The sequence below is a fragment of the Lontra canadensis genome, unplaced genomic scaffold (genome assembly GCF_010015895.1).
Source record: "Lontra canadensis isolate GAN:19392208 unplaced genomic scaffold, GSC_riverotter_1.0 scaffold15, whole genome shotgun sequence".
Lineage (NCBI taxonomy): Eukaryota > Metazoa > Chordata > Mammalia > Carnivora > Mustelidae > Lontra > Lontra canadensis.
The window spans coordinates 12,063,324-12,207,502 of record NW_022631009.1 but is presented as its reverse complement, the minus strand read 5'-3'; the positions used below and the strand labels follow the sequence as shown (position 1 = coordinate 12,207,502).

The following is a 144,179-nucleotide window of genomic DNA, read 5'->3' as shown; positions in this document are numbered from 1 at the left end:
GTACACGCCAAAGGAGGGGTGGCTGGTGAGAGGAGACAGAGGCCCCAGAAACTCTGAGCTGTGAGCTTAGAGCCCTTTTTCTTTCGGGGTGTCTTAGGGTCCCCACATTTGAGTGACAGGACTGGATTATATAATAAGTAGCCAAGGACATAGGTCCTCTCCCAAGATGTATTCAAAAGACCTGCAGCGGTAGGGAACCGCAGCCTGATTTCTATTCTGGAGACAGAGGTCAGATAAGGACAGGAGGCTGCTTTTGGCACAAGTGCAACAAGCACAATGAACTGAGCCCTTCCTCTGCCAGGAGGCCGTAACCACAGACCAGCCGAGAGATTGGCGGGGGACGGGCTGGTCCCTGGGCGGTCAGGGCCATCCATCAGGATGTCTGAGGTCCATCCTTCCTGCCTCACAAAAGCAGCTGCCACCCGGTCAGAATCAGGAGACACGTCTCCCTCCTGTCCGGGAATGGGACGGTTGAAGGAGATCTCCAGGGGCCTTCTGGACCAAGCACCAGGCTTTATGCAGGAAAATGTGAAACACTTGAGGCAGACCATTGTTCAATCTAGTTTTATAGATTTCAGGCATGGAAATTTTACCTTCCTTGCTGGTGCTCATCACAGATACACTCAACAGTACTTTCCAACTCCTTCCTAGCATTTCTGCCATTTCTTCTCATTATAGCCCTTGTGAAAGATGATAATTAGCCATGTTCTTTCCTGTAACTTTTCTTTCACATGAAAATAGTCATCAAAGCATCACTTCCTCTTCTTTTTATGTAAGATAAATAATTTCAACTCATTTAACCTTTCCTCATTGGTCCTATTGAAGATCATACTGTTTTTGATTCTCAGCACCAAATTTTTTTTTTAATGTGAAGATCAAAATAGAACATGATGCCTTCTTTGGTGAACAGGAAAATTACTTCTCAGTTTTTATGACATAAACAGTGCTATTTGTTGAAACAATAGTCAAACGTTGCAAATTTGTAGAAATTTATTTTTTAGAATTAGTAGGAAATTGTAGGATTTTCTAATCTATAAACTTTATTTGTAGAAAAGTATTTTTAAAGACATAACTATGCATTGGATTTTGCCCTGATTGTCACATCTTTAACAAGAGAGGAAATTAAGAGGCAGGAAGGTCAAGGTCTTACTCATGTTCAAATTGCTAGTCAGGATTAACTAGTGTCAGAACAAGAATTCTAACTCCCTCTGCTCTCTTACCTGCCCCCCAAGTCTAGGCTCACCATCATCTCTCACCTGGATCCCTGGGTTTGCTCCCCAACTGTTCTAGCACACATGCGTTCTTGTTCCCTTTAATCTACACTGTATGTTTTAACTAGAGATCTTTTCAAAAAATGATGTCAATGCACTGGTTAAAATAGTTCAGTGACTTTCTAGTATATGTTTGTGGGGTGGGGGGACTGTTTCTGTTTTTGTTTATTTTTGGCACTTTCTTAGTTCATGCACGACAAGGTGCTTGATGCTTATCATGTATATTTCCTGCCCAGTCCTGGAATCAGCCATTTCTCCAAGGAGCCCTACTTCCTTTTATTGGAAAATGGTACTAGAAAACAAGATCTGGGTGCTAGGTGTGCTCATTGCCATTTGGATATTGTCACTTCTGGGCCCTCTTAACTGACAGATTAAGAAAATCTGTGTGTGTGGTAGCCTATATGCATGCCCACATATACAGATAATATACATAGTCATCTGTGTCTATATTCAAGTAAACAGGAGTTCACACTGTCTATTACCATGTGGATATCTCTGGCTTCCTCCCCTTCCTCATCTATAACCACCCGCTCCAAAATTGAGAAAACATGATCCCACCATCTGCCATCCATTTACTTAATCATTTAATTCTAACATGTACATAGAGTGGTATCATAATTATTAAATCATACCCCAGTGAGATGCAAGTTTATCAGCTACAGTACTGTGCTTTTCTACAGCTCTTTTTTTTGCCTTTACTCTTGCAAATTTCATTCCTTTCCAGTGCTACTTAGGTCAGCATTTTCCTCCCAGTCCCTTCTGTGAGGTTGTTTTACACATTTGTCATATACTTACAGTGTGCAGTTATCCTATGATCCACTGACCTCCGAGATGATTTCCTGAAGATTTAGAAGTATTAAGGTTATCGAAATCACCATCTAAATGTTGCTGCCAGTTTAACTTCTGCATCTGATAAGTAGGTTTCAGTGGCAACTCTCCAGATCCACCCATCTCTCCAGATTTCTGCATGACACCGAGCCCTGTGATCTCTGCTCTCTGATGAGTCCAAGAAAAGTCATCGATGTTCAGGTCCTTTCACTTTTTCTTGTTGTAAAGATGGGAGGGAAGTCTTCCAAGCTCATTGGAGCTAAAAACATAATTACTTTTGGGACACCTGGGTGGCTCAGTGAGTTAAGGCTCTGCCTTCGGCTCAGGTCACGATCTCAGGGTCCTGGGATTGAGCCCCACATAGAGCCCCACATCGGACTCTCTGCTCAGCAGGGAGCCTGCTTCCCCCCGCCCCCCTGCCTGCCTCTGCCTACTTACGATCTCTCTCTGTCAAATAAATAAAACCTTTAAAAAAATAATTTCTTTTTAATACCCATTTTATCCCTAATTCTAAGCCCTGTAAGGACAAGATCATGGCAGTTTTGCTCACCATTATATTCAAGTACCTAGTTGAAGTTCTAGCACATAGTAAATACTGAATAAATATTTGTTAAATGGATGGAAAAATGAATAACTCAAGTCCAAATGTAAATTTAGTGTTTAATTTTTTCCCTATGACACATGTTTCTCTGATATTACTCTATCTTTAGACAGTCTTTTTACCAATCCATATTTTGTGTTTCATAATCTTCCCTTTGGTCATACTTATAGCTGTGGAAAAAAATAACTCTGTATTAATGACAGTTCTTCATTCAATACCTTTTAAAGGAAAGAAATGTCACAACCTCTCTCAGTATGCCATTTCTTTCATCATCAATGCTAAACATTTTTTTTTAAGATTTAAAAATCTTAAAATTTTTTAAGGCACCCAGGCATCCCAATGCTAGATATTTTTTAAAGCAATAACTACTTATTGGATTTATTGGGAACAGTGGTGCTTTCATGCTGTAATGACTTCAAATAAAGAATGGAAAACAGTTTTTTCCTCCACAGTGTGTAAGTGGTCAGCGCCTCTAATTCTGACTCCACTCCTTCCTGAAATTCAAGTTGCCAAACTTTCTTCAAATGAGAGTAAGCCAAATTTCGGGACCCTGCACGGTAGGTAGCTAATCAAAGCTTCAAACTATCTAGATGCTAAGAGCAAGACATGCTTTTCTATGTGACAGAATGATTATCTTGACTGGTTTGCCTCAAATCTGTAGATATTTAAAGATCTATTTATAAAGCCTATAAATACAGGCACCATGAAGAGATTACTAAGCAAGGCAAGAAATCTAAAGGTTTCTATAACTTTTCATCTAGAAAAAAATTATTTGCGTGTACATCAGTTAGTATGCAATTTACACACTCTCTTACCTCTAACACACACTCCTTACCAAAGCTAGGTTGTTAACTTTCCTCAAGCAAAGTGCATCATCTCCTAAGGAGATTGTCATAGATTGCTTGCGGGAGTGTACATTGATATGACCTTTCTGGAGATTATGTATCAAAAATTTAAATACCGACACAGCATTCTCTCTTCCAGGAATAATTTCCAAGGAAATAACTAAGGAGGTACAAGAAGATTTAGCTACCAAGATGTTACTCACATAGTGTTTAGAGTTGTAAAAAAATTAAAAGCAACTTAAACATTCAGCTATACTGGATTGATTGATTAAATTGTGACTCGATCATACAGTGGAACATTCTGCAGCCATTAGCGATTATATTATAACGGTGTATTTATTAAAAAATATCTACTTGAGCTGGAGAGTTAATGCTTTAACTTCAAAATGTTTTGCATTGTGTAATTTCAGAAATACATTTATTGATATAGATAGATGATAGATGGATAGATAGGTAGATAGGGATAGAGCTGAAAATATGCTTTAAAACTTTCACAGCTGTTGTTTCTGGGTGGCAATATTTCTCTTCTTTCTTACTATGTTTTCTAATATGTGCATGTATTTTAGGACTCTTGAGAAAGGAGATGTACTCAGTCCATCGTTATTATCTTAGCACTCTGATTTGGTCATACTGCAATTTCCAGTTGCTACTAGAGTGTCCTTAAAGAGCCAGGGTTGACACAACTAGAAAGAATAGTCACGTATAGCTAGAGACCCTGGATATGAGATGGGCATTATCTGTTGAGGAAAGATATGACTAGAACTGGCTCTTTCGTTGTTTCCTGTTTTTCAAAGATAGAGTTAAAATATACAAAGCAGGAAATAGAACAGGGTTAGAATATCATATTTAGCCATGTCAAGATAACAAAATTTCTGTGGCAGAAACAAAGCTGATAAGATGTGGTCTTCATATTAGAACATAATTTTTTTCCCAGCTTTTTTTTTTTAAGATTTTATTTATTTATTTGACAGAGAGAGACACAGTGAGAAAGAGGGAACTCAGCAGAGGAGTAGGAGAGGGAGAAGCAGGCTTCGCACTGCAGGGAGCCCGATGCAGGGCTCGATCCCAGGACCCTGGAATGCTCAACGACTGAGTCACCCAAGTGCCCCTTTATTGGGGCATAATTTTAAGGGAATTCATTATCATATCCTCAGTGTTCACAGGCACTCTTTCATATCATCAGAGAGATTCCCTCCCCCACTTCCCCTTTTAAAGTTGGTCTTCTCCCATTTTATATAAGAAAGACATCTTCATGACTCATCCTAACTCTAACTATGTCATTGTTCTAGGGTATAAAAATGTCTAGGACACCAGCAAAAGACTAGCATGTGTATGTAGGAAAGTCTCCTTGGTTGATTAATCAAGATTCTATCTTCCTATCTTTCTGTATCTTTCATGGATTTCTGATAACAATGAAGTACATAGCATTAGAAATACGGTGCTATGTTGGCCATTGTAAGATTATTCCAAAATTACATGTATTATAGAGTGGGCAGTCACCACCTCTTGCCTTTCCCAGACTATTTTCAAAAAATAAACTGCTCCCTGTGAGAGAAACTAAGGAGAACAAAATGAAGACAGCATTGTTAAGAAACACTAAAAACTAATAATTGCTCTCATAAAATGTGCAAATTTTTGGATATTTGTAATATTCATAAAAGGAAAGCACCTTTTTGCTAAGTAGTAAAGCTTGGTGATGCTGAGCCTTTTAAGAATATTTTCTAAGACTATTCAATTTTTTTTAGTTATAATGGAAAGTACATTCACAAATAAAAATTTTATGATTTCTCTTAAATTCATGTGCATTACTCAGTGAAGTTATTAAAGTATAACTTATCAAATTAGACTATAAAATACTTATTCTAATGATATATTAGTTCATCTTATAAAGTAATTAATATTTTCTATTCCCTATTAAATAATATACAATTGTATGATAGTTGCTGGGTAATTATAGCAATAAGAATGTTGTTCTTTTGGAAAGTACATAGAAAAATGTTACCATTATATGAAACAAATTAAGGGTTCTGAATATTTAATGTGATTATTTAACACTTCCCAGAAACTGATAGTAGAAGTCAATACATATTTAAAAACCCATTTAAGAAAGGCACACTATGTTTGATTTATTATGCTTTTCCAAACACTTGTTTTTCCTATCCATCACATTGCATTAACACAAATTAAATAATAAAACATAACACACAGCTTTCAGTTTCTAGTTCTACATGTAAGGATTTTGCAGGTCACCACTCCTTCCTGACAAATAAAAAATCACAGGGCAAACTATTGTCTGCAAAACCAGAGAGAATGACAGAAGAACACAAAGAATCACAACTTACCAGAGCAGAAACACATGAGCTAACACCTCCACGGAACCAGTACCAGAGGAGGAAAACCTGAATTATAATTAATAAACTGATAGAATTTCAGAGTAGACATGTCTGAGAGTTAAAGTCTCCAGGGGAACCAAGTCATAGAGGGCATCTCCCAAACTTTTGTGAGTTCTACCTGAAAGAGCTTCACCAGGTTCTCATGACAAATATTGGAGAAAAATCTCCTTCAAACTGCTGGCATAGTGAGAGGAAATGAACTATTTTTGAAATATACCAGAGTACTCTGTTCTTCACAACAAGGTCTGCCCTCAGGACAAGCTATTTAACAGATCCTAATTTAGGGATGGCTCAGAGCTGATTGACTGGGGGAAGGGAAATATCCAATACCAGTTTGCTGTAGCCATCCTGTCTGTTCCATCTAAGGCGGGTGGGGGAGGAGAAGCACTTGTGAAGGTCATAGTCGGGAGGCATAAGCTCATTAAAAGACTAACGCATAATCATAGGACAATAGAACATTTCCTTTCCCCCACACCACCACATCACTAAAGGCCTATTTACAGCAGCTCCTTTCCCCCAGTTCATCATGTACAGCGATCATGAAAAATTGACAAGACATACTAAAAGGCAAAAAAACCAATTTGAAGACAAAGAGCAAGCATCAGAACCAGACATGGCAGGGATATTGGACTTATCAGACTAGGAATTTCAAATAACTATGATTGATATGCTAAGGTCGCTAACCGATGAAGTCAGCAGCATGCAAGAACAGATGAACGATGTTAGAAGAGAGAGGGAAATTCCAATAAGAAAAACAGAAAGAAATGCTGGAAGTCAAAAACTGTAACAGTAGTAACTGTAAAGCAGAAAGAATCTCTGAGCTTGAGGATATCACAATAGAAATCTCCAAAATTAAAAAAGCAATGAGAACAAAACCTGAAAAAATATATAAGAACAGAACATTATATCCAAGAACTGTGGGACAACTACAAAAAATGAAACAAGTACATAAAAATAACAAAAGGAGAAGAAAGAGAGGAAAAGAAGAAATATTTGGAAGAATGATTTTCCTCCAAATTAATGTCAGACACGAAACCACAGACTTAGGAAATTCCAGGAACACCAACCAGGAAAATACCTAAGGAAAAAAAAATGTACTGAGGTATCTCATATTCATACTACAGAATATCAAAGATAAAAAAAATCCTTAGAGACAGAGAAATAAAAAACACCTCATTTATAGAAGAGAAAAAAATTACATCCAACTTCTCCTCAGAAACCAAGGAAGAAGAGAGTGGAATGAAATATGGTGTTGAGAAAAGAAAACTACCAGCCTAGAATTCTGTGCACTGTGAAATTATCCTTCAAAAATGAAGGAGAAATAAAACTTTATCAAACAAAACTTGAAGGAATTTTTTTCCCATAGACATGACTTACAAAAAATGTTAAAAGAAGTTCTTTAGAGAGAATGAAAATAATATAGGTCAGAAACTCAGACCTATATATCATATATTTATATATATGGGAGGAAAGAACTAGGATTATTGTATTATAAGGTACTCGCACCACCTATAAAGTAATATGGTGTTATTTGAAACAGACTTGGATTAGTTGTAAGTGTATATTACAAACTCTAGGGCAACCACTAAGTAATAATAATAATAATAATAATAATATAACCGATGAACTAAAAAATGAAAGAAAAGGGAATCATGTAAAATGTTCGATTAAAACAAACAAAAAAAGGTAGAAAGAATGGAAGGCAAAAAAAGAACCAAAAAACAATGGCTACAAATAGCAAACAATAAAATATATGGCAGATATTAATCCAACCAAGTTAGCAATGAATTTGAACATCACTGGTCTAAGTGCAGCACTCAAAAGATGCAGGTTGTCAGAGAGGATCAAAAAACAAAACAAAAAAAGCCCTATATGCTGTCTACAAGAAACCTACTTTAAATGTAATGACCATATAGATTAAAAGTAAGTGAATGGAAAAAGATATACCACACTAATACTAATCAAAAGAAAGCAGAAGTACCTATATTAATTTCAGACACAACAGACTTCAACTTTCCTCCAAAACAAGGAAAGTTATCAAAAAGAGACATTACATTATAATAAAGGAGTCATTTCTCCAAGAAAACTTAATAATCCTTAATATGTATGTTTCTAACCATAGTGTCAAAATACATAAGGCAAAACTGATAGAATTGCCAAGAGAAATGGAAGAATCCTCTATTATATTCAGAGGCTTCAACACCCCTCTATCAGAAATGGACAGAGCCAATAGGGAGAAAATCAGTAAGAACATAGTTGAACTCAACAACATTAACCAACGGAGTGGATATAAAGGACATATATAGCCTACTTCAACCAACAGCAAAATAGACATTCTTCTCAAGCTCACATGGAACATGCACCAAGATAGACCATTTTAAGCCATAAAGCACATTTTAACGAATTTAAAAGAATAGGAATCACACAATGCTTGCTTTTAGACCACAATGGAATTAAAGTAAAAATCCATAATAGAAAAATAACTGGAAAATCCTGAAGTACATCGTGAGTAAGTAACAAACCTTTAAATAATTCATGTGTTAGGAAATCTCAAGACACATTGAAAATATTTTGAACTAGATTAAAATGAAAATATGATTTATGAAAATTTGTGAAATACAGCAAAAGCAGTGTTCAGAGGAAATTTATAGCTGTGGCTGCATATATTAAAGCAGAACAAAGATCTAAAATGAATCATCTAAACTTCCATCTTAGGAAACTAGAAAAAGAAGAACAAATTAAATCAAAAGTAAGCAGAAAGGAAATAATAAATACTAAAGCATAAATTAATGCAATTGGGGACATCTGGGTCATTCAGTTGAAAGTAGGACTCTTGATTTTGGCTCAGGTCATGATTTCAGGGTTGTGAGATTGAGCCCCGTGTTGGGCTCTGTGCTGAGCATGGAGCCTGCTTGGAATTCTTGGAATTCTCTCTCTCCCTCTACTCACTTCCCCCCAACCCCCCCCCCCCCCCCCCCCCCCTTAAAAAACCCCCCCCCTTTTAAAAAAAAAAAAAAAAAAGGAAAAGAAAAGAAATTAATGCATTTGAAAACAAGAAATCAATAAATAAAATCAACACAAACAAAAGCTGGACCATTGAAAAGATTGACAAAATTGATAAGCCTCTAGCCAGACTAACTTGGCGAAAGAGAGAAAAAACACAAATTACTAATACGAGAAATGACAGAGAGGACATTACTGCAGATTGCATGACTATTAAAAGGGTAATAAAGGAATACTGTGAACAGCCCTACTGGTGAATTCTATCAAATATTTAAGGAAAAAAATCATCCCAATTCTCTATAATCTCTTTTAAGAAAATAGGAACATAAAAAATAATTATTAACATATTCTGTGAGGCCAGTATTACTCTAATACCAAAACCAGATAAAGACATCACAAGAAAAAAGAACCAGAAACCAATATCTCTCATGAAAATAATGCAAAAATGCTCAATAAAATATTAGCAAACCCCAAAAATGTATTAAAAGGATTATACACCATAACCAAGTGGAATTTATTCCAGTTTTGCAAGGCTAAATCAGTTAGTGCAACACATCGTATCAACAAGCTTAAGAAGAAAAAAAATCATATGATTGTATTAAAAGATGCAGAGAAATCACTTGACAAAATCCAGCACCCATTCATGATAAAAACTCTCAGTTATCGAAGAACAGTGGGCTATTTCCTCAATGTGGGGGAGGATATCTACAAAAAAACCCCACAGTTACCGTCATACTTAATGGTGAAAAACTAGAAGATTTGGAGCAGTTGCGTGGCTCAGTCATTTAAGCATCTCCTTTCAGCTCAGGTCCTAATCTCAGGGTCCTGAGATCAAACCCTGCATCAGGCTCCCTGCTCAGTGGGAAGTCTACTTCTGTCTCTCCTGTTCATTCTCCCTCCTACCCTCACTCAAGCACTCTCTATTAAATAAATAAAATCTTTAAAAAAAGAGAGAGAGAGAGAGAAACTAGTTTTCTCACTAAGATCTGGAAAAAAATCAAGGATGCCCCTTCTTACCACTCCTTTCCAAAGTCACACTGTAAGTTTAACTTAATGTAATAAGACAAGTAAAGGAAATAAAAGGTATATGAATTGGGAGGGAAGAAATGAAACTATCTTTGTTTACAGATGACCTGATTACCTATGTAGAAAATCCAAAAGAACTGACAAAAACATTTCTTGGAATTAATAAGCAATAAAGCAAGGTTTCAGGACACAGGGTTAATATACAATAGAAAATTCAGCCACTTTCTCACATACTAGCAACGAACAAGCAGAATTTGAAATCACAAACACAATACCATTTACATTATCATCCTAAAAATATTAAATATTTGGGTATAAATCTAACAAAATATGTACAAGACATATATGAGGAAAGTATAAACCTCATAAAAGGAGGAACTAAATAAAAGGAAAGATACTCCACATTCATGGTAGGAAGACACAGTATTCCCATGACGTTAGTTATTCCCAAAATTATCTAGAGGTTCAATGAAATCCCAGTCAAAATCCCAGCAAGTTATTTTGTGGATTCTAAAGTTCATGTATAGAAGCAAAAGTTCAGAATAGAGAACACAACCTTGCAGAAGGCACAAAATTGGAAGACTTCAAAACTTACTATAAATCTATCAGTTTTATAAATATTATAAATAGACAAGTATATCAATAGAATAAAACAGAGAGCCAAGGAATAGACCCACATAACTAAAGTCCCCTGATTCTCGACAAAGGAACAAAGACAACGATGCAAAGATACTCTTTTAACAAATGGTGCTGGAACAGTTGGATGCCCATGTGCAAAAGAATGAATCAAGACATAGACCTTACACCCTTCACAAAAATTAAAATGTATCAAAGACCTAAATGTAAAGTGCAAAACTACAAAACTCCTAGAAGATAACATAGGAGAAAATCTAGATGACCTGGTATTTGACAATAAATTTTTAAATATAACACCCAAGACATGATCTGTGAAAGAAAGATTGGACTTCATTAAAATTAAAAATGTTGTTCTACAAAAGACACTGCCAAAAGAATAAAAGGTTTAACAACAAACTGGGAGAAAATATCTGCCAAAGAAATATCTGATAAAGGACTGTTACCCAAGCATATGAACTCAACACTAAGAAAACAAACAACTGTATTTAAAAATGGGCCAAAGACTTTAACAAAAATCTCCCTACAGAGGATATACAGTTATTGTATAAGCATATGAAAAGATGTTCCACATCCTATCTCATCAGAGAAATGCAAACTGAAAGAACAAGGAGATATCACTACACGTCCATTAGAATAGCCAAAATCCAGAACATCGACAACACAAATGTTAGTGAGGTTGTGGAGCAACAGGAATTCTCATTCACTGCTGGTGGGAATGCAAAATAGTACAGACATTTTGGAAGACAGTTGCAAACATATACCTAATGTACCATCCAGCTGTTGTAATTCTTTGTATTTACCCAAAGGGGTCAAAAACATTTCCACACAAAAAATCTGCACATGTATGTTTCTAGCAGCTTCATTCATAATTGCCAAAACTTGAAAACAAACAAAATATCCTTCAAAAGGTAAATAGATGAACTGTGGCACACTAAGATAATGGAATATTATCTTAGTGTGCCACTGAAAAGAAAAGCACTATCAAGCCGTGAAAAGATAAGGAGGGAACTGAAATGTCTATTATTAAGTGAAATGCCAATATGAAAAGGCTATACAGTGTGTGAGTCTGACTGTATAACATTTTGAAAAGGCAAAATTGTGTAGACAGTAAACTAATCAGTGGTTGACAGGGGTTAATAGGAAGAGATGAATAGGAACAGAGGAGTTTTTTAGAGCAGTGATGTATGATACTACAATAATGGATACATGTCATTATACATTTGTATAATATATATACCAAGAGTGAACGCAAATGTAAACTATGGACTTTGGGTGATGATATGTCAATATAGGTTCATCAGTTGTAACTAATGCCCTACTCTAATTGTTGTTGTTGTAACTAATGCCCTACTGGAGAATATTGATAATGAGGGACGCTGTGTGTACAAGGTAGAAGCGATTACATTGGAAATCTCTGCCCCTCCTTCTCAAAGAAGAAATCTCCACACCTTCCCAAGACTGCTCTAAAAATAAAATCTGTTTAAAAACAATAACATATGGATGTATTTTATTTTATGAAATTTATAAAAATTTATTATATTAGATCTCACACAATTTTAAGTAAGACTTTTTTGGTGATTTATCTTTTTTTAATATATATTTTATTTATTTATTTGACAGCAAAAGAGAGATTGCAAGAGCAGGAACACGAGCAAGGGGAGTGGGAGTGGGAAAGCCGGCTTCCTGCCAAGCAGGCAGCCCAATGTGGGCCTCCATCCCAGAACTCCAGGATCATGACCTGAGTGGAAGATAGATGCCCAATGACTGAGCCACCCAAGTGCCCCTGGTGATTTATCTTATAAGATGCCTTCCATAATTTGTTTTTCAGTGCTTTTTATAATAGCTGTTGAAGCAAATATATTAACTCAATTAGTTGAATTAAAAAATAAAGCCAGACTTTTTCTAACAATGAGTGAGCTTAATTTGATTGATTGGTTGTCACTGAGGACAGGATTTGCTAATTAGTTTGTGGAGTAGAAATTTTCAATTAATTGAATGAACTGAAGTCTCAAGATTTGACAAAATTATATTTAAATCATTTGGAATATGAAAGATATAAGCATTTTATCAAAGTATTATATTGACAACATATATTGAAATTATTATTTCATGGCTCAGTTCTTTCTGAGTATATTGGGTTAAACTATATGCCTCTATGGGCAAAAGTAACAGATGTAATAAATAGCTATTTGAAAAGTATTGGTAAAGCATTTTTGGTACAGTTCCCAGAAATTGAGAAAATGAATGACCCTAACAATTGGGTAACAAATCTTTGCAAGTGAATTGATTTTCCGTTATTTGCTCTCAACAAAATTAAAGGCAGACCTAATAGAATACTCAGCTAATTGATCATTAGCAATGATTTTTGATGCTAGACCACTGCCAGATGTTTGGCATGTTATTCAGAAAGTATTCAAAAAATTAAAGGACATCACTGTAACAAAATCCTTTCCCTTCTTGTCTACTTATCTATGTGAATTGATGCTGAACTCTCCCTATAACACCAAACAAAACAATTCATCTAGGGGTACATTAGGTGGTGAGAAAAAGTATAATTTATCATTTAAATGTTTAATTAAGTTATCTGTTAAATAAATAACAAAATTATGAACGTTTTTTATTTAGATCACATTGCATACTCATAATTCAGTGCTAACATGATCCAGATCCTATGTTTTGATATAAGAAAGCATTTTAATTTAACTGTATAAACATAGTTTTGTTAAAAATAAGTATGATAACAGGTGAATTTAAGATTTTTTCAAATTAAAGAATGTTAAGCATAAAAATATGTTTTCTTAACATAAATCTCTGGGGGAAGTGGAATCAAACCTAGAGCTATGGGTAAAATGATGTTTAATTTCCTGCAATTAAAAAACAGTTTCTTGTATTTTTAAACTGAGTGGTGGTGGCTATGAAATTTCCCAGGGTAGTTAGATTATAATGGGTACGTTTAAAAGAGCATTTTCAGTTTTGTTTAAAATATGAACATTGAAATATTTCAGAAATTACATCCTTTACATTTCTTTAATGATGAAAATTAAATTAAATAGTGATTAAAAATTAATTATTCCCAGTCTAATCCTGACAGCACATATCCCAATGGAGGGCCATCCTGCAAGATGCCTGATCAGTCTACTCAGAACTGTCAAGTTCATCAAAAACAAGGAAAGTCTAAGAAACTGTCACAGCCAAGGGGAGATATGATAACAAAGTGTGATGTGGTATCCAGAATGGGATCCCCCCAAACAGAAAAAGGACATTAGGTAAAAATTAAGGAAATCTTATTAAACTATGGACTTTAGTTTATAATAATACAACAATATCGGTTCGTTAATTGTAAAAAATATACCCTAATAATGGACAGATTTAATAATAAAAGAAACTAACTGTAAGAGTAGGGGAACTTCCTGTATGATCTTTGTAAGTTTCCTATATATATAAAACTGTTCTTAAAAATAATCTTTGTTTAAAAATTAATTACTGGGGCACCTAAGTGGCTCAGTGGGTTAAGCCTCTGCCTTTGGCTCAGGTCATGATCTCAGGGTCCTGGGTTCGAGTCTCACATTGGGCTCTCTGCTCAGCCGGGAGCCTGCTTCCCCCTCTCCCTCTGCCTGCCTCTCTGTCTACTTTGATCTCTCTCGCTGTCAAGTAAATAAATAAAATCTTTAAAAATAAATAAAAATTAATGACTAAATTAAAAACAGATGTGAACCTGACAATGTACAAGAAGGCACATAGTTTTTCAGCAACTACTTAGCAAGTATCAATGAGAAAATATTTTAAGCAGACATGTTCTTGTCTTTGTTACTTTCTAACTGTATTACCTGGGACAAATGACTTAACTTCTCTCTGCCTTGGTTTTCCCATCTAAAAATTTACTTCTTAGTAAGATTTCGAGAGGATTGACATAATGTATTTAAAATGTTGGGCTTGTAGTAAACACATAGAAATGGTTGTTATTGCTCTTATTTTTGTCATAAACAGACATGTGAAATCCAGGAGTCGCAAGTAAAAGTTTATGAGTACATTTGCGATTGAAGCTGAGAGAAAGTTACAAGTTGGTAAAACCAGCAACCGGAAGTGAAATGTTAATAATCCAGAAACATCCTGCATACAAATATCCTCAAGGTCTCAAGGTCTGAGCACCATCTTTGCAATATTCTGTCGTTCTTCTCACCCAAACCCTGACCCCAAGCACCGCCCAGGCACACAGCCAGAGGGAACTTGGGTCTCTTCTCAGTGACAAGACTTGGGTGGTGGGGGGAGGTCCCCGGATGGGAGACAGAAGTCCAGCCTCACAGTCACCGATGGTCGTGATGGCAACCTCTAACAACTGTTCCTTCCTAAAACCATCCACCAAGTACTAAAAATCAAATTGATAACACCGAAGAAATGGGTAATCAAAATATTGAGAAAAAGGCACAGTGAGGGCAGGGCAAGTTTGCCCAAACATTCACAGGCTGAAAGAACCTTGCAGAAACATCGGAAACACTGGAATTTCATCTGCAAGACTCCACGTCCGCCTCCCTTTCTAGAATGTAAACTCTTCTAGGGTAGAAACCGTGGCTTCTTCAGCTCTTTCTTTGCAACAAGCACAACGCCTGGTTGACACTTACTAAATATCTGTTTGGTAAACAACTTTTCCCCAAGATAATGTTTATCTCCAGATGGTTTATGAAGATAATGAAATAATATTTATATTCTCTTTATGACATAAACTGATGGTGATAACTGACAGCTCTTACATTGGACACTAAAGTTTTCAATTCACAGTTGCATCAGATATCTCATTTTTATCTTTGCAAATCCTCTGTAGAGCACGCATCATTTATTTTTATTTGTTTAAATAATTTTTTTCCATTTTATGCAGAAGAATGCAAACATTTAAACATCTGCCTGTTTACAAGATATCATATAATTGTTGCCTTTGTGAAAGGAATTGAAATTCCTTTCTTTACTTCACTGTCTTTCTAGTACTTTGGATGATAACTTAGAGCATAGGTTCATTCGATCCTTAATTCATTTATCAATTCGATAAATGTTTATCACTTATCTAGTTTGAACTAGAGTTCATCAGTAAACAAGATATAATTCTGTCTGTTAGTAACCACCAAAAGACTTTGTGCCAATAGATGAGCTGATGTGTGCAAAAAAGCTTTGAGTTTCTAGGGAATAAAATGGATGTGCTTGGAAACAGGGCTGCTACTATTCTATTCATGCCTGAGGCCGCAACGCTCCAGGCCCTTGATATGCACGGGGATATCGACTGTTCACTATAAACATACAAGGTCGATATTAGCCTCAGGCTGTCATGGTTTGCATTTTAAGGTGATAGTATACCTATTTTATGGAAGAGGAAACTGACGTAAGAGAAGTAACATTATCTCAGTTCCCATTAAGTGAAAGAGCTGAAATTTAAACCCACATCTGTTAAATATTCAAGCCCATTTTCTCCTTCCCATCTTATCTGTGACTTCTAATGCAGTGATGACACTTTGAAAATTCAGAATAGAAGGGAGCTTCAGGTGTGTATCTCAGCTTTGGCTGTCATGGCCAAGAGAACCTATGAAAGCTCTTTGTGAGCACAACCATGCTGCCTCTTGGCAACCATCTACCACTCCCCATTCATTGAGGTCCTTGAGCTTATGAACACTTGGCCTTGACTCCCAGACCGACCCTTCACTACTGTCTTCCCTTCTGTCCTCTCACTGGGTCCAAATGGTGCTTTTTAAAAGGGCAGAAAATATATACAAGCCAAAATTTGGGGGAAGTAGGCATCAAGGGTGTACTAATAATGTGGGGAATGGTGATGAAGGTCTTGGGGAGGGGGCAGCTGTAGCAAGGAAACCAGAGGGAAGGAGGAAACAGTGTCAATGGCAAAGTTCCCAGAGCATAAAAATGCACAATTTTGGGGTGCCTGGGTGGCTCAGTGGGTTAAGCCTCTGCCTTCGGCTCAGGTCATGATCTCAGGGTCCTGGGATCGAGCCCCGCATCGGGCTCTCTGCTCAGCAGTGAACCTGCTTCCCCCTCTCTCTGCCTGCCTCTCTGCCTACTTGTGATCTCTCTCTCTCTCTCTCTGTCAAATAAATAAATAAAATCTTTAAAATAAATAAATAAATTTTTAAAATTTTTAAAAAATGCACAATTTGGTTTTAGTGGGAGTGGAAAACCTTACAAATTCACAGAAAAGGTTTTCCTTGAGCAACTTCCCTTGACAATCATCCTCCAAAATAATAATAATAATAATAATAATGATCTATTGAATTAGTTTTTGCTGTATAACCACCCCAAAATTTAGTGGTTTAAAATAATAACCATTTATTAGTTCACCAATCTGTAGAATGGCTAATTTAGGTGAGATCCATCTGAGGGGCTCTTCTGGTCACAGAGAGGCTCATTCATGTGTCAGTTGCAGAATTGTCTGGACGCCAGTGTGAGGGGCTTCAACTACAGCTACCGCTCTCTGCTCCAGAGGCTAGCATCCCCATGGTAGTGGGGCAGGCTTCCAAGGGAACAGGTGGAAGTATGCAATGCCTCTGAAGAGCAGGCACAACATCATTTCAGCCACATCCTATTAGAATACATAAGGCATGGGGTGCCTGGGTGGCTCAGTGGGTTAAAGCCTCTGCCTTAGGCTCAGGTCATGATCCCAGGGTCCTGGGATCAAGACCCGCGTCGGGCTCACTGCTTAGCAGAGAGCCTGCTTCATCCCCCCTCTCTCTCTGCCTGCTTCTCTGCCTGCCTCTCTGCCTACTTGTGATCTCTGTCAAATAAATAAATAAAATCTTAAAAAAAAAAAAAAAAGAATACACAAGACATGAAACTGGCCCAGATCTAAGCTGGAAACAGACATTGTCTGCTTCTTGTTGCGAGGAGCTACGAAATCATGTTGCAGAAGAGTGTGGCTATGATGCAGATAACCTTTGCTTTGTTACACCAAGCAGAGAAGTGATTCCAAAGGAAGTGTATCTTATACAAAGAATTTTCCATTTTCAGGGATTCCATTAGAACTCAGAAATAATATCAAAGTTTTAAACTTAAACATTTTAACCTTAAACATTCCTCTTTGTTCATGGAAAAAAAAAAAACAGGAGTAACTGTTTATTGAACACTCGTAATGTGCCAGAACCTTTACATTTAATCCTCTATATAATACTGTAAGATAAAGTTTATGATCTCTGTTTTACAGATGGGAAAAGTCAGGGAGATTCGGTGGCTTGCCCTGGGTCACAAAGATAATGAGTATCGGGTCCGTCTTATTCCAAGGCTCACACTTTTCCCTCTCTATTACACTCTAAATTGCCATCTGAAAACCCCTTTGGAAATTTATTTTGCATCATGTGTGTAATAACATCTGCACCAAATGGAAAGACCAGAAATTGAAATACTGTCGTGGACATAATGAGTTGTTTTTACCTATCGTTCCAGCCTCCTACTCGCGTACCTTCCTTTATATGCTACAGAGACTGGAAAGCTAGAGTCTGCATTTCCCATAATCCCTTGAGTGTAGGATTCCGAAGGTAATTTAGTAGTTTAGGGGGCTTAATTTGTTTTAATAGCAATGTAAGATTTTATTTGGTTCACTTTTAAATATTTATTTTTAAATAAAAATGATATATATTAAAGGTGTACGACATGATCTAAGATATATATATGCATATAGATATATATATGCATATATATATATATACACACACACACACAGAGTGAAATGATTACTACTGTCAAACTAGCTTATCTCCTCATGTACTTACTGTGTGTGTGTGTGTGTGTGTGTGGTGAGAACACCTAAATCTACTCTCTTGGCAAATTTCCAGTATTTGATACAATATTACTAATTATAGTCATCATGCTGTACATTAAATCTCCAGAATTTTTCATCCCGTAACTGTTCTTCTTTTAAATCTTTTTCTACTAGACACTGAGAGTCCTGCAAAGGCTGGTAGCATATTTTTGGTTTTGTTTTCCCTTTGGTTATCAGCTAGCACGCTGTACTTAGCACATAGACTATGCTTAATAAATGATTTTTTTTTATTGTGGTAAAAAGATCTGATCAATTCTCTTGATAAAATTTTAGGTGTACAGTACAGTATTGTTAAGATAATATAATCAGAGTGTAAGAACAATGTTGTATAGCAGATCTCTAGAACTTTTTCACCCTGCATGGCTGAAACTTTATAACCATTGAATAACAACTCCTCACTTCCTCTCCCTCTAGTCTCTGGTAACCGCCAGTTACTTTCTGCTTCAACTGAACTAAGTAATTAGCTCCATTCCTTAGATCCTTCATGCAAGTGGGATCATGGGTTATTTGTCCTTGTGTTGTCACTTAGCGTGATGTCCTCAAGGCTCACCAATATTGTAACAGATGACAAGATTTCCTTCTTTTATATGGCTGAGTAATATTCCATTGTATATAGAATCACATTTTCTTTATTCACTCATCTTTAAAGGATATGTAGATGATTTCCACCTTGGGACTATTGTGAGTAATATGCCATGAACACAGGAATGCAAATATCTCTTTGAGCACCTGATTTCAATTCTCTGAGATAAATGCCAGAAGTGGGATTTTGAGGTCATATTTTTAATTTTTAATTATTTTTAATTTGGGGGGGAACCTCTATACTACTTTCTATAGCAGCTGCTCCATTTTAAGTTCTCACCAACAGTGTTACAAGTGTTCCAATGTCTACACATCCTTGCCAACCCTTACTATTTTCTGGGTTTTTTGTTTTTTGTTTTATAATGGCCATCTTAACAGATATGTGAGGTAATATTCAATGTTTGTTTGTTTTAAATATTTTATTTATTTATTTTATGGAGAGAATGATCACAAGTAGGCAGAGAGGCAGGCTGAGAGAGAGGGGGAAGCAGGCTCCCTTCTGAGCAGAGAGCCTGATGTGGGGCTCCATCCCAGGACTTCAAGACCATGACCTGAGCTGAAAGCAGAGGCTTGACCCACTGAGACACCCAGGCACCCCTGTCCAACTGTTTTAATTTGCATTTCTCTGATGTTTCATGATGTTGATTACTTTTTGACATACCTGTTAGCCATCTGTATGTCTTCTTTGGAGATATATCTGTTCAAGTTTTTCGCCCATTTTTTAATCAAATGGTTTGAAGGATTTCGTTTGGGTTTTTGTTTTGTTTTGCTTTGCTTTTTGCTATTGAATTATAACAGTTTCCTATATATTTTGAATATTAACCCCCTATCATATACATGGTTTGACATTTTTTCTCCCATCCTGTAGATTGCCTTTTTACTCTGTCGATTGTTTTCTTAGCTATGTAGCAGCTTTCTGGTTTGATGTAATTCTGCTTCTCTATTTTTGCTTTCATTATCTGTGCTTTTGGTGTCATATCAGAGAAATTACTGTCAAGACCTAAAAGTGATTGAGTTCTGGAAATAAGATTAACTTGCCTAAAATTAAGAGCCAAAAGTGAGGAATGTGCCACTCTTCTTTTCTTCCCTGTTTCTGCTATTGCTTTTGTTTGTGCTGTCAACCAAGATGGTGGAGACATTTGTTTTCCCATTAGCTGTATTAAAAAAGGTCCCATTTAAAAAAAAAAAAAAAAAGGTCCCATTTTCCAGTCATTACCCTCATGAGTGATGTATCCTGAACATCCATTGTATAGGTACAGATACAGATTGTAAGAGGTGGTGTGGCTCTAGCTCTGGCAGCAGTAGCAAGAGCTTCTGAACTGTAGACTATCCCACTGTGGCAATGCTGATTTGAGCTGAAACCAACAGTTTCCTGGTCACACATAAGCCAGCAACATCTTTAAACATCCACGTTTGCATGTAGGCTTTGGAATTCATTCCTGCAAGCACAACATAGAATTTGTTGCTTCATCCAACCCAACAATTTTTTAAGCCATTTGATAGGCTAGAATAAACTCTTTTCTACATAAATTCACTAGAGTGGATTCCAACCATATAGCTAAAGTCATTTTTTTTTTCCACAGCTGAATCCTGAGCCATGTAGCCATTAACATTGTTACCTGGATTGTAAATATCCCTTTGTTTTAATTTTCTACAGTGGAAAAAAAGAGGGAGAATGGGAAAATATATCCCTCCCTGACCCATAGGAGTTCAAGCTGTATATGATCTTCATACCTGCATGACTCTCTACTCCATTTACTGAATATACTTCTCCACAGGGTGCCCAGGGTAGACAGCTGGTAGCATGGTCTCATGGAGATAAACCTACACTTAATATCTTAGAAGCTATGGAATAGATATACCGACAGTATTTAGACCTCACAAAGCACAGCAGGAGCATTAAATTGAAGTTATGAAACCAAAATTGAAAGGCTATTAGTTCTAACTTAGTCATTTCATCTAGCTATACCACCTGTGTGCACCCAAAAGTTTCTTGTTCCATTAAGGAATTCATGTTTAAATTGTGTTTGTGGGATGGGTTTGAATGTAAACCAACATCTAGTATCTGGTTCTCTTCTCTTCTGCTTCATTCAGTCATTTTTACATCTAAAAAATGACTCAAAGTAAATAAAAAGAAAACATAAATAAGATAAAGTAGTATTTAAGTGGTGTCTACTACTTGCCATAATAACTAAATAAAATACTTATATTGTTATTATTATTATTATTATCTATTATTACTCAAAGTCAACTCAGGATCATGTAGCAACCATTTATTCCATTCCTACTCTATGCTCACCCTTACTGTGGGCTAAAAACTGAATAAAACAGGATAAATACAATTAATTCCCTGCCCTCAATCAGCTAGTAGAGAAACATATTCGTGCAATTATGAAAAAATATAATCAATTAATACTCCAGGTTGGACCAGAAATCTCAGTGTCATCTTGTATACTTCTCTGGAAGGAGCTGGTTCACACCTTCAACCTAGGGGACTAAACTTCTATCATAAGTTGATAATTTCACTACACTACCACATTTCAAACATTAGATATCACCTGTATTTTCCAGAGAAGGTAGTAAGAGAAAAAAGCAGGATCACAAAGTTATCAATTAATGTTAAGACATAGCTGCTTCAGTCCCCACTCCTGTAGGTGGTCGAGAGATTTAAAGTGCCTTCTTCCACAGCAGAGTTCGTGCTTCTTTTACCCTCTGCAAGTGCCTTGGCTGCAGAAGGATTTTTATGCAGAAGGGTGACCTGTAGGATCTAAGGATTTGGTGATCTTATCATTTTGGCGTTGTTGCTGTTTTCCATTGAGCAGAACTATTAGACAAGGAAGTGTAAAGAGAACCCCCTGAGTTCTAACACAGTCCTTCTGAAGATGAGAAGTTATGTGAAGATTATGGGGAAGGATATTCCTGAAATAGGAAGAATCCCTTCTAAGAGGTCCATAAACATATCTTATCTTCAATTTTCCATTTATGTCTCCAAGTGCCTGATCACCTGGCCAATCCAATAGCCCCTGCTCACAAACCAGTTTTTTTTTTTAAAGATTTTATTTATTTATTTGTTAGAGAGAGAGAGAGAGCATGAGCACAGGCAGACAGAGTGGTAGGCAGAGGCAGAGGGAGAAGCAGGCTCCCCGCTGAGCAAGGAGCCCGATGTGGGACTCGATCCCAGGACGCTGGGATCATGACCTGAGCCGAAGGCAGCCGCTTAACCAACTGAGCCACCCAGGCGTCCCCACAAACCAGTTTTGATCCATAACTAAGGCTCTCTTTTTCCATACAAAGTGAGGAGCCAGTCTCTCCTAAAGTTCTACGTATTGAAATTACATAGGGGTGCCAGGGTAGCAGAGTTGGTTAAACATCTGCCTTTGACTCAGGTCATGGTCCCAGGGTCCTGGGATCAAGCCCTGTATTGGGCTCCCTCCTCAGTGGGAAACCTGCTTCTCCCTCTCCTTATGCTCCTGCCTCCTGCTTGTGCATGTTCTTTCTCTCTCTCTCTCTCGTGCTGTCTCTCAAATAAATAAAATCTTTAAAAAGAAAAGAAATTATATATATATCCATTTTCACCACTGTCTTTTGAAGCCTCCATTAAGTAAGGCTTTAGTGCAAGAGCAGTTACTCCTCTCTGGGGCTAGTGTACCGTAGAGATACACCAGTAAGCCAGGCCCACCTTTTTTTCCCTCCTCCAGAAATTAGTCACAGGAATTCTCTGTGAGGCTAAAGGTATGAGTTGAGAGAGAGGTAGCAAAGCAATAGAAGCCAATAACATGAATCTGAACCACCTGCTTATGCAGTTTCCATATGCCTCTGGGCCTCCTCAGACCAAATATCTATTAGCCATTCCTATTTCAAAGATGTATTTTATTTTATTTGGGGGGGGAGGAACAGAGGGAGAGAACCCCCAAGCAGATTCCCCACTCAGGGTGAAGCTAGACATGGGGCTTGATCCGAGCCCCCATGAGATCATGACCTGAGCCAAAACCAAGAGTCAATCAACTGCGGTACCCCTAGCCATTCCCTTTTTATAATAGAACGTGGCTGATCCTGTCCCAATTTGTGATTCAGCAGCTCAGATAACACTTATCAATAACACGCAGCTTGAACAACACTGTACCACAGTCACATCACATTCCATGATCAGGCATTAGCCTCTACGAGAGCCCAATAACAAGCTCATGAAGTACGAAGGTTGTCATTACCATCTGCAGAGGTAAGGAAATTTGCACAGTCACATCAATAGTTTAAGTGGCAAGGCAAGAATGCAAATCCAGAGCGCACGCTCTTAATCAGCACAGTATATTATCTCATCATATTTGATTTGGACTTTGAAAGATGAGTGAGTTTGGGGCAATACTATCAACTTAACATTTATTACTTACATTATCCCAGAAAGTGTAGTAAATGCATTTCATTTATTACCTCATTTAACCCATACAAAAACCCTACAAAGTAGGTACCATTTTCATTACTTTATTACACTGGAGGAAATTACAATTTAGGTTAAGGAATTGTCCTCACCTCACAAAGTTAGTTAATTTAATCATAAGCGAAGATTTTATCCCATGCCTTTTGACTCCAGATCAGCACAGTAATCCCTGATGGACAACGTTGAGCAGAAAAGCATTTAGACAGAAACGATAGATGATGACAGGATAGAGAATTAGGTTAGATTAAGTTTCTGAAGAGCCTTGAACATCAAGACAAAGAGTTTGAACTTCATCTGGTTGACAATAGGGAGCTACTGAAAGGTGTTAGTTAGGAGTTACCACTTAAAGGGGAGCACGCTCTAGGTAAAAGTAGGAGAGTTAATCTGTTTAAGAGTAAAGTTCATGCCCAGTCCTATCACTGCTTCTGGTTAATGTTATCAACAAGTCCAGGGTAATCCTGCAGAAGCTGGGAGAAGTAAACAGAGCTGAGACCAAAATCTTCTGCTATGGGATCACAGCCCTGTGAATTAAGAGAGGACAGCGCCAAGATCTTCAGCAAATAGTTCCAGTCTTGAGAGAGCTAACCATCTATTTGGGATGCAATAGCTAATCTTCCTTGAGACTCCATATCCTCCTTGTCTAGAACTGTTAACTGTGCCTAACCACTTGATCCTTTCTGACTCAACAGAATCTTTTGAGCTTCTACTTCTTCCCTGAGCCTATAATAACCACTGATCTGTCCACCCAGTCTGTGTCTCTTTGAATTTGAACTCTCTTCTGGCTGTCCTATAGCATTGATCAGCTAGACACTTTCTGGCCCTGTTTTCTTGTGGTTGATCTCAAACTGTCTGTATTCCCTCTGATTATTTTAAAATATTTATTATCTGGGCACCTGGGTGGCTTAGTCATTTAAGCATCTGCCTGTGGCTTAGTTCATGATCCTGGGGTCCTGGGATTGAGCCCCACATTGGGCTCCCTGCTCAGCTCAGAGTCTGCTTTTCCCTCTCCCTCTGCCTTTCCTCTACACTCATGCTCTCTTTCTCTCAACTAAATAAATAAAAATCTTTAAGAAAATAAAAAAAAATCTATTAATTGTGGTGGAAGTAATAGAACAAGCTGGAAGAGGAAAACACATGCCACCAGGAGGCGGGATAGGAAAGTAACCGTTCACGTATATGAGGTAAGAGCTGCTACTAGAATGAAGGCAGCGTGAATAGGAAGCTGCTAAAGACTTTTCAAAGAAACAATAGGGTCAACTGACTGATGGATAGAAGTTAAAGGACAAAATAATTTCCAAAATGAATTTGCAGTTTCAAGTCAAGGTAAGCTGAAGAATGGTACCATTGAAATGCTAGGTTGGAAGAACGGGAATTCAGCTGCGGGCATGCCGTAAACATGCTGAGCTTTAATGTGATCTAAGTGCAAATGTCCATGGGGCAGTGGGGAATGAAGGACGTGAGCCTAGAGAGAGATCAAAACTAGCTTTGGATTAGGATTGTTTTCATAGCGCAGGTCTGAGAAGCAAGGGAAAGGAAAGAGCTTTTCAAGGGTAAAAAACATCCTACTGAGTAGATTCCTGTGGCATATCCAGTATATAAAATGTTAGAGCACTATAGGCCTGGTTTCCCTCTTTATCTCAATTGGTTTCTTTCACTTTTGAGGCTCAGAAGAATGTGAGAGGGGGAAAAGAAGACTAAGTTGACAGAGATAACGAGTATCACAAAGAGAATAATGCTTCCCCCAAAAAATTTTCTTCAAAAAAAATCTCAGTTATGAATTTTATCAAAGCATTTTTCTGGATTGTGTTAAAATAATAATGATCATATTTAAAAATCTCTTATTTTTACAATAAATATGATTATATATTATGGTATTGGAATACAGTGATCTTAGTTCTGCAGTCATTCATTCTAGAAAGATCTAATATGTATTATACACATGGATTAATAATTTTTGAAGTATTATAAGATCTCAAATTCTTAAGAAAGCGTGAGATACACCATTTACTTTTCCTTTTATAATTCAAAAGACACATCATGATTTTGCATTCCTCAGGGCCATTTATGAGGCCATAAATTTTCATTGGACTGGGAATGTGTCAAAGTATGGGATTCATTGGATTTTCTGATAAAAAAATTCTAGGCTATCACTTATTCTCTACCTGAGCAAAGACAAATGAGTCTGGCCACAAGAATTTCCTGAGTAGGCATAGTAATAAGTCCATTAGAAATGAAATGCATTTATAATGAAGTTAGCTTTTGCTATATCAAAGATCTTTTCAATAAGATCATTAGAATGCTATCACTTTAAGATTTCATCTTCTGGTACCCCATTAAACACAAAAGCTCTAAGTCAAAGGCTATTGTTAATTTGACTGATTGATTGATTGACTGACTGATTGCATTATCCTTTAAACCATGTCTTAACTTTGATTGATTACAATCTATGACATTTAAAAATTTATCTCAGGTATAAAAAATAGAGACTTTTCAATTAGTTCTACCATTTTAAATTTCCTCTGAGAGTAAGAAATATCAAATGGACAAGCCTAAGGAAGCCCAAATGGGGTCCTTTCCTACTATTTGGGCAACTTTCTGCCACCCTTCCCTAGGGGGGAAAAAAAAGGTCATTTCTTTGAAACTGGGAAATGGCGCTGTTTTTCTCCTGTAGTGGAATTCTCTTTCTAATGTTTCCCCTGCTGTGTAAAGCACACTAAATCAATATATGGAAACAAGAAATTTTAAATCTGTGCACAAAAACCTCAGATTATAAATAATAGATTATAACCCAAAGAACAAAATCATTGTCCACACCCACTCACCACAGAAAGACTAGAAGAAGATTGGTGTTGGCCTGTGAAATCAAAACCTTAAAGAAATCAAAACCTTAAAATTAAAACCTGTAGGTACTACAAGCAACCCTGGTTCAGTTACCAAAACAATGTAGAAAAAGAATACGCAGTTCTGATATGTGCGTGTTTGAGTTCATACTGTGCTGATCAAGACCTGCCTGTATTTCAAGAAGAAGCTAAGATTTGAGCTCCGGGCTAAGAAGGCTGACTCACTCTACATAATCAATTTGGGTAAATTTGTTTTCTTCTGATTTCTTTCTCTTTTTTTTTTTAAGATTTTATTTATTTCTTTTCACGAGAGAGTGAGAGCGCATAAACTGGGGGGAGAGACAGAGGGAGAGGGAAAAGCAGGCTTCCCAGAGAGCAGGAAGCCTGACATAGGACTTGACCCCAGGACCCTGAGATCATGACCTGGGCTGAAAGCAGCTGCTTAACTGACTGAGCCACCCAGGAACCTCCATTTTTTAAAATAACAATTTTATTGATTGATTGATTTCTTTCTCTTTGGCTCCTAAGAACACAGGGAGGGAAGAGGAATGAAACCAGCCAGATTGCAAGAGGCAGGATGTCCCCCCAGAGAATGCCAGGGCCTTTAAAAATTCCTCAGGGAAAAGAGGTTTGAAAATAAAAATACCTAATAATTAAATTTGAGTTGTCTGGCCTCTAAACTTGCATTGTCCAGTATCATAGCAGGTCAGTACTCGAAATGTGACTGGAAAGAATTGAGCTGTGCTCCAAGAGTAAAATATACACTAGATTTTGAAGACTATATTAATAAGAAGAAATTATTAACATCTCATTAATAACTATATTTTATTAATCAGAAGGGATTATACTGGTATTTTGGATATACTGAATTAAATAAAACATACTATTAAAGTTAATTTTATTTTTTTCAATGTGGCTACTACAGAATTTTTAGTTATGTGGTTGGTTCACATTATATTTTTACTAGAGAGTACTGCTCCGGTAAATTTTGCTACATACTCAAAGATTTCACATGAGCAGATTTTGGTGAGAAACAAGAAAAAGGTATTATATCAAGGACAGCACAAGCAAGATGACATCACAAACCGAGTAATAATATACATAAGGCAGTTTTAAGAGTTCTGCATATATTGATTTTTTAATCTTCATTACAATCCTGTATGTACAATGAAGGGTTCCATCTTTCAAACAAGCAAACTACGGCACAGGGAGGTTAAGTAATTTGCCCAAGAATATACAGCCAATTAGTGGTAAAAGAAGATTTGAACCAAGGAGGTCTTTCTCCAGAGTACATGTTCTTTCCTGACCTGCTTCATTGAATTACTCTTTTAGCAGCAGCAGCACTTAGAATCAGAGGACCATGAGAAAGTAGGTATCCTGAGAAACTGCAGAAATGTATAGTCAGCTGGGAAACTTTCCACACGGCCTGTGATGGGCATTTGAATTAATCTTCATAGAGCTTAATGGGAAGAACAGTATTCTCTGAAAGATGGATGACATAGAAGTTAGGTTTGCTATAGGCCTTCCATAACTCAATTAGCTTGAACACAAACTCATTCATAGTTTTTTTTTTTAATTAAGATTTTATTTATTTATTTGACAGAGAGAAAGAGAGCAAGAGTACAAGCAGAGGGAAAATTGGGCTTTCCGCTGAGCGGGGAGCCGGATTTAGGGCTCGATCCCAAGACCTTCGGATCATGACCTAAGCTGAAGGTTGATGCTTAACCGACTAGCCACCCAGGTGCCCTTGTTCATAGAGTTTCTGTTTCATTTCCTTTCATTTAGAAGGCTCTACCTGTGGGTCCCACTCCCAGTATAATTATACTTTCTTATTGGTTCTATTTTCAAGCCCAAACTAAACTCTTTCTCAGCAAGCTAAGTCTTCTGGCTCTTCCTTTTCTGAGCTCCAGACCTAGCACCGTAATTTAGATCAACTGTTCCCTCACAGTTAATTGACCCACTACTTAGCCCTATTTCCCGGACTCTGGGACCTGAAATTCCATGACTAGCCTTTTTTCAGGTCTACGGTCTTCAGGGGGGCCTTAATCTCCTTTGTTCTGCTTCGATTTTTCTGATATAAAGCTCTCCCTTCTAAATCCGTAGACGTTTTTGAAGTTCCTTATTTCTTAGAATATTGTTCCATAGCAGTACTGTCATGGGGCGTAACTCTCATTCCAGGTGGAGGCAGGACACCAGAGGACAATGTCAGCAGGAAACAAGAATTCAAAGACCAGGAAAGGACAAATGTTTTTCAAAGCAGTGAAATATTCATGCCCTCAAATCTTTCAGATATGCCCAGAGTTCATATTAACCAGACACAATAGGGAAGTTGTGGTGAATGGAGAAAAGACTCATGTTAATAAGCAGGATCTGTCATTATAGGCCCTTGTCCTTCAAAAGCTGGAAGAGACTTCTTGCATGGAACTAAGTAGGTAGATTTGAACTGCTTTTTGATGAATAAGGCTACATCTTTCTGATGGGGTGACTCATTTTCCTTAGAGTTACTTAAAGTACTAATACAGGGTGGCCTCATACCCTATATACTAAACAAATATTTCTTCCCCTTTGTGTTCCAATGTTAGGCATAGCCTTGTAGCATCCTATCATATCCTACCATATACCCTCTAAGCCTTATAAACACAACATAACTTAGGAGAAGTCCGTCTTCCCACGAAACTCACTCCTCCCTGAGTTATCCCCCCACTTCAATGGATAAAACCACAACATTCACTATCATTGAAGTCAAAGCCTTGATTCCTCTTTTTATTCAATACCTCACTCCTAATGCAACAGCAAGTCACATTAGTTCTCCCTTCAAATATTTCCTGAGTCTGACCATTTCTCACCACTTCCATTGCTCCCCTACTTGGTATAACCTACCATCCCTGCTAACTTAAATTATGAATACTTAAAATTTAAATTATAAACAATACTGTTGAGTGAGGGAAGGAATGGGTTTCTTTATCCATACAGACAACTGATGGCAAATTAGAGCTGATTTTGTCTTAGACCTTTCTGCTTTTACATTTATCCTAATTGACACATAGAATTTTTTATTGTTAAAAATTCTTCAAATTAATTAATAGTGGGTATAGAAAAGTTCCAATGAGATTGTTAGTGCCAAAAATCAAGTTTTCTACCTGAAAACTCTTCCTTTTTCATGAATTGGTGCTATAATGTGTCATAAGATTTCAAACCAGGACACACATAAACATAGAAGTTAAGGTGATATCTCTGAAGTCATATTTAAGATGAAATTTATTTTTCCTATCTCTTTTGACAAGGAATCTATTTTTGTATATAGCCATTATGGTAATTGAAGCTGGGAGGAGTTAAACGTTATAAGGGGAGGAAAGATTTTATAAGCGGAAAGCCTTGGGCATGTCAAAGCCCTCTGACCGGAGACCACCAGGAACATACCTGTAGCAGAACAAAGTTGAGTGCATTGATTTGTTCCAAGAGGGTGTTAATATACCATGGGGAATTGTGGGGCTTCCCACTAGGCAGGTCTTACAAAGGTCCTGTAGAATTCAGTGTTGTATTAGGTTTGTTCAATTTGTTCAAGTAGTGGGAGCATGTGTTGAGAATATCTAAACAATCAGGGTTTTGTTCTAGATTGGATGTTGTCTGACTGCAAAAATAATTCTATAACTGGGTATCTTAATAAGCCTTATCTATAAGTTGGAAGAAATGGAGCAAGGCTAAGTAAGTATTAATAAACTGCTGTTCACTCATATTAGGCTAGGGGAATGTTTAATCATTTAGCTTAGACAATTGGTTTGTCTATTTTCAGATGTGATTACAGAGTGATTGTGTTTTTTTTCCTGATCCAACCTGGTCACAAAATGGCCTTGTAATACTTGCTACCCTTTCTCAGTGATACATCTACCAGAATCCTGGTCACCCCTCCTCATCCTATGAAGGCCTCAGCTCACTAGTAGCAAACTGGAAGTCTGTGGGCCAAATCAGGTCTGAAAATATGTTTTGTCTGGGCTGCCCAGAATTTTTATTTTATTTTTTATTTTTATTTATTTTTTAGAGAGAGCTTGTGTGTGAACTTATGTGGGGGTGGGGAGGAGAGGCAGAGAGAGAAGGAGACAGAAAATCCCACATAGGCTCTACTCTCAGCATGCAGCCCACCCAGGACTTGATCTCAAGACCCTGAAATCCCACCCTGAGCTGAAAAGAGCTGGACTCTTAACCAACTGAGCCACTCAGGCATCCCTAGGTGGCCCAGAATTTTTAATTAAATGAATTGCCAAAAATTAAATTGGGAAAATTTACATGAATTAAATCTAAATGTCTGGCTTGGCTGGTAAAAGTCAAAAATTCTGGCAATATTAGGTCCATATTCCTGTCTAGCAACATTCAGCTGGAGCTGGGGAACAGGTTTCATGGGCCCTGCTTCCTCCTTTATGTAGGTGTGATAGATACTGAAGTCTGGGGTTCTGGTTCCCTTCCTCCTCTTCTACTTCTGCCCCTATCATCCTTGCCAGTGCTTTCAGTGTCTCTGGGTGACCCATCTAACACCTTGGGGCCAAGTTTCCTGACTTGCTCACAAAATGATCTCTGCTCCCCTTTATCTCAGTTTCATACTTATATATTGCCCCCTAGCACCTTATCACCAGTAAATGCACCACCTTCAAAATCTTCCAGTAGGGATGCCTGGGTGGCTCAGTGGGTTAAGCCTCTGCCTTGAGCTCAGGTCATGATCTCAGGGTCCTGGAATCGAGCTGAGCTGGGAGCCTGCTTCCCCCGTCTCTCTGCCTGCCTCTCTGCCTACCTGTGATCTCTCTCTCTCTCTCTCTCTCTCTCTCTGTCAATAAAGAACTAAAATCTTAAAAAAGAAAAAAAGTTTTCCAACTCTATGAAAAAACAAAATCTTCCAGTAGCCCTTTGTGACTACGATCTCCATACCTCCAACTGCCTCACTTGATAACCTCTCCCAAAACGCTTCACTGACCTCAGCTAGACTGAACTTTGCAATCTCGTCATTTCCCCTGTCTAATACCCTCTCTTATCTTCACTACTGCCTACTGAGCTTGGATTCCATGACTCGTCATGTCATTGACTTGCACATCATCTGCTCAAAATCCAACCAAACGCTGTTTGAACTCAGCCATCACCATCTCTGTGCCTGCAGCAGGCAGCTGAATGCTGCTAGAGAAATCATACAACGGGACTAAACTAGTTACACTTTAATTCATTTAACACTCATATACTCAACATAATGTCAGAAATTTATTACATTTTCTTAGAGTATTCTGGGTTGTTGTTTGTTGTTGTTGGTTTTGTTTGTTTTTTTTTTTTTTTTCATCTTTTACTCTCTAGTGTCAAGGCTTTCCCATCTCCCTCACCCATCTACCTCATCGATAGCATCACTTGAAACTCCATAGTAGAGACTTCAAGAAAGTAGAGATTTTACATGGTTTGGTGCTGTTTTTTAGGCCAGGAGTGGTAATTTAATTCCTGGCACACATTAAGAACTTAATAAATATGTGCTGAAAGATTATTTTAAGGTGAATATTTTCCCACCATCAAATCCACCTACCTCTCTGTATATGCACCCATTTTTCTCTGCCTTCCCTACTGCTTAATGGAAGAAGTACCCTACTCACATTTATGTGTTCTGCAATTTACTCTTTCCTCGTTATTTTGAAATGCTTGATAAGTTTGATTTAATTTAAAAATTCAGGGGCATCTGGTGGCTCAGACAGTTAAGGGGCTGCCTTCAGCTCAGGTCATGATTCCAGGGTCTTGGGATCGAGCCCCGAATCAGGCTCCTTGCTCAGCAGGGAGCCTGTTTCTCCATCTGCCTCCTGCTCCCTCTGCTCGTGCTTTCCCGCTCTCTCTCTCTCTCTCTGACAAATTAAAAAAAAAAAAAATCTTTAAAAAAAAATAAAAATTCTTCCATGTTATCACTAGATACTTCAACATTACAGTTGTTGAAGAGTGGTTACAGACAAGTCTTATAGAGAACATTTTACTATGCTAATTATAATCATCGCTAACAATTATGAAGCACCCAAAGATGGTAAGTACTGTTCCTACAGCACTTTATCTACCAACAAATTTAACCTTCACGATAACATGAGATAGAGATAGGCACTATTTTTTTCTTCATTCTCAATTAACTAAAGTACGGAGAGGCCAAGTAACACACGCACACTCTTGCCACCTAAAAACAGAACGACACTCTAATCTGCCATGCTCTACTGCTCCCTTTTTAAAAATAAAATTAAAAAGGTGAAAAATAGGTACAAACTGACACAGTGATGTAAAGAAAATTCCTGAGAAGGAGAATGGAAAATAGGAGGAGATGAAAGGAGGGTGACCTTGATGCTTCTACCTCTAAAGTCATCCCAAATCTACCCTTTTCTTTTCTTCTCCATAGCCACCACCCTATCCCAAGCCACCACCACTTTTCACCTGGGCAATTGGCAGTAGCCATCCAAGTGTTCTCTGAGATGCTTTCCTCTCCTCAGAGCTGCCACAGTCCCCTGTCTAAAACATGAACCAGATCATCAAAAGACTTCCAATGCATTTAGCATAAAACCCAGACTTGTCACCGTGGTCCATCAAACACTACATATTCTGGACCCTGCCCAACTTTCTAACTACATCTTATCTAAATATCCCAACTGCCACCGAGGAAGGAGCCTGCTTTCAGCTCCTCGAACACACCACATTCTTTTCTGAGTTAGGACCTTGGCCTGGAATGTTCTTCCTCTTGGCTGGTTCTTTTGGCTCTCAACCCAAAATGTCACCCATGCCAAGAGACATTTCCCAAGCATCCTATACACAGTAACCTCTTCCCTCAAGTTACTGCTTGTCATGTGACTCTTTATTACCTCTAGAATATTTAGTGTCATCTGTTTTTCTGTCTTATATCCTAGGCATCCAGAACAGTGTTTAGAGTGTGATTGGTACTCAGTAAATATATATTGAATAATAAATGAAATGACATATTGTATGTAAAACTCTTAGCACAGTTCCAAGGTTCTTACATGTATGACACCGGCCAGCAATTGACCTGTCATTGATGTCCTAGAAGAAGCCAAACTAATTTCTCCGTATATCTTTTATTTATAAATTGCTCTCATTAAGCCTTAATCTTCAAGTCTTACTGCTCTTAATTTTTTGGTGGTTTATGAAGGAAGTTGCCCAGTTCCCTTAATCATGAGCTACCTGTTGTTTTTAATATTTTTCTTTCTGTTTATAATTTACTAAAATCTATTTTCAGGAGATGGAATTTTCCTATGACCATCTCTGCAAATACCTATAAATGATGGTGAAAAATAGATCCCTTAATTGGTCATTTCAAAAATATTTGTTTTGGGCACCTGGGTAGCTCTGTGGGTTAAGCCTTTGCCTTCGGCTCGGGTCATGGTCTCAGGGTCCTGGGATCGAGCCCTGCATCGGGCTCTCTGCTCAGTGGGGAGCCTGCTCCCCGCCTCTGTCTGCCTGCCTCTCTGCCTACTTGTGATCTCTCTCTCTCTTTCTCTCTCTCTCTCTCTCTCTGTTAAATAAATAAATAAGTAAAATCTTTAAAAAATTTGTTTCAATTCAGGAGGAGTTCACATGGCCATACCCTTTCTTTCAAAATGCTTTTATTTTTGAGAAAACCAGAAATAGTCATTTCCATTCAGAATCATTTTGGTTATCCATAAATGGGTACTTGGGTGCTAAGAGAGTGTCTATAAAGAATGAGTAATGTTTTCCTTGAAGTCCCCTTGTCAACTCGTACATTTTAAAAAATGAAATGATAAGTTCTTTCAGTTTAGGGTAAAAGTAAACAACAGAGCTTCTCTAAGTTGTCCAAGATTATACACCCTGAGTCTTTATTCATTCCTGCAATTCTTACTTACCCAAACATTTTATGATTTGAGGGAAACACCATCAGTTTTTCAAGTGCTATGTCTATGAACTCAAAGTTTACTTAAAATCTATAATATAAAGTAAATAAGATGATTTAATGGTCTAGTTCATCCAGTTCATCCATTATATGCAGGATAACTAAATATGCAAGAATTTGTCCCACATGTTAAATTCATGAAAATTAAGGGATTACACAGACTTTCTTTGGGGGTCATCGCCATTCAGCTTGTAGCTAATAGGAACTTTGGGAAGAGCTCCCCATCTCCCACAAAGTCACTTTTTTATATTTCTGTTATACAGATTAAATAACCTAGATCCTTTTCTCATTCATTCAGTGTTTTAATTATCCAGTTATTACCCTGGCTCCTTTTTAGGCCATTGAGTAATGCAGAGCTACACAATACCAAAATGCTCCTGCCCATACTTCCTACTCAAGGATGGTATCTCTGACAGTGTCAGCAGAATCCAGAATCAGTTCCTTCCCTTCTTGGTTCCTTTATAGACACTTGTTGGCTTTGGGGTAATAATAAGTATTGGGACTACCCTGTCACCCACTACCATGCTAAGTCAAGAAGTAAATGAACTTTTATTGTTAAAAGAATGAGACAGAGAAGAAATAGAAAAAAAAAAAAAACAACTCTTTGGGGGCGCCTGCGTGGCTCAGTGGGTTAAAGCCTCTGCCTTTGGCTCAGGTCATGATCCCAGGGTCCTGGGATCGAGCCCCACATCGGGCTCTCTGCTCAGTGGGGAGCCTGCTTGCTCCTCTCTCTCTCTGCCTCTCTGCCTACTTGTGGTCTCTGTCTGTCAAATAAATAAATAAAATCTTTAAAAAAAAACTGTTTTTGGATTTCATAGGTAAGATATATTGCTCTGGGGAAAAAAAAAGTAAATGTCCAATGACACTTTTAGCTTCTCTAAAACTAGAAAAAGTATAGCAGGAAAGAATTCTCTGCATTGGAAAACAGTTTCTTGCAGAACTGGAGTTGTGTTGCTGCATTTCTATTTTTGATAATCAGAGTGTCCTTAACCAATGAGCTTCCTCCTGGAAGGGTTGAGAAAACTAATTGAACCCACACTAGGAACAACACTGAGAACAGCAGAAGCAAGAAACAGGAAGAACATGCACAATATGCAGTTGCTATTATTAATGGGTGATGGAGAAAGGAAGTCTCTGCCTGGTGGTAGGTCTGTTTAGTGTTCTAGACAGTGCGATGACCACCAGGGACATGGCGGGGGATGAGAGCAGCCGCCCACTTTTGATTAATGAGCTCAGACAGGGAAACAGTTTGTACCCAGGTCCTGCAGTGTGTAAGGGGGGAGATTCGAGGGGTTACCTTTAATTTTCAAAGCCTTAGCTACCTCTGACTTGATTTGCATGGTACCAGCATATCAAAATTAATGGAGAATTTTTGTTTTCAAGCAGCTGCTCTGGGGATTTGAGTTTTCAAAGATCTATTTGTGGCTTTATATGACTAGGACATTAGTTGCCTAGATATTTGCAGTCCATTCTCATTGTCCAAGATGAAACTCTAGTCATATGAGAGGAAACAAATAAAAATGGTTATTTGGAGGCATATTTTTGACAAAGTCTAGAAATCACATGCTTTTCCAATCACCTGCTTCTTCACCAGATGCTTCATTCATTTCTTCCCTTCTCATAAGCCAAGATTCAAGAAACTGTGGACCTCACTTACTAACTTCACTGCCTTGCTTTTTTGCTTCCTTCATTCTATAATCCAATATTTTTTTTTCAGCTTTCACCAAGATGCTAAACTGGCAAATGTTACCAGTCACCAATACACCTTTCAGTCATTATCTCCGAGGCTGCTATCCTGCCCCTTTTGCTCCCGTGCATTTCTCCCTTTCCTTAAACCCTCTGCTCCCTAGACTTCTGTCACCCACTCTGGATTTCCTTCTACTTCTTTAACTATTCCTTCCTGATCTCTGTTAGTTTCCCCATTTCTGCCACTTGTTCTTCCTAACTTCTTTAGTCAATCATTCCAAACCCTTTTTATTGCCTTAAACAGCACTTTTGCAAAAAACAATTACAGGTTGTATTCTGAGGTCTGTCCCTTTCTCTGAGCTCAGACCTGAATACCCAATCACTTTATGGTGTGAGGATACCCCTACAAGGTTGTGATTGTCCCATAGACATCTCATCCTCTGCATTTGAGAAAAGAAATCCATCACTTTCTGTCCTCTTTTACATCCAATTTCAATAAATGATACCAAAATTTACCCAGTTATCCAAGACAGAGACCTAGGAAATTTGTTGAAGCTACGTGTTACCTCTCCTGACCCTCTCCATCATTGCTTCATACATAACTCTGAGGAAGCGCAAACAAAACCATCGAGACTTGCTGATTTTACCGGCAAAAGAGTTCTATTCCCCTACCTCCAGTGGGGAAAAGACAATCAGTAGATTTGAATGCCAGGTAACACAGATGTTCGAATTATTTGAAAAAGATTTCAAAGCAGCTGTTATAAAAATACTTCAGTGAGCAATCATTACTAAATTTTTTGTGATGTATCAGTTGCTGAAAGATACATGTCGAAATCTGCTGTGAATGGAGATTTGTCAACACTTTGAAGAAATGCCAGTATAAAGAACTGCAAACCTATAAAATCCATGACAGTTCCTCAACCTTTTCTTGTTTATTATGACCTTGACACTTCTGAAGAGCCCTGGTCAGTTATTCTATACTTTATTCCTTAAATTTTTCTGATATTTTCTCATAATTCATTGGAAGTTGTACATTTTTGGCATGAATATCACCAAAATGGGCTCTGTTCCTTGGTGCTGCCTGCGGAGGTGGTGGCCATCTGTTACTGGGCATCATGGCTGCCCTCAGACCTTTGGTGAAGGCCAAGATCATTAAAAAGAGGACCAAGAAGTTCATCCAGCACCAGGCAGACTGATACGTGAAAATCAAGTGCAACTGGAGGAAACCCAGAGGCACTGATAATTGGGTGTGCAGAAGATTTAAGGGCCAGATCTTGATGCCCATCATTGGTTATGGGAGAAACAAGAAAACAAAGCGTATGTTGCCCAGTGGCTTCCGGAAGTTCCTAGTCCACAACGTCAAGGAGCTTGACGTGCTGCTGATGTGCAACAAATCTTACTGTGTAGAGATTGCTCACAATGTCTCCTCCAAGAACTGCAAAGCTACTGTGGAAAGAGCAGCCCAGCTGCCAGTCAGAGTCACCAATCCCAATGCCAGGCTGCGCAGCAAAGAAAATGAACAGACAGCTTGTTGTACACATCATATTTGTGTTAATAAAACTACAAAAAAAAGAATATCACCAAAATGGTATACGTTTATTTTTCACTTTGTACTTAATATCTTTTGGGGGGAAAGGGGTACTGTGCAAATATCCTGTTTCTCCTCCAACATTAGACCACAAATTTTAGCATTGATGGATTGTTCTTGGCTGTAATAATTATTACTGTGGTGTGGTCATGAAATTTTTTTTATTCTTCACATTTCTTCAACATTTATTCATTGGAATTCTGTAAGGAAGAGCTGCCCCTTCTCCCTTATTTATTTATTGAAAAATGTATTTATAACAGTATGAATTCATCATTTTAATTTTATTCTAGAGTTATAACCTAATACTGTTATTATTTTGTTGTTGTTCAAAGTGTTCCAGCTTTGGCCAGTGGGAGCTCTTTCAGATTGGCTCCATTGTTTTTCAACATGACTTTCCCTTCCATCCTCTTTTGAGTATATCTTTACTATCACTGTAAGATACCTCAGGATCACCTTGTATGTTTCATGTCTCTGTCCTGAAATCAAGTACTTCTTCCAGAATCCCCAGGAGAATGACATATAGAAACCAAGATCTGTGTGCTAGACGCAATCATTAGTATTAAGGTGTCATTGGTCATAGATGCTCTCAGCAGACAGGACTTAGTTATATGTGTGCGCGCACACACACACACACACACACACACACACAGCTGTGGATACACACAGGGCAAATTTATTTCTGTATCTAAGTATTTGAATATATATATTTAAAAAAATGTGTTTATACCAATGCCTCAGATTCCAAAGTATTTATTCCATCCTGCCTCCTTTCTTTAGTTGTAACTTTGTTGCCCAGCAGTGAGAAATCTGGCTCGCATTAGTTAAAATATATTTACTTATTTAATGAACCTCGCCATATAAAGTAGAATTGCTAATCCACACTCTGCGAGAAATATTTACTAACTACAGTATTGGAGTTTTGTACAATTCTTCTTGTCTTTACCCAGTGAAAATACAGTCTTCCAAAATAACTTAGTAATTCTTTATTCTTCCACCTCTCTCAGTATGGCTCTGCTCATTTGCAATTCAGTAAGTTTATTGGTTATAATTTCTATTTCCCTTTGTGTTCTTTTCACATTCTGGTGGGATTTTTTTGTGTTTGTGTTTGTTCGCTTTTAGGTTGTTCTTTTTTTTTTTTTTAATTTTAGCTTACACACAGGAAAATTCACTCTTTATACAGGTTCTGGGTTTGTTTGTTTGTTTTAGAGAAAGAAAGCAGAGGGAGTGGACAGAGAGAGAGGCAGGAGGAGTGGACAGAGACAGAGAGAGAGAGAGAATCTTAAGCAGGCTCCATGCTCCGCAATGCTGAACCACAAGCCTAAGATCATGACCTGAGCCAAAATCAAGAGCTGGGTGCTTAACCGACTGAGCCACCCAAGTGCCTCGTGTTCTGGGTTTTGACAAGACACAGACTTTTGAGTTCATCACTATAGTCATGATACAAAACAGTTTATCACCCCCAGAATTCCCTCATAAGAAAGCATTTTTAGAAGCATCAAATTTTAAAAAGTAAAAAGACTAATAACCGTAAATAAGACCATTGAAAATTTAACTTCATAACCTGGCAATTCAGAGACCTGTACCCCTGGGGCTAATAATACATTATATGTTAATAAAAAAACTTTAAAAATTTAGGGGCACCTGGGTGGCTCAGTGGGTTAAGCCTTCGGCTCAGGTCATGATCTCAGGGTCCTGGGATCGAGCCCCGCGTCGGGCTCTCTGCTCAGCAGGGAGCCTGCTTCCTCCTCTCTCTCTGCCTTCCTCTCTGCCTGATTGTGATCTCTGTCTGTCAAATACATAAATAAAATCTTTTAAAAAAATTAAAAATTAAAAAAAAGAAAAAGAAAGTTTAACTTCATAAATACTTTTCCAAGTACTTGAATTTTTTTATTGGTTTATTTTGTGTTCATACTGTGTTCCTCAAATATCATATTGAGTCTTAACAGTTTCATAAGGTTTTACTGAGAGGAATTTTAAATTAGCTTTTTTGAGGTATTTATTAAAAGTTATTAGATAAAAAATTTTAAAAACTACATCTATTTACTTCTGAATTTTTATTTTAGTACAGCTGACACACAATGTTACATTAGTTTTTGGTTTACCATATAGTGATTTGACAAATTTATTCTTTGTGCTGTGCCATTACAAGTATAGCTACCACCTGTCACCATACAACACTATTATAATATAATTGACTACCTTCCTTATAGTATGCCTTTACTCCCATGACTTATTCATTCCTCAAACTGGAAGCCTGTATCTCCCACACACCTTCCCTCATTTTGCCAATGTCCTCCTCCCCATCCCCTCTGGCAACCATCAGTTTGTTCTCCGTAGGTCTGATTTAATTTCTTGTTCATTTATTCATTCATTTTTAGATTCCACATATAAGTGAGATCATACAGTATTTGTCTTTCTCTGCCTGACTTATTTCATTTAGGCAATACCCTCTAGATCCATCCATGTTGTCACAAATGGCACAATCTTATCTTTTTTATGACTGTATAATATTCTATCACTCATTCTCATATGCGTATATGCACACATGTATCTTCCTTATCACATCTTCTTTATCTATTGATGGAATCTTAAGTTGCTTCCGTATCTTGGCAATTGTAAATAATACTGCAGTAAACATAAGGGTGCATATATCCTTTTGAATTAGTGTTTTCATTTTGGGGGTCAATGCCCAGTAGTAGAATTATTGAATCATATGATATTTCTATTTTTAATTCTTTGAGGAACCTCTATACTGTTATCCATAGTGGCTGCACCAATTTTCATTCCCACCAGCAGTGTATAAGAGTTCTTTTCTTTCCACAGCCTCACCAACACTTGTTATTCATTGTCTTTTTTATTTTAGTCATTCTGATGGGTGTCTAGTGATATCTCATTGTGGTTTTGATTTGCATTTCCCTGATGATTAGTGATGTTGAACATCTTTTCATGTGTTTGTTGGCCATCTGTACATCTTCTTTGGAAAAATGTCTATTCAAGTCCTCTGCCCATATTTTATTTTTTTTATTAACATGTAATGTATTATTTGCCCCAGGGGTCCAGGTCTGTGAATCATCAGTCTTACACATTTCACAGCACTCACCATAGCACATACCCTCCCCGATGTCCATAACCCAGCCGCCTTATCCCTACCGTCCAGCAACCCTCAGTTTGTTTCCTGAGATTAAGAGTCTCTTATGGTTTGTCTCCCTCCTGATCCCATCTTGTTTCATTCCCCTGCTACTCCCCCATGAACCCCCACTTTACCTCTCAAATTCTTCATATCAGAGAGAGCATATGATAATTGTCTTTCTCTGATTTACTTATTTCACTTAGCATAATACCTTCTAGTTCCATCCATGTCATTGTGACTGCTCTGCCCATACTTTCATCAGATTGGGTTTTTTGGTGTTGAGTTACAAATTTTTCATGTATTTTGGATATTAACCCCTTATCAGATGTATTATTTGCATATATCTTTTCCAATTCAGTGAAATGCTTTATTTTGTCAATGGTGTCCTTCACTATGCAAAAGGTAATTAGTTTGATGTGATCCCAATAGTTTATATTTACTTTGTTTTCCTCGCCTCAGGAAACATGTCTAGAAAAATGTTTCTATAGCCAGTGTCAAAAAATTACTGCCTATGTTCTCTTCCAGGATTTTTATGGTTTCAGGCCTCACATTTAGGTCTCTAATTTGTTTTGAGTTTATTTTTTTATATGGTGTAAGAAAGTGGTCCAGTTATATTCTCTTGCATGTAGCTGTCATCCAGTTTTCCCAGCATAATTTATTAAAGAGACTATTTTTTCCTCATTTTATATTCTTGCCTCCCTTTTCATAGATTAATTGGCCATATAATTGGGGGTTTATTTCTGGAGTCTCTTCTGTTCTGTTGATCTATGTGTCTATTTTTGGGCCAGTACCAGACTGTTTCGATGCCTATAGCTTTGTAGCAAATCTTGAAATCTGAAATTGTGATACCTCCAGCTTTATTTTCTTTCTCAAAATCACTTTGACTATTCAGGGTCTCTTGTGGTTCCATGCAAACTTTAGTATTATTTGTTCAAGTTTTGTGAAAAATGCTGTTGGTATTTTGATAGGGATTGCATTGAATCTGTAGATTGCTTTGGGTACTCCGGACATTTTACCGACATTCATTCTTCCAATCCATAAGCATGGAATGTCTTTCCATTTGTTGTGTTACCTTCAATTTCTTTTGTCAGCGTTTTATAGTTTTCAGAGTACAGGCCTTTCACCTCTTTGATTAAGTTTATTCCTGGGTATCTTATTCTTTTTGGAGCTGTTCCTATTTAAAGTATAAGATTCTATAAGGAATAAGCAGAAGAGATGAGGCAGAAGGGAGATCAGAGAGATCTGGAGTGTGAGAAGGGTTCAGCCAGGCATGGCAGCCTTGACGATGGAGAAATGGGCTATAGCTCAGGAATGCAAGTGTCCTCTAGGAACTGAGAATGATCCCTGGGCAACAACCAGCAAGGGACGAGCTGGGGAAATCCTTTCTCAAATATAAAGAGTTAAATAATACATCTCACAAAGGTAACGTATGTTTTCTTTCCCTTTTCTGTCCTTTTAAAATATCTATACACTGTTACTGGTTTACAACAGAAGCAAACAAGTAATTGCAAAAGAAACAGACAATATGACTTAAGTCACTGCCTACTTAAATTCTTTACATTTGACTGTTTCATATTCTCAGTAAGAAAGTTTCACTGAATTTGTTCTCTGTTTTTATTTTTTTCTATATTTACATTTTTTTAAATGAAAACTTCAAAAAAAAAAACAACTCTCAGGATAAGGAATTCTAGCCACATAATTTTTTTTTTTTAGTTATAACCAAGACACAGAAATAAAATACATGATAATTTCTAAAGCCAGTTCACATGTGTACATATTCCTCCAGTCAGCTGGATCAATTATACAACGAGTTGTCAGAGGGAAACAAAGCAGGATTTAGGAGAGCGTGTCTCTGGAAGATCTTTTTCAATGCTGTGAATCCCACCTTTACCCCTGAGAGATAGATGGGTTTCAGGGGTGGGGAGGCAGGTATTATGGGGTGTCTCCTCCTTCACCTTAAGTCTAGTGAGAAGTTAGTTTTTAGTGTGAACAGACACAAACTTCTCCAATTACCCTTTGTCCTAGCTTTTCCCTTCTGGGAATTGTATCTGGAAGTAGGGAAAAGAAATTGCTTTTTTTCACTTCATCAAGATGGCATTTGGAACAGAAAAAATGATACAGAACAGAAATGGTAGTGAAAGGGGATCAGAATGAAACCAGCCACCTCAGGAGTGACAGCCTCTGAGCCAAAGGCTGATAAAATCACTCCCGGGAATTAAAGAGCAGAAAAGTCCTGACATCCAGTCACAGAGGTGTTACCAGCTGCTGTCCCAGGGGGCCTATCTATTGCCTAGAGTCCCAGGGGAGGAGCATGTCATTGGTGATCCAGAGAACCTCACTGAAGAGAACATATGAGCCTGGACAGAGGACTTCCTGAACTAGCAGAGCAATGTGACAAGGACAGGGAGATGTTACTCTATTACTCTGGTCTGAGGGAATACATAGTCCCCATTATTGCAAAGCTTGATAATTAGATGTCAGTCATGCCATTCCAACTGAAAGATGCTTCTCCATATCCCTCTCAAATGAAAGCTTTAATCAATTAACACACATTTAATGAACACCAAGTGATGGGCTAGATTCCCTGAGAGATGATAAGAAAAAGATAATGCATGGTTCGGTTGCAAATGGAGGAGAGAAAAGGCCAGGAGAGGAATTCTATGATTTACCCAGTGTCGAAGGGCCAGGACTAAAGTCTTACAGCCTGCTCTTTGGTCCAGGTCCTTTCATGTCTGCTGATGATCTGCTAGAGACGACCTCAGGACCTCCACATTACCAGGCTCAACTCATTGGTGGAGGTATTTCATTATTTAGGTTGAAATATGAGGGGAAAAAAGGGGAAAAGGAAGCTCTTTTCTCCTGCAAAGACTGAAATTCATAGAGAGCTCACCAGTCTGAGTTTACATGGTGACCCCAAACAGTGCCCGTCAGCCCATGCTTCAGGATGAGCAAGGGTTTCCTTGGATTGGACTGAACCCTATAATTTTAACAGATCCCTTGCATGTACAAATAGCCCTAACAAGGGGCCCCTGGGTGGCTCAGTGGGTTAAAGCCTCTGCCTTCGGCTCAGGTCATGATCTCAGGGTCCTGGGATCAAGCCCCTCGAGCCCCGCATAGGGCTCTCTACTTGGCAGGGAGCCTGCTTCCCCCTCTCTCTCTGCCTGCCTCTCTGCCTACTTGTGATCTCTGTCAAATAAATAAATAAAATCTTAAAAAAAAAACAAAACCAAATATCCCTAACAAGACCAAGACAAAAAATTTTATATGTATTTCTATAAATTTAAATCACTCAAAAGGATTATGTTAAATTTCTTCAGGTATTCATTTGTTTTCCTGATAGTAACTACAAAAATTAGCATCTGAAATGAATATAAAAGATTCTTCGAATCTGTTTCCTATAAATCCTCTAATAAAGAAGATTTCTTCCCTTACTCACTTTACTTCTTTGGGCCTTGGTTTTTTTATTATAAAATGGTAGGGATTAGATTCATATTTCCAGTGATTTTTTTTAGCAATAAAAATGTAATGATTATAAACTGAAATATTTCTCCATCCCACTTGATCCCCATTGTTTTTGTTTTTCATACATTTTCTATCTTGGATTCCTTAGAAACTTCTGTTGTTTTTTTGTGTTTTTTTTTTTCTTATTTATGTCATGTGCACAATAGATACCCCTTCATTGTGATCCTTTCCCTAGTTGAACTCATTAAGATCAAAGAATCTCACATTTTTGAAAAAGCTGTCAGTATCATCCATTTGTCAGATTAAAGAAACAAACAAACAAACAAAAAAAAACCTGCAGCCAAAAAATGACGTTATCTTTTCAAGATGGTACAACACAAATTGGAGAGACAGATCTAGAATTTGAACGTAACACTTGGGTTTTAGGACACTTCCCAGTTATACCAGATTTTCCCTCTTTCTTGAAGAAAATCCCATTTCTCCTTTCTGGAAATACTTGTTTTGAGTATGCTTTTCTCCCAGGATGGCAACACCACCACCACCACAGCAAATGTTCTTTGTAATGTGATCTCAACATTCCTCCAAACCCATCTTGCGGTAGAATCACTCTCTGCTTGAGGCAGGCAAGCTTGTGACTGCTTCAACCAGTAGAATACGGAGAAGTGATGCTGTGTGCAACAGGGCTCAGTCGTAACAGGGATACAGCTCCTTCTGGGCTTACAGGAACACTTGGGCTTCAAGCCTTACACCACCATTTAAAAGAGTTGACCACCCTGAGAACACCATACTCAGAGGATGCCAGACCCCGTGGAGAGGCCATGTGTGGTGGTCTGGTCGGCTGCCCCAGTTTTCCATTAGCCCAGCTCATGGATATAAGTAAGGGACCTTCCTCGTGATGCCAGCCTCCAGCCATGAAGTCTTCCCATCTGAGGTCCCAGATATCATCTCATCCCACTGTGTCTGAACTAAAGTTCTGACCCTCAGAATCTAAAAGAATTATAAAATGTCATTGTTTTAAGCCACTATGTTTGGGAGAAGTTTATTAAACAGCAATAGGGACCAGAAAACCAGGAATAAGAGAGTCACAGAACTCTCTGGCTATGGAATCTACTATCTTAAGAGTACTAACCAAGATGTTAGCCTCATCATCTCCCCAGATCAGCAATAGCAATGGTTCTCCTTATACATCACCTGTAGCTTTACAGAGGATGTCTGCTTTTCACTTTGAGGCGCCCCCTCAAGGAGTCAAAGTGAATTGCATGTATGCCACTTAAACTATATTTCCGGTCAGATCAGATCAAACATAATCCTTTTTTAACCACTATGCCACGTAACCAAACACTGGGAAAATCTCAAACCAGTTATATTTGCTTTTTAAAATTAGTCACATTTCTTCTCTTTTCCCATACATTTTATTTGATTCACGGACATTCACACCCTCTCTGTATTCAGGAATGAGATTTTCCCAGGCAGAGGATTATGCCAATCATTTATTTGTTGTTTCTGAGAGCAAATCTACTCTTTAATGCTCCACTCTGATATTGTGGGTCTGCGACTCTGCAAAATTCACTTCCAAACTGCCTTTTGGTCTACCTTCAATCGGCTTATGCTAAAGCAAGTTTTCTCAACCTCAGCACTATTGACATTTTAGTTTGAATGACCTTTTTTCCAGTTTTATTGAGATGTAATGGGTATACAGTCTTATGTAAGTTTAAGGTGTACAGCATAATGAGGTGATTTACATATATTGTGAAATGATTACCAAAATGGAATTTAGTAACTATCCATCATCTCATATAGACATGAAAAAGAAAAAAAAAGAAATGTTTTTTTCCTGTGATGAGAACTCTTAAGACCTACTATCTTTATGATTTTGAAATATACCATACAATGGTGTGGAACTGTAGTCATCACATTGTAAATTATATTCTGAGTACTTATTTATTTTATTTACCTTATTTACATCCCTAGTATTGATTTATCTTACTTATTTGGAAGTTTGTAGCATCCTCCCATCCCACCCTCCACCTCTAGTTTCTTTTCCTGTGAGTTTGGGTATTTTTCTTTTTGCTTGATTATTTGTTTATTTAGATTCCATGTGTAAGTGAAATAGTACAGTATTTGTCTTTGACTATTTAGCATGATGCCCTCAAAGTCCATCTATGTTGTCACAAAAGATAGGATTTCCTTCCTTTTTATGGTGAATAATATTCTATTGTACATATATGTACCACAACCTCTTTATCCATTGATCCCTCAGTGGACATTTATGTTGTTGTCAGGTCTTGGCTATTAAGAGTAGTGCTGCTGTAAACATGGGGGTGCAGATATCTCTTCAACATAGCATTTCCATTTTCTTCAGGTATATTCCTAGAAGTAGAATTGCTAGGTCATATGGTATTTCTATTTTTAATTTTTTCGAGGAATGTTCATACTGTTTTCCATGGTGGCTGTAAAAATTTACACTTCCTCCAGCAGTGGACAAGGGTTCCCTTTTCTCCACAACCACACCAGACTTTGTTATCTCTTATCTTTTTTATTATGGACATTCTAAGATGTGTGAGGTGATATCGCATTGTGGTTTAATTTGCATTTCTCCAGAAATTAATGATGTTGAGCATCTTTTCATGTACCTGTTGGTAATTCATAAATCTTCTTTTGACAAATGTCTATTCAGGTCATTAGCCTATTTTAGTTGGATTATTATTATTATTTGCTATTGAGTAGTGTAAGTTCTTTATATATTTTGGATATCAGACCCTTATCAGATACACAGTTTGTAAATATTTTTTCCCATGCCATTTATTGTCATTTCACTTTGTTATTTTGCTGTGCAGAAGCTTTTTAGTTTAATGTAGTCCCACTTACTGATTTTCAATGTTGTTGCTTGTGCTTTAAGTGTCATTCCTAAAAAATCATTGCCATCACCCATGTCAAGGAAGGTTTTCCTGTGTTTTATGATTTCCAGTCTTATACTGAAGTCTTAATCCATTTTGAGTTCATTTTTGTGAGTGGTATAGAGGTTTAGTTTCCTTATTTTACACATCAATATCCAATTCTTCCCATACCATTTACTGAAGAGACTGCCTTTCTCCATTGAGTATTCTCGACTCCCTTGTCAAATATTAGCTAATATCTTCATGGGCTTATTTCTGGGCTCTCAATTCTGTTCCATTGGTCTATCTGTCAATTTTTACGCCAGTACCACAGTATTAGATTACCATAGCTTAATGATATCACTGGAAATCAGGAAGTGATGCCTCCCACTTTGTTCTTTCTCAGGATTGCTTTAGCTATTTGTGTCTCTTGTGATTCCACATAAATTTTAGGGGCTTTTTTCTTCTATAAAAAGTACCACTGGACCTTTGATAGGAACTTCATTGAATCTATAGATGGCTTTTGGTAGTATGGATATTTGAACAACTTTAATTCTTCCAGTCCATGAAAACAGGATGCCTTTCCATTTATTTTTGCCTTCTTTAATTTCTTTTACCAATGTCTTATAGTTTTCAATGTAGAGATCTTTCACCTCTTTGGTTAAGTTTATTCCTAAGGATTTTACAGTTTTTCATGCTATTATAAATGAGATCATTTTCTTTATTTATTTCTTTTTCAGATGATTTCATTGTTCGTGTAGAGAGACACTACTGATTTTTGTCTGTTAATTTTGTATCCTGCAACTTAACTGAATTTATTGATTAACAGGTTTTTTTGTAGAGTCCAGGATTTCCTATATATAATATCATGTCATCTGCAAATAGTGACAGTTTTACTTCTTCTTTTCCAATTCTGATGCCTTTTATTTCTTTTTCTTGCCTGGTCACTCTAGCTAGGACTTCAGGTACTATGTTAAATAGGAGTGGTGAGAGTGGACACACTTGTCTTTTTCCTGCTCTTAGAGGAAAATCTTTCAACCTTTCACTACCAAGTATAGTGTTAGCTGTGGGCTTGTCATATATCGCCTTTATTATGTTGTTGTACATTCCTTATATACCTAATTTGTTAAGTGTTTATCATGAACAGATGTTGAATTTTGTCAAGTGCTTTTTCTCTTGTTTAGTGAGCTGGTCATGATTTTTTCTTTCATTCTATTAATGTGATATGTCATATTTATTGATTTACATATGTTGAAGCATACTTGGATCCCAGGAATAAATCCACTTGATTATGGTGAATGATTCCTTTAGTGCACTGTTGAATTCAGTTTGCTAATATTTTATTGAGAATTTTCGCATCTATACTCATTACGGATATCGGCCTGTAGTTTTCTTTTTCTGTATTATCCTTTTCTGGCTTTTGTGTCAAAGTAATACTGGCCTGGTAATGTGAGCTTGGGAGTGTTCGTTCCTCTTTGATTTTTTTGGAGACTTTTGAGAAGAATTGTGTTAATTCTTTAAGTGTTTGGTAAAATTCACCACTGGGATCATCCAGTCTTGAGTTTTTCTTTTTTGAGACTTTTTTTTTTAAGGTTTTATTTATTTATTTGACAGAGAGAAAGATCACAAGTACGGAGAGAGGCAGGCAGAGAGAGAGGGGGAAGCAGGTTCCCTGCTGAACAGAGAGCCTGATGCGGGGCTCGATCCCAGAACCCTGAGATCAGGACCTGAGCTGAAGGCAGAGGCTTAACCTACTGAGCCACCCAGGTGCCCGAAGACATTTTTGATAACTGATTCAATCAGTAATCGGTCTGGTCATAATTTCTTTTTCTTCGCAATTCAGTCTTGGCATGTTGTAAGTTTTTGAGAATTTTTCCATGTCTTCTAGCATGTCCAATTTGATGGTACATAGTGGTTCATAGTAGCCTCTTATGATCCTTTGTTTTTAGATAATATCAATTGTAATGTCTTCTTTTTTATTTATAATTTTGCTGATATGGGTCCTTTCTTTTTTTTCTTGGTTAGTTTTGTTAAAAGTTTATCAATTTTTAAAAATCTTTTCAAAGAACCAACTCTTTAGTTTTGTTAATATTTTCTATTCTTTCAGTTATTTCTGCTCTAATCTTTATTATTTCCTTCCTTCTGCTAATTTTGGGCCCAGTTTGTTCTTTTGCTAGTTCTTTTAGTCAAAGAGTTAGATTTCTTATTTGAGATTTTTTAAAATTCTTAATGTAGACGTTTATTGCTATGAACTTCCCTCTTAGAACTGCTTTTGCTACATTCCATAAGTTTGGTATGTTGTGTTTTCATTTTTGTTTGTTTCAAAATACTTTTTTATTTCACCATCCAGGTGTCCAGACCAAACTTTCTGGTCTGGAGCTATAGTGGTGATTGGTGGGGAGGGGGTGCGTGGCTATTAACGAGCTCTCCTGCCTGAGCTGAATGGAAGGGCCAACCCCAGCAGCCTCTCAGGGATTCTCAATCAGGTTTTCTGGACAAAGGGGCCCAGGAGCTGCATTCCTCAGTGGGTGGGACTATGAATTAGCTCTCTTGACTGAGTGAAACATGAGAGTCCGCTTCAGACAGCCTCCCAGATGCTCCCAATCAGGCTTTCTGGTTTGAAGGGGCCAGGAACTGCACTCAGCAGTGGGTGGGGCTAAGGATTACCTTTCCGGCCTGGGAAGAACATAAGGGTCAACTCCAAGCAGCTTCCCAAATGCTTTTAATCAGGCTTTCTGATTGGGAATGGCCAGGAGCTACACTCAGTAGTGGGTAGGGCTATGGAATAGCCTTTCTCCTGGGGCAGAGTAGGGATACTGATTCAAAGTTCCAAAAAGGTTGTTTGTGGTCTTAATTTTTTAAGCCAACCTGCTCCTTAAGTTCCTTCAGTGTGACTGGCTCTGATCTGGGGACCATCAGCTCTACTTGTTGAACTCTTTACCCAAATGTTGCTGGGCCATGCAACTTCTACGTGTTCCTACCAGGCTTTCTCGTCAGATAGGCCTGGGAGTTATACTCAGCAGTGGGCCAGACTATGACTGTGCAGTTAGCTGTGCAGCTACCCTCAACTGTGGGCCTAGGATTATGACTCAGCTCCCCTTCTTGGGCAGCAGCAGACCAAGATCCAGGACTGTCACTCTTCATCTGAGGACCCAAATCAGGTAGACCTGTACCCACCAAGTTTTGTGGTTGGACTACACCACCATCTTGTCTCTGCAGAAAAACAAAACTACTTATTGGGACAACTACTTGAACACCGCAGGTAGGAACTTGGTCTGCCACGATCCAAGTGCTTGTTATTGCAAGCCCCTCTCCCAGTCTCCATCACAATGAGATTCCCAGTGGTCAAGCCCTACAGATTCCCCACATCCCCCCCTGTCTGGCAAGACCTGAGTTGGGGCTCCCGAGAAGTGACCCATAATTCTGGGGAAGTTGGATATTCACACTGGACTCTTTTTTTTTTTTTAAAGATTTTATTTATTTATTTGACAGAGAGAGCACAAGTAGGCAGAGAGGCGGGCAGAGAGAAAGAGGGAAGCAGTCTCCCCGCTGAGCAGAGAGCCCGATGCGGGGCTCGATCCCAGGACCCTGAGACCATGACCTGAGCTGAAGGCAGAGGCTTAACCCACTGAGTCACCCAGGCGCCCCACACACTGGACTCTTTTTCCCACTGGAGAAACATAGGCTCAGGGAAGACTTATTCCCCCAAGAGAATAAGTCTCTTATCCTTATAATTCAGTTTGTCTTTGCCTCTGTGGTGCTGCGAGTGAGTGGGGGGGGTGGCAGGGAGAGATGCTTCAGCCTCACCCCTGTGTTCTAGGATTTTCTATGGTGTCTTCTCCCCACCCCACCCCCTCTCCTTTATTTTTAATGATGTGGAGCAAAGTCAGAAATGACCTATATTACCATCTTGGTGACGTTACTCTCATTGGCTGGGTTATTCTTTGTTGCAGGAGACTTCCACTGTCTGACCAGAGCAGGGGAATTGTAGGATGCTTACCAGGATCTCTGACCTCTATCACTAGGTGCTAATACCATTTTCCACCCAAGAGTGACAACCAAAAATGTCTCCAGACTTTGCAGATGTCTCCTAGGTAACAAAATGACCCCTAATTGAGAAGCACTGTGCTCTACAGATACTTAAAAGGAGGGCAAATGGGGAACTCCTGTTAGCATTTCTTTAGTGGCAACAGTTGCCCTCATTTCCAGCTTCCTTTAGCACTACCTGAGTCAGAGACGTCAGTGGCTGCCAGGTGGGGCAGTACCCCTCTTCCGTCTCTTCTAGTCATCAGCTCCTGAGGGTCTTTGCTCTGAGCTACAAGACAACCCCAGCTGTGCCCACTATTTCCTCAGCTCTAGGGGGCAGTGGTGAAGTGGTCACTTCTGCAAGTGGTTTCTTCCTCGGGCTTACCTCCGCATCCCCTTGTTGTGTTTTCACCTTCCATCACTCAGGCAACTATTTCTCTGTATTAAATCCTCTCTGTTTGCAATGCCAAGTAGAGTTTCTGTTTTCTGAACTGGCCTCTAATAGAATGATAATGACTATAACTTTGACATAAACCAAAAATAGAGGTGGCAGGAGCCTAGAATGTTTTTCTTCATTCAACAGACATTTATTAAAAATCTGTGAATAGACAGGAACTGTACTAGTCTTTGAGAATAAAAGGTAAGCAATATGTAGTCTCTGCTATCTGGACAATGAAGGAAAGGCCTATTAAGAACCAACTATAGATGAACTAAGTACCTGAGAATTTGTTTTTTAATCCAGTACCTCATTTGGCAACCCACAGATCCGTGTCAAGAGGTGCACAGTATTTTTTTTCTTTACTCGTTTAGTGCATATCCTATTTCTTTAATGTGGCTTTTCAACTGAAAATAATCTCCTCCTGAAACATGCATGTTTATCTTTACTAAAGATGAAAGTAATTCAAAGATTTTTTTTAGTTGGCAAATTATCCACAAAAGTAGGAGGTTAAAAAATACATATTCTTTGTTCAAACATCTTTGCTGCGACTTGGCGAAATCAGCCAGATTTATTTAGAAAAATGAAGAGTAAAAGATAAAAGCTAGAAACCAGTAATGTTAAATGTTTAAAATTTTACAAAATCCTCCAAGATTGATTTGAGATTTCATATGTTGAATGGTGAAGAATTTGAAAAAAACAATTTTTTTTTCAAGACTCCTAACTTTATAAGGATGCGTATCTGGAGGAGAATTTCAGATTCTCTCCTTTGCATGAATATGCCTGGTGAGACAAGAAAAAGACCTTACTTAGTCACTGTCTTAAATTCCGATCTTAATGGTTGTTTTGAGACCAGTAACAAATGGTCTTTTATTTTTCCTTCTTTGATGGAGTAGCCCTGTCAGTACCTTAAACAGGACACTTGCTAGCAAGTGATAGAAGCTGAACTCAAGCTAACAAAAGCCTTAAGGAGAACAAACGTAAGGTTGTTGGGGGATCTCACCACCATGTTGGTTTTCTGGAATATTGGAACCAAGGTCTTGCATTTCATTAGGACTTGATATTTTCTCTCCTTCCTGTTCTTTTTTACCATGTTTCCCTCTCTTTGTAGATCAGTTTTCTAACAAAAATTTCCAAGTTGTGTAGGGTCCAGCCTCCCCCACCAGAGAGAAACTTGATATGATGTATTCCGTTCCCAAGTCCAAACCTATGGGGGAAGAATCTCTGGTTTCAACCCGGCTTGTGACCCATCAAATGTCACCAGAACCGAGGCTTATTTAAGAATAATTATTTTTAAAAAGCACAGTTATAGAGTTCAGTTAATAGAGACAGTTAATAATTGTACCTAAAGACATCAGGAAACGGTAACAGAGCATTTCACCCAGGCATTTAGGGATGATCAGGGGTTTTCCAAAAGAAAGACACATTATGCTTACCTGACTGGAAGAACCATCTCTGCAAAAGTTTTGAAGCCTAGAAGAATCTGGAGTATTGAAAGAGCAGTTTTCAGTGCTATTGGAGCATAAGATGCCTGGTCCGTGGGGGTCAGGAGATTAAGCTGTAGAGAAGTAGGAGCTAGTTTGCAACAGGTTTTATACACTGTCAAATTCTTCATATGCTATTGCAGACATTAAACTAGATCATACAAAAGGGAGATAACAGAAGTCTCTGATAAAAGGCGACCATAATAGTCTCCAGACTCTAGTCTAAGACAGTGACTCTTAAGTGGGGGCAATATTGTCCTCCCCCAACAGGACATTTTGTAACCTAACATGAGTTTGCACCTTGGTGAGTTACAGATAGAGACTATACCAGGTGGAATTTTCACACAAAGGAAACTTTATATGTAGCAAATAAGAAGATCATAGGGAATAACTTCCAAAGCTGCAGGTCCCCCATTGTGGGGAGTGGGTTCCTTTTATTTAGGGTTACAGTGAATATTCAGAAAGGGACGTTTTGTCATCGTATGTGGAGGTGGGGATAAGATCATGCACGTGTACTTAGGAAACAGGCCTATACACGCATCATATGTTATGTTAATGAGGTTTGTGCTCCTTCTTGGGCAGAAATTTTAGTGTAATGAGGTAGAGGTAATTGTTGGACACTCCGCGGTCCATCTGTGCAGGTGTGAGTTGGTGGTTGAGCTCAAACTGAGCTTTTCCTGTTATTTGCCACAGGTTAACATTCTGTGAAGAAGGGGGGTCAGGGGTGAGGGTGTGCTGGTGACAAAATGGCAATATCCAGATACATTGATTTATACTTTGTGGGGAGTGACACTGACATCCAGTGGGTCGAGGCCATAGGACAGCCTCCACAACAAAGAACCATCCAGGCCAGAATGTCAGTAGTGTTGAGGTTGAGAGCATGGCTGGCCTGAGAGCATGGCTGGCCTGAGATCACAGCTGGTCTGAGAGCATGGTTGTGGAGAATAAATGGTCTTTGTAGAGATGCTTTGAAAATGGGTTGAATGTGGGAGTAAGATAATGGGAAAGGTCCATAGGGACTGTGAGGTGATTCTCTGAGGAGCTTCAGTGGTCATTGATGACATTGATCGAGAACAAGTGAAGCGGGCTTTTGCAGGTTGATAATGAAGCATTCTGACAGATTTCTGTCCCATTGCTATGAGGCTGCTACCGGGAAGGTGGAGATGGATGATTAGCCAAAGGGGAAATGAGGTGTTATTTGATTATATATCTTCTCTGCTACAATAGTAGAGGGAATAGTTCTTCAGCTTTTACTTCTGCATACTAGTGGTGAATGAAGCCCATAGTATATGGGTCATTTTATGGCCAAATGAAATACTCTTAATGTTGTATTCAGGGACATGATATTTAATGCCATTAATGTATACGAAAAGAAATAGTGTTTATGCTGTTTTTGCTCATCTAGTTATTATTCCTCGGTTTCCAGATATTTTGAATAAAGGTATAAAGAGGAATTTGAAATTGTTTTGTTAACGTGCTACCATGTACTTTATAATATTTCTTCCTGTTGATTAGCAAAATATATTTAGATAATGACAAAGACTCTCTTCTTGACTAACTTTAGGCTCTCTAATCCTGTAGGCCTTGATCTTGATGTCTATCCTTGTCAGACCTGTATCACCTAGTTGTTGCAAGCATCTTGCCAAGGCATTTTAGAGAGTCTGTCTCCCATTCTTGATATCTGATCAAATTCCTCACCCCTGACTCTTGATGTCTGATTATCCTGGCCTGCCTTCAGCAAAAATCCAATTAGGACTCCCTCCCTACCCGCCCCTCCCACCCCTTAAGAACTTTCAATCCACTCACCCAACCCCACTCCTTGGCTATATATCCTCACTTGTCCAGACTGTATTTGGAACTGACCACTGTTTTTTTGCTGAGGTCTCTTTTCCTCTACTGCTGTAGTCCCTAAATGGAATCTGTTTTTACTGTTTCACCTACTGTCCAGTTCTGGGCTTCTTTAACAATCTCATCCTAAAGTATGAGTTTAAGAAATTTCAACAAAGCCAAACAAATACCCATTAGGTACCATTACTATGCTAGGGGGTCATATCGGTTAGGGACTAAGCAGGAAACCGAGCCACCTGAACTTGTAAAACATTTAATTTAACACAGGGTAGCAGTTATATGGGTGATGACAGAACTGAGAGGCTAAACAGGGCATGTTAAGGCAAGGCAGAGATTCCTAAAGCAGGAGCCTGGCATTAATACTCCTAGGCCCAGGGGAGAGAGAGGAGGTGGAATTACCAAATCCCAGGGGCCAGGGTTACATGGCAGAAGTTAATACCATGGTGCATCTGACCAACTGCAACTGGAGCCATGAAGAAGACAGACTGTGCCAGAAACATACCCAAGGCAGAGGAGACAGGGGAGGGGAAATTCTTTGTCTTCCTTCTCTCCTACGTGTCTAATGAGCAATTGGGATTCACCATTGGCCAACTCCCACTGGAAGATGGGAACCCCGGAAATGCAGTCTGCAGAGGTCCACTGACTTGCAGTGCAGAGCAAAGCAGGGGGAAAGGCAAGAAAAGGATCTGAGGCTGGAGACACTACAGCCTGGCAGAGTGGAGCATTTAGTATTTACTTAATTTGTGCAACTCTCAGTAAGCTACCATTACCCACTTTATAGCTGAGGAAACTAGTCACTGAATGACCCAAAGCCACAAGGCCCATAAGGGGTAGATCTGGAAATTCTACAAGGTCTCTCCTGATCCAAAGGCCCTACAGCTGGCTCAGCAGAGGCTCGAACATCATGACTGGGCTTTCCATGTGGTGAATCCTGAAGAACAGAACAACTGAGGACTGCTATCCATCTGGGAAACAAAATAGGGAGATCTTTTAAGTCACAGAGAGGAACTCCTGTAATGCAAGGCTACAGGACCTACGAAGCCAGCTGCTTTGTTTTACTGAACAAAACAAAGATCCTGGCTTACCTGCTTACATAAATCATTATTGTTCTGCTTAATGGGGCTGCCATAAACCTAATAACCTGAAGGATTTGAAAGTGTTTTAATGAAAAATACACTGGCATTTTAGAGGAAAGTAATTTGGCCCAGGGGAACAGTTTGGATACAAGGGAGATTTATCTTTGGGAGTCAACAAAAAGCTCTGTTACCTGGGCAATGTAACCCATTAGCACAGATGAGTTTATCTGATATGGTGCTGCCCGCAAAGAACAAAAGCTGAAGACAAGCAGGAGGGCTTAGATGAAGTGGTTTTTATGGAGTCCGACAAGAGCTAAGGCGGGGGAGGAAGAAAGATGAGCTATCTTACAGAGAGATAAAGGCTCCTTGGAGAATAATGGAATTGCTAGGGAAGTTTATTGGCTTTGTTATTTGCTTTTTGTTTATTTAGCACATTTCCTACATACTTACTGTGTTACATGATCCTGTGGTTGTCAAGCCATATTAGAAAGTGATCTTGCATGGATTTAAAGGCTAAGTAATGTGGAAAACTCCTTGGATGCTTATACAACAGGTGTCCACACATTCTGATCTCTATAGCCTGATGGGTTCATAGGCCTCAGATGGTCCATGGTTATGGCTACTTCCCCTGGAGCTACATGGTAGTGTTCAACATTCTTTTTTTTTTTTTTTTTTAATAACAATATAGTTTCATACAAGTTACATGAATGCAATCTCTCAACAGAGCCTGTTGCGCTGGGCTCAGCCTTCTTCCTGAGATGCTGTGAGATGGAAAAATGCCTACCTGATAAGATTAGGTGTTGTGAGGTCTGTTAGGCAGCTAGGGAGCTGACAGTACTTCAGGAGGAGGATCGCCTGCGTCTGGACGTGGTTGGCTGCTGGTAGCTGCAACCATGGAAACCATGAGGAACGGGGAACCACTGTATGTGCCCAGCACAGTTAATTAGCTCATTTAATCCTCGCAACCTGGTGGCTGTATTATTATTCACATTTTAGAGATGAGACTACTCAGCAGAGATGTAATTTGCCACCAAAAAGAATGGCAAAGGTGAAATTTAAGTTCCTGATGGTCTGACTGTAATCTTCTTGGGCATCAGCCAAATGCTAAACCATCTTGTTTATCAGTTCATGTAATTCCTATAGGTTGACTTGTCTTTCTCCCCAGCTAATTTTGTGGTGGCCAGCAAAGGAAACAAGTCAACAAAACAAAGAGGCAACCCACAGAATGGGTGAAGATACTCACAAATGACACTATAGACAAAGGGCTGATATCCAAGATCTATAAAGGACTCCTCAAACTCAACACACACAAAACAGATAATCATGTCAAAAAATGGGCAGAAGACATGAACAGACACTTCTCCAAAGAAGACATAAGAATGGCTAAAAGACACATGAAAAAATGTTCATCATCATTAGCCATCAGGAAGATTCGAATCAAAACCACATTGAGTGTTTAAAATTCTTGTCTTTGAGTGTTTTCTACTCTTTGTGTTTGGATGTTTTATTGCTTGCTTGTTGTGTTGTGGAAACAAGCTAGGCTCAGAATCCTCATGGGCTCTGTGTGGCCTCCTGAGATCTAGTATCAGGCCTAATCCCCCTTCCAGGTGATCCATTGGAGAAACTTGCTCTTTGGCCCCAGTAATGAAAAAGAGATGAACACACAAACCAAGTCAAACCCATCTGAGGCCATTCATTGCTGGTTTTTGTTTGTTTGTTTTTTTTTTAAATTAGATTTTATTTATTTATTTGACAGAGGGATCACAAGTAGACAGAGAGGCAGGCAGAGAGAGAGAAGGGAAGCAGGCTCCCCACTGAGCAGGGAGCCTGATGTGGGACTCGATCCCAGGACCCTGGGATCATGACCTGAGTCGAAGGCAGAGGCTTTAACCCACTGAGCCACCCAGGCGCCCCCTATTCATTGCTGTTTTTTTCCAACTGAAGCTAGTCATAAGGCTGTTAAAATATAATACTCCAAGATGTTGCCAGTCACCTTATAGCAAGCAGAGAAATCCAGTGAACATCAGGAGAGAATGAAGCTGATAAACTAACCAGAGAACCAAGAGGATGTGTGTCAGTGGTGTTTAAGTTCTGGTTCGACCTCCAGGTCCCAGAATGCACCTGGATCATGCAGCTCAAACCCTTCCACATGCTTCTGTCTCTTATAAGGTCCTTGCTTAAAATAGTTTTTAATGTAGATATAATGCTGGTGATTCAAATATAAGTGAAAATTCCTGAACCCCCACTTTTGAACCCATCACTTATGGAAATCAGAACTGTACACAACCTCTCCAAAGACATTAGCTAATTCCTAGGAAGTTTACATTATTCCCACTGCTGCTGCAATGGGAACCCAACATCCTTGCATTTTACCTCTACCATACCATGAACAAAGCACACGACAGGACACCCTCTTCTATGAACAGCCTCCATACACATTTGTGAGTCTAGAGGACTGCACTAAAGCTTTAATGGAGGCTAGGTCCTGAGCAAAACCATGTTGCACACCTCATGGCCTTTCACCATAATTTCATTCTCTCCCATCTCCTACATCTTTTGTTCTCTCTCTTCTTCTCAGTAGCATTACAAAAAAAAAAAAAAAAAAAATTAATGCATTTCCCCATACATGGAGATTTATTCATCATTATCTGTTGCCTTCACATCTCAATTATTCAGCTTCACTCCAAATGTTTTATTATGATAATTTCTAATAGAATTTTTTAATAGTCTGATGCCAGCTAGAATTTTACCATAATACATAACATTTTCTGTGAATTTCTTTTGTCTTTTTAAGTAGATAAAGTTTTAGATATTTGAAGTAGTAAACCGTATCTAGTTTTATATTCTGCCTTCTTCATCTCACTTGAGGCCATAAGCATTTTCCTATGTGAATAAAAGCTCTCCAAAATCATGATATTTAATGTTTTTGTAGTATTTTTATTATATAAATATAGGTTAATATTCTTATAATTCCCCTAATCTTGAGTATTCATTTTTAGTTTTCACTATTGTAAATAACAATGCAATGAACATCTTTATGGGTAAACATTTGAATTTTTTTTCCTCTTCTGGAATTGTTTCCTCAAAAAATGAAAGTATAGAAGGTATGATATATATTAAGGCTCTTAACCAAATCTCTAAATCAGTTTTTCAGGATGCTTATGTAAGTTTAAAATCCATCTGGTGGTCCTCATTCCATCTCACTCTTGTTACCTATGTAAACCTGGTTATCAAGTTTTTAAACTTCCTAATAACTTTCACTTTCACTGATAAGTGAAAAAAGGATTCATCTTGCTTTAATTACTAGGGAGGCTGAGGAAAATTTTATACAAGTTTAGCCTTTTCTTTTATAAGTAGTCTGTTCATGTCTTTTGCCACTTATATAGTAGAAGCAAAGTTGCCATCCCATCTAACCCTCCATCAGAAACAAACCCTTTTAATATTTCTGTTATGGTTTTCACCATAATTCCATAGCATGTTCAAACTGCCATTTCTCATTTTACCAAATTTAGACAATATGTATTAGCTCCTTGGTGTGTGTGTGGGGGGGGAAGGGGGATTTGACTCACATTTTATAGCTTAGTTTGGTTCCCACCAAAAACAGCCCCTGAGACATGGATTTATGTACAAATTGTTTATCTGGGAAGGCAATTCTGGGAAGCACAGTGAGGGAATGAGGAAGGATAACACAGAAGAGAGAAAAGCCAATGGATGGTAGGTTAATGGGTGAGTTATCTCTGTGGGCAACTGAGTTAAATATTTCTGGGGACCCTGTAAAAAAGACAACACAAAGTTGTCTCCCTGATTGCAAACACTCATCCTCATTGTTTGAAGGTTATTTCTGGGCCATCTTCTGAGCACTTCGGGCCTGTCCATCTTATAGGCCAAGCCCATTCTAGCAGAGAGAAAGAGACACAGGAGGCCCTCAGGCCAATCTGTGCAGGAGTTGGCTCTGGTGGCCTGGGGCGTAGCTGTAGGGATCTACCTAGTACACCAATAGCCTTTGTTACATTCTTCCTCCCTAAGTGTGATATCCATGTTTTTTTATTTTTTTTTTAATTGTCCTGTTGACTGCCTTGATCATTTAAATAGCATACTCTGGATACTTTTAACATTCTCTCTTTCTGAATCTCACTTTGTGAGACAAGAAGATTGACACTCATGCTCTTTCTCAGCTCTCCCATTTCCCTTCTCTATGTCACCCTCTGCAGCTCCGAGGTTAATATTTACATTATTTCTGGCAATCATTGCAGGACTTCTTGGTTGTATCTTTAGGTTGACTCTAAAAATTAAACTTCCAGTACAAAACATTTCGATATTTTTGATTATATAAGCAGTGCTTATTAAAAGTCCAAGTAATCTGTTTGGGTTGCATTTCCTCCTCTGTGTCTACAATAACTTGACCCAATGCTTCCTGAAGAGAAAATTAAGGTTAACACATTTAACTTCATGCCATGTATCACTTAGCATGACTTCTCCAACTTTTTTTTTTTTTTTTTTTTTTTTTTTTTTTTTTTGGTCAGTCATTCTATTTGCAATTTTTCTCTTGGTTCATTTGTATTTAGCATACTCTGAGTTTTTTCTAAGCTCAAACATTGGTTTTATACTGTAAAGCTCTCCCTCTTAGAGCCCTCTGTCTTTTCTTCCTAACCACTCAAGAGCTAATTAGTCCCTTCTTATCACTTTGTCTGATCCCATTGTTTTTAGTATTTCATATTCTTGGTTTATTCTCTCATTTTATTGGGCTATATCCTTAATAAGAACATATTCAACTTTCCTAGAACTCCTATGTAGGAAAAATATATTCTGCCCTCACCCTAAATTGATAATTTGTTAGATACAAATTTCTGGATTGAAAATAACTTTGTGACAGAAATTTCTATTTATTGTGCCATTATTTTCTATTCTCCAGGACAGGTGGGTGGGGGGAGAAGAATCTTATGTCAGCATGATTCTTTGTGTTGTTTGTTTTTTTTTTTTTTTTTTGTTTTTTGTCTTTGAAGATTTTTGGATCATCATTTAATGTTTGTATTGTGAAATTTCATGATACTCTCTAGGTGTGTCTTTTGACAATTACTTTCCTGGACAGTAGGCTGGTCCTTTTAGCTTGAAAACTCCTTTTCTCTTCAGTTGTGGGAAATCCTGTAAATGGTGAAACCCCACTGTAAGTTATCATTTGTTGTTTAAAACAAATGGGAAGATTGTCATTGTTGGTATTCTGTGAGACTGAGTATCATGGCCTCTTTTCTGACCAGGTCCCTCTCCAGTATAAAAAAAAAAAAAAAAAAATGAGAACTCTACTGAGGAAATTCAGGGTATGTCAATAAATATAATCTACTTCACTGTGGGCCAACAGAACTATTTGTGAGCCTACAAATCTGCCCAAACTCTAAAATGAGGAAAAACTTTTCTTAGAAGCTCCAAAATCTTCACCATAAGTCTTAGCTTTTTCCAAATAATCAGATTTTTTTTTTTCTTAAAAAAAAAAAAAAAAGGTGGGGGTGGGCAGTTGTGGGAAAGGCAACAAATGTTTTGCCTTGGAAAATGCCATCTGCTTCTCCATGAGCAGGGTATAATAGACTAAGGAAACCTACAGGTACAGTTGGCCCACACAGAGTCATTTAATTAATCCTTCTGATTCTAGCCTCTGTTCACTTTCCCACCCGATCAAATCTGAGCCCAGAACTTCTATGGGGTGGCTCCTATATTCTCACTATCCCCCTTCATAGGGTTATAGGTATCATTTTCTCTACCTGCTTCATCAGTCCACTAATTTCTTTCTTCCAGAAATTTTTCTGAAATATGCTTAATCTATCTTCCTATTTGAGCATGACCTTAGGTTTTTATTACTATTTGTATAAGCATTTCACATATGGTGTGTGTTTATACATTTTCTTATTTTGAATAGGACTTAAGATAGAGATTGTTTTCAGGATATATATACACACACACCAAACTAATAAACCCTTTTAGGCCTAATATATGTATGTTATATATATGCATGTGTATCTTGATAACAATAGTAAATAACATAAAAATTAAGGCTTCAACCTATATTGATATAAAAATCCATTGTTCTAGATAACAGGCTATTAGATGGCTGTAGCAGGTAGAAAAATGCCCCCCCACAAGATATTCTACCTCCTAATCCCCAGAACCTGAATATGTTACATTATAAGGCAAAGAAATATTATGGTTGTAGACAGAAATAAGGTTATTAATCAACTGACTTTAAGATAGAGAGATTATCCTGTATTATCTGGGTGGACCCAATATAATCAAAAGGGTCCCAAAAGTAGAAGGAGGCACAGGTATGATACTGTCAGAGTAATGCAGCTTAAAAAAATTACACCACCTTTTGGCTTTGAAGATGGAAAAGGACCATATGCCAAAGGAAGCAGGCAGCTTCTAGAAGCTGGAAGTCAAGGAAACAAGTCTTCCTGTACAGGTTGGTTTTAGCCCAGTGAGACCAGTTTGGGACTTGTGACTTCCAAAATTGCTAAGATAAGTCTGTGTTGTTTTAAGCCACCAAATTTGTGATAGATAGTAATTTGTTGTATTAGGATACTAATCTACCAAGTTAATCACTCTAGGATGCCTAAGACTCTGTACTCCGGATAGGCAAAACCAGCTTGGCAGCACTATCTAGAAAACACTATCTTCTAGCACATTATTTCCATCTGGGTGAAGGTGAAAGCAGAATAATGATATTAATATATAATAGTTTTTTAGTGTGGTTTTAAATAAAATTCTTGGAGAAAATTAAGGAGTACAATTGCCAAAATCATCTTTTTGAACCATTAAAATTGCTATGGCAATGTTGAATTTCCTTATTAAAAGCAACATTTCCAACTCAACCCATTATTTTTAGTTTTTGATGACCATGAACTGACTGCAGTTTCTAATTGCACATCAGTTTGAAAAGTTGGTACTACTTGCCTTCAGATCTAGGATCAATACTGGTTAACAACAAAGTGAGAAGATTTGCTAAGGGACAGATGGCTTTTTAACTCTCTACAATGAGTCAGTTCTTAGGAGTCATCATTCCAGAGTCCTACCAGGAATGCAGTATAAGACACTAGTTAATTCCCTACAAAGAAGTTCACTCCTTTCAAAAATCTGTCATTGCATCTACTCCACAGTGGGCAGACTTGGCAAAGAGGTCAACAGGCTTTCCTGCTTTGTCATAATGATTCATGGACGCTGAGTAAATCAGGGAGCTTAGCTGGCTCCTGTCTTTGTAAAACATGGTCTTTGGGTAAGTAAACAAGTACGTTTAGCCCAGAAGTCAGCACAGGTTGAAATGATCCCTTGAGAACTAACACACTTAGGGAAGGTTTTAAAAAAGGGGAGGGGGAGAGCCAAAATTTGGAAAAAAGAGTCAAAAAAGACTGTGCAAGAAGCATTGCTGAAGAAGAAAGGGAAACCCTCCTACACTGTTGGTGGGAATGTAAGCCTGTGAAGCCACTCTGGAAAACACCATGGAAGTTCCTCAAAAAGTTGAAAATCGAGCTACCCTATGACCCAGCAATTGCACTACTGGGTTTTTATCCCAAAGATACATAGTGATCCGAAGGGGCACATGCACCCCAATGTTTATAGCAGCAATGTCCACGATAGTCAAACTATGGAAAGAGCCTAGAACCAATCAACAGATGAATGGATAAGGAAGATGTGGTGTATCTATATACAAAAGAATATTATGCAGCCATCAAAAAAAAAAGAAATCTTGCCATTTGCAATGACGTGGATGGAAATAGAGGGTATTATGCTAAATAAAATAAGTCAATCAGAGAAAGGCAATTATCCTATGATCTCACTGATATGAGGAATTTGAGAAACAAGACAGAGGATCATAGGGGAAGGGAGGGAAAAATGAAACAAGATGAAACCAGAGAGGGAGACAAACTATAAGTGACTTAATCTCAGGAAACAAACTGAGGGTTGCTGGAGTAGAGAGGGGGTGGGAGGGATAGGGTGGCTGGGTAATAAACATTAGGGAGGGTATTGCTATAGTGAACGCTGTGAATTGTGTAAGACTGATGATTCACAGACCTGTACCCCTGAAACAAATAATACATTATGTGCTAATTAAAAAAAAAACCACATTGCTCAGGGGTGCCTTGGTGGCTCAGTGGGTTATAAGCCTCTGCCTTCAGCTCAGGTCATGATTTCAGGGTCCTGGGATTGAGCCCCGCATGGGGCTCTTTGCTCAGCAGGGAGCCTGCTTCCCCCTCTCTCTCTGCCTGCCTCTCGGCCTACTTGTGATCTCTGTCAAATAAATAAATAAAATCTTAAAAAAAAAAAAAAAAAGCATTGCTCAAGGAAGGTTATTCAGAAACAGTTGAATAGTAGTTTTTCTTCTCATCATACCAAACTGTAATAAATCCTTTTAGGCATAATTAGGACTTATCATACAGCTGGGGTCAACCATTTGATAGATCACTGGGGAAACCATTAAAAGTCATGCACTTTGGAAGAAATTCAAAAGCAGTACCATGGAAACCACAATTGAAATTATCTAGACCCATCCCAACAAGCATGGGGTGAAATCATGAGTTTCTAAAATCATAAACCAAATTTTTTCATTGACTTAAATATTTTTAATTACTTTCCCAAAGCCTCTCTCTCTGAAGATATTAAATACTGACAGCCACAGGAAAAGTTAGCCACGCAGTAAAAGAAAAGCAATGATTCAGAAATATAATTGTGCCCAAAACTCCATCAGGTTAAACTCTTAAAGACCTGGCACCTGTATGACAAGAAATCACCACCACCATCATCAGGGAGTATGTGGACAAGTCACTACCCATGCATGTAAAGCAGATTTTTAAAGTGGTTAAGAACTCCCTAGAGTCCATACTGTTTTGGTTCAAAGCCAGGCTCTACCATTTACTGTTGTACAACTAAGGCAGGTTACTTAAATTCTTTGTCTTAGTTTCCTCTTCAGTGGAAGAATAATACAATTGTTATGAGAAAAGAGTTAATACGTAAAGTACTAGAACAGGGACTGGTACATAGTAGGTGCTTTTTCCCTATTAGCTGTAATATTGTTGTTACCCTTAAGAAATAGAATTTTGAAATGCCTGTGGCTCTTATGTACTTTAAGGCAAAGATTCCAACCTATCATTTCGATAAGTATATGAATTTAAGACAGTGTTGTTAGACTGTCTTCTATTTCAAGATCCCAGGGAGTTTTGTTTGTTGTTTTTGAAAGAATTTCCTGTCCTTTAACTTGCACAAAGTCTTTAAAGAAATGTAAAAGGTTGGACCTTTAACACAGGATTTCTCAAATTGAAGACCCATGTATTCCTTCTACAAGCTGCCTCTAATCCTGAGTCTATGAATCTAACCAGTCTGGTTGCAGTAGTCAGATGCCGAACCACCATATTCCAGTCTACTGCTATTATTAACCTGCAGATGTTAGCCAACTTCCTTCTGCCTCCCCCCAACCCTAAGACTTTCAGAATTACACTTTCTGGTTTTTACAGTTAACCCTCTGAGACCCAGTTACATAGTCTACTTTACTCCCATATAGCTGCACCCACTTTGCAGCTATCCTCAGATACAGCGTGTCATTGTCACTTGGAGAATCTCTGGCTTCCAATCTCATTGATCCTCTTTACTCCTAACACTGGTACCTGCAGCCATGAAAAGAACCGTCTCTGTAGATCTCAGGCATCAGGAACTCAGTTCAGGGTCCTTGTGCATTTTCCTTACTGGTATCCCACTACCAGACCATCTGTCCACACCGTTCTTTACCCTACTCTAGTAGCAAAGTGCGGGTGGAAAAGCCCAAGAGCTAAGCAGAAATCTGACTAGGAAACAAATGTAGTTCCTTCTTTGACACCTACATGCTTTACAAGAAATTTTCAGCATCTCTTTGGGGAGGAAAACTCCCTCCCTCTTCCTTCTTCAAGTGGGAAATTTCTCTCATCTCAGTCCTCAAAAATTACCTGAAGGTAGTAGGACTGTGAATGCTGGCAGTAGAAGTCCTGTGGACACTGGCCTCTCCAAGCCCTGGCACCCTCAACAATAGTTGGTTCCCCAAGCCTAGAAGTAGCATGCTTAGCAACCTTCATTCTCTTTCTGTGAGCTTTAGAAGCCAATTATGGACAGTGGGCGGGGCGGACTCATGTGAAATCCATCATGCTGTAGCAATTATTTTTTATTTATTAGTTCTATATTCTTTAAGACACTATAAAGCCTTTTGAGGGAATTAGCATGTATGGATAATTAGGCACTCTATATAACCTATAAACCTCACAACTCTGTGGGGAATGTAGTATTGTCCCTATTTTAAAGAGTAAGAATTGAGGAAAATCTAACTTCCTAAATCATGTTCACTTAACAAATTAAAACTTGGAGATCTTGGCATTTAGCGAAATTACACCGAAACCTGGCATGTTTTCGAAGTTCATACATGCTGTAGTATTATGTATTAGTACTTTACTCCTTTTTATTGCCAAATAATATCCCATTGTAAGGATATAGTCCATATTCATCCACCTATCCATTTCTTTATATTTTTGGCTGCCATGATGCTACTATGAAAATTCATGTACTGGCATTTATTTCTCTTGGGTATATACCCAAGCTTGGGATGAGTGGGTCCTATGGTAATTCTATGCTTAACATTTTGAGGAACTGCCAGGCTGTTTTCCAACGCAGCTTTCCATTTTGTTTGATGTTCTTGATTTCTCAGTTGTTTTTTCTCCTACCTGATTCCAGCTGGGTTCCTGAAGCACCAGTAACAAACCCCCAACAGAATCGATTATACCAATGTTAGAGAACACATTTCCTACTTTCATTACCCTGTACTTCCATTAAGATATCCTCATCCTTCTCTTTTTTCCTCTAGTGAGGTAAACACTGAATACATATGTGCTATTGAGTAAAGGACTACAGAAGAACAGTATTTCTTTGAGAGTTCTTCGTTCCATAATTTCGATGACTGAGTAAATGTTGCACGCCAAACCTTCTTTTTCCTGGGGTAAATACACATGGCTGGCAAGGGAGCAGTATTTGTTTTAAAGTCAAGAATATACTCAATCTTCTTCAATATTCTCCTGGTACCATTTTTTCCAGAAATAAGAGAAAAAATATCTGTGTTGGCTATTTCAGCAAGCATTAAAATGAATCTCAAACTTTAAAAAAAAATAATTATAGAAGTAGAAAAAATTTAAATGGCTTAAAAATACAATATGCTACAGATTTTTCCTCCATGTATAGAGTATCTGTAGTGTGGGCACATGGAAAAATGGCAAAGTCAGAAAATATAGTTTCAAAATGGAAACATCTCCTAAATCTTTTCTCTTCCCTTTGAGAATCCATCGTTCTAAATGGGTCCGGATCCCATTTATGAACCAATCACCACATCCAGAGCAATGCAAAGTACTGACTGACTTAGCTTTAAGTGCTCGTGCCAAGGATGGGGTCAGTAAGACACACATATGTGGTTTCAGAAAGAATTTATGGCATAGCTGCCAAAACAAGTTATTTTCTAAATTTATTTTCATAAACAAACTTTTTTTTTAGGAGGTAGCAAATCTATTTTGAAGTGGAAAGAAGTTCCCCTTCTAAAAGGCACTGTAACTTATTTATAAACCCTTATTTACTGCTGCTCTTGATAAAAACATAATTTAACTATCATCCATAAACTCAGATATAAGTGTCTAGCATAAAGTCTCAATGTGAAGAGCATAAGTTACTCATTAAAAGAATTTTTCATCACGGATTCAGGCTTCTTTTGACCAAAAGGCTCAGGCAAAAAGATAATAATTCATGTTACCCAAACGTCCAAGAATAGATCTAGCTTTAAGCACTGCTAGGTAGATCAAGCTGTTTTCTCTCTTACAGCCTCTAAGCTCCAGCCTTCTATTGGGTTCATATTTTGAGAGGTTCTCACCTTACTAGAGTGACATCTTCTTTTTTTTTTTTAAATATTCCTTCACTCTCACATCCAGTAGCAAGGCTTTTTTTCCAGAAATCACAGCAAATACTCATCATACATCGTTGGTTCTAAATGGGTCCGATTCCCATTTATGAACCAATCACCATATCCAAAGCAATACAAAGAACTGATTGGCTTTGCTTTAAGTGATGGTGCCAAGGCTGGATTCAGTAACACACAAATACATGCTTTCAGAAAGAATTTATGGTGTAGCTACCAAAATAAAGGGAATGGATGCTGATGCCCAAAATATACAGAAAATGTGTACTAAAATGCCATTTTATTTTTTTAGTTTTTTTTTTTAAGATTTTATTTATTTATTTGACAGAGAGAGATCACAAGTAGGCAGAGAGGCAGGCAGAGAGAGAGAGAGAGAGAGAGAAGCAGGCTCCCTGCTGAGCAGAGAGCCTGATGCGGGACTTGATTCCAGGACCCTGAGATCATGACCTGAGCCGAAGGTAGCGGCTTAACCCACTGAGCCACCCAGGTGCCCCTAAAATGCCATTTTAATACAAGTTACTAGTAAAAGCAGAAATATAGTAAAAGATGATTACAAATAGTAGAAAGAATTGATAAAATTCAATACCTAATCCTTAGATAAAAATTTTAATAGCATTATGGAGTAATCAGACATAAACTGCACATTTAAAGCACACTGTTGAATAAAGTTTGACTTATGTATACAGTTATAAAACTATTACAATTAGGGCAATGAACACAACCATTACCTCAAAATGTTTCCTTATGATTCTTTATCATCTCCCTTCAACCCCTCCCACTCAGCAACCACCGATCTGTTTTCCTATCAATATAAATTTATTGGCACTTTCTAGAATTTTATCTGAATTAAATAATTCAGTTCATATTTCAGCTTGTTTTACTCAGCATAATTATTTGTGATTCATTCATATTGGTTATTATCAATAGTTTATTGTTTATTGCCATGACCATGGCATGGATATCTCCCAGTGGACTTTTTCATCTGTGATGGTCATTTGGCTTGTTCTCAGGTTAACTATTACAAAAAATGTGGCTACGTGCAAGTCTTTGCATGGACATATACTTTCATTTTTCTTGGGTAAGAGTATGGGTACTGGAATGTTTTAGTTATAAGGTAAATATATATTTAACATTCTAGAAAACTGCCCATTTTCCAAAGTGATTCTACCATTCCACAATTCTAATCATCTAATCATCCACATTCTAATCATGAGAGTTCCAGTTGCTCCCCATCCTTGCCAACACTAGGTATGGTCAGGCTTAAATTTGAAGTATTTCAATACCTATGTAGTCATTTCTTATTATGCTTTCATTTTTTGATATCTGAATGACTAATAATGTGGAGCATATTTTCCATGTACTTACTTAACACTCATATTCTCTCCTTTGATGTGATGTTTGTTTAATACTTTGGTCCAGTAAAGACATTTTATTCATTTGATTATTTTCTTGCTGAGTTTTGATGAGTTTGAGTTCTTTATATACTTATATTTTAGATACGAATCCTTTACCAGGTAAGAGACTTGCAGAAGTTTCTTCCAGTCTGTGGCTTGTCTTTCATTCTAAGACTCTCTAGCCAAGAACATAATTTCCTGAAGTTCAGTTCACCAATTTTCTCTTCAGTGGATCTTGCTTTTTGGTGTGCTAAGCCAGAAACCTTTGCCTAGCCCCAGCTTACAAAGATTTTCTTTTATGTTACCTTCTAGAAGTTTCCAAGTTTTACATTTTAGATCTAGGATCCATTTTAAATTTGGTATAAGGCTATTACCAATGGCTACTATAAAAAATTATCACAAAATTGGTGACTTAAAATGATAGAAATATATTCTCTCATAGTTCTGAGGTCGGAAATTAAAAATCAGTGTGTCACGAAGACCATATTCCCTCTGCATGTTCTGGAGGAGAATCTGTTATTTGCCTCTTCTAGCTTCTGGTGGCTGCCAGAATACTTAGCTTGTGGACATCATTCTAATTTCTACATCCATCTTGACATAATCTCTTCTCTGCCTCTTTCTTATAAAGACACTGTAACTGAAATTTGGGTCCACCTAGATTAATTCAGGATAATTTCTCGATGTAAGATACTTATTCATTTTTTATTTGGTAACATTTATAGGTTTCAGGGATTAGTACCTGATATCTTTGGGTGACCATTATTCAGTCTAATAAAAAGGTAAAAATGGATATCCAATTGTTCCAACATCATTTTTTGGGAAGAAGTTATCCTTTCTCCACTGAATTGCCTTCATATTTTTGTCTAAATTCAATTGACCATATATGTCCATACATCTACATCTGTACCTGGATTCTCCATTTTATCAATCACTTTTGTCTGTCTTGATGTCAATACCACATTGTCCATCGTCTTGATTACTATACCTAAATAGCCTTTTTTTTTTTTTAATAGCTTAATAGCCTTAAAATCTGTTGGTATAAGACCTTTTATTCTTTTTGGTATTCTAGGTCCTTTGTACTACCATACTTTGCTAAGAAAGAAAAAAACATGTTAAGATTGATTGATTTGCATCAAATTTATAGATAAACCTGGCAAAACATCTTGCAACTTAACTGTTCTGATTTATGAACACAATGCTACTATAAATGCTATTATTTTTACATCAGTTTCTGATTGTTGGCTGCTAGTATACAGAAATAGCTTAATTTTGTATATTGATGTTGTCTGCTGCAACTCTGGTAATTAACAGTTCTAGTACTTTGTTCTAATTTCAAGTAAGTTCCAAAGGATTTTCAACACAAATGATCATTTTTCCTGTGGATAAAGACAGATTTACTTCTTTTTAAATCTGAATGCTTTTTCTTTTTCTTGCCTGACAGTAGAACCTGGCAGCTCAGGGGTGTCTCCTGTGTGTTGAATGCACCCTAGTGTTGTGGCTGGGCTTCATTTACCTTCAGTCTGGTCATCTGCAATGGTTCTCTTTGCCTTTTGTGGCAGGGTTTGGTCCCTGTGTTAGCTGTGCAGTCTGGGACTGTCTTGGGCTTTAGTTGGATCAGAACAGGTGTTTGCCAGAGCTGCAGTAGCGTAACTGCAGGGCACTTCCCTGTTTTGTCGAAGAAGTTTTCACTGTTGGGTGAGAACAGATATCTGCCCCTGCCCCAATGCTGGGATTGCAGTCAGGACTGGTGTGTGTGGTGGTTATCTCCCCCACTCCCTGGGCAGGAGTCACTTTGGGATGGTGCTGCCCCATCAGGGCTGCTTGCACACTGCCATGTTTGTGGCACCTCTTTGGATGGACTCCTTTCGAGGGTGTGTTGGAAGGAAGTCCACAGAATACAGGGATTGGGCGTGCAGTGTTAGCAAGGTCAGTGCTGGTTTGCTGTGAGAGGAATTTGAGACGGGGGAAGATCTGCTTAAGTCCGCAGGGCTGGGGCATATTGTTAGCAAGCTCGGTGGAGAGTGTTCAAGCTGGGCTGGTTCCTGCTGGTGTCTGTGTATCTAGGCTGGGCGCAGGCGAGAGAAATGGCACCCACCAGTTCCTTTGTTCTGCCACGTAGAAAGAACAGAGATGGCCCAATCAGTGAATCTAGGATTTTCAACTGTCCTTGTTTTAAATCACTGAGTTCTGAGATGGTCTATTGTAGAGCAATGCATAAGAGCTACACTTTGTAGAATCTTATCATTTCTCTTTGTTTGCGTTTATGGAAGAACAAATAGATAAAAGTTAAGTGGAAAAAATTAAATAATTTGAAAACAAGAATCTTAGTCTTCAGCAAACTGTACCCATACTGGACCTGCTGTACGTTGGTTGTATTCCCCCTCAACTTCAGCTATTTAGTCCACTTAAATAAGTATTTACAAGAATCAGCAATTTAACTATTCTCCAAAAATTCTATAGGCACAGAATGAGGAAACTGTATCAATGAACAAGGAGTACATGATAAATATTTTTATTTTTAAACACTGAGTTGTACATCTTTCATATAAAAGATGAAATTCCGCAGCCGGTTTTTTAAAAAAATTATACATACTAATACTTTCTTTACTTTTTTTATAGAAGCCAATTTCCTTTAAATTTGCAGTTTTCCCCCCATAACTTCTATAGAATCATAATCTCTTGAATATATTTCCAATATCCTTTAAAAAATAAAAAATTCATACAAGATAATTTTATTTAACATAGTAAAACTTAACAGGTTATAGTATAACTACCAACCTTCTGGCTATCACTGAATACTTTTCTACTACAGAGAAGCCAACATGTTGGGGTAATCAATTCTCTGTATTTACTTTTATTAAAAAGAGGTTTTTGGTAGTGAGAACAAATAATCTCTCATTTGTTGCTTGAAAGCCTAAAATAGGATCGTTGGTTTCTAGGCTTGCTACCTGCTGCTTAGCAACCTGTCCTACTTGCCTGCCTTCCTTTCTGTTGTACAGTACAGTGGACATGGGAGTGGGCTGGCGGTAGATGAATACTCGGCGAAGGCACTCGCAGAGGGCTGCATAAGAGTAATTGGGAGCACAGGCAAAAAATTTTTTGTCTCTCTTTGATGCTTGGACGTAGCCTGACAAGAAATAAGAGACAAACAGATAAAAACCCTATGTATTAAAAAAAAAGAAAAATGTGATTAAGCATTTAATATTTCATAGTTTTTACTACAAATTAAAATGCCTCAATAACATATACACCACAAATACTCAACAGTGGTTGAATTCTGAACCATTAATGATTAGCCATAATCAGTTTCTCCCAACTGCTGCAAAAATAGCTTTAATTCCTAAGGAACAAAATAGATAGGGTTTTACCTCTTTAAGAAAAATAAAACATAGTTCCTTATTACTTCCATGAATAATTAAAACACTAAAAATTTAAAATCAATAGAATTGAAAACATGTCAAACTATCTTTAAATGTGAATTTAATAATCTGTTAAGCATCAGACTCTTGATTTCAGCGCGGGTCATAATCTCAAGGTTGTGGGGCTGGGCTGAGCAACTGGCTATTCACTGGGTGTGAAGCCTGCTTGAGAGTCTCTCCCTCTCTGTCTGCCCCTCCCCCTGCTTGTGCTCCCTTGTACTCTCTCTCTCAAATCTTTAAAAAAAAATAATTAGGCTCATCAATCACAGATGTAGCATTACAGAATTCTTTTTTTATCAAATAAATGAGAAAAAATTATAGAATACCTCTGTAATTTCTGGAGTATGTCCATAATATAGGCCCCAAGCCTGAAAATGCTAATATGACAATGCATTCTCTTATTATTTCTGTAATGTTAGTGGTTTTTTTACACACCAGTACCAACAGTTTAATAGGATTTTGTTGTACTTCAGCTTCCAGAAGTAGAATCTGGAGATAACTACAAGCTGGAATGAAAATTCAAGTATCTAATTTTAAAAACTCAATTAGGACATCCCTTGAAACCAAACTTTGAAAAAAATCTTGTCTTTTAAGAAAATCTTTACAGGTTAAAGGGCATTTATGTTCTAAAATATAAATTAGGATTTTCAGATTGGAACACAGTTACTAAATGTCATAACATGTGAAATAAAAAATGGGACACTAATATAAATTGAGACCTCACCAAATAATGAACAAAGGAACAACTGAGCACAGGAAGATGACTACTGTTTTTTTAAGATTTTGTTTATTTGAGAGAGAAAGCGTGTGCATATAAATAGGGGGGAGGGAGGAGGGAGGAGGGAAAGGGAGAGAATCTCAAGCAGATGCTACACTGAGACCCACATTGAGCTCGATCCCATGACCCTGAGATCCTGACTTGAGCTGAAATCAAGAGCCGGACACTTAACCACCTGAGCCACCCAGACACCTTTCAATACCGGTTTTTAATATTAAGCAGGGTTTGAAGGGGAAAAAGTGAAGGGGATGTAGATACCTATTTGAGTGTTTTAGCATTAGCTCTCCAGGCTAACCCTGAGATAATTAAATGTATCTAATATCTCAAGACTACGTATCTAATGTAATGATTTAACTTCTATTCAAACACAGTAGAACTCATCTATGATAACAGATTTAGGGATACAAATGAAGAATCTGAGCATATAAAAATTATGAGATACCCCTTTCTTTACTGAAAAAAGATTCAGAATTGCGAATTGTAGTACCGAGGCTAGAAATTTAAATTTTTCAACAAAACTTTGTATTCTGTATCATAAAAATCCATTTGGAGTCTGAATTAACCATTAAGCAGCCTGTATTATTAAATATAAAGGAAAATGGACAAATCTCTATAATTAAGGTTATATTCAGAATGTATAATTTTACTTCCTTTTGCCAGTTTAAAATCACTCAATAAAGCAATAACTGTTTAATTTATATAAACTTCTACCACATAATATTATTTAGACATTAAATCAATTATTGCATAAGTCTACAATTATGTTGATTAAAATTTTGAGACAGTTTTAAAAACCATGTTCCCTTTTATCTTACAGAATAAATTTGGTTTCTGTTTACCGCCATTTCTCTAAATGTGTTCATTACAATGGCTCTCTTTTGCATAGAAGTTCCATGAAAGATGTCTCCTCATGTGCATTATCTTAGAGCAATTTTATCATGTTTTTGAAGATTATTCTGAGGAAACCTAAATACAAGTTCCATGCAGGGTATTATGAAACCCACTGGTCATGTTCTAATTCAGAATAGTTTACTTGGAATAAACAAATGACTGATTAGAATGATTCAAGTGGTTAGATAACCACTTTGATTTCTAGTCCGAGTTGACCTACTGTACAAGCATAAAAACAGATTAATTCTACTGTTCTGTTCCAAAAGTATTAATGTTTAAAATTAAAACACACTAAAATTTAAAAAAAAAATGAACTTAAAAAAAAAAAAGACCATAATTTTTGACAGAAAATACTTGCAAAGAGCTAGCTTTATACCTAAAGCATTGAAAGTTGCAATGTGTTCCCACATATCCTCTTGTTTGCTGGAATGTGGTTGCCAGAGTAGGGCATCAACATCATGGCGCAAACAGAAGCAAGGCATTTCTTTAGGATCCACTATGACAGAGAAAAGGTATTGGTTGCTTCCAAGATTCACCTAAAACAAAGTGACAAAGAATAATTAACAAAGTAATCGTGATGATGCCAATAACTGACACACAGTGCTATGTCAGCAACTTTTCTAAACTTTCTATATGCATTATCTGATTACTTCTTCAGAAATGCACCTGGGAGAAATGTGCTAGTGTCATGCCTTTTTTAATTAATTAATTAATTAATTTATTTATTTATTTATTTGACAGACAAAGATCACAAGTAGGCAAAAAGGCAGGCAGAGAGAGAGAGGGGAAGAAGCAGGCTCCCTGCTGAGCAGAGAGCCCTATGTAGGACTTGATCCCAGGACCCTGGGATCATGACCTGAGCCGAAGGCAGTGGCTTAACCGACTGAGCCACACAGGTGCCCCTCAAGTCTGTTTTAAAGTTGAGGAAAGTGGTACACAGGGCCTTTAAGTTACTTGCCTAAGGTCAGCCTGGTAATAGTGGAGCTGAGATTTGAACCCAGAATCTATGGTGTTTTTTTTTTAAGATTTTATCCATTTATTTGATAGAAAGAGAGAGCACAAGCAGGGGCAGCAGCAGGAGAGAGAGAAGCAGGCTGTCTGCTTGGCAGGAAGCCCAGCGCAGAGCTGGATTCCAGGACACTGGGATCATGATCTGGGCTGAGTGCAGACACTTAATGGACTGAGCCACCCAGGTGTCCCTGGAATCTATGTTCGTAACCACTATACTATACTGCCTCTCAACTGTTAGTAACCTAGTTTATTTAAAACATGATATAAAACACTGATTTATAGGCAGAATATTTTTTAAATCTTAAATTTTAATTTTAAATGCAGTATCAATTTTTTAAATCACAGAATACAAATATGAAGTTTACAAATGGTTAACTTGTAATAATTACCAAGAACAATGATAGCTACTGGGATTTATGAACATGTGCTTATATGCCAACCATGTTATAAATATTAATCTCAACCTATAAGGCTATTATTATCTTCATTTAACAGATAAAAGAACATACTTGGAAACTTTGAGAACTTGTTTTAGGCTACAAAGAAAAACCACAATGCTGGGATTCAAGATCAAATCTGTCTGTTTGCAAAATTATTTATTTTGAAGTACTATTTAATTATAGTATCAATGTCTAGAATGTTTATTATGTAAATTTTTATTGCAAGATTGATGACTATAGCAATTCATTTTACCATAAAACCAACAGGCTGAGACTCCCACTTGAATTCTACCTACAAGACTCCTTCTTTTAATGAAAATAGGTTGAAATAATATTCTTTACAGAAATGTTATTATCAGAGTTTAAAATGCCTAAATACTATACCAATAAAATCAGACTGAATGTAGAAAACACAAATTATGCACAGTACGTGATAAATAACTGAATTGCTCTCATGAGTTTCAGGGCAGACCGGAGAATAAAACATTGGGTTAAAATGAGAGGTAGAGCCCTGACCTGTATTCAGTAGGGAGGACTGTGAAGTGACTCTCAGCAAGAGGATCTGTTGGTACAGCTGTGCCAGCATAGGCTCCAGGCCACAGGAGAATCCTGTGACAGAGCAACCCAATTTCTGTTGCCCAGCAATGCCTGGGGATAGCAGTTTTGTTTGTTACCTACAGGAGGAGAGGCTGACAGACCGTGTTCACAGATTATACCGGCGTATATGTATACGATACTTACAGGGATGTTTACTGCAGCTTTGTTTATGGAACAGTGAAAACACTTAAAACTGGTACATTTATTCTTACAAAAAGGGGGGGGGGCTTATTCTGATTTAGATGTTCCTTCTCTTCCACTCTCACTTTATATGTATCTCCATTACAGTAGAGTCAAAATACTATTAATTACAAAAACAGCAATTTCACACGGTTTGCTTTTGCTCCTGTTAATCACTGGCTAAATGGGGTTTACGTTCAAAACCACCAACTGCACGGCCTTTAATAGTAAGTTTGATGGATCCAACACTGCTTCAGCTCTCTTCCCTGCATGTCCCTCTAATATTCTCATTTATTTACTTACCAAGGGCTTTCAGAGAAAAAAAAAATAGTTGAAATACAAATATGGGTTGAAAAATATTTTCATAAAGATTCATTTACTTGTATGAACCAAGTGCCTTAAGAATGTAATTGGTATTAACAATGAAAATAATGTACCTCGGATCCTGGCATGAACAGACAACACTGAGAGAGAACAGAAGGCCCTGAACCACCAAGTAAAAGGCTAACCACTGAGGGAGATTAGTCATGAAATAAGAAGATGGGGGTGTAGGTCTCTTGCCAGGTGCCCATTATTCAGACTTCCATGTTCCTTTTCTTCCGCTCCCACTTACTTTATGTGTGGCTCCATTACAGTGAAGTCAAAGTACTACTAATGAGAGAAACAGAAATCTCACAAGGTTTGCTTCTGCCATATCTTTCACACAGCATTCTGCCGGGACTCTTCTTACCCTTTCTTGTCGGACGGATTCCTTCTCACCCTCCAAGATTCCATTCAACCATCAGTTGCTCTGGGAACTTCCCCTATTCCCATGTTTATATGAGCTGCTTGAACTCTTGAGAACTTCCAGCATCAAGTATATCATCCCAAATGAATTATCATATTTATGCGAGATTCTTAATATGCATGGATACCATCCATGGTCTGCTGACTAATGTACCCCCAAAAGAACCTTTGTAGATACAAGTTAGTTAAGGATCTTGAACTGGAGAGCTAATCCTGTCCTCCCTGGATGGACCCAATGTATTAATAAGAGCTTTTTATTTTTTTAAAGATTTTCTTCATTTGTCAGAGAGAACACGCCCAAGTAGCAGGGGTGGCAGGCAGAGGGGGAGGGAGAAGCAGATTCCCTGCTGAGCAGGGAGCCCTATGTGGGACTTGATCCCAGGACCCTGGGCTCATGACCTGAGCTGAAGGCAGACTCTTAACCAACTGAGCCACAGGGGCATCTTGAACAAGGGTTCTTGTAAGAGGAAGGAATCACAGATACAGAAGGTGATAGACCACAAAAGCAGAGTGATAGCAGAGAAAACCTACAAGATCCTATGCAGTTGGAGAGCTGCACCCACCTGCCCAGGGATGCAGGTAGCCTACAGAAGCTGGGAAGAGCAAGAAAAGGGATTTTTCCCTTATAGCCTAGAGAAGAAATGCAGTCCCAAAGCTTCATTTTAGGACCTCTAACCTCTAGAATTTAAGATAATTAATTTGTATTATTCAAGCCATTAAGTTTGTGCTGATGTGTTATAGCAGCCAACAGGAAACAAACAGACCACCTATCACACAAGACAATCTGGAGAACCAGAAGTTTGTCTTCTTGTTTCCATGTTCGAGATAATTTTAAATGAATATTTTATGAAAGAAATCATTATTTTAAAAACATTTCCAACAAAGCTAATCTGTCATTAGAGTTGGGAACATTTAATGCTCTCTACAGTTAGAATAACTGAAGATTTTGTAAAGCAAAAAGTATTATGATTAAGTTCTCAAAGAAATACCCACTGGAAGATGATCAGGGTCAGCAGCTTTCACACTCAACCAAGTACATAGCATTCTGTGTGTCAAGAGACTTCCTCTATGTCCCCAGGTTTTTTCCAATGTTTAAAGAAAAATGTCCAAACTGGTTTGAATGGCATTTTTGAAAGCTTCTCACTTTACTAGCATGGATCTCCAGCATGATGCTCACTAGAAGTAATGAGGGTGCACCCTTGTCTGTTACCAGTCTTAGGGGGAGGCATTTGGTCTTTTACCATAAAGTACAATGTTAACTCTAGGTTTCTCAGGGAGGCAGTTACCTTCAATTCCTGGTTTATCAAGCATTTTTTTAAAAAATCATAAATGGCATAAATGTGGCTAAAATATTTTTCTTTAGTCTAATGATAATGCTGAATTTCACTGATTGATATTTGAATGCTGAATCAGCCTTGAATTCCCAAGATAAACTATACTTGGTCATGATGTATTATCTTTTTACTTATTACTAGATTTCATTTACTAATATTTTACTGAGAATCTCTGCATTTTATTCATGACAATATTGGTTTCTCTTTTTTCATACTTTTTTTTGGTCGTATCTTTGGTTATTAGAGTACTGGGCCTTCTAAAATAAGTTGAGAGGTATTCCTTTTATTCCCTGGGATAATCTGTAGATGGATGATACTGTTTCTTCTTTTGGTAAAATACCAGTGAAGCAATCTAGGTCTGGAGATTTCTTTGTTAGAAGGTTTTCAACAAGAAATTCAACCTTCTTAACAGATACAGGACTACTAAAACCATCCATTCCTTCTTGAGTGAACTGTGATAATGCTTGTCTTTTAAGGAATTTGTTTCACTTAAATTGTCAAATATATGAAAACAGAGTTGCTCGTAATATTCCATTGTTACATCTTAGTGTCTTTGGACCTTTATGCACATTTTTCTTCCTGATACTGGTAACTTGTTTCTTCTTTTTCCTTGGTTATTCTGGCTAGACACTTGCCAAGTTTGATCTTTTCAAAGGATGAGCTTTTGGTTTCATTATTTTCAGATCCACTGATTTCTGCTCTTTTATTAAGTTTCCTTTCTTCCGTTTGCTTTAAATTTGGTTTGCTCTTCTTTTCCTAAAGTGCAAGCTTAAACTATTAAACTGATAAACTTTTCCTTTTCTAACATAATCTGTAATGCTATAAAAATTCCCTCTAAGCACTGCTTTAGCAGCATCCTACAGGTACCGTCCTTCATTTTCATTCAAAAGTTCCTAACTTCCTTTGTGAGGTCCACTATAGCTCATGGGTTATTAAGAAATGTGTTACTTAATTTCCAAATTATTTGTGTGTTTTCCAGATTTTTCTGTTTTACTAATATCTAATTTGTTATGGTCAGAGAACATTCTGGTTAGGATTCTCATTTTTAAAATTTGTTCAGGATTATTTTGTGGGCCAGAATATGGTCTATTTTGGTGAATGTTCCATCTCTCTTCTGGGATTCCAATCAGATATAAATGTTCCTAAATGCTCAGTTTTTGTTTTTTAATCCCTATCCCACCCCACTTTGGTTTAAGTTCTACTAGTTTTTAATAACCTATTTTCAAGGCCCCTAATTCTTTTCCCACAGATCTATTGACTATACTGATGAATTTGTTGAAGGCATTCTTGTTGTTGTTGTTTTTTCTAGAATACTTATTTTACTCTCTTGTAGTTTCTCTCTCCTATAATTCTGCATTTATTTATGTATGTATGTAACTAACCTTTCCACTAAACTCTTTAACATCACACAGTTACTTTAAGTTTCTTGTCTGGTAGTTCCAAAATACAGATCATTTGAGTCTGATTACCTGGTCTGCCTTGTTTCTTGACAGTGGAATGTTTTTATTTTCTTCTCTTTGTGTGTCTTGTATTTATTTTTTTCTTTTTGGCCTTGTGATTTTTGATTGAATACTGGATGTGAAAAACAGTGGAGAATGAGGTAAATAGTATTTGTGCCTGGGAACGGACACACTTCTGGTAGGTCATTAGTGTGGAAGGTTATGACAGAGTCAGGTTATGAAAAGGCCGATCTAAGCTTGAGTTCTGTTGTTAGGGTTACTCTCAGTGTATCTCTGGCTTCAACCCCCACTAGTGTTAAGTTATACTCTGGTGGGGGTTGAACTGGTGGAGCATTTTCCTCAGTTCTATTATTTCACCCCCAGCTTTATTTAGGTTTTCACGCTACATCTGCCTCTCAGAGAGTCTCTCTATGCTCTTATTCCTTTAGTGGTAGACTGCTGTTGTCAGTTACTCAGTGCTTCCTAGCCCCATGGTGGCAGGTTGAGGGGCTTGAGAATCTTGGTTCAGCCTTAGCAGGCAGAGAGAGAGAGCCTTGTATCCTTGGGTTTCAGGGTTTGGGCCTTTTCAGTGATACTGTCCTTCCTCTAGTGGTAGAAAATTTCTAATAGTCTGGGCCTTGGATGATCTGATTTCTCTCCCTGGCCCAGAGATAGTGTTATTTAAAAATTTTTACTTTTATTCCCTTCAGCAGCAATAGGTCTTCCTCTAAGCCCCCGGTATGCTAAGACTTGATCCTCTTCTCCCAGCAGCTTAAGACTTGGGTTACTTAGGGAAAATAATCCAAGGATGTCATGCACTGCACTGAAGTACGGAGTAAGGGTCATTTGGTTCTCAAGAAATAAGTAGATTACCTGTTCATCAAAACTATGTGCTATTTTCTTAACAATATTGCACTTCTCCATTAGACCTGACCTGCTAATGCTTTTTTTTTTTTTATAGAATGATCCTCTAGTTCTTCAAGATCTCAAAAAGATTGTTTCTACTGCTCCCTATAATCTCCACGTATGTTCACACTAAACATCCATCTCAAGAAAACTGAAGTAGCCAGTCTTTCTCTCTGTAAAAGAGGCCTATCAGCTCATCTTCATAGCTGCAGCCTGAGGGGCAGGTTTCTACTTAAACACACATCTGAGAGCTAGCTTCGCTCCTCTCCAGAGACCTCAGATGGTTAGCACCATCTTTGCACCCTCCCTTGCTGTGCTCCAGGGCCAGCATCTTCAGAGGGAAGCTCTACATACATCAAGAACCCCAGTTTTTAATCTGGTCATCTGTTTTTATGGCTGCTATGCAGGGGATGCCCCCTAACTGCCTATCTCTGGGGGTCAGTGGGGTTTTTATTCCTGGATCCCATAGAACAGTAACAACTGGAAATGCAGTTCTTGGCCAGCTGCCACCACCAGGGCACAGCACTAGCAGAATGAAACCTAGCCCAAGTCTTTCTGTGAAGAAGGTCTATTTGCTTGGCCTCGAACTTCAGGCTGAGGGACAGGCATCTGGGTTGCTGGTCTGACACACATACAGGGACTTCTGACATACTTTCTGGGGATGGAGATAGTACTATTGTTGTGCTATCCCTCTGCCTTGTTCCAGAGTGTAACTCCTAGAAAGGAGCTTGTACATGTCTCTGGCATCCTGACTTTTGTGGCTGCCATCTGGGGACACCTCTAGTTTACCCAGTTCTGGTGGACAATGGGACTTCTGTTTATAACTATATATTTTGCATACTTTAAAAGCCATTGCCTGGGTGCCTGGGTGGCTCAGTGGTTAAAGCCTCTGCCTTAGGCTCAGGTCATGATCCCAGGGTTCTGGGATTGAGTCCCGCATCGGGCTCTCTGCTCAGCAGGGAGCCTGCTTCCCTCTCGCTCTTTGCCTGACTCTCTGCCTACTTGTGATCTGTCTCTCTGTCAAATAAATAAATAAAATCTAAAAAAAAAAGAAAAAAAAAAAGCCATTGCCTGAGTGACAGGCTTCCAATCAGCCTGAATATAGCTGCTGACTGGGATCCTCCACTTAGGGACACTGACAATTGTTGGTACACCCTCAAATACTGGGAGCTACTAAGAGTAAAGTAGGCTGCTTGGGCAATCAGAAAGGTTTGAGAGACAACCAAGAGCTAGGGGCGAGCTGAATAATAAGGTTCATCTCCTGCAAGAGACCATTCCTACAAGATTCAGAGAGTTGGGTGTTTTATCTAATGCATAGAAACCAACACAGAAAAGTCAGGAAAATTAAGAAACAGGAAGGACAAGACAAGATGTCAGAAAGATGCTTTAATGAAATGGAGGTAAGTGGTTTGTTTACCCAGTGAAGAACTGAAAATAACAGTCATAAAGACACTCACCAAACATGGAAGAATGGATAATCAAAGCAAATCTTCAACAAAGAGATAGAAAATACAAGTATCAAACAGAAGTCACAGAGCTGAAGAATACAATCACTTAAAAGTATAGCAAGAAGAGTTCAAGAGCAGACTAGATGAAGCAGAAAAAAGGATAAGTGAACTCAAATATAAAGCAGTAGAACCTACCAAACAGAGCAGCAAAATGGAAAAAAAAACAACAAATATAGCTTAAGGACCTTATGGAACAACATCAAGCAGAACATCTGCAATTACCAGGGCCCCAAAATGAAGAAAAAGGGGCAGAAAATATCCCTAACCTAGGGAATGAAAGACACTGAGATTCAGGACACCCAGAAAGTTTCAAGTAAGATGAATTCAAAGAGACCTACACCAAGACATATCATATTTAAAGTGTCAAAAGTTAAAAACAAGGAGAGAATCTTTTATTTTTTTGAGAGAGAGACAGAGACATAGAGCATGCATATGTGCGGGGAGAGGGAGAGAATCCCAAGCAGATTCTGCACTCAGCATGGAGCCCAACATGGGACTTGATCTCACTGCCCTGACATCATGACCTAAGCTGAAATGAAGAGTCCAACACTTAACCAACTGAGCCACCAAGACTCCCTGACAAGGAGAGAATCTCAAAAGCAGGAAAAGAAAAACAACTTGTTTTATACAAGGGACTGCCACCATCACACCAAGACTAGTGAAAGTTTTTTCAGGGGTAATTTTGTAGGCCAGAAGTTTATAATATGATACACTCAGAGTGCCAAAAGAAAAATATTTCCAATCAAGAATACTCTACCTGGCAAGGAAATCATTCAGAATGGCAGGAGAAACAGTTTTCCAGACAAGCAAAAGCTGAAGGAGTTCACCACCACTACACTGGCCTTGTAAGAAATGTTAAAGGGACTTCTAAAAAAGAAGGCCATATAGTAACAGAAAAACATGTGAAAATATAAATCTCACTGGTAAAGGTAAATACATACTAATTTTCAAAATAATTTAATGTTGTAAAAATGGCGGGTTAATCACCTGTAAAAGGTAATATGAAGGTTAAAAGATGAAAGTCGTAAAAATATAACTACAATAATATGTTAAGGGATACACAAAACTATAAAAATGTTAATGGTGCATTAAAAACATTAAATGTTACAGGAAGTAAAAATTTAGAGCCTTAAAATGCATTCAGACTTAAGCTGTTATCAACATAAAACAGTTATAAGCTGTTAAATGTAAATAAACCTCATGGTAACCATTAAGCAAAAACGTACAGTACATACACAGATAAAGGAATCTAAGCACACCACTCTGGAAAATCATCAAATCACAAAAAAAGATAGAGAAGAAAAGAACAGAGAAACTACAAAATAGCCAGAAAATAAGTAGCCAAATGGCAATAAGTACATACCTATCAATAACTAATTAAAATGTAAATAAACTCTCCAATAAAAATACAGAGTGGCTTAAAGATAAAGAAGAAAAAGAAAAAGAAACAGGACCCATCTATATGCTGCCTAGAAGAGACTCACTTCAGATGTAAGGACACACACAGATCAAAAGTGAAGGGATGGAGAAAATACTTCATTCGGTGGAAACCTAAAGAAAGTTGGAGTAGCTATACTTACATCAGACAAAACAGACTTTAAGACAAAGACTATAATAAGAGACAAACAAAGTATTATATAATGATAAAAAGGTCACTCTAATAAGAGGATGTTAACGTTTGTAAATATTTATGAAGCCAACACAGAAACACCTACATACATAAAGGAAATATTAACAGACCTGAAGGAATATAATATAATAATAGGGGACTTTAATAACCCACTTTCACCAATGGTCAGATCATCCACTCAGAAAAGTCATTAAGACAGACTTAAGAGACTTACATATAACAGTCCATCCAGAAGCAACAGAGCAGACATTCTTCTCAAGTGCACATGGAGCATTCTCCAGAATAGGTGAGATACTAAGGCACAGAACAAGTCTTAATAAATTTAAGAAGACTGAAATCTTACCAAGCACTTTTCTGATCACAATGGTATGAAACTACAATCATTTGCAAATATAAAACCGGAAAATTCGGAAATATGCGGAGATTAAACAACACGCTATAAAACAACCAATGGGTCAAAAAGAAACCAAAAGAGAACTAAAAAAATACCTTGAGACAAAAGAAAATGGAAATACAATATACCAAAACATTTGGAATGAAGCAAAAGCATTTCTAAGACTGAATAGCAATAAATCACTACCTCAAGAAACAAGAAAAATCACAAATAAACAACCTAATGTTATACCTCAAGGAGCGAGAAAAAGAACAAAGCCCGAAGTTAGTAAAAAGAAGGAAATAAAGATCAGAGTAGAAATAAATGATAGTTTCATTGATCTTTCCTACTGTCTTTTTAGTCTCTAAAACTTGGTTCTTTAGAAAAGATAAACAAAACTGACAAACCTCTAACTACACTTAGACGTGCCAAGGAAAAAGAATGAACTAAAAATCAGAAATGAAAAAGTTACAATGGATACCACAGAAATACAAAGGATCATGAAGACTACCATGAACAATTATATATCAACAAATAGGACAACCTAAAGAAATGGATAAAGTGATCAGTTATCAAAAACCTCCTTATACAGTCCAGGACAAGACAGCTTCACTGGTGAATTCTACCATACATTTAAATAAAAATTAGTATCAATCTTTTTCAAAGGCTTCCAAAAATAGAAGAGGAGGGAACACTTCCAAACTCATTTCATAAGGCCAGCATTGCCCTGATGACAAAAATGCCACAAGAAAATAAAATTACAGGCCAATACTGATGATAAACACAGATGCCAAACTCCTCAACGAAATATTAACAAAATGAATTAATACATAAAAAGGGTCACACAATAAGGCCAAGTGAGGTTTATTTCAGAAATGCAATAAAGGGCTCAATATCTCTAAATTAATATGATATTCCACATCAATAAAATGAAGAAAACAATCATATGATCATTTCAATACATGCAGAAAAAGCATCTGACAAAATTCAACATTTATAAAAACTCTAAAAAAGTGGGTACAAGAGGGAACACACCTCAACATAATAAAGGCCACAGATGACAAGCCCACAGCTAATATCAAACTCAACAGTGAAAAGTTAAAAGCTTTTCTTCAAAGATCAAGAATAAGAAAAGGATACCCCTCTTACCACATTTATTCGACAGAGTATTGGAAATCCTAAGCATAGCAATTAGGCAGGAAAAAGAAAGAAAAGGCATCCAAATCAGAGGAAGAAGTAAAACTGTCACTATTTGCAGATAACATATTACATAGAAAACCCTAAAGACTCTAGCAAAAAACTGTTAAAACTAACAAATTCAGTAAAGTTGCAAGATGCAAAGTCAAAATACAGAAGCCATTGTTTCTATATACTAGTTACATACTGTTGGAAATAGAAATTAAGAAAATAATCTCAGTAACAATTGCACTGAAAATAATAAATTAGGAATAAATTCAACCAAGGAGGTCAACAATCTGTACACTGAAAACTATAAGATACCAATGAAAGAAACTGAAGAAAACAAAAACAAATGGAAAGCTGTTCCATGCTCATGGATTGGAAAAATTGTTAAAATGTCCATATTAAGCAAAGCAATTTAGAGTCAATAATATTCCTATCAAAATTCCAATGGCTTTTTTCTCAGAAACAGAACAAAATCCCAACATTTATATGGAACTACCAAAGATCCCAAATATATAATAACATAATAATCTTTTAAAAAACGCTTCCTGATTTCAAATTATATTACAAAGCTATAGTAATCAAAACAGTCTAGTATTGACATAGAAATGGAACAGAGTCCAGAAGTAAAACCACCCATATATGCTCAATTTATGATAAAGGAGCCAAGAATACACAATGGAGAAAGGAGAGTCCCCCTTCAACAAACAGTGTTGGGAAAACTGGATAAATTGGGCCACTGTCTTTACATTATACACAAAAACTCACTCAAATGGATTCAAAAGTTTAACTTAAGATATGAAATCATAAAACTCCTAAAAGAAAACAGAAGAAGCACTAAGCTTCTTGACATTAGTCTTGGCAATGATTTTTTGGAGCAAAGGCAACAAAAGCAAAAGTAACAAGCGGGACTATTTTGAACCAAAAAACTTATGAACAGCAAAGGAAATGATCAACAAAATGAAAAGGCAACCTCCTGCATAGGGGGGGAAAAATCTGTAAATCATATCTGATAAAGGGTTAACATCCAAAATTTATAAAGAACTATAATTACACAGCCAAAAACAAACAATGCAATTAAAAAATAATTAAGGGGGGGCGCCTAGGTGGCTCAGTGGGTTAAGCCTCTGCCTTCAGCTCCGGTCATGATCTCAGGGTCCTGGGATCGAGCCCCATATCGGGCTCTCTGCTCACAGGGAGCCTGCTTCCTCCTCTGTCTCTGCCTGCCTCTCTGCATACTTGTGATCTCTGTCTGTCAAATAAATAAATAAAATCTTAAAAAAAAATGATTAAGGGAACTAAATAGACATTTTTTCCAAAAAAGATCTACACAGATGGCCAACTCGTACATGAAAAGGTGCTCAACAACATTAAGCATCAAGAAATGTAAATCAAAACCACCATGAGATATGCCTTCACACCTCACACCTGATGGTGGCTGGGGGATGGATTAAGGGTGTCAACAGGAATAAACTTCCAGTTATAAGTAAGTATTGGGTATTATAAGGTATAGCACAGTGACTACAGTTAATAGTACTGTACTTCATATTTGAAATTATTAACAGAGCACACCTTAAAAGTTCTCATTATAAGAGAAAAATTTCTAACTACGTATGGTGACAAACATTATCTAGACTTATTGTGGTGATCATTTTGCAATTTATACAAACAGCAAATGACTGGAGTTAAACCAGCAATTAACACTGAATTGTGTATTAAGCAGTTTTAGAGTATGTATAAAATATTGAAAATGTTTTATATCATCTCTAAAAACTATGGTACAAGGAGGAACTGTATGTATGTTTCTTAACTTTCTAAAGACAGAACCTATTTATAATGGAGACTACCATACATGCTCTTTAAGAACACATTTTATAAAGATCACACAAGTCAGTCAGAAACACCAAAACAGGGGCACCTGGGTGGCTCAGTGGGTTAAAGCCTCTGCCTTCGGCTCTGGTCATGATCCCAGTGTCCTGGGATCGAGCCCCACATCGGGCTCTCTGCTCTGCAGGGAGCCCGCTTCCACCTCTCAATCTGTCTGCCTCTGCCTACTTGTGATCTCTGTCAAATAAATAAATGAAATCTTTAAAAAAAAAAAAAAAGAAAGAAACACCAAAACAAAATAAAGGAAAAAATTCTTCACAAAAGAGTCAAAAGTAATCATTATGAAACAGTCAAAAATAAAAAAACCACAGAGTAAAAATCCTATATCTTGCACGCCAATTAGTAAAGATCAAACAAAAAAACTCAAGGAGCAGGTAAAGATGCAATGAAATAGGTAATAACTGCTAACATGAATGAGACTGTAGATTTAATCTGACTTCTGTAATTCTATTAAAGAAAACACCTGAATATAGAAAAAGACTTCATGTAAAGAAGAGATGTTTAAAAAATAGCATCATCATGAATAATGAAATTTTAAAAATGTATTAAAAGTGCATCCTATAATCTATAGGACAACTACTATATACGCATACACACAAGAACACCAACAATAACATTATATAGTGTCACCCAGCCTTTAAACCAGATTGAAATAAGAACATGAAGAAAACTTATAATTTCAAATGAAAAAAGATATGAGGTTATTCTAAATTAGTTGTAACTATATATAAAAACCTGAATAGAAAAAAGCCAATCACAAGATATCAAATATGCAACAGTACCAAAACAACACAACATTGTTTTATTGGGGCTGGTGGTATGAAACTCCAACTTGATGGACTGATGAGTTTTAGATCATAGCCAGTAAACTGCTAATCAAGCCAGCTTTGCAAATTACACATTTCGTCAATTATCATCTCATGTAACTTGTACTTACTCATAAGTTTTTAGAAATATAATGATCAAGAACTTACCACATGAGTAGTTTTTAATGTACTGCCATCAAATCTGCATAAACTGGAGCTCTCTTCAAAGAAAATGTCACATTCTTCTAACTCTTGAGCATTGCATGGAGGTTTTTCTTTATCTGGATTTGGATTCTTAAGACCAGAAAACAAAATAAACAAATACATCTTCAACAATAAGGGAGTGGATTTCTTCATTCTTAAAAAGATCAAGATTATAGCAGTAATTAAAAACTAAATTTCAGGCCCATGACCAATAAATGCTAATCAACAAAAACAGAAATGACAGAATAATGAAATCACCAGAAAAAGATATTAAAACAGGTATTGTAAACATGTTCTATATACTCAAAGATGTAAAGAAAAACATGTATATGTTGACAGAGGTATGGAAGACAAAAAAAGAACCAAACTGAACTTCTAAATATGAAAATATAATATCTGAAATGGAAACCAAAGAAGATGGGATTGGCAACTAATGAGGCATGGCAGAAGACCTGTGAGCTTGAAACAAAGCAATAGTCCATCTAAAATGAAACACAGAGAGAACCAAAAAAAAGGGAAAAGACCACCACCACCAACAAAAACCCCCAGAACTTCAGTAACCTGTGGAACAGCATGAAATGGTCTAACACATGAGTAATTAGAAGGGGGCAGAAAAATGGAAACAAATTTGAAGAAATGGTTAATAAATGATGAAAATTATAATCCTATAGATTCAAAAAGGTCAAAGAAACATCAAAAAAACTGCAAATCACATTATAATGAAATTGCTGAAAAGCAGTAATAAAGAAAATATCTTAAGAAAATAGCCAGAGGAGGAAAAAAAAATACATTATGAACAAAGGAACAAAGATACAAATGATAGCCAACTTCTCATCAGAAACAATGCAAGCAGAAAACAATGGAGTGGAACTGAAGTGATGAAAGGGGGGAAACCATCAACCTTGACTCACATACTTAACAAAGATACTAAAAAAGGAATACAGCATTAATATTTTTGTAGCAAACAGAAGCTGAGAGAATTTCCCCAGCAAATCTATACTATAAAAAATTCTAAAGGAAGTTCTTCAGCCAGGAGAAAAATGACAACAGATGGAAATGTGACCCAACAGGAAGAAATGTAGAACAAAGGAAATAACAGATATATGGGGCAATTTAAGATCTTTCTTTCTACCCATATTTCTAATCTCTTGAAAAGAACACTGATTTAAGTTAAAATAATAATGTATCACTGAGTTCACTACATGAAGAAATAAAAAGTATGAAAAGAGTAACAGAAAGGATGAATAGAAATCTGTAAGTTCTTAAGTTATGAGTGAAATATTTTTTGACAAAGATGGTAATGAGTTAAAGGTGTATAGTGTAAACTCCAGAACCACTAAACACACACACACAAATATCCAACGAAACAAAAACACAGAGGTATAGCTAGTAAGACAAAAGTGGAGATAAATGGAATCATTAATTTTCATAATTTCCATTGCTTAAATGCAAGAATCACTGTCTGGTCTTATATCCCTCAGAGTAAAACAATCACAATGCTCAACTGATCAATTGCATTTACATACATACACAGGAATGTAATTCTACAACTGACCAAATGTCCACATACCCAATTTGACAAAATGCTGTCATGTTATTGAGAACTTACTGAAATGACTTGAGAAAGCCTCTGAAACTAAATGGTTGGGAGTTACAGATCTGTATTATCAAACCTGAACATGTTCCACTTGGGATATGGAGCCACCTAGTTGCGGTTGTCTGCTCCAGCCTATACATCGATGGAAACAATCCTGGTTGCTATGCTTGGCTGGGAAGGCAATATCAGCAATTAGCTGGGGCCATTTTTTCGGTGATTCAAAAACATAAATATGTCCAGCAGCATACAGAAGGTATCCTCTACACTTCTCCCTCCTTTCCCCTTTCCATTACCCGTATGTTGAAAAGGGCAAAATTAAAAGGTCAGGACCATCAAGGTAGCCAGATTTTAATAGGACAAGATTAGAGAGAAAGGGGAATTGCAGAGAAGAGAACCCAAGACTCTGCTGTTTCTGTCATTTACAGATTTTCAAGCTCAGCTGGAAAAAGAGAAGAGGAAAGAAGAAGCAGGCAAGGGGCTCCAAAGCTGAGTGTTGATGTTGTTGAAGTGCTCGGGAGACAAAAATTAGAGGACAGGGCCCACACAGGAGCCCTGATAAACATCCTAGACTTTCATTTGAGGTTCATGAAAAGTTCTGCCTAGGAGTAAGAACAAATGAGGAATATCAGCATATAAAAAACATGGAAATACAGTACCAAATCAAATCAAGCCTTAATGGGGTTAAGAAGATAGGCTGAAATTTGGTAGGATGAAGGTCAAGTACTGTTTAGAATGAAGTACATAGCATTAAGTATCTTCAATAGAAAAGTGGGTTAAAAAAGCCACCATCTAAACTTTCACTTTTAAAAATAGAGCAAAATAAATCCAAAGTAAGGAAAAAGGAGAAAATAACATAACAGAAATGAAATTGGAAACTGAAAAAAACAACAAAAAACAATGGAAATAGATGCCCAAAATAATTGCTATACCTAATAAATTAAAGTCATGGTTAAAAACCTCCAAAAAAGAAAACTCCAATCTAGATGGTCTCATTGGTAAATTCTATATTTATAGAAATAGTGCCAATTCTATACAATCTCTTCCAGAACTAGAACAAGCAATAAACACTTACCTACTCATCTTTGACATCAGCATTACCCGGATATCAAAACTGGATCATGACAGTAAAAAGACAAAACAAAAACTACAGACCAATATTCCTCCTAAATATAGATACAAAAGTCCTCAATAACTTTTAGCAAATCCAAACCAGTAATATGTAAATAGGATAATACAGCATGACCAATTTGGGTTTATAAACCACAAAAAAGAAAATGTATTTGATAGAATTGTATAGCCTTTCATGATTCAAAACACTCAGTTTAACAAATTGAAGAATATGTTCTTGTCATGACAAAAATAACCCATAATACTTAACAGTGAAGTATTCAGTTATTTTTCTAAGATTACAAATGAGGCAAGAATATCTACATTCACTATTCATTATTTCTATTTTCCAATGGATTAAAGGTTCTAACCAATGTAGAATAGCAAGAAAAAGTATAAAGATTTAAAACACATGAGACAGACTTCAGTTGCAGATAATAAGATTCTATGTCTTTTTCTAAAATGTAACAAACATATTGGTTTTCGGTCATAAATAACTTACTCATACAGACCAATCTTCATTTGAAATAATCAAATTTAAAAGGCAGTTAACAGCAATAATCTACAATCTCAAAACAAACCTCCTAACATAAAAAAAACCCACAAAACTCCACTACTGTAACTGTATTATAATATTATATATTATATTCTAGAGTACAACACAATAAATACTTGCTTAAGGACCATAACAGGGCAAAGCAGTCTGCATGGCTTATTGTAACACCAGGACTATGAAATTAAAGTTTCATGGTCTTACACATGAACTCTAGTGATTCCTGAAATTTTAATTTACTGCTGGCAGACATGAAACTTGGTTTCTCCATTTTGGCCATGCTTTCTTTTTGACAGAGACATTTACTTTCAGTATTCTAATTTCCTTCCTATTTTAGGATTCAATTAACCCTATAGTACAACTATGTCCTCATACATTTTTTTCCTCATCGTTCTAACTCCAAGCGGCAGTAAGTCAGATATTTTACATGTGCTGATATAATTTTTGGTGAATAAACATATAACTGAAATTCTAGTATGCTTTATTCAAATTTTTAACATTATCTTAAAAGTTATCAGACTGGAATACTTCAACAAAATCTCACAGTTGAATGAGTAGTGTATTATTATAATCACTGCAATGAATTACTTTGAGAATTAAAATTAATTATAGTGTATATTTATACCCCTAGTGATAGTCCAAGATAACCTAAAATATTTCAATGATGACAAGTAGATTATTAGCATAGGTATACAGTAAAATCAATTTTTTTCCATACCAATATTGGTCTACTGATTCTCCTAAAGGAGAATATATATATTTATGTGTGTATATGTGTGAATATATGTGTGTGTATATATATGTATACATGTATATGTACATAGAGATACATACATACATGAATACCCACCTTATACAATGACCCCACACATACATGTATTCATATAGTGTAAGGAATGAGTATTAGAATTTTAAGCTATAGTCAAATACCATTCCTTAGTGCCTAATCTGTGTCTCTAACATTATCAAATGTAAAATAATGTTTGAAAAACATGGCATAATCCTCACATACTTCTGGGCCTTTGGAAAATGACACTACTACTGCAATTGCTTACCAGTTCTTCAGAGGTCAAATGCATTAAACGTTCAGCTATTGCAGCACACTGTGCTGAGTCTCTTATAAACTCTCCTTGTTTATCACCAACCACTAGCTCTGGCCATGTTAGTCCTTCATTCTTTTTAGTCAAGAAAATCTCCAAGCTAGAAGTTAAACAAGAAAAGTAACGTTACATTGAGCAACTATACAAATTATATAATCAACACCAAACAGAAGAATCTTCCACTGAATTTATCCCCCTTTGGTGTCCAGCCAGAGATGTTTTACAAAACGTTTAGTTTTAGTACTGCGTATTGGAATATGGATGGAAAATCCATAATCCAAGGGTAAATAACTTATACTTAATAAACAAACAAAAAAGTATCACTAGAAGTGGTATGTCAAATGGCCTGATGAGAAGATTGACTGTCAAGAGCGAGACCACCTAGAAAGTACTGTTGTAGTTCAAGTCTGCAGTGTGTTAGTGAAAGTAAGTGATGAATAAGCAGCATGGATCCATGAGCTTTTACTAGAATGGTGGTGGTGGTGAGGGTGATGACTGAAGTGGCCACATAAAGTTAACTGCACAGAGACTATAACTAAAGGTACCTCCTTGTGCATGGAGCCAAAAAGTAGTTTCATGTCCCCAAACTAGTAGTCATGATATATAATCATTAATGTAAAACATCAGGCAACTTAGATCAATACAAATGTTAATTTTTAAAATACATATTTTAAAGAACTAAAAAGAAAGTAGATTTAACTTTGATAACTCCTTAGGAGAAAAAAAGTTGTTAATTTGGTCTCTATCAACTGAAAATCTAATTCCATACATTTAAGCCATTAAACACAAATTCCAAATACGCTAAAAAGGGCCTATCAGTGAATCCTAGGATTAAGGTTTGATGCAGCAGGAAGGGGAAAGAGTTGAGTCAGGGCAGACTGTGGTCACAGGAGATGTCCAAGTGCCTCTTGAATAGCAAGGGAAATTCACGTAAGCTGCTTTAGGAGTAGCTGTTGCTGTAACACAAAGAAAAATGGGGGTGGTGGTAGCTGTTCCATAGGAAAGCAACCTTTCCATGTGCCATCTCTGGTACACGTGTGTCACTAACCCGTGCCCTGGAACACAACTGCAAGGAAAAATTGCAAGGACACAATAATAACTATTATCATAATTATCAAATAGAACATGCAAACCTATCAGTTATTCTTTTTCAAGGCTGTTATTATCACCACCTCATGAATTAATTACAGCAGTTTACATTATTCTGAAACTGCTTATTTTAAGAGACAATACAAAATATCTTTTCTATGTAATGAGTTCCTATCATTAGCATTAAAAATTACTACAATAATAGTCTCTAAGAGAAAGGTTATCTCGAAAATGATGATGGCAATGAAGAAGAATCATGACAGCAACTCATACTTAATCTTCCCATATGCCAGGTGCTGTCAAGCATTTTAGGTGTTTTCAACTCATCAATTGCTCATGACAACCAAATAAAGTAAGTATTACTTTCATCTTCATTTTATAAGTAAGAAAAAAAATAAAAGGCCTGGAGAGGTTAAGTAACTTGCCAAAGTTACAAGCTAGGAAAGCAGTCTGACTCCAAGTCCAAGTTCCTCACTACTGTACTATTCTGCCACTTTGAACGAATATATGTAAATAATTACTGAAGAAAGTTTACCATGACCAGAATAATAAGTACTATTTGTCGTCAGTTGCTACCTAGAGTTCATACAATCTCATTGAAAAAGAATTTGTGAACCATCTTTAAATTTGCACACTTAGTGAAACCCTTTTAGCACAACTGCATTTCTACATTTTGAAACTAGTATCATATCCTATCATCCAAGCAAAAAAGAACATATAACATAATAACCTAGACTAGTTAGTAAATCCTTCCAAAGTGAGACGGAACATTATTAAAAAATAAGAGATATGAATAATTTAACAAGGTACAGAGAATCATGTTTTTAAACCAATGACACCACCAACATGTCACTGTAATTATCTTTTATAATATAAAATTGTAATCAAGTACCTCAAATTTAATGGGAAAACAATACTCAGGTATTAAATGCTGAACTCTAGAGCTTGCTTTGCTGGGTTACTGCTTCCTGACTTCTATTAATAATATGTTACAGCTGGTTTGCCAATTTATAAATGCTACCCTCAAATCTCATATGTTTAAATAGAATGTGGTGATATAAAATATTTCTTAAAGAACCTTTTTTTTTTTTAAAGATTTTATTTATTTATTTGACAGACAAAGATTACAAGTAGGCAGAGAGGCAGGCAGAGAGAGAGGAGGAAGCAGGCTCCCCACTGAGCAGAGAGCCTGATACGGGGCTCGATCCCAGGACCCTGGGATTATGACCTGAGCCGAAGGCAGAGGCTTTAACCCACTGAGCCACCCAGGTGCCCCTCTTAAAGAACCTTTTAACTAAGTTTTTCAAAGATGTTAAAAAATGTAAAGGGACTAAGGGTTATACCTATCATGATAACCATTAAGTATAGAATTGTTGAATCATTATATTATAAAACTGAAACTAATACAATGCTGTATATTAATTATACTTCAGTTAAAAATAAAATAAAATTAGGAAAGCGTAATCTTATGAGATTCTGTTAGGAATTCAGTGTGTTAGCATGTCAAAGTTCACAAAGAATGAAGCAAAAAGCCAATGTGCTTGACTGTGGTGACCCCACCATAGTCAAATGGGTGATTACCAGAAACAACAGATTCCAAGATTCTTTTCTTCTTAGTGTCCTTTTCCACATCTTTATTATCCAGGTAAATGGATAAACTGTTAGCAAAATCAGGTACCTACTCATAACTGGATGTGTTAATAAGTATGGTATTCTTAAAGAAAAAAGTTGTAAGACTGTTGGTAAGGATTCTATAAATGACTTTTATCACCTTGAAGGTTGGATTTCTGAAAACTATCATGTCCATGAGATTGATTTTAATCTAGCTCAGATCAACTTTTCACTCTCCCACTAGAAGAGTAATGCTTTAATGAAAATTACAATAAAAGTGCTTTCATAAACATTTGCAGGAGTGATTATGAAAAATGTTGGAAGAATTACAGGGATTATTTAAATATACCATGATTAAAACTGGTTAGCCAAGAATTAGTAGAACAGCTTAAGAAAAATCCATGTGCCAAAACAGAAAGACAAGGGATCAGATTCACAGAAATCATTATTCTTTTTCGTTGAATTCACTGAATATTGAATACTGAAGAGTTCAATAATTCTTAATAAACCATAAATGACATCATTTACTGATAAATCTATTTTTCTTACTGCATTAAAAAAGAAAGTATAACCAAGTCACCAAACTTCCCCATGAATAAAATGAATTCAGGATCTAAAAACATAAAGCTTAAACTTTTTTGAAGCAGATACCATTTTTTTGACTCTCAGGATTTAGACTCATAGCAAAGATTCAAATGGGTCTTGTATTACAAATTGAAAATTATATTTAAGGTAAAAATATCTAATTTTAACCCACTTCTGACCAAATTTGACCCTTTTTATCACAGAATGTAGTGATTACTAACACTTAATTTATAATAAAAGAATAATTTTATTAATCCAAATACCTGAGGAATGTGTAAAGGATCTGGGGCAACAAATTTCCAAAGGGGACTAAAAGCAGAAGCAAAGGTTATAGTTTTATAAGACACTCAACCTTTACCTATTTGTTTTACATATTCCTTTCAACTGAGGTTTTTATAGATAAAATTCAGATTTTATATGTAGAATTCATTGAATTTGACACCTGTGTCACTCAGTGAAGCTACTGAATCATCCAGAAAGTTATTGTTTTTTTTTTTAAAGATTTTATTTGTTGGGGCGCCTGGGTGGCTCAGTGGGTTAAGCCTCTGCCTTCGGCTCAGGTCATGATCTCAGGTTCCTGGGATCGAGTCCCACATCGGGCTCTCTGCTCGGCGGGGAGCCTGCTTCCCTCTCTCTCTCTCTCTGCCTGCCTCTCTGTCTAGTTGTGATCTCTCTCTCTCTGTCAAATAAATAAATAAATAAATCTTAAAAAAAAAAAAAGATTTTATTTGTTTATTTGACAGAGAGATCACAAGTAAGCAGAGAAGCAGGTAGAGAGAGAGGGGGAAGCAGGCTCCCTGCTGAGCAGAGAGCCTGACTTGGGGCTCAATCCCAGGACCCCGAGATCATGACCTGAGCCGAAGGCAGAGGCCTAACCCACTGAGCCACTCAGGCGCCCCTAGAAAGTCATTCATTGTACCAAAAGATTGCAAACAGTCAAAATACCCATAATACAGGACCATTTTTTAAAAATGATTGTGCAGTTGATAGAATAAAATACCATAAATAACCATAAAGGAGAATAAATCACTAGGTATACTTTATGGAAAGTTATCCAAGATTAACTGTTAAAAGTCAACAAAAGTAAGCTGTAAAAAACTATATACAGTTATGTTGAAATCTTTTTTGTTCAAGAAAATATAAATCTGCTTGAATATGCCTAAAATACCTGTAGAAGGAAACTAATAATAGTGGTTATGGGGAGAAGGGTGACTGGAGGGCCTGGGCTGGAGGGAGCCTTCGTACTGTTTACCCTTTATGTATCTTAAAATTTAAAGAACAGGAATTATTATCTAGTTGGGAAACTGGAATTAGTAAGAGAAAATTAGTTAAAAATTTTTTAAGTATTAATTAAAATAAATAACCATTTTAGGGGCACATGGGTGGCTCAGTAGGTTAAGTGTCTGCCATTGACTCAGGTCATAACCCTGGGGTCCTGGGATTTGAGTCCTGCATAGGGCTCCCTGCTCAGTGGGTGGTCTGCTTCTCCCTCTTCCTCTGCCCTTCCCCAACTTGTACACAGGCTCTCTCATTAAAAACAAAAACATTTTTATCTATTAATTATTACTGTTAATATTGTTATGATTTTATTCAGAGCTGGTAATGAAAAGTTCTACCACAGAATGCAAACAATGACTACAGTAGCATCTTTAATCTTACTGATAATTATACTTTTTGATACAGTAACTCCATTTTTTTTTAATTTTATTTTTTATAAACATATATTTTTTTTAGTAACTCCATTTTTAATCTATCTTAAGAAATGAATCAGCAATACAGACAGACCCATTATAGTATTCAACTTTGGTGTAACCACTGTGGAAAGGATAAAAAAAAAAAACACAGAAAACAAAAAAACAGAAATTCAAATATAAATACAACTATCTATATATACCTATTATTCTCTTTAATTATCCAGGTACTGCTTTCTTGATCAATAGATGAATAGAGATTTCCTTCCAGAAACCTCTGACCCTTCAGCACAATGTTGATGTGCTCAGGCAAAAATTGTACTTGAATGTCCTCCTTAGAACTGCCTTCTGGAAGCCGTACTGTTACTGTCAAATCATCTTCAGTCTGTTGCCAGTAATAGAGAGGTTCTGTAGGAAAAAGAAAAATACATGATGTAATAAAAAAGTATGAATAGAGTACATAAAGTTAGAGACTAGAGCATACAAAAGAACACCTATCTAAAAGAATCTTAGCATAATTTCTAGTGATCTCACAAAAAAAAAATATTTATAAACAAACACATACAGATCTCTTTGGGGAATTTTCAGAGTTATAATAATTGCACCTGACATTTCCTCTTCCAGGCTTACCTAATGTTCCAGGGACATAAACACTCATAAAATACTAATAAGAGCAATCCTTTATCCCCATTCATTCTCTCCCATCCTCCCAGTTCCCCTCTTTTCCTCCTTCTTACTCTTCTCTTCACACACATACACACACACTGTACATTTCTAGTGCTAAAGAATGACAAATATGTCATGAACCACTGTGTGAAACTTTCACCACTGCCTTGATTTGCCCTAATGATGTAACTCTGTGACATACGAGACCACTACTTGGTGAGCTACAAATCCAAACAAAAATAAAAGGTATTATTTATTTACAAAGGAACTAGCTATTCTATCCTACAACTTTGTTGCATGAAAGCAATTTCACAGGAAATTCAAGGGCTGTCAGTGTATTTGTCTTAAGTTCCCAATGAATGAACCCTCTCTTCACCTCCTTCTCGATCTCTTTGGCTTATCTTCTAAAAAGCCAGTTACTGAAGAAATACCTTAAAACCCTTCATACCACAAACATGAAATAAGAAAACAGGGCTTAAGTACAAAAAGAATAAACTTTTGCTTAATGATATCCATAAACATTAATCTGTCCACATGCTCATTAGAAAGGAGTATAATATAGTGGTTAGGAACTAGTACTCCAGAGTTGACTAGTCATAGGTCTGAATCTTGGCTCAACCATTTATTAATTTTGGCATGCAATTCATCTCTGACCCTCTTTTTTCTAATCAGCAAAATAAAGTAACAAAATCTTACATATCTCATAGAACTATTAAAATTTAAGAGTTAATACAGATAAAATATTATCAATCTTGTTATTAAATATACCATAAACCCTCACCAAATGTGGGCTACTATTCTTGTTTTGGGGTTATTAGTTTTTTTATTTTTCAGTTTTGTGTAAAAACTGTGAGTACTAGATATGCTTGAAGATATAACATTAAGTATGATATATCTTCTTAAAGGGTCACTTCTATTTGATGTTTAATAAACTCTAAAAGCATGATATATAGAAATATAAAAATTAATAAATTTTTAGTATAAAATTTTACTTTGGATTAATTTCTAGCTTGTATCACATTCCTTTAAGCTGGCTCTCAGAACCTCTCTCCTACCTTTTTAGAAGTACTTTTTAATATAAACTCACTGTAAGTTTCAACTGTAGCTTAAAAGATTGATAACTATAAACTCCTTAAGGCAAGTAATTGTTTCACTGAATTTTCTGTCTACCACAAAAATTAACAAGGTAGTTTATATGTAACCATGACTCCATGGATAACTTCTGATAGATACAGAATGAGGAAGAGTCTACAAAATCACAGTTTTTAGTAAAAATTAAAGGCCATAGAAGTAGACTAAAGGGAAAGCCAGAATTTTTTAAACCTCTCTCTACTAAAAGTCATACAAACAACTAAATAATTTCCTCAATTGTTGGTTGCTGAATGCCTTTCTGTGTTTTTAGAAATTACGTTTTAAGTCTTTTTTTAAAAAAAAAGATTTTATTTATTAGAGAGTGAGAGCCAGAGCACACCAATGTGGGGAATGGCAGAGGAAGAAGGAAAAGCAGGCTCCCCATTGAGCAGGGAGCCCTATCATGATCTGAGCTAAAGGCAGATGCTTAAGTGACTGAGCCACCCAGGCGCCCCATGTCTTAAGTCTTTCAAAGGAAATGCTATTGGGGCACCTGGATGGCTCAGTCCGTTAAGCGGCTGCCATCGGCTCAGGTCATATCCCAAGACCTTGGGATCGAGCCCTGCATCAGGCTCCCTGCTCAGTGGAGAGCCTGCTTCTCCCTCTCCCTCTGCCTGCCGCTCTGCCTACTTGTGCTCTTTATCTCTGTTGAATAAATAACAAAAATCTTAAAAAAAAAAAAGAAAAAGAAAAGAGAATGCTATTACTTATATCATTATGACAACACCAAACAGGCAACAGACAATATCAGTCTTCTTGAGGTTTATAGAAAATGAAACCAGTATAAACTCTCAGAAGATTATTTTTAAGAATGCATGCTATAATTAACAAATTATCCATAATTTGAAAAAAAATGAGATTTGTCATTTATAAGTAAAGGCTGTTTATTAGAAGGAAAACAGAAAAATACAGGTGATTTGAGGTTCACAGTGAAAGGGAAGAAATGACATAATGATGTATTGAGGAGTTCAATATTAATGTGAAAAAGAAGAAAAACAATACCTAAACTGGTAGGTGTGATTTAAAAAGATGTTGTGTCCCTCCTAGGCTGCCATCAGTCTTGGAACCACATGGGTATCTCAGCTACTAGGTAAAATGGTTCCAAAGATTAGGGCATTCTTTTACTCCTTTGCAATTGCTCACCAAGAGTTCTAAAGGGCATGTGGTCTGGAGATATGAATAGCTGTTTTGGCTAAGCTCTGGAAGACTTTACTACTACAATTAAGGCAGAATAGAATTTATTTGGAAAGGGATCTTAGAGAAATCTAACAAAAAACGCATTGCATATGAAGAAATCAAGTTGTTGAGAAGCTAAATAAAAGGCATCGAGCACAACTCTCATATTCAAAGGTGCATATATCTATAAACCTGGGGAAAATATTTTAAAAATATTTATTATGTTATTACTTTCAAATGCTTTTCGAAGGATTTTTGTTTAGGAAACTCTAACTAGATAAAAATAGTGAAACTAATTTTTATTTTATATAGTTAACAAAAAGGCACATTCAAAGATTAATTTGTATAACTTAAATATTATGAAACACTCTGTTCAGTAAAATATACTATTCTCTGGCTTAATAAACATCAGAAATACGAATAGTACTATTATAGAGTGATATTCTCTTGAATATAAGAGTACACATTCTTTGTATGGAAATAGAATTTTTATTTATTTATTTATTTTTGATTTATTTATTTGAGAGAGTGAGCGCTGGGGGAAGGGGAGAGGGAGAGAATCCTCAACCAGACTCCCTGATGAGTGCAGAGCCGAAACAGGGCTTTATCCCAGGACTCTGAGCTCATAACCTGAGCCAAAACCAAGAGTCGACCCTCAACTGACTGAGCCACCCAGGCGTCCCAGTAAATACAAATTTCTTTTGAAAGATCTTATTACTGTCTTCATTTTAAAACATTACCTTCACCCATTTATTCATTTAACATTGGGAAAACTTGGTGATTTTGCCCTCAAGAACTTTTTTCCAGCTTAGTACTAAAAGTTTAGAACATATACCTTAGTATACACCTATAATCAACAGAGTTTAACTTATTTTAAAAGATTAATATTTTCAATACTAATATGCTAGCTTCTCAAACACCAATAACAGAGACATCATTTATTCATTTAGAAGGTATTTATTAAACATCTTATCAGGTAAGCTAATGTACAGAAACTTTTTTTAAAGATTTTATTTATTTATTTGACAGACAGAGATCACAAGTAGGCAGAGAGGCAGGCAGAGAGAGAGGAGGAAGCAGGCTCCCTGCTGAGCAGAGAGCCCGATGTGAGGCTCGTTCCCCGGACCCTAGAATCATGACCTGAGCCGAAGGCAGAGGCTTTAACCCACTGAGCAACCCAGGCGCCCCTAATGTATAGATTTTTAAAAAATATTTTTGCTAATTAAATTACTAATTAAAACAGTTCATACTATTTAGATAATATATTTTACAGAAGACTATTATGACGAGTATAAAGGGAAATAAAAATTGAAAACTTGTCTCGTCCTAATAGAAGCCAAAACCTAACCAGGAAGACAAACCAGCCATAAATGTGTGTTGTATAAACACATACAAGCTCTATGAAGGGGAAGAGTAAAATTACCTTTGATTTTCTCTGACATGGTCTCATTCTTATTTTCTTCAAGATCTTGACCAACATGAACAAATGTGAAGGACTTGTAGGAGACAATCATCAGACCCTTCCCATCAGGCTCAATAGCAGCATAATGTGGTACTGACTTTCCACGGAGAATATCATGCTTAATAATTTCATATTTGTTAGTATCTGTAAGAAAACAAAGTATTTTAGAATAAAAAAATTACAAATAAAACATTATATTATAAAAGTATTTGTATATTAGTTTTAATTAAGTATTTTAAGTGTACTATTAAAAGGCATGCCACTAAGAGTTTTTTTAAAGGGATAAAAAGATTTATAACCTAATTTTCTGCAAATACACACCTACTTTAAAATACTAGGTCTGATGAAATCTGCTCTAGATTGTGCTTTCCAATGTGGAAAGTAGCACACTACTGGCCATAGTGGCAATTTAATAAAAATTAAGTAAAATTTAAAATTCAATTCTTCAGGCACACTAGCCACATTTCATTCAAATGCTCAACAGCCACACATATGGCTAGCTGCTATTGTATTAAATGGCACATATGTAAAATATGTCCACTTGGCAGACATTTTCATCGGACAACAGTGCTCTAGACTTTGAAAGTAATTAACTTACCCGAAATACCAGCTTCAGATGGATCTACCTTTTCCTTTACTATAGCCTGTCTATACTTTCCCAGCAGGTACATGATAGGCATCTTCTGAAAAGAGCCACCACACTAAGGATAAAGGAAAGGTATGGTGTGGACTATTTTTCTGCCTATTCTAGCTATTGATAAATGGGTTTCCCTAAAATGAAATGTTTATGGTAGAAATGATTTTTATACACACAGACAGATCTACAAGCCAACTGTAATCAAGCATAATGATACTTAATTTTAAGACATAAAATTTAAGATACAAAATATAAAAAAAGAAAATTAACTGTATCATGAAAATTTCTTGCATAATAACTGAATTTATTCTTAAAGATAGGTGGGACTTTTTTACAGTACTCAAACATTACAGTTGGGTCCACACCTTTACTTATACTGTTACTCTCTTAAAGTGGGTTGTCCTTGTTAACAAGTAAGCTTCACAATGAGTAGTCAAAAATCACAACTCAATGTCACATGTTCTATATGACGATACAATCTGTTCTAAAGTATCTGTCATTTTTCCCTCTAAATCTTCACCTACATTCACATTCACTTCATACATATTTAAGAACAGACCTATAAATTTATGAATGAGCTAATACACTTCCTGCACAGTAGATGCAAGGCAAAGAAAGATACTACATAGTCTATCGGGTGGCTTTTCCTAATATGTGTGCAAGAGAAAATAACAGGTGAATTTCAAGTAACTCCATGATTAAATAAGTTGGGAAATGCCTGATTAAAATTACATTCTCTTTTACTCAAAATTTCTAGAACCTCTAACATGTTTAATGTATAATAGGGATATTATACACCCACATTCATTCTCAAATTTATTTGACCACAAAACATAATTTATCAGATGTTCCACTCAACACAGTTTAGAAAAGTACTGCTATGTTCATTAAAAAGGAAAAGAATAACAATTATATTAATAATACTTGGAGGGTGAAAGGAATGAAACATTAAGAAGAGTAATGAGAGAAAAAGTAAGCCATGGGGAGAATTCATACTCCTATAATTACAACCTTGGGAGATAAAAAGAAAAGTGAGTCTAATTATAACTGTCCAGTAGAGGCAAGGATACAAAGCAAAGGGAATGCAGGTGGTGAAGCTTGAGCAGAGTGTCACTATACTCTGGTAAGTTACTGTGAACTGAGATACAGCTGCCACAGAACCAGAGAACAGGAGGAAAAATATGCATCATGATTTCTTTGTAAGTTGTCGAGTTACATCCCTTGATAAAAAAATTAAAGCTTCTCTTATCTAAAGTAGAGACTGGCAAAGTATGGCCAGTGGAGACAAAGCTGAGTTTATGCATATTTTCATATGGTCTGTGGGCTAACAATGAATTTTATACTTCTTTAAATGACTACAAATAATCAAAATAATAATATTTAAATACATGTTATAGCTATATAAAATTCAAATGTCCATAAATAAAGTATTATTGGAATACAGCTTTTCTCATTTATTTATGTCTTATCTACAGCTACTTTTGGACTACAGTGGCATAACTGAGTAGTTGTGATATAAACTGTATGGTTACCATCTAGACCTGTACAGAAAGTTTTCCAATACCTAAAGTTTTAAGTTACTATGTTCCTCCAGAGATTAAACTACAACACTGAGAAAACCAAAAAATTATATTAAACGGTTCACAGAAAAAAAATCCAGGAAGTTTACTCAACTTACTTATAAACTATTCTGTTACATATATATGTATATACACACACAATATGCACACATGTACATGTACAGGTATGTACATATACACATGTTCATTTTAAAATAAAAAAGCCCTCTTAGAAAACAGACACTAACAGCTTTTATTGGATTATAAATTAACAGTTAACTCTTGAACAATATAAAGGTTAGGGACACCAGTCTTCTGTGTAGTCAAAAATCTGTGTGTAACTTTTGACTCCCCCCCACAATTTAACTACTGTTGATTGGAAGCTTTACTGATAACAAAAACAGTCAATTAACATGTATTTTGTATATGTATTATACACTACATTCTTATAATAAAATAAGTTAAAGAAAGTGTTATTCAGGAAATCATGAATAAATTTGCAGTACTGTCCTTTGTTTATCAAAAAATATCCACATATACATGGACCTGCACAGCTCAAACCTCTGTTGTTCAAGGATCAGCTATAATTTAAGACTCATAAGTTAAATGAGTAAATTAATAAAAACTAAGAAAAAGGGCAGACAGTCATCATGGAAACATGCTCCCTCAGTTCTCAACTACAAAAAAATCCACTTAGTTTTCAAGTAAGAACTAATAAGCAAGGTGAAAAGCAAGGACACACCATTAAAGGAGTCTTAATTGATAAAGGAAAAAATAACTTCTAATGTCCATGTTAGAAGCCTAGCACACAGATTCAAATAGACCAAGGGTTGAGACTTTTTTTAAACATGGAAGCATTCTAGGTAAGAAAAACCAGCAGTTTTCCTGAAGGTAGAAACAAACAGCAAAGTTCAATTAGATCTGAAAGAAATCAGTTAAGATTTAAGGAAATAAAGGTATTTGTTTCCATCTAGGTATTTATATTTATTTGCTATTTCATTTACACTGTAATTTATAATTTACATTCAACAATATATGTAAATCCTTATTTATGTAATATACACACACAGAAGAATATATTTATGTAGTGTTGTATATATTGAAAATACACACTTAAAATTCTTCCAAGATTATGTAAGAATGTCTTTTATATAAAAAGGCATAATTGGAAGCCTTTATTTCCATAAGTGGAAGCAAATTATTATTTTTTCTATAATCCATACCCAAAGAGAAATTATTCATCCCATTAGGTGTCAGGTATTAGAATCACAGCAACACTACCCAAGAAAAAGTCAACAGCATTTACAGGAACAGCTCTGCATTTCACAGTCTACTAAATGGTGCCAACCACTATGGATTCACAATGTTTTATATTTTACCTTTTTTTTTTTTACTGATAGTGACCCATTCCAAAGAAACATAGAACCCACTTCCTTTCATATCCAATTCTTCTTTCTCTATTCGAAGAAGTAAGGTAGTTACTGAATGTTCTTCAGCATTCATCAGTGAGATACTGTGAATTATGATAAAAGGATTCCCAAGCTCTTCATTAAACATAATCTGCAAAAAAAAAAAAAAAAAAAAAGATCACACATACAAAAATGTACATACTACACAAATGCAGGCAGCACAGAAGGAATGCACAGAATTCTGACAATACAACAACTAATTTGTATACTATTTATTACAAGGAATAGAAAAATGAAAAAAGCCTTTAAATAAAGGTTGCAAGTTCAAATAACATTCTGTGAAGAAAGAACTTTTTAAAAATGCCTATTTGTATAATAGAGAAAAGTAATCAGTACTCTTGGCTTAAAAAAAAGGAAAATAACAGGGCATCCAAGTAGCATAAAAAGAAGAAAGAGAACTAGAAGCAGGCTCCTAGAAAAGAATGCTACAAAAGAGGCCATGAGCTGGTCAATATTGATTCCTTTATCTCTTCTATCTTGTGTATGATTTATTTCTGCTTTGTTCCTCTAGTTTCTGAATATTGTTCATGTTTATGAACATGTGTGCACACATGTGTATGTATGGTTTTTCTTATTGTTTTTGTTTAGTCCTTCCATTTGTTTCTTAAAAGTCTGCAAAGGTCAGAGTCAAAGGAATTGGAGACACCACTCAAACTTTATTTCTCAAAAATAAAAGAGCCCCTTTACATTTAAAAGTTGCAATTCAACAAACTATTTAAATATAATACTGAAGTGTGTCTTTTTAAAAAGCAAATCTAAGCACTATAGAGACACAAAATCTTAACAAATTCTTTTTTCTATCAACACATAATCTAAAGGACTCATATTTATTTAAGAGTAAATAAAAAAGAGATATTTTAAGACTGTTCGCTAAGCAAGATCTTTGAATAAATAAAAAAATTAATGGTTGAAGAAAATATCCAAAATGACAGAAGTTAGCTTTAAAAAAACAAAACAAAACAAAACAAAACCCAAAAAACCCTTTATCTGGAATCCTATCGGCTCCTACTTCAAAGCCTTGTAAAGAAAAGTGTGTTTTAATGTCAATTTCCCTAAGTGTTTGGCACCTCTGCCCAAAGTAGTCAAATAGGAGACCTCTGGAATCCATTCTGTGGTCTTCCACAAACAGAAAATAGTAAGAACAGCAAAGAATATCTCGAATACTCAAAACTGAGATGACAGATACGTTTTAGTTGTTTGGGTTTCACTTTTGTTTGGGGGACAACAAGGAGACCAAAGGGAGGGAAAAAAAAGTAAATTTTGTCAGGTACACGTAGCTAGTTTATTGCTGGCTCCTCTTTTTCCTCTCTCATGTGAACGGGACTGGAATGAGACCAGGGAGTAGATGTCCAAACTTTTAAAAATTGTCAGGCTGAAGTTTCCCTTCTCCTGAACAAGCCTGGCAACTCAAGCGTGATAGCGCTGCCAACAGCACCCTCATCACAGTAGAGGCAACACACTGGCAAAGCAGGAAGTCTTCCTGTCTCCCTTTATTTCTCTTTCTACACTGCAGTCATCACAGCTCTTACTTGGCCCCTTTATACCCCACTGTACCCCCCCAACCATTCCTACCTTTAGCTTCCTCTCTGCTCCACCAATTTCCCCAAAGTCCTGAAGCTCTCCTCAGTTTTGTTCTTAAAGTGATCAATATTCCACAGTATCCCTCCCACCTCAGTTAATGCCCAAGTCCATTCCTGTCCCACTCCTCCTCTCCCCAACCAAAACTATTATTAACTGCAAACATCTCTGAAGGTGCTTATAGCACCTTTCATTACAACAGTGTATACTGAAGAGGGCATGAAGTAAATTTAGATTTTAAAAAAATTTATATGATTTAAAAAATATCACTAAAGGCCTAAAATATGTACCAAGGGGATACACAGAACACAAACCAAATGATTTATAAATCCGAATGAATTTCGTTTTGGCAGAGTATGTGGTTTTATTTTTAAGCTGAAGGCGAGCTGCGTCAGTGCGTCTCTTCCTGCTCAAAGCCAACAGAATCCACAGCTTGATAATTCATAAATTCTCATTCTTCTGCCCCTCACTCTCCAAACTCCTTCCAAATGTTCAAATGTTTCAGACAGCTATGCTATCTACATATCACACTGCCTCCATAATAAAAAAAAAAAAAAAAATTAAAAAAAAGAAAAAGAAATTACTACTGGAGGCCAAGCAGAAAAATGTCAATGTCCAATGAATATTTAAATCTGTGACTACAAAGACCTGCAAAGGCCCCCTACAAACAGATTACTGTTGTTCTGGTTATTTATGTTTTTTGTTTAGTTTTTTGAATTATTACAATTTGGTAGTATTCCATTTAATATAACTCAGTAAGAAAGGCAAGCCATCTGGTTCTACAACCTTCTTGGTTTTTCTCAAATAATAAAAACCTGATCTTTATAGGCATTTGTTGGTCTGATAAAAATATTTCGTAAGATATAAATATATTAAGTTCATATTTCTTTATGCAGAACTAAAAGGCCACCCGCTGAGATTTGGACAATAGCAGTATCACATACACTTAGAACTCCGGGTCATTCTTTCCCACCTTCAAAAACTGTGGCTCTAAAGAAATTAATTCCTTACTTATTATTATTAAAATTCTAGTCTGCCCCTCAGATTTGAAAATGTTACCCTGTTTTAAGAAAACTGAAAGGGGCAGCCTGGGTGGCTCAGTCATTAAGTGTCTGCCTGTCTGCCTTCAGCTCAGGTCACTGGGATTGAGCCCAGCATTGGGCTCTCTGCTCTGCAGGAAGTCTGCTTCTCCCTCTCCCACTACCCCTGCTTGTGTTCTTTCTCTTGCTGTGTCTCTCTCTGTCAAATAAATAAAAATCCTAAAAAAAAAGCAAAAACAGGAAAAAGCTGAAATAAAAATAGCATCTTAGAGACTGGCACATTACTATATTTTATAGTATATTCTTCTAAGTAGGGGATACTCTGGTAAACTACTATTTGACCAATGGCAACTTACCAGATAGCTAGCATTGTGGTGCCTCAGAAGAATGCTGGGCCCATAAAGATACCAGCAAATGTAACACGAGTAGAGGAGAAAAGATATTCCAGCATAATTTCTGGCGAACTCTTCATCAAGCAGGAGGCAATGCCAATACTTTATTATACCGCTTTACACATATATAAAGCACTCAATAGACATTTGCTGAACAAATGAATGCAGTTCTTGACAACTGCAATGACCCCAGATCAAACCAGTTTTGTAAAAGGTATCTATTTATAATTGAATTAAAAATTTCCAAAACATTTTATTATAAAGATGAAGAAGTCACATGTAAACCACTCCCAGAAAGAGTAATTTCAAAATCACTAAGTTCTAATTTATATATATTTTCAAGACTTCGCTTAAGTCTAAAAAACAAAAACAAAACCGCACCTCCCATTTTTCAGAAGCACTATTTCCACGTTCACCTGTACCAATGAGATATAATCGTCCAGTTCCATCTGACAAGGTAACCCACGTAGAAGATGTGAAATGGACAGATGCACAAAGACGATTGTCGCATGCTGTCAGATCTGTGGGAAGTCGAAACACTTCTCGTGGTTTTCCTAAAGCAGTGTCCTAAAAAGAAATGAAACATTATAAATGAATCCTTCCTTCTCCTTGATCCATATGCATACAGAATAAGTATCAGTGTAGTGGTTACACTCTTATTTAAGAAAAGGTGCCTAACTCCCCTTCCTTTGAGTATGAGCTTCTAACTAATAAAATATGGCAGAACTGAGTTTGTGACTTCTCAAACTTGGTCATAGTTTCTGTTACATCTTCTATCTTGCTTGCTCTCTCTTGTACTGTATTGTGGTACTGTATGTGGTAGACCCACGTGGGGAGGACATAAGGGTTCCTGACAATAACCAGCACCCCGTGAGCTAACTATCTGAAGGCCCTCCTTGACCCTTCAGATCACTGCTCTCTGGGCTAACATCTTGGCTACAACCTCATGAGAAACACTGACACAGAAACCACCTTGCTAAGCCACTCTGACTTCCAACCCACAAAAACTATGAGATGACAAGTATTTATTGTTTCAAGTCACTAAGTGATGAAGTAAGATATTACACAGCAAGAAATAACTAATACACTGTAGTAACTTGGTCTTAAGTTTAGACTTAATGATCAGTATTTTTAACAAACTGGAAACACTACATCATGTTCTAAATGCCTCCAAAGACATCCACCTGTGGTATGAAAACACTACACTTACAGACTATTAACAGCTTAGGTTACTGTTAGCACATTTTTATTGTATCTGTATCCTTAGAATTTAAAACTGTAAGATGGATTGCATCATTAAAATGCCTTATAAGAAAATATATAAAAAGGTCTACATTTCAGGAAATTAACATCTTATACATCAGATATACTCAATTCAATAATTTATTGTTGTTGCTAAAGTTTTTGTTTTCAGTTAACAGAGTTTCCTACAGGCCAAAAGTAATTCTTTTTTTTTTTTAAGATTTTATTTGTTTATTTGACAGACAGAGAGCACAGGTAGGCAGAGAGAGAGAGGAGGAAGCAGGCTCCCCGCTGAGCAGAGAGCCCGATGCGGGGCTAGATCCCAGGACCCTGGGATCATGACCTGAGCTAAAGGCAGAGGCTTTAACCCACTGAGCCACCCAGGCGCCCCAGGCCAAAAGTAATTCTTAACTCATGTATTTCATTCTCTGTTCCTAGAATTACTTAGATAAATGCATATATTAACAAAATTTAAGTAAACAAAATGTCCTTACCAGCCACAAGTTTTTTAGTGACCCATGTCTCTTTCTAAAGCATCTAGTTTAGTTTTCTTTGAAATGGCACCCTTCCTTCTTTTTGTATTCATATTTTACTGATTAACATAATACTGATTAAATAATGAAAATATAATGACAAGCACAGCTGGCATAAAGTTTTTAGAATGACTATATCTGAGTATTAGCGATGTAAAACTCAACTAGCAGAAATAGCAATGTTCTCAGTATAGTACTGAGTAGCCTACTAGCAGTAAACTATGAAGCTTACTGTGGTCTCTAGTCAGTATATTATATGAAGGGAAGAGAGAATATCAGTTACTCCAGTCACTCAATTAAATAGAGGTCAATTAAGAGATATTTTATTGTAGGCTGATGTCTATGTAGGTGTTCAGAACATGATGAGGTATTTCCAATTAGTGAGAAATAAATGGGAGTGGTCAACAAATGCTACTGGGATACTAGAGATGGGGAAAAAATTGTTCTTTCCCTCACAGCACACACAAAACTTCCACATTCCAGATAGATTAATAATCTAAATGTTTTAAAGAAAAAGTAAGATAACTTGGTTAGAAGATTAATCACATTTTAATTTCAGGGTAGAGAAAGTCTTCCTGTGAAAAATAAAAGACATGTATGAGACAGGGAGAAAAATATTTGCCACAAAAATAACATAGGACCAGTATTTACAGCATATAAAGAACCTTAGCAACTCAACAAGAAATACATGACTATCCAAAAAATGTTTAAATGGGTAAAGACATATATAGGAAAACTATGGTTAAAAAAAATTAACCAGAAAAAAAAAATCACCTAATACAAGCCCAATCCTATAATAAGACCTTTCTAACATCCTCTTACTAAACACTTGGTTCCCCATGGTGCAGACTCTCCTCTATTGTAAAATTAATAAATCCAACTTGTTCAACTATACATGGGTACCCAGCATCTTTGTCTGGAGAGCAATGGTGAAGGATGATTAATTGTTAAATATCCATCCTTTGGAATACCAAATAACTGTTAAATATATGGAAGTGGATTTATAACACTTACATAAGAAGATCTTCAAAATAATAACTGAAAAAAAAAAAGATCCAAAATACATACAGTATGAATCCATATATACTAAACAACAAACTGTTGTGATATGACAGCAGAGTAAGGTATACACAGACACATGCTGGTATGTTAACAGTGTTTACCACCAGAATGGAAAAAAGATAGTAGTGTAAATGGCAGTAGGGAACACTGAAAGTAAGGGGAAGCTTTCCATTTTTGCTTCAAATATATTGCTTTTTTTTTCTTTACACTGAGCAATTTATGTGTAATATAAATAGTTAAAAAGATATTAATAGGATAAAATAAATGGGACTTCTTCCTCAAAACAGTTGTTCCAAAAAGTTTCCAGTGGTCTCCCCCACTACATGCCCTTCGTTGATTCTAATCTAGTGAACCACTTGTTACAACAAATGCAGGGCTTAATAAACTTGTTAAATCACTATGGTTCATTTCAAATACAATTATGAATGTGTTTTTAAGCTACTTTCTTTTAAATACAAGGTCACACATAACTGAGATGGCTGGAAGTCTAATTATTAGATAAACGATTTTGATATCCAATAGAATGATTAAGATACTCAAGTATATACATGTAAAACTAAAAATTAAATTAAAATACAAAAGAAAACAGTGTCTCTCTTATTTAAGTTAAATGATAGTTTAAGTGAAAGCGACCTGAATGTTCCTAATTTTTGAAATCTAATTCTCAAAGGGTACATTTAATTTTAAATGGACTGTATGCAATAAAATACTTTCTTCTGTATATCTTAGAATATTAAATTATTTCTGAATAACCTCTACTGACCATTTTACAAAATGTCCTCATAATAATGCTTTATGATTTTGGCATCTATGTCTTTGTCCCACCCAATCATTTTCTTCTTCCAGACAAAATAAGAGGTTAATGTAACTGTTCAAAGCTGCTGAAAATAATTCTGCAGTAACATTTCACAGCTGAATTGCAAAAGAATTAAAACTGCAGTGATGAATGGAACATTTACTGAATAACTACAATGTACAAGCACCGTAGAAATAAGTGCTTTGATTTTTTACCATCTCATTTAACAATTACAAAATCCTATGAAGTTGAAATCATTATGCACACTTTGAGAGATAAAGAGCTCTGTTCAAAAAACTTAAATCATTTGTCTAGAACTCCATTGTTAAGAAAATGGCAGGGCTAAGATTCAAATCCTGACTTGACCCCACTCCAGAAGTTGATGGTCTCTTCTGTATTCCACATTTTCTTGAGAAGAAACTACTGCCCAAGTTTTTCTAAACAAATGATACCTCAGATCTCATTGCAATTTCTAGAATACTCCCTGCAAAAATAGTAAGAACAGCACTGTGAATGCACCTACCATATTCAATTTTTCTTCAGGCAAACATACTATATAAAATTTTTAATTAAATTCCTGGGTCAACAAAATGTAGTACTAAAATTATAATGTCAATATATTTTATGTAAGTGACACGGCAAACAATATATGAACTATATTTATGAAAACTACCTCTAAATGGGAGTTTGAGGGACTCTTGCCACATCTGTAAGAAGACAAGGTTTGAACTGACAAGGTATTTTTCTAATACATTAATGTTTATAGAAAGCACTACCCAAGTTCAAATGAAAATGGTCAAGAAAAATTAGGTAAGGATGCCATTTACTAGTGTTATTACATACTGACATGTAAAATTTTGCCCTTTTAAAAGGAAGTGATCTTTTTCTGGAAAAAGACTTTCATCACTAAAAACTATTAAGTTTTTTTGAAAGAAAAGAAAACTTCCTTTTTCCTTTCTCTTTTTTTTTGCTAAAGCTTTAAGAAATGATGTTTTATTAAGTGGAATTTGAGTAATGTGTCTATATAATATAAAACTTTCAATAATTCATTAAATACATAACAGTTCAAATAACTTACTCCTCCTTTATTTTTTTCTTTAACCAGGTAAATAACTGGCTCCATATTAATAAATGCAACTATAGAAAATAAGGTCAGATTCAGGTCTAGAGATGCTAGTTTGGAGATACTGGCATGCAAGTCAGCTAGACTAACAAGCAGTTACAGTGTGTTACTCACTCCAAGACACAGCCTCACAAATGTGGGCTTCACACAGAATCCAGTAACTCTCCTCTCATTTTTAAGTGCAACTTGAGGCACCATGAGATGACACACTTCTTTAAGAGAAACAAACTAGTTTTCAGATAAATGGAAAAATGTTATAACAGAATTCCTTAAATATTAAGAAACAAAACATATTACTTTAAAAGAAGCCCTAATACCCTAATAAATGACAAAATAAGAATTAAATTTTAAAAACTTTTTTTTTGCTTTCCTAAGGCATTTTCCGCTTCCTAAAAAGCACTTCCTCTCAAATGACATTTCTTTAAAATTAAGAATTATAAACTGACAAAATAAACTGACTTCATAAAATGCCTCTATAAACCTGTGTGTTGAACTGCTGCCATCTGCTGGCTCCTGACAGAAATCTCAAGGTCTGACAATGTGTGGATTTCCTTTCTTGGCCCTACTGCCTTCTCTTTGCCCACAATAGTATTTAATATGCTTTTAATAGGGTGGGAGTATTTGTAAATGAGCCACAGCAAAAGAACCTCTCTGAGATATGTGCATGTGTGCCTTTGACTCAGGGGGAAAAATGAGACAATAAAATGGCAATATTAGAACAACTTTTCTGCTTTAAAACAAAAGCCAATGTGTAACCAGTGGCTAACACACTCTCTACCTGCCCCCAACACAGAAGTTCAAACAGCAGGTCAGTTTCCTATGTTGCTAATCAGAAAAACAGAAATAAGTATAGTATTCTTCTGCACTGCAGGGGCAGAGTTTCTCAAAACTTGGTCACTGGACCACAAGCAAAATCATATGCAGTCCTTGATAAAATGCAGATTCCCAGACCACGACCAACCCTCACATACTGAATCCAAATCTTCAAGAACCATAATCTGAAATTAGTTTTTATCAATTACTCCAAGTGATTCTGATGTGCAATACAGTTTGAAAACCAAAGGCAAAAACTGAATTAAGCAAAACAAATTAAATAAATAAATAAATAAATAAAATAGGGGTGCCTGGGTGGCTCAGTGGGTTAAAGCCTCTGCCTTCAGCTCAGGTCATCATCTCAGGGTCCTAGTATCGAGCCCCGCATCGGGCTCTCTGCTCAGCAGTGAGCTTGCTTCCTCCTCTTTCCCTCTCTGCCTGCCTCTCTGCCTACTTGTGTTCTCTGTCAAATAAATAAATAAAATCTTTCAAAATAAATAAATAAATAAATAAATAAATAAATAAAATAACCCCAGACATGGTTCTTTAAAAACAAAATAATAATAATAATACCCTTCTAAAGTTTGATTAAGGAAAAGGAGAAAATATAGAGAAAAGAAAAAGAGAGAGGAGATAATCTTAAGAGCATAAAACATGCAAATATACAGGAACAAATTTGAAAAGAATAAGAAGAAATGAATAATTTCCCTAGCAAAAAAGTATATTATAAAATTACCGAAGAAACTGTTTAACTAAACCAATTACCAAAGAATCAGCTGGATAAGTAATTAGAAGACTTATCACTGAAAACAACAAAAGAATATATAATAAAATGGGTTCAAACAGGATCTTTATTTAACATATAAGGAAAGGGTCATTCTAGTCCTAAACTGTTCCAATTCCAGAAAGGTCTCCAATTCCTTCAAGGAAGTGAGTAAAACATTAATGAAAATCTGACAGATATCACCAAAAACATAATGAACAGTATTAATTTATAAAAATAAATACAAATATATTATACATATAAAAAATATGTGTTAATTAACTTTATGTTATCAGTAAGTTATTCTGGTCAACAGTAAGCTATTAAGTTTTGGGAATCAAAAGTTGTACTTTTCTACTGCAAATTTTTGATTGTGCAATGAGCGGGGAGGGGTTTAGTGCTCAGATTCCCAGTATTGTTCAAGGGTCAACTGTCATTCATATTCTGCTGTGAATTAATAAATTAGAAGAAACTTTATTTTGTATGCTGTAGCATTCCCAGTGCCTATGACAATGTGTAACATAGTAAATATTCACTAAATATTTTGAAGGTCAAGTGAATAGTATAAATTAGACTATGACTTTGGCTCTATAAGTCAGTATTAGAGAATTTCCAGATTTTAGATTTGTCTTCCCAAACAAAATATTACAGAATCTAAAAACTGGATATGTATAGTCATAAAGATAATATACTGCACATGTATGCATATAGGGCATTCTGCTTGTATGTACACACTATCCAAACAGGCAGTGCATATAGAATGTACGTGTATATTATGTCTTTAGTGAGCCCATAGGTAAATAGACTAAACTAAATAAGAAACTATAACTTGTTATTCTAAGATGTCCCTAGAAGTCAGAGAATAGGTCAGAAATAGGGATCAAAAACACTAGTCTTTGCCCTTATTCTATATCAAATAAGTTATCTTAATAAAATTATATTTGATTTCCTGTGAAAACTTTCTAATAGAAAACTGTATTGACCAGTCCACATTGCTTATAGTATTTCAAATGTTGTCATTAAACTTTCCTTCCACATTTCCAATCAATGATTTAAATTGGTTATAGTATTCCAAATCATGATTACTAACGAGTGAACTGATAAAACCAAGCTGCTGGCCCAAAACTGTGAGCCTCCCCACACCCGTCTCCGGGCCAAGCACAGTTAGTACTAAAATGAATCAAGAATCAATCTTTCTTTTTAACATTTCTCTTCGCTTAACACAGAATAACATGACTGTTCCTCCCTCCCTTTAAGACCTGGCCTATGCCCACCTTGCCATCCCTCTCTCCAACCATAGCCTGCTTACTGTTTAGGTCCTTCCATGCATACTCCGTGTTTTAGCAAATCAAGCTAGAGTACCTGTGGTGCACACACGCCTGTGGAATTTTGCTGAATGTGCCTCTTAAGTCCAGCGCAGACATAGCTGCCTCAATCTGCACAGCAAACTAACTGATCTTTCAAAATTCTGTTAAGGTGACATCTCTTCTGAAACTTCTCTGAACACTTCATCTTTCAACATTTATCATTTCCTCCCCCATACTATGTTTATATCTTATCCCTCCTTCCAATGTTACATGTTATCAATTTATTTGTCTATGTGGCCACAAAGCACCTAAAGCACATAAGAGCATTTAATAAACATCTGAAGAAAAGTAAATACTTATTCACTAAAATTATCTATCTCGCCAAACCAAAGACTCACACCTGAGCCTGAAGATGAAATAATAAGAGAAAAATCTTATCAAGAAAGAAAAGCCTGGCTAGCTCAGCTGGTCAAGAGACCGGCTCTTGATTTCTGCTGAGGTCATGATCTCAGGGTCCTGGGATCAGGCCCCATTTAGGGCTCTCTGCTCAGCAGGAGTCTGCTTGAGGATTCCTTCTCCCTCTGACCCTCTTCATACACACATGCTTGCTATCAAATAAATAAATCTAAAAAGAGAGAGAATGCGAAAAAGAATGCAAAGCCAACTCCAAAGGATAAGAACAAGCTTTAAACAGCTGTTATTATTTCAATAAACATACTGATACTGACCACTCCTTCTGTGGGATGGCAGGATTATAGAAATATAAGAAAAACCCAGGGCCTAGACCAAGGGTTGGCAAACTATACCCAATGACCTAAATCTGGACAATGTCATTTTTAAAAATGAAGTTTTATTGGAATGCAGTCACACTCACTCATTTACATAATGTCTAATGCTGTTTTCTGTTTTTTTTTTTTTTTTTTTTTTGAAGATTTTATTTATTTATTTGAGAGAGAGGGGGAGAGAGCATGAGAGGGGAGAAGGTCAGAGGAAGAAACAGACCCCTATGGAGGCGGGAGCCTGATATGGGACTTGATCCTGCGACTCCGGGATCATGACCTGACCTGAAGGCAGTCACTTAACCAAGTGAGCCACCCAGGTGCCCTCTAATGCTGTTTTCATACCACAACAGCAAAACCGACCAGTCGTGACATAAGACTGTCTAGACTACAAACCCAAAAATACTAATAATCTGGCCCTGTGCAGGAAAGGTCTGCCAACCCTTGGCCTAGAAGGAATTCAAAGTACACACAAATGTGAGGGCCAATGGTTTGGATATTCCCAGAGGCACAGAGGGAGGATGTCAGGGAAAGCTTACTAGATGAGATGGGACTTAAGTCTAACTGCCATATGACCCAGTCATTCCTCTTTCGTGTATTTATCCAAAGAAAATAAAAACACTAACTTGAAAAGATTTATGTACCCCTATGTTCACTGAAGTATTATTTACAATAGCCAAAATATTAAAACAAACAAAAAACACCTATGTCTATCAGTATATGAATGGATAAAGAAAATGCATTTTATAAAATTTTATTTAGCCATAAAAAGGAATGAAATCCTGCAACTGCAACAACATGGATGCACCTTGAGGCTTCAGGCTAAGTGAAATAAGTCAGAGAAAGACAAATACCATATGATTTCATTTATATGTAGAATCTTAAAAAAAAATCAGACTGATGCTTCTGAAGATGCAATGTAGAACTGTGCTAGAAGAAGCCGGGAATACTCAGGAAGCTATTATTATTCTGACCATTTAAAGCAAATACACTAACAATCTATTGTGGAATTTACAACATGAAGTAAAATATAGGACAAAAATAGCTTGAAGGGTATAAGAGAAGTAAAAGGAAATATGTTATTGTAACATTTTTATAGTAAAATATTAATTAGAGGAAGACTATGATAAGTTAAGGATGAATACTATAAAATCTATATTATCCATTAAAATAATAATATAGAAGGGTTTAGATAAAAGCCAAAAGAGAAAATTAAATGGAATTTTAAGAAAATTTGCTTAATCCAAAAACAAGAAGGAACAGAGATAAAGAAAAAAAGGACAGATGGGACAAACTGAAAAGACAGCAAAATAGTAACATAAACCCAACGATATCAGTAATTACATTAAACATAAATGTACCAAGCCCTTCAATTAAAGGACAGATTGTCATGCTAGATACAAAACAAGACCCAACTACATGCTCTTTACAAGAGACATACTTTAATAATAACAACACTGTCATGTCAGGATGGCTGAGCAGTCTAAGGCATCAGGCTCAAAACAACAATACTGATAAACTGAAAGAAAAAGGGTAGAAAAAGATGTATATTACTAACAACAACAACAAAAAAAAGCCAGCATGACTGCATTAATACCAGGAGATTTCAAGACAAAAATCATTCCCAGAGTCTAGAGATGGAGGGGCATTTCATAATGCTAAAAGGATAAATCCATAGCAGACAAAATGTCTGTACCCCAATTAACACAATTAAAAATACAAAAAGCAAGAACTAAAGGAAAAATAGACAAATCCATTGTCATAGTCAGGGCTAACACTTCATCTTAGAAAAAACAGACATGAACAGTTATATCAATATTGATCTATAAAACCCATCAGAGTAGTTGCTCATTGCTGGGAGTGGAGTGGAATACTTAAGTCTAACAGGAACAAAGACAACAATTAAAACTGAATTAAACAGAATAGAGTTTTATATAAATTAATGATAGGAATCATTCTATATATCAAAAATATGTATACCTCAGTTCTCTCAATGAAAATTAAGAATCAGATTTATTGGAAAATCCCATTATAGATATTTTTCTTACCAGCATTACTGTTAAATTCATAACTCTTCCAAGGTTATCAATGTAGTAGACGCTGTCCTGATACCATGAATCACAGTGTAGGTAATTATACATTCCAAAAGCATGCATGTGTTCCAGTGTATATTGATCATCTCGAAGTTTTACTTCTGCCACAGCTGAAATATGAGAAAAATAAACATCACAGATTTTGTCTCAAGATTATTTCTTTCTGCAGGATGCTTACAAGGTGAGGAAATCACAGAATGCTAATTGCAAAGGCCTTTGGGACAAATTCACTATATTATTCATTCTAAAACAATTTCTAGGCACTCTGCATAGAGGATAAACAGTAAGTAAAACTGAACCATCCCTGACAGTAGCTATAAGAGAGACAGGGCTTTTCATGCCATTACCTATTCTTTTAGGCACCTCTTCCTTGCAATTATGAATTAAAAAGCAGAGAATTCTAAAATTTAAGATCTCCTGTCTTTTGGGCAAATATTACATCTATTTTAGAGAGAATTTTTACAGTTTTTAAAATGCTTTTAGCTCAAAACAACATGGGACCGGGGAAAAGATAAAAACCTAAGAGACTTTTAATCTCAGGAAACAAACTGAGGGCTGCTGGAGGGTGGGGGGAGGGATAGGGTGACTGGGCTATGGACCCTGGGAAGGGTATGTGCTATGGTAAGTGCTGTGACTGATGAGTCACAGACGTGTACCCCTGAAGCAAATAATATTATGTGTTAATTTAAAAAAACGCTTTTACCTCTATTATATCTCTTTCCTTTCTTAACACACATTAAGAAATAAAGAGAATTTTTTATTATTTCATTATACAATTATGGAAACAAAGGTAAGCACAAATGGTGATTTCTCCAATGTTTTCTCACATCTTTCCTAAGGATACACAACAAAATAGTCTAGAAACAAGGTTTCCTAGTTAAAGAACACGGTTTTCCACTAGGGTATTAGTGATTTCCATAATTTTATTTTTCCCTTTTTCCACTTATATTGTGATGTAGCTGGCATATAACATTGTATAAGTTTAAGGTTGTAGAACATAATGACTTGATATATGAACATATTGTGAAATGATTACCACAGTAAGTTACTGAACACATCCATCACCTCACATATTTTTTATGACGAGAACTTTTAAGATCTACTTTCTTAGCTACTTCCATAATTTTTTTTTAAAGTATTTATTTATTTGGCAGAGAGGGAGCAAGAGAACCCGTGAGTGCATGCAGAAGTAGGGAGAACAGCAGGCAGAGCTAGAAGCTGGCTCCCTGCTGAGCAGCGAGCACAATTAGGGCTTGATCCCAAGACCCTGGGATCATGACCTGAGCTGAAGGCAGACGCTTAACTGACTGAGACACTCAGGCACACCTACTTCCTTAATTTTAATCTATTAAACGTGCTCTCTGCTTCCTCTCTTTCTTCCCTTATCCGCAGAAAGGAACCCTTATAGCTCAGGCTGCCCATGACTTAGAATTAATTTCCGCTGACGGGAAATATTTAAGGAAACTATGCTGGGCCAATACCTTACCTTAATACAAAACTCAAGTTACTGTAAATAAAAAATTTAAAAATAAAAACAACAGAAAATTCAACTTACTGTATTCCAATTTTTTTTTTCCATACTGTTTATCGGTTCCTACTTCTATTACCTGCCTTGAGCCCTGGCTGACTTATATTCATTCACTGATTTATTTGGCAATATTTTAATAGGCACCATTGATACAATGATGAGCAAAAAGCACAGAATCTATCTTCTTACCACTTATGATTGAGTGAGGAAATGAACATTAGTCAAATAATCACAAAAGTAAATATATAATGAAACTGTAATAAATGGTGAGAAGAAAAATTACCAGGTACCATGAGAACAAATAACACTGGGCACTGGTCTGTGGAGTAGGGGAACTGATGAAAGATTTCAGAAATTTAAGCCAAGCTAGTAAGGATCAAGCTAGTAAGGACAAAGTTAGCTCATGAAGGAATATATCTACACACACACACACACACACACACACACACACACACAGAGGCAGAAGGAAAAGCAGGCAAAGTAGGAGGAAAAACTTGTGTTCAAAGAACCAAAAGAAGGCCAAACTGGCTGAAATACATAGCACCACGGAGATCTGTACAAGAAAAGGCTTCAGACAAACAAAGCTAGAGAACTGGGCAGGAGCTGGATCATGAAAGGCCCTGTCTTCAGAAATAAAGTTAATGTATTTGATTTAAGTTTCTAAGCAGGAGAGTAAAGTTCAGATTTGAATTTATAAAAGATTACTTACAACTACAGTATGTAAAGCAGACTGAAGCAAAGCAAGGTAAAAGCCAGTGTAAATATTAATAAAAGGAAAGCTCACTAAAAATACAGTGGAGATGCTAGCAGGGGGAACCCTACTATCCAACATCATTTACAGGAAGTACTGTTAATTACAGACCCCAACAGAAGAATATCCAATAGGAGAGAATCACCAGTTACAGACTCCAACAGGGAGAAGATGTACACTGCGTGCATCTCCTACAAGAAATGGCACTACTCCTGCAAGTCATTTAATGAGAAATCAACATTACCCTGTACTCCTGCTCTTCAGTTGACTTTCATTCCAAACAACCCCTCCCAACTTCCTCATTCTTCTCCATAAAATAACATTCCTCTCCTTTGTTTGCTGGGCTTGCCTAAGGTTTTCCTATGGTTTGTATGTCCCGAATTGCAATTCTTTGATATCCCCAAGTCACTCCACTGTTGATAAGATAACTTGGCTGTTTTATTTTTATGGTTAACACATTAGAAAGCTATTGCAGTCATCTTGGTAAAGGATGACTCACTGAAGTCTGGAGGTATCTCGGGGGTAAAATCATAACTTTATCATGGATCTGATGAAGGTTGAGGTAGCTGCTATTTATAATTCAAGAAAGTATTTTATAAGGAACACTTAGAAATACATATTCCACTGATAAGGAGGGAAACAATCAATTCTTGGTTTTCTAGCACCACAGTGTGGATGAAACGCAATACTGCAAGACGTATGCATGGTAACATAATGACCCAAAGTAATAATATTAGAGGAAGATATGAAAATACATTTTCTTCATATTTGTGCCAAAGACCCTGAGCAATCCCAAACAAGCCAGAGACTTCTTAGCCCTCTGCCTTATTACAATATCTCATCTGTGAACATAAGGTTCTAGAAAATCATTATTAGGTGACCATAATATAGTCTGTTTTCTGTTGTTGTGTTTGGACAAGATAATTTACTAAGTTATTAGGACACGGAAATGAGCATAGGGTATATTACATACTTAATAATTTGTAAAAGCTTGTTAGTGTATAGAAAAAGCTGTGTCTTTGGCCTCAAATGAGAAAGTAAAAGTTATCATTGCATTTTTCATGTTAACCATCATGAGTTTATAAAAAAGGAGAGGCAGAACAACTGAAAGGAAAAAGCAGTGTCCACAGGGTAATGAATTTAATCACTAGCAGAGTTGCTCTTCCATAGAGCGTCCTAAGAAAGGAGGCAGAGAAAAAGGAGTCTCAAATTTCTGCTGGGATCTTGGAAGCGGTGGAAGAAGGGGAAACTCTTTAACAGAGGGTTAAGAGGCCAGAGTAGTAAATATTTTATTATTTAATATTATCTTGCATTGGAAATAAAAGAGCTTTGCTAAACAAAAATCTTTCTTGGGGCACCTGGCTGGCTCAGTCGTTAAGCATCTGCCTTCGGCTCAGGTCATGATCCCAGGTCCTGGGATCAAGCCCCACATCAGGACCCCTGCTCAGCGGAAAGCCTGCTTCTCCCTCTCCCACTCCCCCTGCTTGTATTCCTTCTCTTGCTGTCCATAATATCCCTCTATCAATAAATAAAATCTTTAAAAAAAAAACCACCTTTCTCTACTAGTCTTTTAAAAAGAATCTCCCTTCATTTTCACCTAGATTTCTCATAAAACATGTATGAAACTTGAAAAACCTATAGCTTCTCATTCACAAATTATTTACTGAATGTCTACTACATGTACTATGCTTGGCAATGGGCATGCACTGGTTAATATAAAACAGATATGATCCTTGTAATGGTGTTAGTAATGGTTACAATTACTGCTTCTGTCCTTTCAAAATATACTGTTATGTTGAACCACATGAAATTGCCAATATTCAACTCTTTCAATGCCAATTAAATATGATCCGTTCTAATACCTATATAAGCAGAGTTCATAGTTTAAAAAAAGTAGGGATAGAAACAAAGAACATTAAGACATTAACTTACAAAGGCCACTTCTTAGACAATTTATCTTCTAATAATAAGTCTTTTCACTCAGTTACTGAGTTCTCTATTTGTGTAAAAAGATGTAAAAAAAGGGTACAGCCCCATCTCCCTTATCTGCAAGGGATATGTCCTAAGATCCCCAGAGGATGCCTGAAACCACAGATAGTGCTAGCCCTATATATACTTTTTTTCTTATACATACACACTTACCAATAATAAAGTTTAATTTAGAAATTAGGCCTAGTAAGAAATTAACAGTAACTAATAATAAAATAGAACAATTACAGTAATATCCTGTCATAAAGTTACACAAATGTGGTCTTTCTCTCTCAAATGCTGTACTTACCCTTCTTCTAGTGATAATGAGAGATAACGAAATGACTATGTGATGAGATGAAGTGAGGGGAATGACGTGGGCACTGTGATGTTAGACTACTACCAATCTTCTGACAATACGCCAGGAGGAGGATCACCTGCTTCTGCATGGCAGCTGACATGGGTAACTGAAACTGCAGACAGTGAAACTGAAACCGGATAAGGTGTAACTACTGCACAAGTCCATGCTATGAGCTCTGAAGTAAGATTTACCGAACATAACAGGACTAGAATTCGGAGCACTGCTTCCACTAACCTATTTTATACAATGCTTCTGCACAAATTAACATAGTCATCTACCTCTCTTCCCCATATTTTCTACCCTAAGAGCAGATATGAATTTTACAGTAAACACTACATAAATCCAATGGTTACATAGCTCTTCTTCCCTTTACTCTGACTACAGGCTAAACCTTCACCAGCTTTTACTCTCCCTCCCCTGAAGAAAAGAGTCCAGAGACCACTTAGATCAGAAAAAGCATGAGTTTGGAGTCAGGTTTGCCACTGTCAAGTAGTTTTATTGTAACTAGCCTTTCTACCCTATCTCCACATCTGTAATGGAAATTAATAATACTTGTCCTATAAAATTATTGATAAGCTTAACCTTAAACCATGTAAAGTATTTGCTGTATTATACATAAGAAGAAAAAGAAGTTTGGATTTCTCTGTTTCTCTTCTCCTGTCCAAGGTTAATTCTCACACAATTGTTTATTATTCCATTCCCTCCTACTTCTAGATTAAGAGGGAAGTGTTTGGCACTCACACAAGGTTGGGAATTTTGACTGTTCCCAATAGTTAGAATGGAGAAAACACCTAATTCATGGGATAATGGGTAAAGCACACAGAAAACTTTTGTCTCAGTAGTGAGGAATATTAACCCTAAACTGAACACTGCTCCAGACCAGCCTAACATATCATAAAACACTAAATGAAATTAATCTGTTTCCAGTAACTCAACTGCATCCCAGAATAAAGTGGACAAAGTTTTAAGAATTCAAATCTATCCTGGCCAAAAACGTAAAATTCACGACTTCTAGCATCAGTCAAATATTACTACGCATACAGAGGGGAAAAAACCAAAACCCATAATGAAGAGAATAATCAATCAACAGCTCAACATAACTGATAGAGAAGATACAATTAGCAGAACAGAACACTGACAGTTATTAAGGTGCATTCCATATGCTCAAAACAATAGACACGAAAAACGTAAAAAGATGAAAACTATAATATCTATGATGAAAAGTACAAGTAATGGGATTAATAACAGGTAAGACATTGCAAAAGAAAAGATTAGTGAAGGTAAAAGGCATGAAAATAGAAATTATCCAAAATAAAACACGGGGGGAAAAAAGAACAGAAAAACACACACAAATCAAGAGCACTGATGAGCTGGGATCAATTTCCAGCAATCTAAAAATGGAAAACTGGATTCCTAAAAAAACAAAAACAAAAACATAAATGAAAGAAATAATGGCTGAACACTTTCCAAACTGGAAAACTATAAACCCACGGATCTAGACAGACCAACAAAACTCAAAGCACAAGACTCATGAAGAAAACCATACCAAGGCACAACATAATCAAACTGCTCAAAACCAATGTAAACGAGAAAAAAGAGATGTCATGTATAAAAGGATGAAGACCGGAAAAAGCAGATTTCCATCAGAAACAATAAAAGCAAGAAGACAGTGAGGCAACATCTTTAAAATATAGCTGACCTTAGAATGACACAAGGTTTAGGAGCACTGACTGGTAGACATTAAAAAATCTACCTGTATCTTTTAACTCTCCATAAACCAGAAATCTCACCAATAACACAACACATATTCTGTATATATATTATACACTGTGTTCTTACAATAAAATAAGCTAGAAAAAAGTGCTAATAAGTAATCATAAGGAAGAGAAAACACATTTATGGTCTGTATCATATTTATTAAAAAAAAAATCCAAGTATAAGTGGACCTGCATATTTTAAACCCATATTATTCAAGGATCAAATGTATTGAAAACAAAAAAGGTATCAACCTAGAATCCTACACATGCCAAAAATGTCTTTTGAAAACATAAATATAATAGCATAAAGGCCAGAAAGAAACAGAAGTATACTATTATAGGGTCTTATATTATAAGTTAAGTAGTGTAACATTATTTCAATGTATCATGTAATAAGTTAAAGATCCATACCCTTAACCCTAAAGGAACTAGTAAAATAACAAAGGGTTATAGCTAATAAACCAACAAATGTGATAAAAATGATTTCATAAGAAAATACTCAATCCAGGGGCACCTGGGTGGCTCAGTGTGTTAAGCCTCTGCCTTCAGCTCAGGTCATGATTTCAGGGTCCTGGGATCAAGCCCCGCATCTGGCTCTCTGCTCAGTGGGGAGCCTGTTTCCCCCTCTCTCTCTGCCTGCTACTCTACCTACTTGTGATCGCTCTCTCTCTGTAAAATAAATAAAATTTAAAAAAAAAGATAATCCAAAAGAACATAAAAAAAATGAAAATGGAAAATTTTTAAAAATATTTTTTAAAAAAGGGAAAATTTAGTTTTCCCAAATACTAGATAGGACAAACAGAATACCGAGCGCAGGATGAAAGACCCAAACTAACAAAATCAATAATCACATCAAATGTAAACAGTCTAATTAAAAGACAGAGATTGTCAGGTTGAATAAAAAAGCAAGACTCAACTATTTCTGCCAATAAGAAATACATGTTAAATACTAAAACACAAACAGGTCAAAACTTAAAAGATGGAAATAAATAAATACACACACTATGATAACACTTAGCAAAAGAAAGCCTGAGTGACTATTTTAATATCAGATAGGTTTCAGAGCAAAGAATATCACCAGAATAAAGGTTATTTTTTAATGATAAAGGTGTCAATTTATTAAGAGGGCAAAATATTAGTGTTTATGCAACATAACAGCTTTTTTTTTTTTTTTTAGGATTTTATTTATGTATTTGAGAGAGAGAAACAGTGTGAGAACAAGTGGGATGACGGGCAGGGGAGAAGCAGGCTCTCTGCTGAGCAGGGCTAGATCCTGCTGTGGGGCTAGATCCCAGAACTCTGGGATCATGACCTGAGCCTGACTGACTCAGGTAGGCTTAACTTACTGAGCTGCCCAGGCGCCTCCATAACAGAGCTTTAAAATATATGAAGCAAAAATGACAGAACTGCAAGGAAAAAGAGAAAAATCCACAATGAAAGAGATTTCAATATCCTTCTCCCACACAAGCACGAACTAAAAGTAATTATGCTGAGTAAAAGGAAGACAAAAAAGAGTACGTACTGTATAATTCCATGTGTATAAAACTCTAGAGAATGCAAGCTAATCTGTCATGACAGAAAGCAGAGCAGTAGTTGCTTAGGGATTGAAGTGGGTATGTAGAGGAACAGAGGGCTACTTACAAAGGCCAGAGGAAGTTTTGAGGATGAGAGCTAAATTTAGTATCTTGGTTATAGTGAGGACTTCAATGATTGTGTATTTATGTCAAAGTCTGCCAACCTGTACACTTAAATACGTGCAGTTTATTGTCAATTATCCCAATAAACCTATTTAATGTGCATGTGTGATATAAAATCATCTATTATTCACCAGGCATGCTCCAGGCCTAGAAGTAAAGCACTGAAAGATGGACATTGGAACCGTCCACAACAAAACCAACAGTCGTAAAAGAGAAAACAGAAACCAAATGCTACAAAGTATGATAAAGTTTATGACCAGGTACATTAGTAAAGCAAACTACAGATTCTAATTTGTACAGATTCTGTAGTATAGATTCTAACTAGGTAGTCAAGAAAGGAATCTATAAGTAAGTAACATGTAAACCAAGATGAACAAATGGAGTATGAGTTAGCTAGGTAAAATACAGGGGGAAAACATATACAAAGACATTTACATAGTGAAGAGTATAGGGAAAAAAATATGTTGACAATCCCCAACTTAAATTAGTTCAACTTGGGATTTTTTTGACTTTGCAATGATGCAAAAGCAATACATACTCAGTAGAAACTGCACTTTTGAATTTTGATTTTTTCCCAAGCTAATGATCATGCAGTAGGATATTACTGGTGATGCTGGGCCATGGCAGCAAGGTACAGCTACCAGTCAGGCACATGACTGGTCATGAAGGTAAACAAACCATTCACTTAAAACCATTCTGTACCCATACAACAATTCTGTTTTTTACTTTGTATTCAACAAATTCCATGAGACTCAACACTGTATTATAAGCTAGACTTCGTGTTAGATGATTTTGCAAGTGTTCTGAGCACACTTAAGTAGGCTAGGCTAAGCTATGATGTTAGGTAGATTAGATGTATTAAATGCATTTTTCAATTTAAGACAGGTTTGTCTGGACATAACCCCATTCTAAGTGAAGGAAGACCTGTATAAGTTAAATGTCCAGAATTGGAATTGCTGGTTCAAAGGGCAATCACAGTTTTATGAAAAAGGGGTTTTTGCTTAATTCTTTGGAATACACAAATTGACAGTTATTGTTTATGTAGCAAAGGGAACTTCAGAACAATTTACTAACATTATTTAAAACAAGAGGATAAAAATAGACTAGTATTTTGATCTCTTTGAAACCAGAACACATCTTCATCCTCACATCCTAAATGCACTACTTCACACACCATCCATTAACATTTTGCTGAATTAATGCATAAAAGAAATCAAATTGCTAAGAGGAACTCCTCAGTCATACCTCACTGTCTCTGGAAATGACAGTTTTTAAAAGAAATAAATCTCCATCATCCTCCTCAGGTGACAATTCTTAATGCAAGCCCCTCAACATGAACTATTGCAAAAACCTCCAAACTGGTCTCCCCGTCTCTATTCCTCCAATCTTCCAAATTCAACCTCCACAAAACGTAAGATTAAACCATTCAATCTCTCAATTTATTTCTTCTCTGCACCTAAAACCCTAAATGGCACCTCATCACCTCCAACTGTGCATCCCAAACACAGACTCCAAAACCAACAATGGTGAAAAGAGGAGAGAATAAGACAACTTAGTGAGTTGTTAATAAAGTTAATGTATTCAATTTAGAGGTATTGGGAGAGTTTGCTTCCTGCTTTTTTGATGTTAAAATATCCTTTTGCTTATGAAAGAATGGGTGAGGACATCGGTTTTTAAGAAATATCTCCACTTAGGAGCTGGTTTATCAAGCCAAGAGAAACAAGTCAGTCATAGCAAGACAAATACCATATGATTTCACTCAAATGTGGAATTTAGAAAACAAAACAGATGAACATAGGAGAAGGGAGGGAAAAAAGAGGGAGGCAAACCATAAGAGACTCCTAACTATAAAGAACAAACTGAGGGTTGCTGGAGGGGTGGTGGGTGGGGCATGGGCTAAAATGGGTGATGGACATTAAGGAGGGAGGACACTTGTGATGAGCACTTGGTGTTACATGTAACTGAAGAATCACTGAATTCTGCTCCTGAAACCAGTATTACACTATATGTTAGCTAACTAGAATTTAAATATAAAATTGAAACAAACAAACAAACAAACATCTCCACTTACCAAATTAAAAAGTTGGCAAATCTTTGACAGCTGAGCTTTATTTTTCATTTTAAGGGCCCAAGAAAACGTCTGGGAAACGCTGACTTATCCACACCAGAGGGTTAGGTGTGGATAAAGTCCACAAGGCAAACAGTGCCCTCACCTATTTTTCTAAGTGGTCTCTACCTCCCCAGGAGATTTTTGGCTGCAGCTATACAGGACTGCAGCAGGTCCTACACAATACCTACTTACTCTCTCCCACTGCTCACGCTTTCTCAGGAATGGGATGACCTCAGTAACAACTCCTTTTCTTCACTCACTTGATTTATTGAGCACCTACAATGCTAAGCACTAGGGACAGAGCAGTGAACAAAAGAAAACATTACTGTCTTCATGGAGCTCACAGTCTAGTGGAGGGAAGAGGATATCAAATGTAAAATTAAAAATTATGATTATACTACTTTACAGAGAATGGAAGGAAGGAAAATGGAATGGCACGAAAGCTAGTCAATAAACTACTATAGTTTAGGTAAGAGATAACTGTGATTCGGGGAACGGTAGAGCCAAGAAGTCAAATCTTGAGCTGACTATATTGCTGACAGACTGAAGAGAGAGACGAAAAGAAGAAATACTCCACGATTCCAACATAAGCAACTACATATAGACTAGAACAATAGGCCCAATTTTTTATGCCTCCCTGGATCTATGCCCTTTCCTATGAGCTTGCTACACTGACCTGAAGGCTTGTTTATATGGCTTGTTTGGACCAATGGGACAACAGCAAACTTACTCCACGCCAGTATCTTGAAAAAGTGCCTGTGCACTGTTACTTTTCTCTTGGAGTAAGCCTGGGCTAAACTGCTAAAAATGAGAGACCACACAGAGAAGAGTTAAGCAAAGACCATCTGAAATAATCTTCGAGCAGTCTATAGCCAGAGAACCCCCCAAACATGAAGAAGTCCAGCCAAGATGAGCAGAGCCACCAAGCAGATCGATAAGTGAACAAAGATGCCGGAATGAGTCCAAGCCACTACTAGAAGAAACACCTACCTGACTTGTAGACTTGTGAGCAACAGTAACTGCTCTCTCTTTTGAGCCACTGAGTTTGGGTGGCTTTTTAATGCACAAACTGAACATAGTCGTATCAATTACTGACATGGGGTGGAAGAAGGAAAAGAAGGGAATGAAAGAAAAGCTAAGCTCATTTTATCTTAACACAGTAAACTCTTACTTCTCCTTCAAAACTCAACTTAGATATCACCTCCTCCAGGAAGCCTTCCCAGATCCCCCTGCTGGTTTGGAAAGATGCTTAAGCACTACCATCATGTTCCGTACATAACCCAATCACTGCCTTATCGCACTGATTTGTAACTATGTTTATATTTTTCTTCCAAAGTAGCCAAATGCACTCTTATCTTACAGACTGTATCACACTCATCTTGATAATATCACCCTGTAACATAAAAAGCCTCTCTCAATAGATGTTTCCTAAAACAGGCTCTCTATTGATGTATCAATTAATAAACACTTATTCGATAAAATTCCTTAATTCTAGATCAGTATTTCTCAATGTGTGATCCACTCGCAACATGCACTGAACCAGTAGAAAGTTATATTAAAAATACAGATCTCTGGGCTTTTTAACGAAAATGCCATTCGTTACCTCTTAAGAACAAGGATGAATTTTTTGGCCAGCCTCAGATACACAAAAGAAACAGCAGAAGCATAAGCATGAAATCGACTTTCCCTCAAAATTTTCTAGATATGTTCTCTACGATTATGTCCTTAGTGTGACAGCACCTATGCAACTAAAAATGCTCTGAACTGCAATGCAGTTTCTCTTCTACGAAACGGGTCTCCGCCAGAGGAAACAGGAGCTGGGGGTCCTCGCAGGAGGTGTGGCTTCTCAGCGCACACGATTACCGAGGATGCTCGAGAGCGAAACAAGTCCTGAGTTTTCTCCGCAGCAGGGCCAGGCCCGGACGGACAGGCGACCGGAGCCCACGCAGCAGCCGCGTGCCCCCTGATGAGCCCGAGCCAGCGCCGGCCCAGGGTCTCGCTACCTAACAGCCACGAGAGACTCCCACTGGGTTCCGGGATGGGCGTCCGTCTCCAGGGCGGCCACCCTCGGTCTACCCCAGCCCGAGCCGCCGTGCGGAAGGCCCCGGTCGCCGGGCCTGCCCAAGTCAGAAAGGAAGAAAATGAGGGAAGGGTCCGGCCGGGGGCAGCCGACAGACGGAAGGACTAGGATGCCCGGGGGGCGCCGCCGCTTCCCACCTGCGTCAAGCTCCAGCTGGTAACAGGGCAGAGGCTCGAGGGAGAGCTTGTAACCCTCAAAACGGGGATCCAACAGAGGTCTCTTCACGCGTAGAGAGCAATTAGCAGCCACCTCCATAGCCTTCCTGGGTCGTAGCGTGAGAATTAATAAAGCTCTTGTTGAAAGATCCGCGCTTCGCTCTTAGTACCGAAGCTCTCGGGCGGCGTGGTTCCCATCCCAGAAAACACCGCGGTGCGGGATGCCTTCTGGGAAATGTAGTGTCCATGAGAAAGTTGACTCCGTTGCATGTCGGGCTAGGTAGTTTTTCGGAGACTCAGTACCAGCGAGAGAGAGCGTGGTCTGGACTCTCTTACCCAGAAGGCTGAGCTATCAGGAGGCGGCCCGCGCTGGTTAAATTCTCACAGTTATAGGCAGGGTGGCGAGACCCCGCCCCGGAAATGCGTGTTTTAGCTTTCTGTGTGCTTAGGTGCCCGAGCTACTGAGGGTCTAGGTCCGGGCAGCAGAAGAGTGTGGTAGGTAACGGTCGTCAGCGCAAGGGTCATTTCGTCGCTGGGAAGGGACGGCCCTCGCCCGCGGTGATGGTGGTGAGCTATGCCCGTGGTCCTCAGGGCCGGGACCCGGGCCCAGCCCAGGCTCCTTTCGATGTGCTGTCTTTCGTTAGCTTCCCCGACCCGCGCTGGCGGGCCTGTAGGGCTCTCCGACAGGGCGTGCAACCGGAGTTGGCCTGAAGCCAGTCCACGCTTTGTTTTCTGGCTCCTCCCCTCCCGCCTCTCCCGCTGTCTCCGCCCTATTCTCTTTTCCCAAAGAATGTCTGAACTGGGAGGGATCCCCTAGCGCCCTCGTTTTACCAGTGAGAAAACTGAGGCCTTTAAGAATTGACTTGTCCAAGGTCACTATCCGTATTTTAGGGGCCAAGACGAGATCAAGTTCAATATTATAGGAATGGTACTGACTAGGCCTTAGAATTATTTTGAAAATGTTAGCCTCCAACTACACAAGCAGACATTTCTCAGTCCTTTCTCAGCCCTTCCTTTTTCCCGTTCCAGTCAAGAAAAAAAAATTTTTTTTTCCCAACTCAAAACTCAGTTGCCAGCTTAAGTTTTCATGTAGACGAGGTGGGACACTGCGAAAGTGTTCCCAAGTTAGTGACAGATTATGTACAGTAATGTTAGTTTTTTTTTTTTTTTTTCAAGTGTTACATTCTAACCTTCTTCTTTCTACATCGCTTTGGTTTCGGTTGTCTTTTTTTCACGGAAAATTGAGAATTTTCTAAGTTAGGAATTAGTTTGAGATTTGTTTTTCCTTTATCCCACCAGCAAGCTTTGGTGAAGATACACACGCACACATACTTGGAGCAAGTTTGGAAGTTGTAATTCTGGGTACATCCTACTCAAATGAAGAGCACTTAGTGCCTAATCTGGAACTTTGATTTTTCACCAACAGTGCTTAATCTTTTATTAGTGTTTAGGTTATATGACTGCCCGAAATTTTGAATGCAGTTAAGGTGCAAAAATGATTAGCAGTCAGTTATGATGTGATGTTACAGTGTTTTGGGGGCTGCTGGGCTCAAAATACATGAGTTCAAATACTGCCTTCACCACTTTCTGTCTTGGTGCCTCAGTTTTCTCAATTGTAAAATACAAATAGTTAATAATTCTTATGTAAAAGAAAGTTTTGGGAACTAAATGGGGTTAAAAAAAAAAAAAAAAACAATGTGTTAACCCCAGTACTTGGCACATAAGTGTTACATAAAAGTTAACAATAATTATTATTATCCAAAAACTAATAAAAAGTATATGGGGGAAGAAAAATTGTAACGTGAGTTAATCATATGACTTCTTGGGATGCAGTGACTAATACTAAGAGTAATGACATTGTTAACACATTGTTGAAATTTATCACCCCTTCAGTTGATAGAATGTTAAATGTGTTGGGATGCTTACCTGGAAGATTAGAAGAAAATGCTTTGTATGTGTTCTGTATCTGAAAATACATGTTGATGTTCAGGTTAGCAAGATGAACAAAGATGCGCAGATGAGAGCAGCGATTAACCAAAAGTTGATAGAAACCGGAGAAAGAGAACGGTAAGCAATATATTGTGTTAGTAAACTACATTTAACGCCTTTAAATTATAGTTACATTACACGTGAGCATTTAAATATCAAGGAACAAAACTGATGTCAAGGGAAGGAATTACAGAAAATTGAGATTATCAAGTTTTAGTTACTAACATCTGTAAAAAATAGGTGTGTTCCGTATTGCATTCTTAAAGAAAAGTGTGTCATCTAGAAAGATGAACAAGAAATGACTCTCTCAAAGAATGTATAATCTAATGGAAAAGAAAAAACTACTCAAATGACTACAATTAAAAACATAATGTTATGCAATTTTTAACAGGGAGATAATGTGATAGAACCAGTTTCATTTACTACACTCTCAACTTCAGAGCAGAATGTGCTGTTCCTAGTCTTCTGAAACATTCTTCCCCTGATCTTTTACTTATTCTAGCTCATCTTTCAGGTTTAATTTTTTTTTTTTAAGATTTTATTTATTTATTTGACACACAGAGATCTACAAGTAGGCAGAGAGGCAGGGGGAGAGAAAGAGGAAGGGAAGCAGGCTCCCTGCTGAGCAGAGAGCCCGATGCGGGACTCGAACCCAGGACCCTGAGATCATGACCTGAGCCGAAGGCAGAGGCTTAACCCACTGAGCCACCCAGGCGCCCCTTTCAGGTTTAATTTAATTAACATCATCTTGTGTAGGAATTTGTTAAGTCCCAGATACCCTGTTTTAGCCTAGCATTTAATTACATTGTATTATAACCACCTGCTTTGCTTGTTTGTGTTCTCCAAATCTAAGTTCCTTGACAGTAGAAATACCATTGTATCCCCAACATCATCCCTAGCACAAAATTGGCCAAGGTAATTATTTGAAGAAAGAACAGGTTTGGAAGTATTAAACAGAAACTCAGGAACCAAGAAAGGATTCCAGAACAGTGAAAAATTGCCTAAGAGAAATATATGAGGAACGAGAGGGATCTTTCAACTCTACCTGGCGGTTAGGGTAATCAGTTACAAAATAGTAAAAGAAGCACTTCAACTCGGGGAGCAAAGATCAGCCATTCTTCCAGCCAATAAAGGACAGACTTGTTACAACATGATAATGTTCTGAGGAATACAAAAATTAAAGCTAGCAGGTAAAGTGTGGAAGTGATATTGCTGTGACAGTAGACAAGAGGAGTGGCTTTTGTGTAAGTCAGAATTCTTTGATTTGCAAATGACAGAACTCAGAAACTGCCTTAACCAGTGAAATACATAAGCTTAGCTTGAAGTTGCTTCAGTCTCCACTGGGTCCAAGCACTCAAAAATTGTTACCAAGATTATGTCTTTCTTTTTCTTTCTCAGCTCTGTTTTCCTCTGTGTTGGCTTTAATCTCAAGCAGACTGTACCCACAAGGTGGCAGAGATTAGCAGTTCAGAATTCATATCCCTGTGGTTCAGACTACCTTTCTCCTAGTAGTTCCAGCAAAGTACCTGGCGTGATTACCATCTTACTTAGGTACATAGGCCAGTTATGGTCAACCTTGCCTAGGTCTCATTTCCATTGTTGGAACCCTATGCAGATTTCTTATGCTAGGAGTGGTGTCAAAGAAAGGTCAGGAAAATGAGTGATGGATTTGAAGAAACAGCTGTTGTTGACTTTATCCTTAGGTGGTGGGAATCATTAAAAGATCCTAAGAAGGGGGATGACTACATAATATTTGCTCTTTAGGAATATTAGCCTGGCAATGTGGACGATAGACTTGAAGGGCTAGAGACAAGATTACAGAAGAACGTGTTAGCAGATTATATCAGTTTAAAAAGGAGAAACGGCAAAAATGGAAAGGAGAACTTAAAATTTCTTTTAAAGCAAAAGCAGCCCTCAATATGAGAAATGAGGAAGAAGACATTGAGAACAATGCCTTGGGGAACTGAGAGGATAGTATTGGCAGTAATGAGGAAAGGGGGTTATTTATTATTGTTTATTTGTTTTTTCACTTATGCAGTTTAAAATTACTGAGTTTCTACCACATGCTATGTCCTGTTAAGGTGCTGGAGATAAAGTAGCAAACAAAATAAAGTCTCTTCTTTCGTGGAGCTTACATGGAAGAAGGCAGACAGTAAGTCTGTATTATGTAGATTGATAAGTTCTAGAGGAAAAATAAAACTGAGAATAATGAGGTGTGTGTTTGAGACAAATAAAAATAAAGAAGGCTTCACTGGTAAGAGGTCAGAAGGATATGAAGGAATGAGGGGACTCCCAAGAACCAAGAACCCCAGATGAGTTTGCCTAGATTTTGATGACCACATGGAAGCTCATGAGCCTGAATAAATGGGTGAGGGAAAGAAGAAACAAAGTCAGAGGCATAACTGGGGAGGGGGAAGATCATGGAGGGTTATTTAGGCTATAGCATAAATTTGGAATTTTAAGTAAATTGGGAAGCCACAGACTGTTCTGAGCACAGGAAGGAGAGCAAGGTATATAAGGGAGGAAACAAGGGGACACGTTAGGGGCTTTGGTAATAGTCCAGTCAAGAGAAGAAGATGGTTTGGACTAGGGAAATAATTGCAAAGATGGTGAAAAACATTTGAATTATAGTACATACTTAAAAATGGAACCAATAGGAATTGCTTCTGTGGCTTGTACGTGTAGTGTTAGCAGAGTTGCTGAGTGAAGGATGCCAAATTTTCTAGCCTGAGGAATAAGGATGGACAACGGCATTCTGACAGGGAGAATAGTTTGAAATGGGAGAGAAGCAGAACTTGGTTTTTGGCCCTATTAAGATGGAAAGACCTAAATAAATGCCAAGATGGAAATGTCACATAGTGAATGTTTAGAAATATTGACAGAGAAGTGGTTTGGTTTGGGACATGACATGTTCAAGCTCTGAGAAATGATTTAGTTTGAAGATTGTGGATTTGTAAGAGTGGGTATGGCGAAAGGATAAGAAAATATTGGTAAGAAAATATTTTATTACATCCATGATGCAATTAGTTACAATACACACCATATTTTTTTTTTAAAGATTTTATTTATTGAGACGGAGAAAAAGAGAGCGAGCACAAACAGGAGGGAAAGGGCAGAAGGAGAAGGAGAAACATTCCCCCACTGAGCAGAGAGACCAGTACAGGACTCGAATCCAGAACCCTGAGATCATGACCTGAGCTGAAGACAGACACTTAACTGACTGAGCCACCCAGGAGCCCCACACCATTATTTTTGTTTACTAGGGAAAAAGAAGATACTGCCAGTTAAATTATGATAGGCATACCGATTGCTAAATTGTTGAAATGTGGGGGAAAAACAACAGTCTTAGAATCAATGAAATACCATCTTTAGTATGTAATTTAGAGGGTTATTGGAAAAAATTGAGGGGAAAGGTTTTTTTTTTTTGTTTGTTTTTTTTTTGAGGGGAAAGTTTTTAAGGTTTAGAGAGGGATATCATGGGGAAGTAGAGAGCTAAAGGATAATGAGTCTGTAGTTGAAGAATAGATTTTGGAGTTTGAAGATTTTAAGGTGTAGGTGCTTCAAGCTCAACTAATACCATTTAGAAGTTGTACAAGACTCACAATATTCCTGTTGGAGGTAAGTAGAAAGTGTCTGAGAAGGCCAGAGAGTAGAGTTTCTTGAGAATTATGGTATCCTATCCACTTCCTTTACCGGTGATGAAAATGAAGTCCAGAATTCAAATGACTTCCGTAAGATCAAAGAATTATTTAATAACAGAATCAAAATTAGGTGACAGTTAAAGTTTTGGAGATTAGAAGGCAGGGAATTTTTAATTGAACATTTGAACTTCTGCTTCAAACATTCCTATCTAAAATATTTTACCTTGTTGTAGTGTAATATGAAAACATTTTCTGTTTCAACAGCCTCAAAGAGTTGCTGAGAGCTAAATTAATTGAATGTGGCTGGAAGGACCAGTTGAAGGCACACTGTAAAGGTAATCAGTTTCATTTACAAGATAAGCTGATTTCATTGTTCTTGTTGGCTTGGGGTTCACGAGGAAATAATAGGCAGTATCTTAAGATCTATTGAGTGCCAAACAAATAGAAATTAAACAAATAGAAAATTCAGTCTTCTAGCAGTGATTTCCCTGTCCCATAATTCCTGAATCTTTAGAAATTTTCTTCGTATTTTTCTTAAAACAAGTGAGCAGGATTTTTTTCTGGCATCCAAGTATTCATTCCAACCTTTTTCAGTGTGCCTACTCAAAGTGAAATATTAGTTATTCCTATGTTTTAACTTTATAACAAGTTGAATACTTTATGATTGGCAGACTCCATAGGAATTATATCTCCTGGCTTTAACAGTGTTATTTTTGAAAAATTTTACTTATAAAAGCTCTTAGGTAATTACACTTTTTTTTAAATGTAGAATGGAAGCTTGTAAAATTGCTAGGTATTGATGATGATGCCACTAGGTAGATTATACATGTCATGAAGATGAGCCTCTTCTGGCTCGACTTTGGTATACTGGAACTCTGGATATTTTCAGTGAACTTCCATTATATCGTAGTGGTTTCTACAGTTAATATCACGAATCCTAAGAAGGCAGTGTAGCACATTAGAAAAAGCATAGTTTTGGGGGTCATACAGACCTTCACTGGAAGAGACTAGAGCTGGATTTCAGCCCATGTTTGGATGAGTTATTTAATCTTTAAGCCTCAGTTGGGTCACTTGTTAAGTGGAAAAATGCCCAGCCCATTAGCTTGTTATGAATATCAAATGCTGTAAATCACCTAGCACCTAATAGTGTTTCAGTAAATTTTAACTCCTTGTCCCCCCTCTTCTCTTTCCTTTGGCCCAGCCTAGAGAAGAGAAAGGAACAAAGGAGTTGTTCTGTTCTTTAATTTGGGCTATGAAATTACAAGTTAGACTCAAATAATAGCTTTTTACCCCTTCCATACATTCAGGAGCTGGTATGATTATGGTGAAATAAGATCTGTTATAAATTTCCAGCTTTTTGCACATAATTAGATTTGACCTTACAGTTCATATCCATTCTCAGTGTTAAAATAATTGTTAAGTTACAGGTTATTTAGCTGAGAGATGAACAGGCTTTTAAGATTTTGATCTGGTGAATACTTAATGTGTTTAAGGTTGAGCTAAACCTTCATTAGAAAAGAGAAAAAGAAGTGTCCTCTTTTTTTTTTTTTTTTTAAGACCAATCTGCACTCTAAAAACATGATCTTAACCCTTCCTCTATGAAAATCTTTCTTACAGATAATGATTTTAAATGATATGATTTGTTTTTTGCTTTTGCATAAGAGGTAATTAAAGAAAAAGGACTAGAACACGTTACTGTTGATGACTTGGTGGCTGAAATCACACCAAAAGGCAGAGGTAAGGAATACAAATTATGTGAAAGGAAAGGTGTGCTGAAGACATGATTTTTTTCTCTCTCCTGCTGGTTCAGCTTTTCTTTCTTTTTAAAGGGAAAAACAGCCTTTCCAAAATTACTTGGGTACTTATATTTCCTCATTGGGAAAGATTATTGCCTATTTTCCTCTCTGGCATAGTCTTGAGTAATAGATGAGAGGTATAAAATGTTTTTGCACTCTGAAACAGTATACAGATGTAAGTTGATAATGGTTGTTAAGACAGATAATTTTTAAAATTGGGGATTTTGTAGAGGCAAGTATCACCTGAAGATAGGATTTATAAATTTTGTTAGATATGGCCCAATTTCACTTACACATTTAATAATTCAAACTTTTACTTCAGCCCAAGTCAATGTTTTTTTTTTTTAAATAAGTAAAGCTCTGTCTTCTTAAGTGTCCAAGTTAAGAATTTGGTAGCTCTAAAACTTCATGTTCTGGGTAATCTGTATTTAAAATTCACACTACCATCATCTTCATTTTCTTACAGAAGACAAAGGAAAGAGAAGAAATATTATATTAACATTGATAATATGTAATATGTATTAAGAACTACATTACATTGTTAGCTCAGATGTGGCTACATATTTTCATTTATTTTGTGAAAGGGTCTTTTTTGGTAATTTTTTTTTTTTAAAGATTTTATTTATTTATTTGACAGATCACAAGTAGGCAGAGAAGCAGGCAGAAAGAGAGGAGGAAGCAGGCTCCCTGCTGAGCAGAGAGCCCTATTCGGGCTTCAATCCCAGGACCCTGGGACTATGACCTAAGCCGAAGGCAGAGGCTTTAACCCACTGAGCCACCCAGGCGCCTCTCTTTTGGTAATTTTAAGTGGAAGCACATAAATTAGATGATCCATTATCTATTTTCTCACACGGAAGTAGTAAAAAGAATTTAAGTGTAAAAAGTAAAAAAAAAAAGTTTGAAAATTGTTTCTAGAGAATACTAATTCTCTGAATACCTGCTGGGAAAGAACTACAGAATCCCATCTACAGCTTTTTTTTTTTTTAAAAAGACTTTTTCATCAAGTATGTCTGAAGGAAAGAAAAACAAAACACATTATTTATTGCTCCCCACATGAATTTACATTTTAAAATAATTTTCTCCAATTTCTTTTTCTATTTTCCTTCTGTAATTTATGTAACATTTTGGAGCTGGTTATACAGGGTAGAAATTTCCTTTGCTTCTCCTTCAACACTTCTATCTTAGACATTTCAATCCCTTATAGCTCTACTGCTAGAAAATGAGCAAATCCAGAACAGAGAAATAAAAATAAATCTTTTCTTTTATGTTTGTAGTCTTTTATAGCCAATAGAAGTATTTCTTTTCTTTTTTTTAACAAAAATACAGTAGAATTGACCATTTTTTAGTTTGCAGTTCTGTGAATTTTATATGCATGTACAGATTCATGTAACTCCCCTCCTGCCTGTAAAAAACTCTCAAGCTATCCTTTCATAGTCATACCTTATCCCTAACTCCAAGGCAACTGATCTATATTCCATCACCTTAATTTTTATTAAAAGTGTGTCTAATATATATAGTGATCACATTTCCAGTGGTCTTGAATTAATCATGTAGCTTTTATTTCTAGCAGGCTTAAACTAAATAATCTGTAAAAAGGAGTATGTGTCCTACTTAATTTTATATACTTACTTGTGGAATTCACTATATAAATACTGAACTGTATCTGAAATATTTCCTTTGGATATAGGCAAGTAGCATTAGAAGTTTCAGTTAGTTCCCTATTGTCCTTATTTATTAGTAGCCAAGAAAGGAAAAAAAAAACAGTGTACATTGATTTATTGACATTTAATAGTAATTTAATATTACTAAAAATTCCTAGGAGCAGGGCCTTTTTTTTTTTTTTTTTTTTTTTTTTTTTTTTAGTGTTATACTCTGAATAGATAATAGTCACATGGTTCTAAATTGAAGAAGTAAAAATACCACAAATGTAACTCCTGTTGCAATTTTTGCATCTTTGCTGAGTCAGAGAGTATGTGCACTTACTTCAATACAGTATTGCCAAACTAGCTTCCCAAAAGTGTGGTACCAATTTGTATCCTCCACCAGCTCATACAAGAGAGCCAATTTTCCCTCAGTCTTACCAACACATGATATTACTGACCTTTGGTTTTTAGCCAATATGATTGCCAAAACATGAATGTGGTTTTGGTTTACATTTCAATTATGAACTTATACCCCTCTTAGGCTCAAGAACTGTTGTTTTGCCTTTTCTTCACCTCCTTTGCTCATTTTTCTATCAGTCTGATCTTTCGCTTATCAATTTGGAGAAATGTAATGAGTGATCAGCCTTTCCTATAAGAGTGTTTTCCCACTTTTTGTCTTTTCCCTTTGTTTATGGTGATTTTGACCAACTTATTAAATTGTCATTGTTGCATTTATATCAAATTTATCAATTTGTTATAATCCTCTGTGATTCAAAAAGGTTTTTTCCACTTCTAGTTTAAAGAGTTTTCCCATGTTTTATTCTCCTCATTGTGCAAGGTATTTAGGTATTGAATAGGTCACTCAAATAATAAGTTGCAAATATCCTTTATCTTTTCAGATATCTTTACCTCTTTCATTTTTAAGGCATATGGGTTATTCATGAAATTATTTTATTGTTAATTCTGAATAAATTATCAAATACCAAATTGACATATTAATTGGAATCTTCTTACTCTTGTATTTTTATTTTTTGTATTTCAGCCCTGGTACCTGACAGTGTAAAGAAGGAGCTCCTACAAAGAATAAGAACATTCCTTGCTCAGCATGCCAGCCTTTAAGATTGAATTAGATTGTGTTGTTTTGTGGTTTTATTTCTGAAAGTAAAAACTTGCCATAAATTAGGAATCGATTTCCCAAAATAAAATCCTTTTTTGTATGATGGTATACAGTTTTCAGTAATGATGTATACATTGTATTGATTTCCCCTAAATGTGTTATTTTAATAAATATCTCATGAATGAGTTTGAAGTTTCCTTGGATTTTGGAATAAAAGGGACTTTATTAATAATATACCAGATTTGTTGAGAGGAAAATTCAGCAATTAATACAGTGTAAGTGTTAAGTATGTGCATATCTCTGTGCTAACAATTAAGGAGGAGTAAGCAGGCTCTTCTTACTGTCTGGATGTGGTGTATTCCTCTTTTAAATCTCTGCTATTTTATAATACATGTCCCATCTTGTACTACAGATGTCTTATTTCTGATTTGTTATAAATGCTGAGGGTTGGGGACTGGGTCTTACTCATCTTTATGTGCCTTCCTTATTCCTCAAAGAATTTACCATCCTATTGGAAGAGAGAACATTTGCAAACTGGCTCCATACCAAGCTCCTCTCACTGTAAACTCTACTCATCTGAACTTTGAGAGCAGGAACTAAATTGCATCCCCACATACTAAGGTCAAGGAAGAACTTAATGGGAAATAATCTCCACCTGTAGCTTTACTCTGACATCAAGATTGCCAAATCCAATGGACTCTTGTCTGTTCTCATGTGACCTCTGCTGGAATGAGAATGTTGACCATCCTGCCACTTGGAACTTTCTTCCCACTACTCACATTGTGCATCCCTACCACTGGAAGTTCCTTCTGTGTCTTGTGGAAACCTTTTGCTGTATGGGACTTCAAATAATCGTGTTTCTTAGTGTTCCCTCCTGGGCCCTCTGCTTGACTAATGATATACTTTCCTTGGGCGAATCCCAGGAAACTTGGGTTGGACCATGGCTTCAAATACAAACTTGTTGATAAATGGTAAATTGTTTCTCCAAACCAGACTTCAACCCAGCCTTCAGACCTGTACCCAACTGCTGTGGATCAGCTTTCTTGGATGTTCCATAAACACCTTAAACTGACCACACCTAGAATAGTGACTTCTTTTCCTCCACTAACTGCCCCCACTGTGTTACTTATCTCTGTGAGTGGTACCTCCTCCCAGACCTACAGATTACCAGAGCTTATTAAAATACTGATTCAGAAGGTAAGAGATACGGCACAACATTCTCTTTCTGACAAGCTCCCAGTCCGTGCTCGGGCAGCTAATGGAGGACCACTTTGTAACAAGGATGTCAGTTGTCTGCTTCTGCCCTCTTAACTGCCTTAGTTCAGACACATTATGCAGCGGGCTCCTGAGGTTTCCTGCTGTTGCTGCTTCATGCTTCCTCCAGTGGTTTCCACACTATTACCTAAGTGACCTTAACTAAAAGCCAAGCCTTGTCATTTTATTCTACCTGAAATTTCTCGGTGGCTTAGTTTATAGTGCAAAATTCAAGCTTGACCGTAAGCAACCAGGTTTGATATTCTAGTTACTCAAGAGTCCTCAAAAGTATCAAGTTAAATCATCCCTAAATACAAAACTCCATCAACCCTGAAAGCCCTTTAACTTCTCTCATTCCCACTTTACCTTCAAAATTCAGCTTGAGTAGTTGCAAAAACATTCTAACATTCCTTTGTCTGGTTTAGATTCCCAGCCACTTCTTTTTTCTATAAGAAGCACCTGTGCATAATTTCTCTTCACCACACTGGTTCTTGAATTTCGCATACATCTGGAGGAAAGGAAAAGACTTTCTGACTTTGCATGATACGTATTTCTAGATGGATGGACAAGGGAGTGAACATTATGGGAGCACAAAATAAGTAATAATACAATTGGGTATCGAGAAAAGTCTTCATGTTAATTTTTAGATTTACTGTTCCCAGAGATACAATTTTATATTTCTGATGCATTTATATTTTAAATGTAGTCTTTGAACTAACTGGACTTAGTATGTAAAGTGAACTATCTCTCACACACAAATACACAGTCACAAAACCTACACAAGAGAGTTTTTGTTTCATCTCTTAAAAAGCAATGATCTTAAAGCAATGATAATTATATTCATTGTTCTGTTGCCCATTATCAAA

The 144,179-nt window shown here is 36.9% G+C and overlaps 2 protein-coding genes across 4 annotated transcripts; one reads left to right on the top strand and one right to left on the bottom strand.

Moving 5' to 3' along the window:
• Positions 1–71,637: 71,637 nt before the first annotated feature.
• Positions 71,638–132,085, bottom strand: NUDCD1 (NudC domain containing 1). Of its 2 annotated transcripts, XM_032858465.1 has the most exons (10): positions 131,856–132,085; positions 119,422–119,576; positions 109,337–109,522; positions 105,856–106,036; positions 102,242–102,424; positions 98,049–98,253; positions 92,825–92,969; positions 88,477–88,602; positions 74,606–74,765; positions 71,638–72,268 (listed from the first exon to the last, which is right to left on the bottom strand). In XM_032858465.1, exons 1-10 carry the CDS (start codon positions 131,971–131,973, stop codon positions 71,976–71,978), a joined length of 1,752 nt encoding a protein of 583 aa, XP_032714356.1. In that variant the 5' UTR covers positions 131,974–132,085; the 3' UTR covers positions 71,638–71,975. The 2 variants fall into 2 exon arrangements, with proteins under 2 accessions (XP_032714356.1, XP_032714357.1); XM_032858466.1 differs by lacking the exon at positions 105,856–106,036 and having other exon boundaries at positions 109,372–109,522.
• A 160-nt stretch (positions 132,086–132,245) lies between these two features.
• On the top strand, positions 132,246–143,131 carry ENY2 (ENY2 transcription and export complex 2 subunit). 2 transcript variants are annotated; one of them, XM_032858468.1, is made up of 5 exons: positions 132,246–132,368; positions 133,864–133,940; positions 137,768–137,838; positions 139,166–139,240; positions 141,985–143,131. In XM_032858468.1, the coding sequence occupies exons 2-5, from the start codon at positions 133,873–133,875 to the stop codon at positions 142,059–142,061; spliced, it is 291 nt and encodes a 96-aa protein (XP_032714359.1). In that variant the 5' UTR covers positions 132,246–132,368; positions 133,864–133,872; the 3' UTR covers positions 142,062–143,131. The 2 variants fall into 2 exon arrangements, with proteins under 2 accessions (XP_032714359.1, XP_032714358.1); XM_032858467.1 differs by having other exon boundaries at positions 132,273–132,440.
• Positions 143,132–144,179: the final 1,048 nt, after the last annotated feature.

Bases quoted from the DNA above. Each gene is read 5' to 3' on its own strand.
- ENY2 (XM_032858467.1), top strand. The intron at 133,941-137,767 runs GTAAGCAATATA...CTGTTTCAACAG, and splicing joins GAAACCGGAGAAAGAGAACG to CCTCAAAGAGTTGCTGAGAG. The intron at 139,241-141,984 runs GTAAGGAATACA...TTTGTATTTCAG, and splicing joins AATCACACCAAAAGGCAGAG to CCCTGGTACCTGACAGTGTA.
- NUDCD1 (XM_032858465.1), bottom strand. From the start codon at position 131,973: ATGGAGGTGGCTGCTAATTGCTCTCTACGCGTGAAGAGACCTCTGTTG. The intron at 106,037-109,336 runs GTGCGGTTTTGT...TTTTTTTTGCAG, and splicing joins GTGCTTCTGAAAAATGGGAG to ATTATGTTTAATGAAGAGCT. The intron at 102,425-105,855 runs GTAAAATATAAA...GTTTTCTTACAG, and splicing joins TATCAGTAAAAAAAAAAAAG to ATACTAACAAATATGAAATT.